Source organism: Triturus cristatus, chromosome 9 (assembly GCF_964204655.1).
Source record: "Triturus cristatus chromosome 9, aTriCri1.1, whole genome shotgun sequence".
NCBI lineage: Eukaryota > Metazoa > Chordata > Amphibia > Caudata > Salamandridae > Triturus > Triturus cristatus.
This window is the reverse complement of record NC_140592.1, coordinates 697,724,507-697,868,685: the sequence shown is the minus strand read 5'-3', so window position 1 is coordinate 697,868,685 and position 144,179 is coordinate 697,724,507. Positions and strand designations below refer to the sequence as shown.

Genomic DNA, 144,179 nt, shown 5'->3' with positions numbered 1-144,179 from the left:
TATGTAATCTAGCACAGTGAGCTATGAGCTTCAATCAAAGAGCTACATCCAAGCAGCATGGTACAGGTTACAAAGTTATGTTTTTCATTATCCTGATGTTGCTAAAAAAAGGTTTGTTTGGGTAGTAAAAAATTCTTATCATTAAAGTCAACTCTAACTACTGTGTTATGTTCTGAATCCTGTGGGCCGCATGAGTGGGTGCTGGTTTTGGGCCCCTGGGGGGCAGTTTTTGTTACAGGGCCGTTTTTGCAGCATAGCTGCAAAATCGTCCCCTGTAACAAAATCGGCTGAAACCGGCCCTGGCAAACAGCTCGGCTGCACCCCCGAACCCGCGGGGGGCCGGCCAAGCACTTTGCCAGGGCTCGATTTGGTTCCCAGTCCGGCCCTGCCAGTTGCTTTATGTAACATTTTCTCTACACTAATTTGCACACATATGATTAATCGTCTCTGTATGTGTGTGTGATATAAAGTGCTTTCACACCCTACACTGGTATGAGAGCTGCTATAAAAACAAATGAAATACATGTGACAGAGAGGCACTGTTGGCAATAGTGAAAGAATCATTGAAGAGCCTCATCAAAGATTGTTGTATTTTGGTGCACAGTAAAGTCATCATTTACTATGCTTTAGAATTTAATACAATTGATATATAATGACAAATGTGTTGTAGAATGCACCATGTGTGACAATTAGGGCAGTGTTACTAATAGACGTTAATAGGGAAGAGATATACTGTTTCTTAATAGTGTCTTTCCTTTTATTTCTTTTGTTGCTTCTTCACTTTACATCATATTTTCTCTTGTTTTACTGGGACATATTTGTCCCATTTATAAGAACTTTCTTCTCTCTTGTAGGATCTTCGCTCCCTTTCTGGAACATTCCGGTTCCCCTGCTGATGTGCGTCGGAAGAAAACAGGACTCAGGTAAGTCTTTTCTCTTTATTCTTTTTCTTTTGCTGTTTTTAATGCGTCTGTATTTTTCACTGAGGTAGGGGATGTGAGGAGTTAACTCGCTTTTTTTTCACCCGACCACCACCAGTGTATTCATACCCCTTGTTCTGCCGCAAGTTTCGGACTTTCCCCACCTGCCCTTCCACCCTTCTTCCCAGCTAATTCCCACTCTGGCTTGGCTCGCTTCCTCGAGCAGCTCTAAACCAATTATGGGCCCGGCCACGCACCTGAGATAGCCACGCTCCTCCGGGAACGTGGCGGGGCACCGGGTCTTCTTCCTTTCGGTTCTGGTGGTTCTCTCTCCTTGAATAGCGCGCCCCGCAGAGCAGCACCGCCCTGACTTCTCCTCTCTCTGCTCCCACTTCTTTGCAGTGTTGCCAGATTTTTAGACCCGTCCCAAGCCCAAAGCCGCTCAAATACAAGCCCAAAATAAGCCCAATCAGACCAGTTCCAGCCCAAAAACCAGCCCAAATTAGCAAGTCTCCAATTATGCACAAATTGTCATCAGAAACAATTTTAACGACAAATATACATTCTATTCAATATACAGATGGTGGGAGGGTGTTAACTGGGCACCTGCCTTAATGCTATTAATTTTTAAGACCAGTTCTCACTGCGACTTCTAAGAGCCCCTGCAGCTCCACTCTGCCTATTGCTTAAAGATTCAGCCCCCCCCCCCCCCCCCGAAATCAGCTCCAGTTCGAGCGGCAAACAGTGTGCGCCTTGGCATCAGCAACGTGGCAAAGCACGGAGTGTCAGATCCATGCCAGGACAGTGGTAAACAGACGCACGCTGTGCTGCCAGCAGGTGCGTGCAAGGTTGGGTGGCCCCTGCACCACCGTTTTAGAAGCTGGGCTGGCCTATGAACAACCGATGTGGTCAGTTTTGGTTTGGGTGTTAAAACACTCTCTTTACCTACGTCAACTTCCTGGCATCTATCAATATTCATCACTTCCTACAAATAGGGTGACCAACTGGCATGGGTGCAAATTCAGGACTGTGAGTCTAAAAATCCAAGACAAAGGGTCAAAATTCAGGACAAAAATTCAGGACGGGAGGTCAAAATTCAGGACAAAACTTCGGGACAAAAGGTACGTTTTACAGACACATCAAAGGTGGTCGCGTAATAGTGTATAAGTAATTCCATCTATATCCAAACATTCATCCACTTGAAAACGTACGTATCTTTCCATCCATCATTTCACTCATCCATCCCTCCATCCACACTTTGACTCATCCATCCTTTCACCCTATCCATCTGTACACTTATCCATCCACTCTTCCACCCAACCATCTACTCATCCATCCAGCCATTTATCCACTCACCCATCCAGCCATCCTTTCACTTACTCATCCATCCACCCAGTTACTCATCCTACCACCCAGTCCCCTTTTCAGTCATCCATTCATCCTCCCTTTCTCTCTTCTTTGACCCTTTCACTCATCCATCCATCCTTTCGCTCATTATTCATCTATTCACCCTTTCATTCATTCACCCTTTCACTAATCCATCCACCCATCCCTTCACTTACTCACTCGCCCACCTTTTCCTCTTAATTATGAGCTGAGCCTTTGTCTGCAGAGTTGCAGACAGAAGAGGCCCATCAAGAATTTCACCCTTGCTGTCTTCCTAAAGCAAGGGGTTGGGTGGGGAAGGGTTCACTATGCACCTGCACATAGGCAATCTGAAAAAGTGGAAGTCATGAGTAATGCTTGATGCACAGTGCCAGGCCATGAGGTGATTGTGACATGGTGTTTCCAGGGCTTTAAGAGGGATGAAAAAACTGGGGGTCTCTCCAAGGGGCACGTCTGATATAATTAATGGTGTTGCTTAAAACAACTAAGCTAAAAATCTGTGCTTAGCATTGTGTGTCACCGGACTGGTATTTTGCCTCTTCTGTCATTGCATCCAGATATATATCACAACAAGTAACGTTACACCTACAACAAGCCATAACCATTTGCTTTGTTAATGGTTGTTAGTTTCATAAAATAAAAATGCAGCAACCATGGCTTAATTGAATATAATATTGAAACTGCACTTTTCTAAAATGATGAGACGGAAAGAATTCCCTGCCCCAATCTCCACTCTGTCTATTGCTTAAAGACTCAGCACCCCCCCCCCCCAAAAACAATTCTTACGCCCCTCCCCCCCGCCCGAAATTTGGCTTTAGTTGCGCCTCTGACTCACTCACCTGAGGTCGGGGCGGGCGTCGAAGTCCGGACTCAGCAACTGGCCTGGGTGACCACCAGTGGACCACAGTGGGCGGCAGCAGCAGGGACACCACGTGCGTCCGACTCCAGTCCGACTCCTCATGTGATGACATTGATGATTGATGAGATGATGCGTCCTGGCGACTCTGCGGTGCTTTCGAGGCGCACTCCTACCACACGCCTCATCCCGTTTGGCTGGGCGGATTAGATTGTGTACATGATTCACCAGTGTCAGGATAATGCAGTTCCACCTGTTGGAAGCGGCGTTGGAGCCGGTCTCACTGCTGCTTCCGAGTAACGCGTTTGGCTGCCAAGGACACCGTGCTTGAGCACCGCGGGGTGCACAAGTATATGTCGACACCAGAGGCTCACTAGTCACTCCACCGTATGGTGAACGTACGATGTTAATGCTCACAACCCTGTCGTGACACCAGAGGGGGATTACTGTTCCCAAATACAATTGAGATTCGAGGTTCACAATTGTACAGTGACAGGACATGAGCAATAGTTTTACAGTTGTTGCGTTACAGCAAATAGGTGCGCAGATAACAGCACGGGGTTGGGCGGGTTCACGACTATATCGTGAACACCAGGTTAGTCACAGTCAACTATTGTGCAAAGTTTGTGCTCGATCTCCATATCGCATATTGAAGCTGCTGCCTCCAGGCGGGGAGCGCTCAGCCCCCAGCATTTAAAGAGACAGGGCCTCTAGATCAGCATCCACGCTCACTCCATGCGTGCCTGCTGCTGTGGGCTGGGACCGGTAACTTGATGGCGACGGCGTCCACCGTTGAGCCGAAAGTAAGAGCTCCCCTCCGTCAGGCTGAGGTCACGCACCGTGACGCACGCACGAAGGGGCTGGACAAAAAATGATTCCCAGGGCCGTCATTGGTAGCGTTTTCGCGCGCTACTGGATTGACGGCCCTGGGGAACCCCACATTGGCCCGCGCACTCACGCGACGGACTCCTCGTGGTCGGCGTCCGCCCAGACTCACAAAATTGCGCTCAACCATCCAAAAGTAGCCCAAAAAGTAGCCCCCCGCCAGGCATGGTTTTTTCCCGCACAACTGGGAAAAAAGTCGCCCAATTGTGCGGGAAATAGCCCAATCTGGCAAAATTGCTTCTTTGGCGTCTTCTTACTGACTCGTCGTTTGAAATCCGCCTCCTTCTGCTTCCGGGGATTGATTTAAAGGGGCAGTTTCATCCCGAACTTCCTCTTCCAGGGGGTAAGGTGTCAGTTTCCTCCTCTCCCTTCCTTATTATCGTGCTATGTGGGGGCGCTTCGTGACACCATGTTATTCCAAATTTTCATGGGGGTGGGAAAACAAAGGCTGTAAGCTGTGAGTTTGTTAGTAACACACAACTTTTAAATATCTGCAAATAAAATGTGCAAATGTTTCAAAACATATCAGCTGTTAGGAAACCACAAATGGACCGCTTGTTTGTATTTCAGAATGTGCTGGAAACAAAGTTGTAATAGGATCAAAACAATCAAGACACTTTACTTGCTGATGTTCAAATGATACATATTTGCCGAAACCACATTTCCACACATTAGTATTTGTGCGCTATATAGTTTTATCAGTAAAACTGCATGTTGGCAATTTGCTTCCATTCAATAGAAAATGTTCTGTATGTAAAAGACACTGCCTTCTTCTGCCCTACAATTATGCCTTAACAGTGTATACAGTTTCTACTCTGTAGCACAATTCTGTGCATCAATGATAATCTGCAGTTTACAGCTCACAGAAATGAAACAGTCCAAACACTATACTATTTCCAATATAAAGGTAAAATAAGGAGGGCTGGGATATGGCTAGCCACTAGCCAGGTAATTATATAGTAATGTCAACTCCTATCTAACCACTCTGACCCACAAAAATACCATAACGTTTAGCAGTGTGCAACCAATTATAGCTCATGCAGGTTGGTTAATACCTCCTTTTTCCTGCTTAATGCTCTTACCCTCACACAAGACCTGTCCGCTATGGGTCTTATCCATTACTCGTTACTGTACCAGTCCCTATGCAAGTCTTTACCAGCTGAACAGAAATGGAATGCTTGAAGCGATCTGACTTGGCCACTTGGAGGACTGCATTCTAGTCCAGCACTGCAGGTCCCAAGTAGCCACATCCTGTGCGTGCCGCTTTAAATTTCACAATGGCTCTGATGTGTCTGTAAAACTTACCTTTTGTCCCGAAGTTTTGTCCTGAATTTTGACCTTTCCTGAATTTTTGTCCTGAATTTTGACCTTTTATCCTGAATTTTTACACTTACATCCTGAATTTGCACCCCTGCCAGTTGGTCACCCTACATGCACGGCCTCTGCCCAAATCAAGCTCTCCGTAAATTCGGGGGTTGAACCCCACCAAAAATTGGTTGAACTTGAACCTGGTTCCCATGACGTGAGTTGTAGAGTTGGTTCCAAGTTTCATTGGTCGCTTGTGTCTCCCACAGTGCCAAAGCAAAAGTGCATTTACAGCTTATCCTCTACCCACTCATTTAAAATAGAGGGAAAGGTAATTTCCCTATGTTTTCACGTACACAAAGGGCCACAGCTCTTAAATATGCTAGGTGATAGAAGATTGCAACTGAAAAGACAACGTGTGAAATATTTTTCCTAAAGCACAATTGTCGTGTTTTTCTGTAAAGAAACAGTTTAGCCACAAGGTGGCGGTAATAGTCTATAAATAGGTTCTCTGTTTTAATATAAATTTTAGTGTGCTAGGGGTAAAACCATCACTTCTATTTAGATTCATGTATTTATTAATTGGTATAAACTGCTTAAAAGAGAAGAAATTACATCAAACAAGACAACCAGTTATTTTCCTTTGAAATATTGTTAAATACTTAAGTGTTAGAACCACAGCTTCTAAAATATTTTTATCAGTACTTTGATTAGATGTTGAGGTGGTATATTCAACCAGTATTTGCAAAGATTTTAGTTTGCATATCTTTTGATAAAGACCAAAAAACTTGGCACCCTTCTCCCAGCGTCGAAATCAGTAAGGCACAACAAGCATTGGCATAGCCAATAGGTCTCGCTTATGGGATCTTATAAGTGTTTAGCCATGCAACATATTATCCTGGGTGGTTTGCATTTTTGAAGAGCAATTTCAAAACCATCTAAATGGAGGCACTGGCGGTGATGAGGCAATGCTTGGGTTCACTGTTCCTAGGGAGCAAGAAAGACATAATAAAGCGCGTCAACTCCTTGTTGGGGTAGTAAGCGTACATAATTCCAATATAATACAGTTACCAACAAAAACACTGTGGACAGCTTTGTCTGTCATACAACTTTTCAGTTTTTGTTACAGAATTCAAAAACTTTGGAATGTGCACCCGTTAGCTTTGGAATTACATACTGATGTGTAGTGGTATTCTCTAGACATAGCTTTATTTTTCCAGCAGTCGTACAATGGCATGAAACCACCATTAGGGTGTTGTAGTCTCCCAACTAGAGACACCTGGTGATATTCTTCCCAAAATGTATGATGGCTAAACTGGGTTGCAACTTAGCCCAAGGTCACACATGGTCTCAGGGTGAGCGACTCAGTTCATAAACTTCTACAGCCTCAGGCACTACCCCGTCTCAAGGTGACTACAGGAAAACAAGCGAGGAAAAAAAACAATTCTTCATCTCGGCCACTACCAGACGAACACCCTGATACCTATGGCCAGCAATATTTGGAGAGAGGATGTGGCGTAACACCCTGAGCTGCTGACTTTGGAACTAGGGAACCGGGTTTGAGTCTTGGTGTCAGCCCTCCCCATGCCTACAAAACAAAAACAAGTTAAATTAGCTGTGTTGTCAGGAAGCTAGTAGACATCAAGTTAGCTTAAACTTAGAACCAAAAACCAGTTTTTTCCTGCACACCACGACTATCTGGCCCAAACGTTTACAAGCTTCCCTTTGCCTGCGTGAGTGGCACATACAGCAATGCTCTTCCTGTGCAATCTGGTACTTGTAGTCTCCTCCATTAATAATGGGAACGGTGATAAAACGTGTATCAGAACGCATCGAAAATGCTTGGGCGGATGAATTCCCTGAGAAGGACTAGGCCATTAGGCTCGGTATTCCTACAAAGTTTAGGTAAACAAGCATTACTCAGTCGGCCTGTGATACTCATTGTCAGCCTGAGCCATGGCTTCCCCTGGCAAAAAGCGGAACTGTGCCAGGGCTGGAGGAGTGCCAGCAGAGCGCTGCCACAAAGCAGACCTTGGGAGCAGAGAGGAAGTCTGCCAGGGAGACGCATAGATGACAGTATGGAGACAGAAAAGTGAGACAATGTGCAGTTAATGGGGTTGGGAACGTTACTAGAGGGGAAACAAGCACAAGCTTTAACAAAACATGCTATAAGTTAACACCAAGCGCTTTATAAAACTAATTAAATAAAATAACCCAGTACAATGCTGTATACTGCTTTGGGAAAAATGCATTTTCGAATATAATTAGAAATAATTCTAGAAGGGCTGGAGGTGGAACGATTACAGAACAATGGCAACACTGAAAATACCAATCCGGGACGGATGGGAAGTGGTGGTGGTGGTGGGGGGGACGGCACAGAGAGATTAATTGAACTGGGTGAAGCACTGTGCCCCGAAGCTGAACCAGGTGAACACTCAGCGAAGATACGAGCAGCTGGGAGCAGTAACAGATGCTGAACGAGTAGGAAACAATTAAAACAATGGTAATGCAAAACTAGCCCCAAGAGGCTAAACAAGCAGGAGGGGTTTGGTGCATGGAACAGGTGACCGCAAACAAAACATGTCTGACATCTGATCTCGTTCTTTAACTGCTCCGAAAATGTGTTGAAATAAGAGCACGAGATGATCAGGAAACAAAGAAATACTGTGTGTGTTTGTACACTTAAGCCATGAGCTGAGCGCAAACCCATGCCAACGAACAAAATAGTGCGCCAAAAATAAATGAAATGCCCAGAAGAATAATACAACATGTAATAGGACCAGTGGACAGAACAACAAATGGACAAATCACCACTTAAAAGCAAGGCTTTCAGAACTGATCACAAAAGAATGAATGAAAAATAGTGGGTGTGCTCGAAGCCCACAGAGTAGATGCAGCATGTCTCAAAGAGACCGGGCATGCACTGCCTATGCAAGACCTAACAAGCATTTGCAATGCAATAGGTCTCGCAATTACGAGAGTTTAAGCTATTGGTATTGTAAATAACAATTCCTTTTATTTATGTTTTTAAAAAGAAATCAAAAATAAAAGGCATTGTTATGTGCAATGCCAATAGCTCAAACTCGCGTCAATGCGAGACCTATTGCATTGCAGATGCTTGTTTTAGCTTGGGTGTTTTAAGCCACGTCCGTGACTGCATTGGTCACGCCACATTGAAATCCCACACCCCCCTGAAGTTTATGTCCCACATAAAGCCCGGTGAAGACTGATTTGCATATGGCTTGGTCCAAACCGGGGTGGCGTTCAGAGCAAAAAACGATGGATTGAACCCAGTTTTGTGACCCGGTGTGACTTTGCATTCTGTCCATCTGTGCTTCATAAATGAACAAGCTCAGCCACGCTTTTAAATTGAGCACGTTTTGTATACAAATTTCCGCTAGAGCCTTGATTGTGGTTGCAGCTTGTCACGGCTGTGGTTTGATTTCCGAATAAAGTTTTTGTCCCAAGAAGGCTAGCCTAATCCCAACACGAAGTTGTCCGACAAGGTGAGTGACGGCCCCGGATATGTTTATGGGGGGAAGGGGGTAAACTATGGTTACGGCACGGAGCAGGATATTTCGTGTGGCGCAGGGTAACGCATTTTGTTGATTTTGGAGTTTAGGAGAGTTTTATTACTTTATTTGGTTGGGCAGTGAGCTTGTGTTGGGAAGCCCTGCTGGCTCATTTGCCAGCACCTTAATACGGTTGCTTTGGGTGGTGGGTGTTGCCTGGTAGGAGTTTTGATGCATTGGTATGATTTCTAATAGCCACGACGTTTAATACGGAGGAACCCGTATTAGCCAGGAATGCTTGGCACATGGTTAATTTTGTGAAACAAGTTAATGGGATGTATCTTTGTAGCTGTTGGGAACGAAACCGTCTCGGGGCCAAGCTGGTTGACATGGCTCTGTTCGTGGGAGAGCCGGAGGTTACTTCCGTCCAGCACCGGATGCTGCTGTCACGTTTTGGCAGTTCTGTCCAAGAGAAAGGCGAATAACTGTGCTCATTTACCCGAGGTTGGAGCATTGAAGTGAGTCTCTCTCACTTACCACCATAGAGCCATAGCGATCTGTTGGATTTCAGTGGGTTTCTGATCGGCTTTAGTGCAAAGCAGTAAGTGCTTGACAGATGTCAAACAACGAAGCACCTTCACTAGAAAGAAAACCTGACAACTTTTTGTGACTACAAAGCTAGGCCAGTTCTTAAAATGGATGGTGAGCTTTGGAAGGTTAAACTAATGTGGAACAAGCGGCTGTGCGGCCGCGAAAGTGAAAGCAAATGGTGTGCAGGCTGCCAAATGGTGCGCGCGCCCGGTGCACATGCACTGTATTTGGAGGCCTGAAAGCACTCGTTTGCACTTCCAGATCCCCCATTAACAAAAGCTTTCCCGAGAGCAGCGCTAAAGCGCTGGCTCAGGCGAGACCTAAAAAGGGTCAACCTAAACAAGAGAGGTTCCACTAGTAAATAACCCTGACATATCAGTTTTTTCATGCATTCAGAGCCGGTGATTCTACGAGGGAGGCAAGGGTGAGGCTGGATCGCCATCTAGTGGTGGTGATTACTCACTACCTCAAAAACCTCCCTTTTTCCAGAACTAAAGCATGTTGGTTGAACCTGCATCCTGTACTTTTAGGGGTAAAACTTAATAGGCGTGTGTCACACTTCCTACTGACAAATGATGGTTTTTAAGCTTACCACATACCTAGTTTCAAAAGGCAGTCATTTTAGGGCATTGGGCAAAACTAGGACTGTTTTTCATAAAGAATGTCACATTTTTGTGAAAATAGCATGTAATTACCCAAAACGAACATAGCCGGTATCTTGCATGAACACTGAAAGCAATTGCATACTCACCATACAAAAGTCAGGAAAGATACTGTTCAAGCAGAAAATGTCTTGCCTCTGTGGATTAGTGCCCTGCAAAGTATCTTCTTCTGAAACATAGGCTCGCCAGTGCTTTAAATGGAAATATAGAAGTACTGGTGCGGATACTCTTCCTTTCAAAGTAAAGAAGTGCAGGTATTGAGTATAGGTTCATGGAGGATAAGAAAAGTGTCCCCTGCTTTGTAACAGTCTATTTACTAATCACAAGATATAGATTGAGACATTGTTCCAAGGTCCCGAAACCAGTTTAAGACCCATACTTCAGTTTGGAAAGAGCTCCATTATATTCAGGGTCTGTACCTGCCTATTTAAAGCAGTGAGTTTCATAGTTCCCACAAAGCATTTTCTGCTCGAACCAGTCTTCTGCTGCCTGAACTTGTGTGAAATAGATGAAATAGGTTAATGAAATGGAAACAAATCTCAAATATTTCAGGTTTTTAATCATGTATTTCAAGAATTTTGTATGGGCCTAGGCATCAATGTATGAAAGATCCTTCAGCAATGGTACAACCGAAGCTATGACCAGATCCTAATGATTCCAATTTCTGTATTTTGGAGTTATTTACAAAGAATGTGAACAAGTCTATACTTTACGTTCCTCGAGATCCCCCTTGTACGCTCATAACATCTTTGGTGGGCCTCCTTGGTCAGTCCCCTTCCAACCCTTTTTTAAAGAACTCTTTCTTTTACATTCCGGGGTACCTCCTTATGTATGTGGTAGGAGTTGAGTCTAACCAAAATGGTACAGGGTGAAAATCAAAGATGCACTCAAGTGTTTGTAGGGATGGCTGGGTTCTGGGGGGCATGTTTACAAAGAATTGACGGAGTGCGGCATTAGCCTTCTTGGCTTAACGTCGCGCGCCGTCACTTCTGAAACGCAGGGCTGCACCGTATTTGCAACAAAACAGCGCAGCCCTGCGTTTCCCCCTGCTCTGTCACTAATTTCAGCTGCCTAGCGCCAACACAGACACCCTTGCACCACAGTGCAAGGGTGCCTACGTTGGGGGGGAAATGATTGTTTATGTGCAGGAAGGTGTCCCTTTCTAGCACTTAAAAAATCTTAAATGGCGATTTGTAACTTGTATGTGTGCTTCTTTGTGCAGTACACATAAAAGTTGCAACTCGTCATTTTTTCAAATAATTGTGTATGTGCAGGAAGGGACATGAACAATCATGCATGGCGTTTTGCTGTTTCTACGTGTGCTGCACAATGCAGCACGCATAGAAACAGCAAAAACGAGGAGAAATAAAGTATTCCTCCTCATTTCACCATGTTTAGACCCTGCTTTTTTTGGTTTTAATTTTGGCACTGCCTCCTATTTATGCTACTCTTGTAAATAAGGGCAGCATCAAAATCAATGGGTATTGAAGCGGAACGCCCACCACAACACCCATTGCCCACCCCTTTCACGCTAAGTATAGCGAAAAAGGGGGCCTTATTTAAAAGACAGCGTTAAGCCACGTTAAGTGACTTAACACTGCCTTGTAAATAAGGCGAAGCCCGTATCGCCACAAGAACACTGTTTCATTAAAAGTGATGTTGCTGTCGAGGTAGGGGTTTGTAAATATGCCCCTTAGTGCTGTCTAATGAACATTTTTTTAGTCATCACATACAATATAAGAGTGTTCTGTAGTCTAACCCACCTCAAATACATTTTGACAAATGTATTGTTAAATGGCACATAACTACAGTTAAACTGGTCACGATTTGGTAAGGTATGAAGTCGCTTTAGAGGAGGGTTGATAGGTTCTTCCCTGCGGTGTGCATGTGTGATATTTTATGTACTTTGGGCAATAACAGTTGATCATGCGTCAGATGCCTGGGGGAGCCTGAGCTACGTCGCTGTAGATGTTTGCGCTGGGTATACAATTCTTTCTACATGCTGGAACTTCCGGTTACCCGTGTTTTGTGCCCCCAATAAATGATTATGCTTGCAGAATTTGTTGCTACAAAGTTCAACCCAGAATAAATACTTAGGAGCCAAGGGAATACCCACTGCTCTTAAATGCAGTTGGACCCTTCTCTATCTTATTTATCTATTTCCATTTGTAATGTGCACCATCACTCACATACTAGAGCCTCTAGGCGCAAAGTGGTTGATGCCGTACTCCCACCCTAATTTTACCAGCTCATGAGAAAACAGCCATGTTTTAAGTGCCTCCTGGACCTCTGGAGTTTTTATTGGGCTCTCAAGGAGCAGGAGATGTCATGCCAAAGTTGGGGGTCTAGAGGGGTAAACAGATGTTACTCGTACTAAGCACAACTACCTCATCCATTACGGCCCTCTCGTGTAATGAACTGATGACTGAATTAAGGTAATGGATGCACAGACAGGGCAATATTTTGGGAATAGAGAATATCATGCTGTTACTGGAGCATAGAGGAATGAATTTGTCAAGAAGCGGGCACCCTCTATAATTAACCTGTCCTCAGACGTTAGGGACCTTGCATGGTGGAGATACCTTAGGGTGCGCCATATACTTCCAGTCATTACTGATCACACCCTGAATCACATGTGACTCCAACATGAACGCACTTGGCCAGTTTGACCTGGTTTCCATGGGTGGTGGGTGAGAGATCGGGATAAATGTCCCTGAAACTAATGCATGTTGGTGTGGGGTTGGGGAGTTGTTGTGGTTGGTACCTCAATGGTTTATTAACATATGCTCACCTGCCACTGGTTGTAGGTTAGTGTATGTTGCATATTTAAACTCTAATAAAGAGATTTGATTCATAAATGCCAGTAGACGGTAGAAGATAAAAAAAACAGCATGTCTTGTGTATGGAACTCCACTGAGTTTCAATTTTTTTTCTTCGCCAATTTTTTTTTTGCAATGCTTGGTGGCAATTGAGATTCCTCCAAGGAGGGAAGAACATGGTGGTCAATTCCTTGTTCTGATCTGGAAGGGAGCTGAAATGCAGATGATAGTAGAGTCCTAACAGAAGGACACCTTGTGCCAGAAACCACACTTTAACATTCTGTTCCTTTTTCTTTGATTGACCAGAAGCCATCAATGGTATCCGAGAAGCATTTCGGACCCCTTGAGGGTGCAGATTGGGGGAGCGTGAGAGATAAAACCCCCATCAGGTCTACCTTTCCAATTAATCCTTTTCCTAAAGAATCATGCACTGGGACTCCAGAAGAAGAGCAACCCGTCATCTGGAATTTTTTCAGTAAGTCGCTCTTTGCCCCTTCTCAAAAAAAGTATGCTCACGGAATGCGGTCCTGTTGTAGTCTGGAACAGAAATTCGGGGAACGGTGCAGCTGAACAACAAGGGCTTCACCTGTCCGTTGGTAACCCCTCCATCTGCATCCTTGCCTACTATCCTGTAATCTTTGCCACTTTGTTTGGCGTAGACCTCAGGCATTAAATTGGCCTGTGTAAATCCCCTGGGTTTGGGAAACACTGGCTGCAGAGTCTAGGCCTGTGCTATCTGGAACAATCCTTTCATTAAAGTTCCCCAGTTCACGAAGAAACATGCTTATGGATTACATCAGGACTGCAAATCCCGAGCAGAAATCCTTCCTACTTGGCTCTAGAGACTTCCCAAATGGGGCCAGTGCCAACCAGCAGAGGCGTCTGCCCTACAGCCATAATCTTAGTGGTTGCCTTTCCACTCCATGCCACACCTTGCTACGTTAGCCTATAAGCCACAAACTACATGTCCACTCTAATTCTGTGTTTCCCTACTCCTGATGTCATGCTTTGTGGCAGTCTTGACATTTACTTCATTGGTAGATTTTTATCACAAGTCGACAGAAGGGTTTCCTGGTGATTTTTGTATTTAGCTCCCAAGCAGAGTGCTTGATTAGTTAAGAGTTGGTGCTTCACGCAAGGTAAATCTCCTTTTAACGTGGGCGATTATCGTCCCCATGTCCCAGTGATAACAGAACAGGTGGAAGTTGGAAGTCAATGCTAGTTATAGTGTTTGGGATTCTTCTGAAACCCATATTAAAAGTGTGTCTATTGGCCGTACCTGGTCAAATAATCCGTGCAGTCCTTACTAATTTGCCTGTAAGAGGTTTGCGTTGTCCGGGATTCTTGTAAGTGTGTTGCCCAAAGATGGGTTCACTTAAAAGATAGTTTTAACTCTCCTCTTTGCCCCTTGAATTTCCCTGTGCTTCTTCATCTCTTATATACTCCCTGCAAATGTGTCTAACAGTATGGCCATTTACTCTAACCAGTGACAAAAGGATGTGCTATTTTCCCATTCCTTCTAGGTGAGTAGAACCCCCAGGAACAGACTCTGTATAGTTGGGCCGCATCAGAAGTAAATATAAAGTCCTCACAGGTGTCCTAGGATACCTATCATTGCTGCAGATCCTAGGACATTACCCATATTACCAGATGCTTAGTTACTATGAGACTGAATTGTACAGTGAGGGATGCCCTCATATTATGATGGCTTCCTCCACATGTTTTAAATCCAGCCATGCCCTCTTCATCCGTCTGGCTTTTTAGCCTGGAATCAAAGGCCACTAACATTTAAATAACTTGGATTAGAATATCATTTCCCTTTTTCAATCAATCGATCAGGATTTGTATAGCGCGCTGCTTCACCCATTCACTGTGAAGCTGGGAACTTCTGGGAAGAGGAACAAACTGAACCAGAGACGTGCCTCCATGTTCTTGTCCTCCATTAGGAGTCAGCGAAAGCCTCTAGGCTGAGGAAAGAAGCCTGCTCTGGTTATGGCTTGAACAGGAGGCAGTAGACTACAGTGTGTGCTCTGAACCTGCCTCGGCTCATCCCGGGAACTGAAAAGGCCAAATTACCTCGATGCCTGCCATGAGAGCCATCTCTAGCTGCTGCCCAACAAACCCAGAAGCAATGCACCAAGATGGAGGCTACTCTCTAAATCTGTAGCACCATCTCTTCTGTGAGATAAAACTGCTCCATGATTGTGCTAGAATTGCAAGGAGCGAGGTAAACGTGCAAGATCCCCACGGGATGACCAGCCACGTTATAGTGGTGCTCTTCTTCCTCTCCTTCTGGCAGCCCTCCCCCTTGTTTCTACCCCTGTTGTTTTGCATGCCTTCCCTTGTTTTTCTGCAGCTTAACTATTGTATATTGTTTTCTGTGCTGACTCTGAATCTGATGGTCTTGACATAAATTACTCCTCAAGAGTAAGCCTTGGCTGTTCGACCACACTACCTCTTCAGAGCCGAAGCCCTAACAGGAGGAGGTTGGCACTTCAGTGAGCTGCACGTGGTTACAAAAGTGTTCTGTCTGTTTGACTTGTTTAGAATGCTGTAATGGAAGTTTGCTGGCTTGTGAGCAGAGCTGGCTGTGAGTCTCATGAGTCTGCAGACAGATGGCTGCAGTCGTGGTTGCTGCTGCGAAGCAGAAGTGGGGCGGGGAGGGTGGCAAGGAGGGTTAAATAAATAATTTTAAAAAACACTTACCTGCTGGCCGCCACATCTCTTCCGTGCTCTTTCTGGCTTCTATTCGAACAGGAAGCAGCAAGGCTCCCCTAAGCCAATCACAACACAGCATTGCAGCATTGTGATTGGTCGGCGCCCAGATGGGGAATGGGAGCCTGGGCATATTCTCCACCCAGGCTGCATTGCAACCTGGGTGGAGAACATGCAAAGTGCGCATGAATGTTTGTACGGCCCTATAGGGCCATACAAACATTCATGAACCTTGGGAGAGTGCCACCACTCCTCCCCATATGCTGCCCAACCCAGCCCTTCCCCACAAAACTGCCTCAGGACGGAAAAATAAAATGATAATAACATTGTGTTATTATGATTTTCTTTTTTCTTTTTTACCGTGCTGAAAGGCAGTGGGGCGACGCTCCTGTGCCTTAGTGGAGGAGCCGCCCCTGGATGGCAGGGTCCTGTGACTGGCACATCAGTTTTCGTTATTGTGGGCCTTCTGGCTACAATAAACCTTCACTTAAATCCTTTGATTAGTGTCCTGCGTGTATCATTAGATAATTAAAAAAGTGGCAGCTGGTTTCTGATCCTGTTGGGTTGGCTTGTGGAACCTAGTGATGATGCTCAGTTTGCGGATACAACCAAATGCCGCAGGTTTCCTGAAAGCCTCAATTACCCAAAGCTGCATTTGAGTATCTGATGAAGTGCGATCTGAAATGCTCTCGGATTTTAATTGATGTACATTTTTAATGTTATATGTGTTTGACATTTTACATTCTTTTTTAATATGCTCATTCTCACTATTAACCTTTTATGCCTATATTTATTGAATGTGAAATGTGCTTTTATGACTGTAACTATCATGGTCGAATAAAGTTAACATTGATTGATTGTTTGAGTAACTGGAGGTGTTGCGTAACGTTAGCATGGCTATGTTAGAACATCTCAAGTGAGGTGGTGCTAGGTGAGGGATTGTAGAGGCATACAGTGTACCCATCCCCTAAGTGTCGGGCAGTGACACGCATGTCACACTTGGCATCACTTTTGAGATGGAATAGGAAGCTCAGCACTAGGCATGGTGCGCAACGTTTGCCGTCAGTCAGGCATCCGACTTGAATATTGCAACAGAGGCACTGAGTACAAGTGCAGGGCTTGAGTCTGATCCCCGAGCAACCACATGTTTGAACAGGAATCGGAATTATGAGTTGTGTAATTATTATCACACCCTCGCAGTTTTCCCCTGAACAATTGGGGCAGGTCAAACCTGTTGCAATTTATCGGTAAATGCCAGTAAAAAATGCAAAATGTTCTTAATTCAGTGTGGTAAATTCCAATTCTCTGTGTTAGGCCAGGCCACATTATAAAGTTAAAGAGTCATAATAGGACATATTTACCACATGTGGTAAATACCTCACTCCGGAGTAATGATATTGACCACTTGGTAAATACCTCATCCATTCTGTCTAACTTAAAATGAGGGCTATAGAATTGTGTCACATTTGCCTGGGAAACATCGTTTACAACGCGGGGATTACATCGCGATGCCATTACATCGCGGTTTTTACAACGCAAGTCGTTACAACGACATGCGCTAGATGGCGCTCTAGGACAAGGAATAGTATAATTTAGTATCCAACACCTTCCCTACTGTACGTAGACTGGAGTTGGAATAGTAAATTATACTACTCCTAAGTCCAGCGCCCTCCAACGCAAGTCGTAACGACTTGCGTTGTCAAAACCGCGATGTAATGTACCGCGATGTAAATGTATGCGTTGTAACGTCATACATCCCATTTGCCTGCCTTCCCCTGTGATGTTTATTACACAGAGTGCACCGTTTTACGAAGTCGTGGAAAGTGTTTCAGGCCTTACGTGGTCCATTTTGGAGAACTGGAGGGTATGCAAAGTGATATAATATATTTCGCAAAACTCCCAAAAAGTTTTTTTACTAATGCACCAGCCAGAACTCAGGGCCTTATTTACAAGGCGTAACTCGTGGGGGTCACAGTTCCTCTGAGAGAGAAGTAGGTGGGAAGGTAAAGACATTCTCAAATTATAGTGCCTGGGGACAGTGTGTCCTTGTCTTGGTGCCCTCACACACCCCGAAGGATGTCATGCTTCATCATTGGACAATGCTCCTCGTCGGGCCGGCGCTGCAATACCCTACAGGTCCCCAAAAGGGTCACTTTATCGACAATCTTTTGAGTAATAAAGCCGTAAGGGTCCGTGTGGGTCTGAGTGGCAGTGGTGTCCTAGTGTGAAGTTAAAAAATGGCTGGAGGGGTGACTAGTAGTAGGGTAGGTTAACAGACCTGAAGATCCTACAAAACTATTTCGAGGATTTCCCTCAGCTGTACCTCACTGTACGAGATTTCATAAACCTAGGAATGCATCAAAAGCCTACGCCTCCCCAGGGGTGGTGTAGGGATGGCGCAACAAGGAGAAATCATAATATTTCTTCTTGTTTTTTCCCTTTTCTTCACAAAAACAATCACCCCTAAAATGTCAACACCCTTTTACCACGGCACAAGGGTGCCTGCGTTGCCGCATGGCAGCCATTTGAGCGCCAGCGCAGGGGGGAAGGACAGGAAGGCGCTATATCTGATAGATACAGCGCATTCCTGCCCTTTTTCTTTGACATAGGGCAGCGCAGCAGGAAGGCTTGCGGCGCTGCCCTATGTCAAAAGACTGTAAATGAGACCCTGAGTCTTTATTCAGTAAGGAAGAATTTACGGATTGCAAGGTAATAGTCCTAAGTTGATATGTTTTTGCAAACAATTTTCTATATTGTTGTATCGACAATAGCAGTATGCGGTGTCCCACCATGCCTGTAGTGTTGGGGTGAAGTTGAAATCACATGAGGCTAAGACTGGAAAGTAGAAAAAAGACCCTTTTATTAAACAAAGTCCAATAACAGTAACTTTATTAAACGGAGTCCAATAACAGGAACCCACGGCTACACAGCATACAGGCAGGACAGCAAAGCCTCAACTGACCCCTGCTAGGCAACTTAAGCACACCAGCTTCCAAAGATTCAGTATCCCATTGACAAGCCAGGGTTCTGATAAAAGTTAAAGGAGCAAAACACATACCCATATAATACATACCACAACATTCCCCTTCCTCCCACAAAAACAACAACAACAAAAAACAACAATTAGCTAAGAATATCATCATGCAATTTAGAAGGCAACTTAATGGTACGGTGGCTGCAAGAGAATAAACACTCTCCCGAAAACCTGGATTGCAACAATGAAGCATGGTTGCTATGTACATCATTGACAAGATTCCCACCAGCTACGTTAGATTTGGAATCTGATCCATCACTTCCATGTCCAGTAAGAGAAGAAACATTCAAACTTGCAACTTCAGAAGAACCATGCTCAATAACAGCAGGATCAAACGTGACACCAGCATGGACATCATAGATCAGATTTGAGTCATTCTCATCCTCTCTGTCAGCATATGTACGCCTGAAAATGTCAACGTGATCATTTCTGAGCTTCACCACACAATCTTTATTCCACCAACCTCTCCCTTCTAACAAAACAGAGGGTTTAATAACCCTTACCACTTGTACCAGAAGGGAAAAACAAGATTGCCCTTTAGAGACCCAAAAATGTTTATTAATGAGGACCCAATCGTTCACGGCTAAATGCTCAACTCTGCCTCCTGACTTGCTGTTGTATAGTTACTTTTGCAGAAGTTGTTTAGAAAGCACCCTATCTCTGACGAAAAATTGGTCTTCCCCCATATGTGTCTTACTGACTAAACCAGATCCTGCAGCTAAATTGGAAAACCACTCGGGAATAAGTATGGACCTTGCTTTTCTGCCCCTGAGTGATTTAAAAGGAGTGACTCCAATGGTAGAATGAGGCAATGTGAGATATGCCCAAACCTTTTCTTGCAAAAATCAGCAACATCAATGTTGGCTGCAACTGCAGTTTGAATGCCTTCCTTTAAGATACGATTCTCAAAAAGTCAATTAGAGGACGAACAGTATAACGTAACCTGATAACACTTGATTTCAAACGTTTCCCAAAAACTTGTAATTTGCTTACAGATAAAATATAGACCATTATCAGTAACTATTGAACAAGGAGCGCCTTCAATCTTGAAAATACTTTCAAGAAAAGAGATCACCATGGAGGAATTTGTGGCCTTTTACAAGGAGTTATATAGCCATTTAGAAACATAATAGCGACCAGATGAAATCTTTTGTCGGTCTGAAGAAGATTGAAGGGTCCAAAGAAATCTAAGGCAATCTTTCCCCAAGCCATTTCAGGAAAGGGAAGAGGAAACAAAGGTTTCCTGTTCAATTTCCAGTGTTTATCTGACACAACACATTGGGGACATTTTGCAACAAAACTGGCAACCTGTCCATCCAGACCTGTCCACCAGTAAGTTTGTTTGAGCATTTTACCTGTAGCTGAAATACCCATGTGCCCCTCATGAGCAATGGCAATAATCCTCTCCCTAAACTACAGAGGAGGCACAAACAACCCATTCCTTATGCAAACACCGTTTTCAAAAGACAGCTCATCACTGATTTGCGCAAAGCTCCTCAATTCCCCAGAGAGTGCTTTCCTAGTGTGCCACTTAGTTCTAAGGAAAATCTCCACCATCTTCTACACTTCATCCTTTCCCATAGCTGCCAGCCATTCGTCCTGAGTTATCCTTCCGTCACAGGCCGACACAGCATCGACCAGACCAACTACACAGTCATCGTCAAAGTCATCCACGATATCAGTATCACAGGGTTAGGGAAGACGAGATAAACAGTCTGCTCAGGTATTTCTTCCACCTTGAATGTACTTGACCACTAGATCATACTCCTGTAATTTGGATAGTAACCTTACCAAGCGTGCTGATGCCTTGCCCAAACCATTACCAGCCAACAGGAATATTAAAGGTTTGTGATCAGTAAATATTTCACACTTCATGTTCCAAATATATGTTTAAAATGTGTGCATCACCCAAACAATTCCTAACGCCTCCCTTTCAATGGTACTTTAATTACACTCAGCCCCAGACAGAGCTCTCGAAGCAAAAGCAATGGTGTTCTCTTCCCCTTCAACCCATTGTCCAAAAACAGCTCCAAGGCCTTTAAGACTAGCATCCACAGTTATGAAAGACTTACCACTAGGAACAAACGGGCACAAAGAGGGAGCATTGATTACTAGTAGTTTGACCTTCTCAAACACCTCATGAACTGAGTCACTCCAGTCAAATTTCACTCCTTTCTTGAGTAGACATCTCAAAGGTTGAACCATTAAGGCATAGCCTTGATTCACAAAGGCCAAGAAAAGAACGCAGCGTATCCTTGTCAGTGGGTGGTGGGGCATTTTTAATATCCTTCACATTGCAAAATTTGGGTTTGATCCCCCCCTCAGAGATGAGATGTCCCAAGTACTCAACCTCCTTTACCTAAAGTTTCAATTTATTAGGTTTCACTGTCATACCTCCTTGTTTTCAGTAAAAATCAGGATATCATCCTGAAATGCCAGCACATGGGGCAATCCATCCATAAGTTTTTGAAAAACACCCGCTACGGATGCAAGTCCAAACAGCAACCTCAAGTACTTGAAAGCACCGAATGGAGTCACAAACGCAGTACGAGATTGAGATTCCTCTGAAAGCTGGATTTGGTGATACGCCAAGTGCAAATAAATAGTAGAGAAGTACTTAGAGCTACCAATATTCGCTATCATCTCTTGAATATGCGGGAGAGGGTGACAATCAACAAGAATGTTAAGGTTGAGAGACCTCAAGTCCACGCACATTCTGAGATCCCCAGTCTTTCTTTTAGCCAAAACGACTAGAGAAATCCACTCCGAGACACCAATGGGTGAAATGATACCCTCAGATTTGAGTTTCTCCAACAAAAGTTTAAGATCCTCCCTGATGCTGAGAATAACAGACCTAACCGTGTACAGCATCATTCTTGAGCTTTATGCAATGATCAAACCCCTTCACAGTTCCAACAACATCCTTGAACACCCCAGGAAAAGACGTAATAATGCTAATCACTATGTTCTCCTCTATATCCAAAGATAAAAGGTCAGTGGTAGTTGGTCCTAAAACAATGGGAGGGTCTTGCCCCGTGCACAAAAGGATCCCCAACCATGCAAGATCTTTCCACCCACCAATATCTCTCCCATTTACTGCCACATTCACTTTAGTTTTAATTGATCTGCTCAGGCATTCAACAACACTCCAAAAGAAACCCAACAAGTTGATATCCTGTTCCTCAAAAACTTTGGGATTAATGTCAGCAGTCGAAAGACCACAAGGCCACAAATTATAAAAGGTACAATCTGCAAGGCTAGTAACAGGCGCACCCAAATTCGCCATGACAGAAATCGACCTTCCATCAAAAATCGCGTCAACAAGGGGCCCCTTAATTCTTTTCTCTGGAGTGACAGAACAATCCGGGGAATTGACTGTAAGTAACACGTTAGAAAATGTATTTCCACATTCTTGTACCTCACACTCGGAATCATCCATACGTACAGTAAAAATTCTGACCTTTCTCAGATTACTACCAGTGTTAGCCGCCCCTCTACATAGACCTTGAAAGTGGCCCATCTTGCTGCAGCAATTGCATTTCCTACCAATAGCAGGGCAATTTGGATTGTTACCAGTGTGATTCTTCGAACCAGAACGGAAACAAACCAACTGCCCTTGAGCAGGTTAGACCATCATTTGTTTGTTGTAACGCTTTTCGCCCTAAGTGGGATGGGTATGCCCAGACGTGGGTCCCGTGCTCACTACGCCACTGGAGTCAAACTATCCTGGCTGATGACGGCTGATAGCCAGAAACCGGTTTGATATTTTTTGTCATAAGAATGTTTGCTGCCAACTGCACAAACATCTTCATCTATTAACGCATTGAATGACAATTGGGAATGAGAAGCATGACTGCATAGAACCCTAGAGGTAACAATAGATCTCTCTATGCTTTTGGCAACATCTATAGCTTGAACTAGAGATGGATTGTGACATGTTAGCAAACGCTCTTGAATTGTTTTGTTTTTTTCAAACGGTGAAATACAAATTGATCCCAAATGTGTGTATCAACATTTGCACCAAATTCACACTTTTCTGCTAGCACCCTTAACGTAGCTACATAGCCTTCTACTGATTCATCATAGGATTGTTTGAACATAGCAAAATTAAATCTTTCTAACAAAATACTGGACGCATCTGAATACTGTTTCCTCATATGCTCCTTGCCTTCCATGTAAACATTCCAGAGAGTGTCCTCAGACGCCAGAGAGCGAGGCAGATTATCAAAAACTCTCTGACCTCCAACACCCAAATGATTGAATAACATAGCCATTTAACTTGAACGAGAATACCCCCCAGCATCAACTGCTGTCAAGTAGTTTTCAAAAATGCGAAGCCACTCCAACCACTTGATGTCGGGTTTACCAGCTTTCTGTAAAAAGGTGGGGGTTAGATGACTCCTTGACTGCTGGCCATACTTGACAATAAAAAAAATAACCACCACTGAGAATAATGTAACTTTGAATGGCAAGTACTGCAAAATAAATGCAAAATAAAAGAAGTGCCGTATAAAACACTAGTAAGGCACAAAACTGCTTGAATAGCATAAAATGTAAATTTGTGGGGTGCAGAGAAAATATATAACTGCCTGAAATGCAGCAAACGCAATACTGCGAAAGTGCAGAAATAGTCACTTGCCAAATGTAACAGTATCTGGAAAATTGAGCTGGTGTGCGAGTCACTGATCCCAGTGTTGCACAGCAGGTGTGCGAATCACCAATGAAGAAACCACACAAGTGTTGAACAGAGTGCCGCACAGCTGGTGTGCGAATCACTGATGAAGAAGAGCGCACTAGCCCCTCTTACGTATGCGAAGCAGGACACACGAAAAAACTTGTCGTCTTGATAATGAAGAAATCCTCATCAAAGGTGGCCGCTGTGCATTCTACGAAACCACACACTCCCAGAATCTTTTGCAGATGTTGGAGGCGTAATGCAAGATCGTGTCAAAAGCTCCAAACGCGAGCACCGGCAGAGCTGTCATCCACGAGCTCCCACAACTAGGAGAATGACGCAAAGCTGGAGGGGGGGGACAACAATGTAAGATGCCAGCGCGAGCCGCAACAATGGAAGCGGAGAACTGCGATGAGGTAGGTGAGAGGGACTAACAGCGCAAGGCGGCGGTTGCTAACGGCACCTCCAACGGTTAATCCAAAGGTCTTGAAAGAATAAAGGGGCATATTATCAAGAAACTGAGTTAAAATTATCGCCGCTTTAGCGGCAGAAAACTGCCACTAAAGCGGCGATAATGGGCCTGATAATATCCCCTTTCGTGAATTCCCATAGAAGCCCATGTTGTGGTGTGAACATGGGCTTCTATTGGAATTCTCCAGGGCATATTATCAAGCCCATTACCGCCGCTTTAGCGGCAGTTTTCTGCCGCTAAAGCAGCGATAATTTTAACTCCGTGCTTGATAATATGCCCCACCTGAGAAAGTTCTAGGAAATCCCTGCTCATATAAATCCAAAGAGGCAGAATTGCAAACGGCCGGTGGGTTCACTTTAACGGCAGAAGGCAGATGCAGGGCGGTCTCGGTCAAAACAGCGTACCCCACTCCTGGTACCAAAATGTAGTATCGGGGTGAAGCTGAAATGACATGAGGCTGAGACCGGAAAGTAGAAAAATTAGGGTTTTATTAAACGAAGTCCAATAACAGTAACCCATGGCTACACAGCATACAGGCAAGACAGCAAAGCCTCAGCTGACCCTCGTTAGGCAATCCAAGCCCGCCAGATTCCAAAGAATCAGAACCCCATTGACAAGCCAGGGTTCCGATAAAAGTTAAAGGAACAAAACACATACCCATATAATACATACTACAATGCCATTGCAGTTTCTACAAACACCTGGGGCACCACCTGTAAAGTGGAAGCAATGGTATAGGGGATTTGAAAAGTATTTTGTAGCAATTGATGGAGAATATTTGATGTGGAAAAAGAAGGTGCCAATCTGCATAATTATCTTTGGGTATAGACTTTTCTATTTGTTTCCTGCAGTTTATTAGCTAGCAACACAAATCTTGCCCCAATGGTTGCCCCATTCTCCTGGTCGCAGAAAGTAATCAGAGTGATTGTTATCAGCATCTGATTTCTGGAAAGGGTCAGCTTCTTTTTACGAGTGACCAGTGTGGAATGTGTGGCAGGCACTTCTTTAATCTTCCATCTTGTTATGCCTTTGTGCCCAGCCACCCACACCAAGAACCTCAGGATCATCAATAGAAAATTCAACATGGTCTCAGGATCGTCGATGGAAAATTCAACATGGCCTATCAAGTCAATGCTGTCACCGCCTCGTGCTTCCATTCCCTGAAGATGCAGAGGAAGATTTTCAAATGGCTGCAGTCAACACCTGGAAAACTGCCATGCATGCCCTGGTCATAAGCAAGCTGGATTACAGGAACATCCTCAATGCTGGGATCAACAGAAATTCCTCCAGAAGGCTGCAGACCAATTAGAACTCAAAAAACGTCACAATTTATTTTTTTAGTATTTCATCTGAATTTTAAATCATTCATCAACTCCTTTAGACATGTATAAAAAATGAAAAGGGCTGTATATACAATAATATTTACAAAACAACGACGCAGTGACAACGTGAATAAAGTGACTTTGTGTGATTGTGAGAAAGTGAATATGTACAGTATCAAATATAGTACAAAAAAATGTCAGATACTCTTTCTTATACTGAAGAATATATAGCGAAACTAATAGCTGAACAAGGAGTATCAAATTCTTTTGGAGTAGAGTTATCAGCCATCAATACTACACTAAATGATAAATTGACAAAATTAGAACGTCTTGAAAAGAAGCTGGTACGAACTAGACTACATGGACATTTTCTGACTAAATACTTACAGGCCAATATTATTCCTAAGGGTCTCCAAGTTCGAAACGAACCCGCGATTTTCATTGATATTCCCAAATTTCGAGAAGGTTTCAGTTTTATTTCGAATAACTGCTCAAGATACTGGATGGTACTTGGAGTTGAGACGGCTTTGGAATATTCGAAAAAACTTATCCAAGAAATCAATGATTTAAAAAGAGAAATAGTGGGGGATAGTACTTTGACAAACGCTAAAGAAGCATTGGAAAAGGCTGAGAAAACACTCGCCGAATTCCATACCTTCACATTACAAAGAAAGTCAGATAAATTACAGAAGGATATACAGAATTATGACAAAAAGATAACATATCCTTACATTTCAGACGATTACTACCAGCAGGACAATCAAGGCTTTTACACGAACCGCAGCAGACAGGGTCCACGAAGGTTCACCACCTTGTCAAATTCCTCCTTTGGGAGTAATTCCGAAGGTGAAAGTGAGCTAGCTTCGACAAGCACAGCATTAAGACCACAAGGCCCTCAACAACAGTCTTTTTTAGGGGACGCGCCATGGAGTTCCAACAGAGGGAGAGGGTTCCAGAGACAGAGAGGTTGGTATCGCGGCAGGGGCGGGAACCAACAGGCCCACACCCAAAGGGGAAATCAGAATCCCCCACCCCAACGAGGCAATCAACAAGTGAGATTCTACGACCAGGTGAACCATGGGGAAATCTCAACAAGACGCCAGACATACCGGTGGTAATATCAACATCCCCCGATACAATGTCTGACATTATAATTACGGAAAATTCAAGTATGACCTTACTACCGACAAATGTTTCTCTTAGAGAGGTTGACACTAGAGATGCCCTCATTTCCAATAACATCCAAATTGAATTGGCGGCTTTAAACGAGAGTAATCCCATCATTAATCTCTCCAACCATATTTTGTCACAAGAAGAGAATACTATTCTATCTAAAGGGCTATCTTTCGTGCCCACTCAGAGAACAGATCCTTTTATGGTAAAACTTGAATTGATGCAATTTTTCAGGAAGGTCAGACTAAAGTACTTCTATGCACATAGAGAACCTTTTATTCGGTCTATTGCAGCAACACCTTTCAAACCCAATTCTGTTTTTACACCGGGTATACAGACTATGAGCCAGAAAATTGTAGCTTTTGAACAAATTGTTACACATGAAGTTTTGTCCATTTTGGACAAACCTAGATTTGTCCCGTATAATATCTCTCTGGGAGAAAAACTGGCCCTACAATCCCTAAAGAACAACGACCAAATAATTATCAAAGCTGCTGATAAAGGAGGCTCAATCATAATACAAAATCGGAGTGATTATGTAGATGAAATTCAAAGACAACTCAATGACCGTGATAGTTACCAACCAATCACAAAGGATCCTACCCCCGAAATAAAAATTCTGATTGACTCCTTACTAACACAAGCACTTGATTCAGGTTTCCTTAGTATCCCAGAGTCCAAATTTCTCACCCAGACTAATCCCAGAATTCCAACAATTTATACTCTGCCGAAAGTCCATAAGAACCTTGACAAACCACCGGGACGTCCAATCGTATCGGGCTGTGGCTCCATACTGGAACCTCTGAATCAATATATTGATTACTTTCTTCAGCCATTTGTGATTGCCACTAAATCATATGTTCGGGATTCAACCCAAATGATCCAGTTCATAGAGGACCATCCATTTGATAAGGAGAAACAACTTTTAGTAACTTTGGACGTTTCTTCCTTATACACGAGCATACCACAAAAAGAGGCTCTGTCTGTAATACAAGAAGTACTCAATACAAGACCCGCCCCACATAGAATCCCTACAGATTTTTTAATAGCCATGTTGAACATCGCAATGACAAAAAACTACTTTGTGTTCCATAACCAATACTTTCTTCAATGCAAAGGCGTTGCCATGGGCGCAAGCTATGCGCCGTCCTTAGCAAACCTTTACATGAACCATTTTGAGTGGACCTTTCTTTATGGAGAAAATAATCCTTACAGAGATAGCATTAATATATGGAAAAGATATATTGATGATGTCTTTATGATTTGGACCGGTTCAATCACGACCCTCAAGTCGTTTTTTGACTGGCTAAATGGAAGATCCAACGACATTAAATTTACGATGAGTGAAAACAAAGAAACCATAAGCTTCTTAGACCTCGATGTGAAAACGGCAGACGGGGTACTCTACACTGGATTGTACAGAAAACCTATTGAGAGAAATGCTCTTCTTAGCTACAATTCGAACCATCCCCGCAGTCTTCGAGATAATCTGCCCTATGGGCAGTTTCTCAGACTGCGCCGCAATTGCACACTGAGAGCTGATTATTTTATGGAAGCAACTGTTCTCACAAAAAGGCTAAGAGATAGAGGTTACCCTAATGTCCTCCTGAAACGGGCAAAAAAGAGAGCCTGGTACTGCCCACGGGAATCACTACTGGAGCCTAAAAAAAGTGAGAAGACGAGTGATAGAATAGTCTGTGTCACCACCTTTAATCCAGATAGCCAATCCATTAAAAAAACTATTGCTAAATACTGGAATCTGGTAGCCACAGAAATTGGAACTACGGAATTACCACTATTTGCCTTCAAACGTGGCAAGAGTATAAAAGATACAGTAGTCAGTGCCTACCTTCATGGTCCCCCCAAACCAGACTTACGTTCCCAACTATCATTGCCACCCGTCTTGGGTCACAAAAAATGTGGCAACTGCAAGGCCTGTGACACATCGATAGAGGGTATGCTTTTTGTGTATGGCTCAAAGAACTTTACACGTCCTACATTTACTAATTGCAATAGTAATAACGTTATCTATGCAATTTATTGTCCATGCGATAAAGTTTATGTGGGGCAAACTACACAAAAAATCAAATGTAGAATTCTCCAACATATGAGCAGGGTCAAATGCAGAACGCAAGGTGCACCTCTAGTTGACCATTTCTTGTGCTTTAACCATCCACCAGACAGTATGAGATGGACAGTAATTGAAAGGGTACGACTGCACCCGAGAGGCGGCAATATTCATTCCTTGCTCAACTATAAGGAGTGCAGATGGATACACTCCCTAGATTCTGTGAAGACAGGGCTCAACGAAAATGAGGAGACTAACAAACAACTGGGAATGTTATGTTTCAGGTAATTTTACATTTCCACTTGATCTATCTGTGCTAAGCCTTGTGGAACTTTGATAACTATCCACAGGCTAAGTTCATATTCACTGTAAAGATTTGATCAACAATGGTTGAAATATACATGTTTGGACATCATTATGCACAATACGTCTATGCTGTATGAAACAAACTGTACACAATATGGTCCATGTCATTGTTACTGATACGCTTCTTTTGACAGCATTCCAAAGAAACATGCTACAACTAACGATTTTTGTCCCATCATCAAGGTGCGATGAAATGTCAAAAAAACGCATATACATTGACAGTCTTTCTATGTCACTTACATGTTATATGAAATGCAATGTCTGTAGGAGTAATTATATTGCCACCAAATGCCACCTAACATATATCTGGTTTGCTCTATTGGTCCAAAACTCGCTTAGGCTAAACTGTATCCATGACCTTACATGTCATATGAAATGCAATCTAGTTAAGAACAATTGTAATGCCACCAAATGCTATCATACACATTTTTGGTTTGCTTTAGAGGTCCAAATCGCTTCGGCAAAACTGTATTCATGACCTCTGACTTCTTTTGAAAAACCGCTCTTGGACACAGAAGATGGCAAAATCTAATGATATGGGTTATTTATTGTTCCCAAACATGCAAAACACGCTCTGTTTTTGTGGTTTTAAGCATTGTGAATTCACCTATATGGTATTCAAATGCCTATAGGTTAATTAATTTTTAATTAATTTTTGTTTAATCTTTGTTTAAATGTAACGCGCCAATGATTCTTTAGCACATTGGAACACTAGGCAGAACTAAGCGGTACGAGCGATCGGATTACCCGCCCTATTACCACCAACATCGCACGCAATTTAGCTAGTTCAGAATTTGATAATTGTGGTATCCACTTCATTTATCTATTTACCTTAATATTTAGAAAGTTAAAATGGTAAACAATTGGATACTTAACAAATTGTAACCTACATCGACGCCAGTCCTATTTCTATATCCACAGCAGCTACTATTTAGCTGCTGCACGCCCCTCACTCTGGCTGGTGGCGTGCATCAGACGTACTTCGCGAAACTAGGGGAATATAACTTATACATCAGGTAAGGGAATTCTCCGAAATGCTTCGCTTGACACTTACAAGTGCGTGAAGCAACGATTGCTAAATATAGTCGATCTGGTTCATTCGGATGACGTGGGGCGCGCCGCGGATTGCGCGCGTAGTAACGTTTGTACTACAAACAAGCAATTAGCATATTTAACCATTCGCTGACTCCTAATAATCCTTCTTCCGTTGAGTAACATGTCTAAGCCTCTGGGAGGGGAATCCTAACACTAGTTGGAACACGCATAGATCATAGTTGTTGCTATGAGCGTGTATTCTTGTTATATCGCCAATATGGGACTCTTGTTTAAATCGAATCTGAACACGCTGTGACTCAATAGTTTAGAAGGTTTTTAAAGGTTCACAATTCACATTTGTCAAATATTTAATGAATATACATAATGAGCGCGCATAGATCATAGTTGCTCTTATGAGTATATATTTTTTGATATATCGCCAGCAAGGGACTCCTGCTTAAATAGGGTTGCACTTTTTATGAATCGGAACATACTGTGAGTCAATATTTTAGAAGGTTTGAAAAACTTACGAATTACATCATTCAAATATTTAATGAGGGCTCATTTATGGTTTATTCTAGCTGAATTGATACCCTGATGACCTTGACCCCAGCAGCGCTAAATAAATTATCCTTAAATCAGGTGAGCTACTACATGGATCACTTAGCTCTAATGGCGTCTAATTTTACTCTACAATCATTATTCTGAATATCCTTATTTGCGTTCATATTTACAGTGATTCACAGCGGACACGCTAATCAGAATGATATACGAAGCTAACGAGTAGATTACTAGGCGAAGAAGAATATAGACTTCCTACGATACTGGTAAAAATCATTTTTACATGTCCCATATGGTTCTGAAATTAGACTGACGTTTTAAATTTTGAGTACTAATGGGCACATATGTCAATAGGTACTCTCCTCTGACTGGCACTGAGCAGTAATCACGCCATACAGTCGGACATTCGTCCTTTCGCCTTTAATTGGGTGAGTTTATGGGAAACTTATACCTTCCCCCCTTTTTATTTTTATTTGTAACACAGCAGAGATATTGATCTATATCTATTTTATGCAGGCTGTTATACATTCCCAATGTCCTGAAGAAGACCCGACATGACCGTATAGAACCACTGGTCGACACAGGGTCGAAACGTTGACGGTTTCATAGTCCTACACGAATTGGAATTCCTTGTACATACAGATTACAGGACTTGTGCCATACAAGGCCCATTACCTATCTATAATTTAGTCAAGGACTCTTCGTGTAAAAAACTTTTTTTGTACTATATTTGATACTGTACATATTCACTTTCTCACAATCACACAAAGTCACTTTATTCACGTTGTCACTGCGTCGTTGTTTTGTAAATATTATTGTATATACAGCCCTTTTCATTTTTTATACATGTCTAAAGGAGTTGATGAATGATTTAAAATTCAGATGAAATACTAAAAAAATAAATTGTGACGTTTTTTGAAATATTAATCATCCTTTAAGATTAATTGCTTTCTAGATCATCGATTGCTGTGTTTATGTTTAATTGATTTTTCTTTGTTGTAAATAATATCTTCCCTACGGAACCATTGTTCATATATATCTAAGAGGCCCAGGTTCCTCGGGTTATAGGGTTACCCCTGTATACTTAACTATTGTCCTGTGCAAGCGCTGGCTTGCGAGGGTTTTTTCTGCAAATTCATTTAGAAATAAACTATGTCAGATACTCTTTCTTATACTGAAGAATATATAGCGAAACTAATAGCTGAACAAGGAGTATCAAATTCTTTTGGAGTAGAGTTATCAGCCATCAATACTACACTAAATGATAAATTGACAAAATTAGAACGTCTTGAAAAGAAGCTGGTACGAACTAGACTACATGGACATTTTCTGACTAAATACTTACAGGCCAATATTATTCCTAAGGGTCTCCAAGTTCGAAACGAACCCGCGATTTTCATTGATATTCCCAAATTTCGAGAAGGTTTCAGTTTTATTTCGAATAACTGCTCAAGATACTGGATGGTACTTGGAGTTGAGACGGCTTTGGAATATTCGAAAAAACTTATCCAAGAAATCAATGATTTAAAAAGAGAAATAGTGGGGGATAGTACTTTGACAAACGCTAAAGAAGCATTGGAAAAGGCTGAGAAAACACTCGCCGAATTCCATACCTTCACATTACAAAGAAAGTCAGATAAATTACAGAAGGATATACAGAATTATGACAAAAAGATAACATATCCTTACATTTCAGACGATTACTACCAGCAGGACAATCAAGGCTTTTACACGAACCGCAGCAGACAGGGTCCACGAAGGTTCACCACCTTGTCAAATTCCTCCTTTGGGAGTAATTCCGAAGGTGAAAGTGAGCTAGCTTCGACAAGCACAGCATTAAGACCACAAGGCCCTCAACAACAGTCTTTTTTAGGGGACGCGCCATGGAGTTCCAACAGAGGGAGAGGGTTCCAGAGACAGAGAGGTTGGTATCGCGGCAGGGGCGGGAACCAACAGGCCCACACCCAAAGGGGAAATCAGAATCCCCCACCCCAACGAGGCAATCAACAAGTGAGATTCTACGACCAGGTGAACCATGGGGAAATCTCAACAAGACGCCAGACATACCGGTGGTAATATCAACATCCCCCGATACAATGTCTGACATTATAATTACGGAAAATTCAAGTATGACCTTACTACCGACAAATGTTTCTCTTAGAGAGGTTGACACTAGAGATGCCCTCATTTCCAATAACATCCAAATTGAATTGGCGGCTTTAAACGAGAGTAATCCCATCATTAATCTCTCCAACCATATTTTGTCACAAGAAGAGAATACTATTCTATCTAAAGGGCTATCTTTCGTGCCCACTCAGAGAACAGATCCTTTTATGGTAAAACTTGAATTGATGCAATTTTTCAGGAAGGTCAGACTAAAGTACTTCTATGCACATAGAGAACCTTTTATTCGGTCTATTGCAGCAACACCTTTCAAACCCAATTCTGTTTTTACACCGGGTATACAGACTATGAGCCAGAAAATTGTAGCTTTTGAACAAATTGTTACACATGAAGTTTTGTCCATTTTGGACAAACCTAGATTTGTCCCGTATAATATCTCTCTGGGAGAAAAACTGGCCCTACAATCCCTAAAGAACAACGACCAAATAATTATCAAAGCTGCTGATAAAGGAGGCTCAATCATAATACAAAATCGGAGTGATTATGTAGATGAAATTCAAAGACAACTCAATGACCGTGATAGTTACCAACCAATCACAAAGGATCCTACCCCCGAAATAAAAATTCTGATTGACTCCTTACTAACACAAGCACTTGATTCAGGTTTCCTTAGTATCCCAGAGTCCAAATTTCTCACCCAGACTAATCCCAGAATTCCAACAATTTATACTCTGCCGTAAGTCCATAAGAACCTTGACAAACCACCGGGACGTCCAATCGTATCGGGCTGTGGCTCCATACTGGAACCTCTGAATCAATATATTGATTACTTTCTTCAGCCATTTGTGATTGCCACTAAATCATATGTTCGGGATTCAACCCAAATGATCCAGTTCATAGAGGACCATCCATTTGATAAGGAGAAACAACTTTTAGTAACTTTGGACGTTTCTTCCTTATACACGAGCATACCACAAAAAGAGGCTCTGTCTGTAATACAAGAAGTACTCAATACAAGACCCGCCCCACATAGAATCCCTACAGATTTTTTAATAGCCATGTTGAACATCGCAATGACAAAAAACTACTTTGTGTTCCATAACCAATACTTTCTTCAATGCAAAGGCGTTGCCATGGGCGCAAGCTATGCGCCGTCCTTAGCAAACCTTTACATGAACCATTTTGAGTGGACCTTTCTTTATGGAGAAAATAATCCTTACAGAGATAGCATTAATATATGGAAAAGATATATTGATGATGTCTTTATGATTTGGACCGGTTCAATCACGACCCTCAAGTCGTTTTTTGACTGGCTAAATGGAAGATCCAACGACATTAAATTTACGATGAGTGAAAACAAAGAAACCATAAGCTTCTTAGACCTCGATGTGAAAACGGCAGACGGGGTACTCTACACTGGATTGTACAGAAAACCTATTGAGAGAAATGCTCTTCTTAGCTACAATTCGAACCATCCCCGCAGTCTTCGAGATAATCTGCCCTATGGGCAGTTTCTCAGACTGCGCCGCAATTGCACACTGAGAGCTGATTATTTTATGGAAGCAACTGTTCTCACAAAAAGGCTAAGAGATAGAGGTTACCCTAATGTCCTCCTGAAACGGGCAAAAAAGAGAGCCTGGTACTGCCCACGGGAATCACTACTGGAGCCTAAAAAAAGTGAGAAGACGAGTGATAGAATAGTCTGTGTCACCACCTTTAATCCAGATAGCCAATCCATTAAAAAAACTATTGCTAAATACTGGAATCTGGTAGCCACAGAAATTGGAACTACGGAATTACCACTATTTGCCTTCAAACGTGGCAAGAGTATAAAAGATACAGTAGTCAGTGCCTACCTTCATGGTCCCCCCAAACCAGACTTACGTTCCCAACTATCATTGCCACCCGTCTTGGGTCACAAAAAATGTGGCAACTGCAAGGCCTGTGACACATCGATAGAGGGTATGCTTTTTGTGTATGGCTCAAAGAACTTTACACGTCCTACATTTACTAATTGCAATAGTAATAACGTTATCTATGCAATTTATTGTCCATGCGATAAAGTTTATGTGGGGCAAACTACACAAAAAATCAAATGTAGAATTCTCCAACATATGAGCAGGGTCAAATGCAGAACGCAAGGTGCACCTCTAGTTGACCATTTCTTGTGCTTTAACCATCCACCAGACAGTATGAGATGGACAGTAATTGAAAGGGTACGACTGCACCCGAGAGGCGGCAATATTCATTCCTTGCTCAACTATAAGGAGTGCAGATGGATACACTCCCTAGATTCTGTGAAGACAGGGCTCAACGAAAATGAGGAGACTAACAAACAACTGGGAATGTTATGTTTCAGGTAATTTTACATTTCCACTTGATCTATCTGTGCTAAGCCTTGTGGAACTTTGATAACTATCCACAGGCTAAGTTCATATTCACTGTAAAGATTTGATCAACAATGGTTGAAATATACATGTTTGGACATCATTATGCACAATACGTCTATGCTGTATGAAACAAACTGTACACAATATGGTCCATGTCATTGTTACTGATACGCTTCTTTTGACAGCATTCCAAAGAAACATGCTACAACTAACGATTTTTGTCCCATCATCAAGGTGCGATGAAATGTCAAAAAAACGCATATACATTGACAGTCTTTCTATGTCACTTACATGTTATATGAAATGCAATGTCTGTAGGAGTAATTATATTGCCACCAAATGCCACCTAACATATATCTGGTTTGCTCTATTGGTCCAAAACTCGCTTAGGCTAAACTGTATCCATGACCTTACATGTCATATGAAATGCAATCTAGTTAAGAACAATTGTAATGCCACCAAATGCTATCATACACATTTTTGGTTTGCTTTAGAGGTCCAAATCGCTTCGGCAAAACTGTATTCATGACCTCTGACTTCTTTTGAAAAACCGCTCTTGGACACAGAAGATGGCAAAATCTAATGATATGGGTTATTTATTGTTCCCAAACATGCAAAACACGCTCTGTTTTTGTGGTTTTAAGCATTGTGAATTCACCTATATGGTATTCAAATGCCTATAGGTTAATTAATTTTGAATTAATTTTTGTTTAATCTTTGTTTAAATGTAACGCGCCAATGATTCTTTAGCACATTGGAACACTAGGCAGAACTAAGCGGTACGAGCGATCGGATTACCCGCCCTATTACCACCAACATCGCACGCAATTTAGCTAGTTCAGAATTTGATAATTGTGGTATCCACTTCATTTATCTATTTACCTTAATATTTAGAAAGTTAAAATGGTAAACAATTGGATACTTAACAAATTGTAACCTACATCGACGCCAGTCCTATTTCTATATCCACAGCAGCTACTATTTAGCTGCTGCACGCCCCTCACTCTGGCTGGTGGCGTGCATCAGACGGACTTCGCGAAACTAGGGGAATATAACTTATACATCAGGTAAGGGAATTCTCCGAAATGCTTCGCTTGACACTTACAAGTGCGTGAAGCAACGATTGCTAAATATAGTCGATCTGGTTCATTCGGATGACGTGGGGCGCGCCGCGGATTGCGCGCGTAGTAACGTTTGTACTACAAACAAGCAATTAGCATATTTAACCATTCGCTGACTCCTAATAATCCTTCTTCCGTTGAGTAACATGTCTAAGCCTCTGGGAGGGGAATCCTAACACTAGTTGGAACACGCATAGATCATAGTTGTTGCTATGAGCGTGTATTCTTGTTATATCGCCAATATGGGACTCTTGTTTAAATCGAATCTGAACACGCTGTGACTCAATAGTTTAGAAGGTTTTTAAAGGTTCACAATTCACATTTGTCAAATATTTAATGAATATACATAATGAGCGCGCATAGATCATAGTTGCTCTTATGAGTATATATTTTTTGATATATCGCCAGCAAGGGACTCCTGCTTAAATAGGGTTGCACTTTTTATGAATCGGAACATACTGTGAGTCAATATTTTAGAAGGTTTGAAAAACTTACGAATTACATCATTCAAATATTTAATGAGGGCTCATTTATGGTTTATTCTAGCTGAATTGATACCCTGATGACCTTGACCCCAGCAGCGCTAAATAAATTATCCTTAAATCAGGTGAGCTACTACATGGATCACTTAGCTCTAATGGCGTCTAATTTTACTCTACAATCATTATTCTGAATATCCTTATTTGCGTTCATATTTACAGTGATTCACAGCGGACACGCTAATCAGAATGATATACGAAGCTAACGAGTAGATTACTAGGCGAAGAAGAATATAGACTTCCTACGATACTGGTAAAAATCATTTTTACATGGGCATACCCATCCCACTTAGGGCGAAAAGCGTTACAACAAACAAATGATGGACGGAATGCTGACAATGCAGACATTCTCCCCCAGTCAGATCTCTTGACTGGGGGAGAATGTCTGCATTGTCAGCATTCCGCCCATCATTTGTTTGTTGTAACGCTTTTCGCCCTAAGTGGGATGGGTATTACCAGACGTGGGACCCGTGCTCACTACGCCACTGGAGTCAAGCTATCCCGGCTGATGACGGCTGATAGCCAGAAACCGGTCCTAGGATGCTTGATTCCGGTCCAGGAAAGACATGGCTTGGCAGTTCGGGCTGGACTGTTCCCATGAGGCACAGGGTCAAGACTGATTTGCATATGGCCATGTCTAAACTGGGGTGGCGTAGTGGGCAAAAGAACGATGGATTTAACTCAGATCTCTTGACTGGGGGAGAATGTCTGCATTGTCAGCATTCCGTCCATCATTTGTTTGTTGTAACGCTTTTCGCCCTAAGTGGGATGGGTATTCCCAGACGTGGGACCCGTGCTCACTACGCCACTGGAGTCAAGCTATCCTGGCTGATGACGGCTGATAGCCAGAAACCGGTCCTAGGATGCTTGATTCCGGTCCAGGAAAGACATGGCTTGGCAGTTCGGGCTGGACTGTTCCCATGAGGCACAGGGTCAAGACTGATTTGCATATGGCCATGTCTAAACTGGGGTGGCGTAGTGGGCAAAAGAACGATGGATTTAACTCAGATCTCTTGACTGGGGAAGAATGTCTGCATTGTCAGCATTCCGTCCATCATTTGTTTGTTGTAACGCTTTTCGCCCTAAGTGGGATGGGTATTCCCAGACGTGGGACCCGTGCTCACTACGCCACTGGAGTCAAGCTATCCTGGCTGATGATGGCTGATAGCCAGAAACCGGTCCTAGGATGCTTGATTCCGGTCCAGGAAAGACATGGCTTGGCAGTTCGGGCTGGACTGTTCCCATGAGGCACAGGGTCAAGACTGATTTGCATATGGCCATGTCTAAACTGGGGTGGCGTAGTGGGCAAAAGAACGATGGATTTAACTCAGATCTCTTGACTGGGGGAGAATGTCTGCATTGTCAGCATTCCGTCCATCATTTGTTTGTTGTAACGCTTTTCGCCCTAAGTGGGATGGGTATTCCCAGACGTGGGACCCGTGCTCACTACGCCACTGGAGTCAAGCTATCCTGGCTGATGACGGCTGATAGCCAGAAACCGGTCCTAGGATGCTTGATTCCGGTCCAGGAAAGACATGGCTTGGCAGTTCGGGCTGGACTGTTCCCATGAGGCACAGGGTCAAGACTGATTTGCATATGGCCATGTCTAAACTGGGGTGGCGTAGTGGGCAAAAGAACGATGGATTTAACTCAGATCTCTTGACTGGGGGAGAATGTCTGCATTGTCAGCATTCCGTCCATCATTTGTTTGTTGTAACGCTTTTCGCCCTAAGTGGGATGGGTATTCCCAGACGTGGGACCCGTGCTCACTACGCCACTGGAGTCAAGCTATCCTGGCTGATGACGGCTGATAGCCAGAAACCGGTCCTAGGATGCTTGATTCCGGTCCAGGAAAGACATGGCTTGGCAGTTCGGGCTGGACTGTTCCCATGAGGCACAGGGTCAAGACTGATTTGCATATGGCCATGTCTAAACTGGGGTGGCGTAGTGGGCAAAAGAACGATGGATTTAACTCAGATCTCTTGACTGGGGGAGAATGTCTGCATTGTCAGCATTCCGTCCATCATTTGTTTGTTGTAACGCTTTTCGCCCTAAGTGGGATGGGTATTCCCAGACGTGGGACCCGTGCTCACTACGCCACTGGAGTCAAGCTATCCTGGCTGATGACGGCTGATAGCCAGAAACCGGTCCTAGGATGCTTGATTCCGGTCCAGGAAAGACATGGCTTGGCAGTTTGGGCTGGACTGTTCCCATGAGGCACAGGGTCAAGACTGATTTGCATATGGCCATGTCTAAACTGGGGTGGCGTAGTGGGCAAAAGAACGATGGATTTAACTCAGATCTCTTGACTGGGGGAGAATGTCTGCATTGTCAGCATTCCGTCCATCATTTGTTTGTTGTAACGCTTTTCGCCCTAAGTGGGATGGGTATTCCCAGACGTGGGACCCGTGCTCACTACGCCACTGGAGTCAAGCTATCCTGGCTGATGACGGCTGATAGCCAGAAACCGGTTCTAGGATGCTTGATTCCGGTCCAGGAAAGACATGGCTTGGCAGTTCGGGCTGGACTGTTCCCATGAGGCACAGGGTCAAGACTGATTTGCATATGGCCATGTCTAAACTGGGGTGGCGTAGTGGGCAAAAGAACGATGGATTTAACTCAGATCTCTTGACTGGGGGAGAATGTCTGCATTGTCAGCATTCCGTCCATCATTTGTTTGTTGTAACGCTTTTCGCCCTAAGTGGGATGGGTATTCCCAGACGTGGGACCCGTGCTCACTACGCCACTGGAGTCAAGCTATCCTGGCTGATGACGGCTGATAGCCAGAAACCGGTCCTAGGATGCTTGATTCCGGTCCAGGAAAGACATGGCTTGGCAGTTCGGGCTGGACTGTTCCCATGAGGCACAGGGTCAAGACTGATTTGCATATGGCCATGTCTAAACTGGGGTGGCGTAGTGGGCAAAAGAACGATGGATTTAACTCAGATCTCTTGACTGGGGGAGAATGTCTGCATTGTCAGCATTCCGTCCATCATTTGTTTGTTGTAACGCTTTTCGCCCTAAGTGGGATGGGTATTCCCAGACGTGGGACCCGTGCTCACTACGCCACTGGAGTCAAGCTATCCTGGCTGATGACGGCTGATAGCCAGAAACCGGTCCTAGGATGCTTGATTCCGGTCCAGGAAAGACATGGCTTGGCAGTTCGGGCTGGACTGTTCCCATGAGGCACAGGGTCAAGACTGATTTGCATATGGCCATGTCTAAACTGGGGTGGCGTAGTGGCAAAAGAACGATGGATTTAACTCAGATCTCTTGACTGGGGGAGAATGTCTGCATTGTCAGCATTCCGTCCATCATTTGTTTGTTGTAACGCTTTTCGCCCTAAGTGGGATGGGTATTCCCAGACGTGGGACCCGTGCTCACTACGCCACTGGAGTCAAGCTATCCTGGCTGATGACGGCTGATAGCCAGAAACCGGTCCTAGGATGCTTGATTCCGGTCCAGGAAAGACATGGCTTGGCAGTTCGGGCTGGACTGTTCCCATGAGGCACAGGGTCAAGACTGATTTGCATATGGCCATGTCTAAACTGGGGTGGCGTAGTGGGCAAAAGAACGATGGATTTAACTCAGATCTCTTGACTGGGGGAGAATGTCTGCATTGTCAGCATTCCGTCCATCATTTGTTTGTTGTAACGCTTTTCGCCCTAAGTGGGATGGGTATTCCCAGACGTGGGACCCGTGCTCACTACGCCACTGGAGTCAAGCTATCCTGGCTGATGACGGCTGATAGCCAGAAACCGGTTCTAGGATGCTTGATTCCGGTCCAGGAAAGACATGGCTTGGCAGTTCGGGCTGGACTGTTCCCATGAGGCACAGGGTCAAGACTGATTTGCATATGGCCATGTCTAAACTGGGGTGGCGTAGTGGGCAAAAGAACGATGGATTTAACTCAGATCTCTTGACTGGGGGAGAATGTCTGCATTGTCAGCATTCCGTCCATCATTTGTTTGTTGTAACGCGTTATTTTTAGCATGGGCTGGGCTGGTGCTGCAGGCTGTGCAAGGATGTGCCTGGAGACAGGATCAACATGCCTTCTCTGCCATACATCAGGTCTTCAGTGCAATTTGGCTCTATTAGAGTCGAGCTTGAAGCTGGTTTTAGAGATGTTTTGGAGTAGATTTTGGTAGCTGATGGTGGGTATCTCAGCTCTGAGGATTGGGCTTTTGGATCTCTCGGTGCCGGGGCTGTGGTTTCGGCCTCAATAGTTTTCTTGCATCGAAAAGTCTTGCAAGCCGGACAGGTCGATTCATCCCGGGCCCTTGTTGAGTGGTTGCAAATTAGACAGTGGTCTGGCCACTGGAATTTACTGCTACAATTTAAACAAAATGTAAAAAGTGTGTTCTCCAAACCCTCCCTCTCATTATTTATTCTCCTACGAGCTTGCTTGAGGCTTTTTATTTGATTCAGCTCCGAAGTGGTCTGTGGTGATACCTGTTCTGCTGAAGGGATCAACTGCGTCACAAAGGTCTCACCTGTGAGGGTCGTCATTTGTCGATGTTGAATATCTTATGTGCTTCTCGTATATAGCACAACAGTCACAGAGCACTAAAGCATACGCCTGAAACCAGTCTAACATGGAGTCTACATCCTGGTGCCCTGTAGGTTTAGGAAGCAGGATCAAGAGTCACCTCAAAACCAAAACCTCTACTTCAAAGACAAACATTGGCAAAGCCAATAGGTTTCCTCTATGCAGGACCAATTGGCATCAATGTTCTTTAATGATGTTGCACAGCAGCATGGGTTTTAGTGCAACACTAGTGCAACACGGCTTAAAGTAAATCGAAACAAAGTACTATGGCGTGGCCATAGCGCTTTGTTTTTATTTTCTTTAAGCCATGATGCTCAGAAGCCCGTGATGCTGTGCAACATCTTTTAAAAAACATTGACACCACCACTAGATCTCACATAGGCGAAACCTGTTGACTTTGGCAAAGCTTTTTTGTTGTTGAGCTGCCTCCCGGTTTGGCAGATTATAAATGTCTCTTCGCTTGTGATTTGTTCAATTCGCAAAAATGTCGGAGCACCCTATCTAAACAAGCCAGGATGGCAATGAAGGCAGCGACCCAAGGGTGGATGGGCCTGCCTGCCTTTTTGCCAAGAAGCCTTCAAAAACACTCAAAGCCACGCATTGCGGTGCTCCTTCTGCCTCGGTCTCTATACTCCGTCAGCAAGCGAGGCGGGCTAGCTAAAGGTATGCACGCTGCGGCGTGAGGGGCTGTTAGTGTGGAAGGGTGAGTGTTAATGGATGGTGCTCATTAGCATAGATTGAGGGTGATTTCTAGTATAAGGGTTCACAGATAAAATGACCTACTTCATACCGTGTGTAACTGCCAGTGCGGATGTTCAGCATTTCACTGAGTGCATTCTGGGAGTTGTAGTTCCACTGCTATTATGCTTGTTAGGGAGTGATACTTCCCAACATGCAGTAGCTAAAGATGTACTCATGGAGTGGGGCCACTTGTAAACTATGTACTTCTGTGGCTGGATGGGGTCCCTCCATATTTTTTCAGTGATAAAGCGGGCCTCCTGGTGGGTGAAGATTTGGGAGAGGGGTTGGTAATATTCAGAGTGCTCAACAGTGATGGTGACTGTGGATCACTGTTGTGATAGAGAGTTTTGGCTGGTGGAATTGTTTAAGAGGAACTCACCTTTCAGTTAGAGTTGTATTTTTCTACTGCAGTTATATAGCTATTCATGCTCCATTGTGGGACGTCAAAACACATTTTTGGTTAAGTAACATGGTACATCTTTGGCACAGTTTTGCTTTATTTTTTTGTGCCCCTATACGGGAAGCCTTTGGTGTTGTGAGCGGCTGACCAGAGAGGTACTGTTATCTTGTGACGCAGCGCCTGGAGTTTTCCAGGTGTAACATTAAAGATGTTAACAGAGCACATGGGCGTTTGTCACTTGCACCACTGCATCCTCATTCTGTTTTATTGTATAATTTTTTGTAATTAATTAGCTATTGATTTTTATTTATGCTTATCGTTTCCTTAGGAACCAATGTGTTTATTTACTACTGCAGACTCGGGTCACAATTCTTGTTTCAGCATATGACCAAAATCTTGTGATTATAGGCCCACTGGTGTATGTCTTTGTGCCCAAACTTATAAATGTGTAATGTATCAATCATTCAGTCTGGATTTGTAGCGCGCAGCCTATCACCCATGAGAGTATCCATGTGCTATGATTCTCCTGCTAACAGTCGAAGAGCCAGGTCTTGAGTCCCTTTCTGAATTCCGTGAGAGAAGATGCCATTAAGGTAGTGAAGGCTGTTCTAGAACTTGGCTGCGAGGTAGGAGTAGTGTCCTCCGCTGTAGCTTCCGCTGATGCGGGGGGTGTGAGCTAGGGAGGCGGAGCACAGGTGTCTGGAGGGTTGGTGGTTGTTCAGGCAGTGGTTGATGTATGCTGATCCTTGGTCGTGGAGGGCCTAGTAGGCATGTATTAGTATTTTGAATTCACATCTTTTCTGGATGGGGAGTCAGTGGAGGTACCCGTGGAAGGGGGATGAGGTGGTTCCATTTGGGGAGGTTGAGGAGGAGTCCGGCAGCTGAGTTCTGAATCATCTGTATTCTCTTTAGTAGCTGGGTGGTGATTTCTGCTTAGAGTGTGTTGCCATAATCGAGCCAGCTGGTGACTATGGCTTGGGTGACGGTTTTCCTGGTGTCGACAGGGAGCCACCTGAAGATTTTTTGGCGCATGCAAAGGCTGTGGAAGCAGGCGGAGGAGACTGTGTTGATCTGACCTATCATGGTGAGCTTGCTGTCCAGGATGATACGAAGGTTGCGGGCGTGGTGTGTCGGTGTGGGTCTGAGTTTGGAAGGCCACCAAGTGTTTCACAGGGGAGTGATGTTTCCAAAGATCAGCACTTCAGTCTTGTCCGTGTTGGTCTTCAGGCAGTTGGTCTCGATCCAGTCGGTGACGCTTGTCATGCAAATGTGGAAGTTGGTCCTGGTGGTGGCTGGGTCTTTCGAGAGCAAGTAAAAATGAACTGTTATCGTGCTCTCTCAATCAATCAATCAATCAGGGGTTTATAGAGCGCGCTACTCACCCGTGAGGGTCTCAAGGCGCTTGGGGTGGGGGGGGGGGCAGCTCCGGATCAGTCCGGATTACTCTAGTATTGTCCCAATAACAAAATGGTATCCTACGTTCTAACTACATTGTTATTACTACCTGGTTTCAAAAGGATCCCCACGCTCTCAAACACAATACTTTCTGTGCACAGGATAGCTGGTTTGAGGTGATCCTGCCGACATACACTTGCTCTCTGTAAAGGAATCCGATGCTCATTGGAGCTAGCTAGGTTCATGCTAAATTAAATACCATTCAAAATAAAACATTACATCTCTCACACACGTGCAGTAAGTGCATTAACCTACTAAGCTGTCTTACTAGCACCAGCACATTAACACAGCAGTAAACATCCACATTACTGAGCTGCCACTTTGGTGTAGGAACCTGCAAGCTAGAGGTGGTATGAGGCGCATACAACGATCCGATTCCAGCCTCCCTAGCTCTCCCATTAGGGTCCTCACAGAGTCCACCCCAGAGGTGTATTAGTCCGGCCGAGAAGAGTGTGTCCGTATCTCACTATTTACAGACCTTCCAACTCACAGGACATTGGCTCCCTCCCTTCACACGATCACCCGGCGAGCAGCCGATGTCACACAGGGTGAACACAATCGACTGGGAAACTCCTGCAGAGAGCAGGCTTCCACCCAATTGTTCAGAGGCTGCGCGCAGCCCACGCCCAGTAACGGTTGTGAAACTTCCCTAGGACATCGGGGGCAGCCTCAGAGGTTGTGTTTCTGTAGGAGTTGGTGAGTTAAAGTGCCTCAGGCTGTGCTCTGTACAAAGCCCCGCCCTCTTAAAGGCCCCTCCCCAGACCCACTCATAGATTGTATCACCTTACCACTGGTGTTCATTTCTGGTCTCCTCCTCTCGTGCGTCAGTTGCATTGTTTTTTAACACACCTTCCTGTTTCACTCTCCATGGTGTAACCACCTTGATGACGGTAGCTTGCCCGCGTGCAGGAACATGTTCTGTAACCTAGACTGGTGGGATAAGACACATGATCCAGAGATGGAAACTGCACGTGGTAGGATCTAGTCCGTAAAAGTTAGCTCAGTGGATAAGTGTACTGCCTCAAAAAGCAGTGTGTAGGTTGCAGGCCACATCTGCCAATCCCAGTCAGATAGCTCATTTGTTAATGTGGAGATTTGAGATGTAAAATGAAAGGTCAAAGGTTTAAATCGCAACAGGTCAGCTCAGCGTTAAGTACATTCTTGAGTCTATTATTAGATTCTGAGGCTCCAGGTCAGGTGTGTGGCATGGTTTTAGTCGCCTCAGCCCTGAAATTCGCAAATTAGCAGACTGAGACACAAACAACTGGAGGTTTGCAATTGGGGTTCTTAGACAAAAAGTTAAAACTCTGTTTGCGATCTTGAGTGACGTGCTACACCCTTTTGGTGCTATGCCCTGCCTGCACATTTTTGGTACCTTCCGCCACTAACAGAGTTTGAGTTTCTTGGCTTGAGCTGTGCCTTCTTGGCAGCAAAGGGTTTTGATGACATAGGGAAGGCATGTTTACTATTCTAACTCCAGTCCTAGACTATGTAGGGAAAATGCAACTTACCACAAATTAGTGCAGTAAGCTTATTTACTACTGTAACACCAGTCCAGGATTATTTTGGTAATGTTAAATCTTCCTGGAGTTGCCGCTCAAAGCAAAAAAAATCCCTCAGAATAGTTTGTACAACCCTTGTTGTGTAACACGGAACAAGGCATTGAGTAGACACCTGCAGTTCACTTGTGCTCCAAACGTTACATGCGTACAGTGGTCCAGTTCACTTTTACCAATTCACACTCACATAGTATAAAATCATTATGTTTGTATGGTATGGTTATTTCTGCTACTATAGTCCCTCATGCCACTCACAGTTTAGGACCCGCAGTTACCTACATTCTATAGTTGCGGTTTTAGCAGGGCAGGTACTTGCAGGGGCAGCTGTTCTGAACTCACTCGCAACTCATGGGTGGGCAAGATAAAGACTGCGGGTTTAAAGGCGGCACTTGTCTTTAGCAGCAGTGGCCTTCCCAGGCTGGGTGCAGACGGCATGCTTGGATGACTGGTGTGCCTCCAGACCAGTTATCAGGTGGGTGCCTTCAGCAGTTGCGGCCTTCTGGGTTATCAGTTCTTTGCCTTGGCAGCAATGAGGAATCTTCTTAATGGACATTGGCAGCACCAGTCTCTTAGGCACATCACAATGATGCCAAAGACACCGTGCTTGGCAGTTTCAAGTTTTGACATAGTTCTTGGCAAGCACCACTCAGGGACTGTAGGCCACCGCCATATGTGGGTCCCTCCTGGCGTCACTCCCTTGTAGTCGCTTACATCCTCTTGTTCTTCACATCGAGAACATGCTCGGCTTCTCCTCCTGGACAGTCAGCCTGCAAGGTCAGGAACACTCCTTCCCTCTTTCAGCAGGCAAGCAGGTTACTAGGATCTCGTCAAACCCTCACCTTATCCAGCAGAAAGAGCAGACTTCAGGTGATGTCCCGTCAGCTTTGGAAGACAGTCACACAGGAGTCCTTGGAGTACTCGGCCGGGCAGTGCCTTTTTCGGTCATGAAGAACAAAATGATTACTTACCTTTACGAGTAGCTTTGCAGCTTTCAGAATTTTCTGGATTCACATCTATGCATTATTCCACCTTATAATGGTGGGATCTAGCATTTTCTCTTAATCTCTTCCCTTTTTTGTGAGCGCTGTTTAACCATTTTGTGTTGTGTCCCTCCTTGCATGACATCACACGAATGCTCCGCAAGAACCTCGGCGTGGTTGCCTTCATCAGCTTCTTTCTTCCCCTTGGATAACATCCTCGTATTTATGGCTTCCTTTTTACCTATACCTTTGAATTCTACCTCCCTCTTTTGCAAATGTACCTAATTCTGAGGTAGAGGGAGGATTGCATGTGAATCCTAAACATTCTTCAACCTACAAAACTATTCCTACAGGTAAGTAACCTTTACGTTTTGCGGCATGAATCTTTTCTGGATTCACATGCTTTGCGTTGAGTTTGTATTAGTGTCCTCTTCCCTTGGAAGTCAGTGTTGAGACGAGTGTAGATATGCAAACAGGCATTTTAGTACCCTTTCACCCACCTGTGCCTTTGTGTTAGCTTGAATGCCCATTCAGTAATGTTTTGTGAAGGTGTTCACAAAATACCTTGTGGCTGCCATGCAGATATCATTTATGGGCGCGTTCGCATCGAAAGTGAGTTTTACTCCCCTTTTTCTTGTAGAGCGAACCCTCGGTTTTTCTCCCATTGCTACTCCTAGTGTCATGAAGCATGTCTGGACTGTCCATCTAGCGATAATTCCGTTAGCGTGATATCACTGTTGTAGGCTTGTTCTCTTCACCACTCTGCCCTTTTGTATTTGCCGGTAAGGTTCCTATATTGTGGGTGCTAGCAGTTCACTAACTCGCAGTAGAGACGCAATGGCAATTAAGATGGCTGTTTTAAGAGCTAGGTTGTCAAGTCCTACGTTATGCAGAGGGTCACCAGGCGGTTTCATGAGGTGTGCAAGCATAGGATGAGGTTCCACGTGGGTTTGGAGCGGATCCCAGGGGTGCTATTCTCATTGCTCCTTCTAGGAATCGTTTGAGAACTGGTATGTTTATGAGATTTATAAAGCGCTCAAATACCCGTGGGTGTCTCGGCGCTAAGGACGGCAGCATAAAAACTTGCACCAGGAGACTTATTGTGCGAACAGCCACGTTTTCGTCATTCTTCTGAACGTTAGTAATGATTGAGATGTTCTGATCTGTAGTGGAGGCGAGTTCCAAAGTTTAGCAGCTGCGACAATAAAGTGTTTGTCGCCCCAGGTGCCCGTTTTGGTGCGAGGCACTATAAACAAAGATGCCGAAGGGCCCGAGAAGGGGTATAGGCTGCTAAGTCACTGATCAAAAATTGAGGTCCTATGTTGCGTGATGTTTTGTACGCAATGCATAAGGCCTTGAACATGATACGGTTCTTCACAGGGAGCCAGTGGTATTTTTGGATAACCTGAGATATTTGGCTTATATTTGGGAGTTCCTGAGAGCGTCCTGGCGGCTGCATTCTGGATGGTTTGCAACTTGCGAATAACCTTATTTTGGGCATTCAGAAGACGCCCATTGCAGTAATCAATTGTTGACATGATTAGGGTACTGACAAGAGTTTTTCCTGATGTCAAGGGGAGAAATGGAAGAATTTTCTTTATCATGCGCAGTTTGTAGAAGGCAGCTGAAACCACTGAGTTGGCACGAGGGAAGAAATATGACTCCTAAATTCCTAACCTTGGTAACTGGGGGGGGGGGGGGTGGGGAGGGGAGGGGGGGGGGGATGGAGAGCCCAAGGACAGCGGCCACCAGGTGGAGGACCAAGCTGGAGCTAGCTTGCCGAAGATCATTACTTCTGTTTTTTCAGAATTTAACTTGAGGCAATTACTGGTCATCCAGCCACTGATGGCCAGTAGGCCTCCTTGCAATTTTTCGGCTACTTCTTTTCCATCATTGTGTATAGTCAGCACCAGCTGAGTATCGTCAGCATACGAGGTGAGATCCAACCCATGTCTCCTAATGATTCTGGCCAGGTCCGTCACATAGATATTAAAAAGGGCAGGGCTTAGGGATGAGCCCTGTGGAACACCGCAAGGAAGACTCAATTGAGAAGACTGAAAAGGCTTTATCCCCTATGCCTAATTCAGCGACACGGTCGATTAGTTTGGCTTGATCGACCGTGTCAAAGGCTGCTGAGAGTTCTAGCAGCACAAGAACTGCTGTGCCTCCCTGGTCCAAAATAACTCTAATATCCTCAGTTGCCTTAATGAGTGCGGTCTCTGTTCCATGACCTTTGCGGAATCCAAACCGAGTGGCATCTAGGTATGTTTAAAAACACTTCTTCCTATTACTCCCAGTGTATATGCCACAAAGGCTAGCAGACGTACCTTAAGTTAGATGTAGAAGAGTCTCTCATAAAGTAGATATGGGATGTAGTGTCTAGTCTCCTGCTTTACTATGTCCTTTCCTGTTATAGCAATGTTTGAATCTGCTCCACTTTGCGGTCCAGCACTTCCGTCTGGCTTTTTTAAGTACCTCCCTGGCCCTTACGGATAGGCTTACGTGTCTGAAATCTATGCCATTAGGAGGCACGCTGCCAGGCTCAGGGTAGCGAGTGATGGATGGTTTGTCCGGCCTCTTTCGATTGTCAACAAGTTCTGATGAGCTGCAGCCTTTTAACCCTGTTCTGTGCCATCTCCGATCAGCGCAAAAACCATGTTGGCCTGTCCCATATGAGTGCTATCAAGATTAGAGTAATTTGTGCTTGCTTGCATTGATCCGTATCATAAGTGGTATCAACAGAATTGGGAGAAGGGTGCAGGAAAACGTCCTTGACTGTTCTCATAAATGGGCATTCCCTATTTACTAGGGGTGTGAATACCTGGATTGAAAGCTTTGCTATTTTGCTTTTACCCGAGTTGCGAATAGTTCTATGACTGGTGTGCCCCATTTCCAAAAGGGTTTTTCCACCGATTGTTGCTTTAGCTCCCACTCTTGTGAGGCATTTGCATGTCTGATTAACAAGTCCACTTCTCTGTACTTCTCCTCAGGTATGTTTAACGTCACTACCATTATATCTCTTGAAGATTTGTTTGTGGGGTGTCTTTTTCACTGTCTGTATATTATCCTGGCACTGTTAGAATGATTTCATCCTTACTTGGCAATCATAGGAGTATGAGTAAACATGCATTCCCTGTCTCCAGTAGTGTTCTTCTATAACAGCGAGGCATTTGAGGATAAATGCTACTCGGGGGTTTTCCCCCTAAGGGCAGAACCCTGAACTGGTAATGTACCTGGTCTACGTTGAACCATGGGAACTTCCTGTGTCTGCTGTTCATTGGTACATGCAGGTAGACATTCTTGAGGTCTGCAGTCACTACATATTCACCTCTTTTCAAGCAGTGTCATTTTGAATCTTTAGAAACCTGTCCAATGCCCTTAAGTCTAGTATGAGTCAGAGCGTTAAATATCCATCTAAGAGTTTACTTTCTCCACTCCTCAGTCAAACCTCCGATCCTGCCCCCCTACAGGTGCTTTGTGTAAGAGGGTTCCTGTTGGAAAGTCATTTGATGGATGGTTCAGGACTCTCTCAGTGTAGTTTTTCTTACTCGGTCTCCCCTGAAAGGTGTCTTGATGGGGAAGTATACTTTCACTGCAATGGTGCACCACTTGGCGGTGTGACCGACGGGTAAGATACGGAAGGGTGTGAAACACTCCTTGTGGGTGTTCTCTTCCTAGATGCAATTCACTCACTGAAAAGGACCTCTGAACTACAAAGTCCTGATTGCGGTGTTATCTTTTCTTCATGTGTTATAATACATCATCAACTGTTGGCGAAGAGACTCTCCCAATGAAAGACATTTATTATGTAGGCTTCCACCTTCTGCCTAAACCCTGACACTCTTTACCAGGAGCATTTTCTCAAGAGTGGTGCCTACACACAGCTACCTGCTGGCTGTGTCCACTGCTTCGAGTGAGGACTTTAGGCATGTGTTTGGCAATGTTTTTGTCTTCCTGAATGATAGTTTACACTCTCTTCCTAGATTCTTCAGGAATATGTTGTATGAGGTCCTCAATTTTGTCCCATTGTTGGTGGGACTACCTATTTATCAGAGCGTTAGAGTCAGCAGTGTGCTACTGTACCACCGCTGATATTTCTATCTTGCGGTCCACCATGTCCACAGGCTTGCTCTTCTTATGAAGATGGGGTCTGCTGCAGTGGTTGCATGGGGTTGGTGCATTGGTTCTTTTCAGTGCAATCATGACTATGAAGGAGCCTGCAACCAAAGTGCCCTTTATTTAAAGTTGGTGTCAGCTAGAGTGCTGGTACTTCTTTTCAACCCTTGGTGTCACCACCTTCCAGCTGGCTCACTGAAGGTCTCCCATCCTTGGTCTAGGACGCTGGATAGCTTGAGTAGATATTGATTTTTTTTCTGTGGAGGAAAAAGCATTTCCAGAAGGAAACATGATTCAGTCCGTTTCTCCTCCAGTTGCACCCCGTAAGTGTCTACTGCCTTCTTTATTAAGACATTATATAGTGCACAGCCATCTGGTGATGAATGCTTGGATGGATAAGAATCAACCCGTTCATCAGGAGAATAAATGTATAAATCTTAACATTTCTCCACAGCCTCTACTCCCTAGAAGGCTTCCTGCTCAAATTGTCCCTCCTCGGAGTCCTCTTCCTACACAAATATTCTTCCTGTGGTTGTTGGATGCTCCAGCTCAGAGGCATCTGGTTCACTGACATTTTCCCTTGATGTCATGAGAGAGAATCATAAGGTTTTCATGGAATTGTCAAACTACTTCCTCCTCAGCAGAGCATCCATTTCAGCTTCAAGGTGCCATTTTTAGGTCTCGACTAGCAGCGCGCATGCGCTGCTCTGCGAGACTTATTATAAGGGGGCTTCAAAAATCTCACCAAGCGCTTGTGCGTGTGGTTTGTTTTTGGTCAGAGGCTATTGGCCTTTGCGTGCATCTTTCTAAGAAAGACAGCGCATGCGCTGCGAGACTTATTATAAGGGGGCTTCAAAAATCTCACCAAGCGCTTGTGCGTGTGGTTTGTTTTTGGTCAGAGGCTATTGGCCTTTGCGTGCGTCTTTCTAAGAAAGACAGCACACAATTGGGCAAAGGTGGGTGCATGTCCTGTCTTTGCTCCGCCCACGGCCTATTGTTTGCAGTTACCCGCACAGGCACCATCGGTTTTGAATTATCGTGCCAGACGCGTGTGTGATCATTCAATGCAGATGTCTCGCTGTGGCACGCGCACCACTCACGTGCTTGTTAGAGACTTGTCATAGCAGGGGCACTGGTTAACACTTTGAACGTGTGTGTATAATACGGTGCCGTGAAACACAAGGGCACCTCTGTGCTCTCGCGCTCCGTTAGATGCTGAGCAGAACTTGAGGCTTGCAATAATTCCCTGCTTGTGGAAGATCAGGATTTTCGCTCGGATGCACAGGGTGCGTGGTCCCGGAATTATTCTGCATGTCCCCTCACAGTCCAAAGGAGAGGCGCAGACATGAGGAGTGAGCGGCCAATGACGGGCTCGGACCTTCGCACAGCAGGCGCACGGTGCGCTCCTCGGCGGGCCGGGCTCAGCAGCAGAATGTGGAGCCAGGTGACTTGTGTATTATAGCGCCCCACGCAGCACTAGGCGGTCCAAAGAATGCACGCAGGTGCCACACTACTCCCCCTCCCACAGGCTCGGCATGATACAGGGGCAGACACTGCAGTCCTCGCACAGGGATGCCTGGGATCTGTTGGTGTCCACCGGCTGCTGCAGCCAGCTCCCCCAGGCAGGGCACACCGGAGGGAGCTCTCGCATGCTCCTGCCGCATCCGCCCGAGCGGTACCAGGGGCACCGCTGAGCCAGGGCCGCCGCCACCAGGGATGATCGCCGTCTCCTTCAAGTGCCGTTGCCAGATCCTGTGGAAGCTCACCAAAGGTACTGTGCCTTCGTCCCCACCTTAAAACGGCGATCTCACAGTGTGGGCTGGCGCATGATATAATGTCGCCAACACTGTAGCGCTGTTTTAAGCGCTGTCTTTTCGATATAATGCCTGTGCGATGTGATGTCACCGACACTGTCGTGATGAGGATTGTGCAGAATTTCGTTAATGTTGCCTATGGTTGCAAGGTGGTATGTGTACGATTTAATGTCGCCAACATACTTGCAGTAAGTGCTGCGATATAGCGCCTTCTGTGAATTGTCGCAGTACAGTGGCAATCGGTCTGTCTGATCCGAGCTGCTTTGACATTTCAAAACCCAGGACTTCATTAGCGAATTATTTAGAGTGGTGTGCTCACGCTAGCAGAATAGATGCACGTCCAATGTGGGCTGGCAAGGGTTGAGATCAGCGCTATACAAAACTGGGGTGAATTAACCCCCAAAATACAAGCGAGATGTGTAGATGAGGGAAATGTAGTGAAAGGTTAACTGCAAAAAGCAATGCATTTTAGCAAGCCGTCACCTGCCATTTTCTTCTGTGAAAGGATGAAACATGTAAACTTTAGCATTAAACACATTGCATTGGCTCGGCTACGCTTACACAATCAACTAAAGGTGTGTTTCGTGTTCTGAAAGTAAAGATTGCGTATGCATCTGGTAAATGTTTTTTCAATACGTCACTTTTACCATTTAGCAGTGCCCGCCGCATGTTATTCTGTGTACAAATGTTGGGTAAACCGCAGTTTTTGTTTTAATGAGGTGATCAGTAGGTCGTTAAATACATTACTGAAGTGCTGCCACCTAAGGAGCCATGGGCGCAAGGAGAGGAATGGTTTGCCCAAGATCGCCCAATGAGAGGAAGCTAAGATCGGAACCCTAGCCGGATTCCAGATTCCACCTTTTCAATGCTAGACCAAGTTCCCGGTGTACTGTTTTGCAGCCTCTGATTGTCACTGCTTTGGCTGCGCTTATACTGTGGAAGTGAGTTGTGCAGGGTGGTTGCAGTTATGGAGGTGTGTGTACTAGATTCAAAGATTTTTACCATCTCTTTCTCGGTTTGTGGTTCGTCAGCAGCTATTCATTTCATTTCATACAGGCTCGCAGCAGTGCTCTTATCGACCCGTTAATATAGTTCCTGACAATCGCTGCTTGTAAAGGGATTCACTACTTGTGCTCGTGACGAGGCAGTCTTGTGTGTGAGCGTCTATGTATATTCCAATTTTTTTAAATATAAAGCGCAGTGTTGTGTTGAGCCCGCTTCTAAGCACATCCAGTTAATTTGGAGAAGATTAGGGAACTGGAGAGGTGGGAGATAATGGGTTGTCCAAGTTCACACAAGGTTGGGATTCAGGGTTACAACTGAAACCGGCCCCCATCCACAGTTGTGAGATCAGTGGCACACTTTGCACCTGTTGCTGATATAGTGCAGTGGGTTAACGCGCTTGCTGCTGGAGTTATCTAGAATGTGTGCGCTGTATGTGTAACACGTTTGCCTCACAGCAGAGCCTTTGAGCCATCCGATGTCGATACATTTTCTTCAACGCCAGGCCCATCCACCAGTCCATCAACCTGTCCAACACTGACCCACACCCATCCACCTACCCTTCAACCCGTCCAACATTGCCTTGCTGTCTTCCATGTCTGCTATGCACCCACCACATCTCTGTTGTTAATGCTCTTGCTTAATCCTTCTCACAGGACGTGTAGGGTGGAATTATTCTGGTCCTGCCCCTGATGCATGGGATGTAACTGTCTGCTGAACGTACTTTATGATGTTTGTAATCTTGCTGCTTGTGTGTTGCATGGCTAAACACTTTAAAAAATCCCAGAGGTGAGATCTATTGGCTATGCCAATGCTTGTTAGGTCTTGCCTAGGCAGTGCTTGCGCTGTCTTAGAGACATGCTGTATTCCGGATATGGGCCTAAAGCTCCACCCACTTTCCACCCATCTTTTTAATTGGCTCCTGTTCTTTGTAAATGGTGGCTTTTCATTGGTCACTAGGCTTAGTACTTCCTGGTCTCTTCTTGTAACCTCCCGTGAGGACACCCTCTGTTACATGTGTTGTTACTCCCTAGGTTTTACTTACAGCCTCAAGGCACTATTTTCTTAAAAGGCTTCAGACAGGACACACACTTGGTCCTGAGCAAGGCTGGCAGCGGTTACTTCGCTCACTAGAACATCTCACATTTATATAAGACAGTCTATAAATTTCCCTTCTTCCGCTCGACACAACCTAATTCGAAATTAATGTTATCATTATTTTGTCACATTTCAAAGCTACTAATTGTATATATGGGCATAGCTATAGGAGTGAACTCGTAGTACTGTCTTGCATGCAATGCATTATGGGTAGGGTGAATTTATCATATCTTCTGCAGGGTGCAGTACCATATGTAACCAAAAGAGGTACAATTTTGGCCACATATGGTACTGCTCCCTTTAAAATGGCTAGGTAAAAAACATTGGCATTTATAATACCAATAACTCCAACTTTGTAGACATGCAGTGATGGTGCCTTACTCACTAGGGACCTCTAGGAGCAGCTTGCAGTGCTGCACCTATACATGCAGTACTGGTGCCTACTCACTAGGGACCTCTAGGGGCAGTTTGCGGTACTGCACCTAGACATGCAGTGCTATTGCCTTGCTCACTAAGGACCTCAAGGAGCAGCTTGCGGTACTGCACCAAGGCATGCAGTGCTGGTGACTTGCTCACTGGGGACCACTAGGAGCAGCTTGCGTTACTGCACCTGGGCATGCAGTGCTGGTGCCTTGCTCACCAGAGCCCTCTAGGAGCAGCTTGTGGCACTGCACTGAGACATACAATGCTGGTTCCTGGCTCACTACGCAAGCATTTGCAATGCACTAGGTCTTGCATTACTGAATGTATGAGCTATTAGCGTTGCATTATTATTTGCGACGACAATACCTCAAACCTTCAGTAATGTGAGACCTATTGCATTGCAAATGCTGGTTTTCTTTATGACATGAAGGAACTTTTGTTTAACAAGAAAGACAGCGAAGGTCAACTTTGGTGTCAAAACCTCCTTATCTCTGGGGTCTGCCCCCTCCCACACTCATGAGAACTTTTGGAGTCTAGGCCCTTTCTCAGGATTTGCCTCTTACTGTGTCTTTTGGTCTTGTCATGTAGGGCTCTTTTGTCTTCCCTTTGATTGCGGACACTTTCTGTTTTGAGGCTGCAGTCACACGCTTAGAGTCCGAAGACTTAAGCACAGCGGTGGTGTGCCCTTGGAATATTACCTGCATTTCTCAGTGTCGGCCTGCTTTGCTGTCTTCAGTGTTTTCTCTTGCTCAATGATTTCTTCAGCAACCGAGCCTTCGCTTTTAGCCAGTTCAGTTTCTTTGGGATTTCCCTTCTTTCTTGCCAAGCCCAGAACTTTGAGCTACTCACGTTTGTGCAGAGATTGCACCATAGCGTAGTGTGCCCATCCCCCACCTAGCCCTTGCCTTCAGGGTCTTTGGCTGGAACTCTGTAATCACAGCGCACCCTTCAGACTTATGATACTTTGAAAGAAAGGTTGTAGACTTCATGGCCGTCCTTCTATGCAAACTTGTGGTGTCAGTTAGGGCAACATCTAAATTGGGTGTGCTCCACCCCCTTGCTCAATCTCAGGCCCACATGATTGATTCTACCTTATCATACGTTAAAGATTTTCGTTTTTCTTTAGTGTCTTCGTGATCGTCCTCGAAAGTCAGTCGGCAATTTGTTTGAAAATCCTATAAAGTTCGGCGATTCCTTGGCTGTTTAAGCAAAATATTTTCTTTCCCTTTTTCGGGCTGGAGCTCTCAGCTGTGATTCCAGACCTAATGCCAGAAAAAAGAACCTGGACATGCGAACCACACTGGAGGAGCTTCGGGGCATATGTCTGACGTCCTGCAAGGAGTGACATAACATCAAATTGTTGCTGATGCCCACAAAAAATACAATATAAAAAAATTAGAGGGAGAGAAGGGACTAAAAGATACATTTCTGGACCCAACCAAGATGTCGGAATCCTGCATAGCATGTGAATCCAGAAAATATTCATGCTGCAAAACATGGAACTGTAACAATGTGTGTTGGGTTGAATCCTCCTTTTACACACATTACCCAGACAAGGCATATCAATCTGCTATCATTCCATTTTTATACACATTTACCAGACAGGAAATGGCAATCTGCTTACCAAGGCTTCAGGAACAGTTTGGGTTGGTTCTCTTTCAAAATAATTTTTTGGGCAGTTCCTCAAACATAGCCGTTGTGGGAAGTGATGACTTGCAGCAGGTAGCAACCTTGCTGGAGCCCAGCAAGGGTATCCAGAACGGGCATAATGAAGTTTGAGCTCTCTACATATGGCTGTCATCATACCTCCTAAAGCAGTAGTCAGGAACAGAAATGAGGCAGGCCTGGCCTAGAAAGTTCCTTAACTAGAACAACTGAAAATGCCTCTCATCCTTCAACCCTACCACCATATGAGAGTGCTATGGAACAACCAATCAGCAGTCCTTTGCTAACTCCCCATTTAATTTCCTCCTTCTCTTCAGTGTTTAGATCGCCACGCTCCAACATTAGGAATGTGGTCAGCATATTTCCACTGTCTGGGGGAGCTGTCTCCAACCTCAGTCTTGTGCCATGCTAATCCAAGGGTCCCAGTACTGAGACTCATCACACAGGGTCATACAAACGTACATATGCCACAAAGTCACTGCATACACACAGTCATTGTAAGGATCTAGGATTGACGGAACAGCTGAAATTTACACGAGTAGTCAGTAGGCTGCACTGTACTCTCCCTTAAACAAAGAAAAAGATCTGGTCACAATCATAATCCAGAAAAACGTGGTATGCTGCCACTAAAGCTTTGTGTGACTTAGCAGGCCATGGACGGTAGTCATAAGCCTGCTATAAAGGGACCCTTCATGCACCGCGGCAGGTCACACAACAAGTTCTGGAACTTGCTTTACCAGCAACAGGCCTAGGCATCTGCGCACACACTAGATTATAGTGACGCTAGGCCCAACAAAATGGTAAGGATATCACTTTCATGTACATTTGGGCACTCAGTGCAGGTGTACATGCCAGTTTACCATTAAGTGGGCATTCCTGTCCCAAAACTCCTGCTGACAAACATTTTCTTGGTCTAGTGCTCAGCTGGTTTTTGAAGTCCGGTTCACACTATATCAAAATCCCTAACAAAACTAAAAGTAAAGTAAGAAAAACTTTGTTAATCACAAAAACGCATGCACTTTTTACCTATGGTCTTTGCTCTCTCGTTGTACTGCAGGTGCATTAGCCCATTTCAGTAATTTAATGCAACTATGACCTTATGGCTACTCAGATGATTGCAACAAACTCAAAATCGTAAGCTATTGGGGCATGGCCAAAATGGTGACCGAGCGGTAGCACTCTGCGATCCGCCATCCGCTATACACCTTGCAGCAACACCAGTGTTCCTCGAGCCCCAAATGCTTGCTAGGTAGGCACCCAGAACCGTGGGGACTGCCTGAGCTGAGTGACATTGCTGAATGCTCATCACGGGCAATGAAGAAGCGGTGGTGGCCTGGTGTAACCTCCGATGGTGCAAGATGGAGTAGGGGTAGCACAGACCCAGAGGACCGGCTGGGGTCAGTAGTTGAAGGGCCTGGGTCCTGATAGGGATGAGGAAAGGTGAGAGCGGAACACCCCAGGGGTAGAGGGTGTAGGGCTATTACCCCCCTCACCACTTTGGGAGCCAACCCGATGCATCTGCCTCAGAAGCCAGGTGAGAGATGCCGACGGAGTGACGCGGGCCTGCCTGGAAAAATAATAAAAATAAAAAAAAACACGAGGACATTTCTCCCGTGCACTTGTTGTGACGGACAGCAGCCAGGCAAGAGTGCTACGAATACAGAGAGGGAGCGCGGGGCCTGCCTGAGGTAAGCTAGGGCACAGGGCGTTGAGCTGGGCGACTCGGGAGAGTAATTCTATTTACCGTCAGCAGCGAGCAATGCAGCCAGGAGGAGGCCGGACAGGTCTATGCATGCACGTATCCCCCACAGACTGCGCCACCACACAGGAGCCTACACTTGAGGAACCGGAGACTGGGGAGAGTCGGTACCAGAGCTGGAATTCTCTGATCCCCAAGTCCTGTAGCCTGGCGATTGACAGCCCCACAGGGAACTGGAACTTGAGTGGAGGATCGGCCCCTTCCCTGAGGGACCCAAAGCAGAGAGGGGTGTCAGCATTTATATTACCTACAGGCTCAGGCTATGCGGCACATGTAATGGATAGACACTGAGGGACTGCCAAATTAGAGGAGCCCCATGTCAGCTGTGTACCGGGAGGATCCATCAGCCTGGGTGACAATTGGCAACACAAATTTTGATAATGGCTACCCCTTGGACCACTAAAAAAGATGGATCCATAAAAGACCTACTTGCTCAACACTTTTGTCAGGAAAAAGTCGCCTAGCGAAATGATGCTTTCGCCCACCGAAGCTGTAGTAGTAGATTAAGAGGGGGAGGAAGCACCAGTCACCAGGTCATTCCTGAAGGCCCTCTTCGACATGTAGAGGAAGGCCTTTGCAACCCACAAACAGGATATAGCTGCCAAGGTTAAGGTTCTCAAGAGAGAAATGTGTGAGCTGGAACAGGGTTGACACTCTAGAACATACAAGCGACACCCGGGATGAGGAACTAGACACCCACTGTGAGAACTCCTAGACCTCTGGGACAAGAATGCTGAATTCTAGTACCAAGTGGAGGACCTCGAAAATAGGTCTAGGAGGGCCAACATACGCATTGGGGGGGGGGGGTCCCCCTGCAGACTGCCGCAAATATCCCTAAGGACTACGTCTAAAGAATCTCATCTTGTAGTGCCTGACCTTGCAATACAGGATATAATACTGGATCGCAAGCACAGGTCAGGTCGACCTGCGAGCTCTCCGGGTATGCCTCACGATATCCTTACAAGCCTCCATTATTACACGCAGAAAGAAACTATCATGAAGGCAGTACGAAACCGAAACGCTACAGAGTTTGAAGGCACTAAGATATAGCTTTACCAGGACCAGTCTCCCATTACATTGCAAAGACGCCGAAAATTGAAACCGCTCACAGAACTCCTGCAAAAGAGGGGAATCTGCTAAAGCTGGGGGCCATCTTTCGCCTAACCTCTGTGTGGGACGAGACCCGGTCCGTCCGCACTATGGAGGACGCTAAGGACGACCCCTCCTACAAAGTAGTCACGACAATTTCTGAGGTTGAAAAGGAAGAAAACGACCAAGCTGAATGATACCGAAAGTCTTTAAGAGAGAGAGAGAGAAGCCCTACTGCGACAACTCCAGGAGCAGGAGACGTCTGGAGAGGCAATCAGTGACCAAAGAATGCCCTGCTGAGCCCGAAACACTAGCGGGGGACAAACACCTGCCGGCATTTTTTTAACCATTCGCATTAGGTTGAGGACCCTTCACGATGGGCTCAGAACGTGTTTGCAGGACAGTGGGGCTTGCGACCCCGGTGAACAGATAGATCTCTAATCTCGGCACTGGTACAATGGACCCCTATTTTCTGTATTCTAGACGAACCAGAGAGGGGATTGTCAAAGTGTTTCAGTTTGGTACTAGAAGTCTCTTCCTTTGTGTTTCTTTTCTCACTATACTAGCTCTGTTGTCCCTAGATTTATACAACTCCCATGTACAGTTCCCCCATGGTGATAGGAATATTGGCCACAGGCTCCCCACTCTATACTACCCCCCTCAGCCGACTACTGGTTAAGATACTTCGCTATAATGTGAGGAGCCTCAACATGCCAGCGAAATGAGTGGCTCTCCTATCCATGTTACACAAGTCTAAATTTGATATAGGTCTGCTACAGGAAACTCACCTGCTTAAGACAGACTGGTGACGAACGAGATTGTGCTGGTTTGATCGTCAGTATTTTTCCACTGGCGTAGCAGTCCTTATAGCCACTCACTTTGTGGGTAAAGTGCTCGACACAGGCTGAAATCCGGGAGCGCCTTCTATCCCTCTGTATAGTCATTGGGTCATACACATTCACCCTCGCCACCATTTACACCCCCATGACCATCAAGAACCCTTCAACTTGGAGGCCCTAGTGTGATAAGTTGGCCTGGCATATGCTGGTATGCTGGTCACTAGTTATAGTGGCCACCTTGCACCAGTCCAATTCGACTCTTGTGGTAGATAGGTTTAAGACAACCTTTAAAGAAAGCTATCCTAGTGGTAGCTGTGGAGAGCAGCCTTCAGGGTAAGTCTCTGAGGAATGTAAAGCAGCTTGTTTTACCTTATAATCTCTTGAATTACCAAATGAAGACACCACACAGGTATATATCAAAATATATATGTATTTATTTCTAAATATACTCTACTAATCTCTTTATGAGATTAGAGCCAGGTAAACATTCAAAAGATCAACAGCTCTCAATAAATTAAGCACAAATATGGCTGTAGCCCTAGGGGCGTACCAGACCATATACTAAAAAAATGGGTTAACAAACTTGACTTGCAAAATGAAAAGGCCTAGGGCCTTGGGAATCGCTGGGGCTTTACTTCTGCAGTGTTAGCAGGTAAGTAATCAGCCCACGGGAGATGCGTGAAGTCTAAACACAGCCGAGGGTTTCCTATACGTTTCAATGACACAAGTTGCGGTTTGTAATTTAAAGTTTTATGGCAGTTCGGAAAAGTCAACAAGCAAGCCACTTACAGGGTAAGTATTTCGAGGGCTAACACACACTTGGGCACCAGAGTGCACGAGTTACCTCACCCAGGGGAGCCGGGTGCATAGGTGTCCTTTGGTGTCGGGTCACGATGCCGTTTTCAATGGAGATCACTGAAGACTTGCTGCTTGTGACGACTGGAGAGGTGTCCGCTGGAATCCGAAGATGGATTGGAGTTGCAGAGGACCTGAAAATTGAGGGGACAGAGTTCAAAGTCACTTGCCAGTGACCGGTGGCCAACAAGATGGATGACCACAGCTGTCGCGTCAGGTCGTCGATGGTGTTTTGTCTCTTTGCTCACGAGGTCCAGGAGGGATCAACGATGACCAGCTGCTGGATTCTGAGGGTCCCACGACGTCTGCAGCTGATGACGGTGTCAGCGACCGGATTGGAGCCAACAAGCCTTGGCAACTGCAAGTCTCGTGTGGAATGAAGATTGACGATGCTGCAGACCAGCAAGGTCTGATAGACTTACCCAGCAAGGGTAAGTGAGGGCAGGCCCGGAGCAACCAGGAGAGCCCTGGAAGTTGATGAGAAAGTCTTCGGGTGGGTCACTATCCAATGGGCAAGCAACCGCGAAGACGCCTTTGCAGGAAAAGTTCCACAGGAGCCCACGGTCACTCGGGACGGGGTAGGCCGCTGATTTTCGGTACTAGACCTGCTAGGGACTTGGACTACAGATGGTCCAAAGCACAAGTTCGTTGAACGTTGTTTAGGGCTTGCACTCGAAATCAGTGCACGGTTCCCTGGTATTGCCGTTCGTCACTCGTGGGGTCCAGATGCCACAGCTTCGCTGGGGACTCAAAATGGCCATCGAGAGGTCAGGAAATCCGCTTCAGGGGACGCAGGGACTTCGGACTCCGGCGGGAGCGGTGAAGTTTGCAACTGTTGTTGAAGAGTTGGTGCCTGCCAAGCAGGGGAGTCACTCCTTGACTCCAAGGGAGATTCTTCAGTCTTCCAGAGATAGTGGAACGTCGAAGGGCCAGGATTCTTCTTTGTAGAGAGTCGTCCAGGGTAATCTGGATTGCATTGGCAATGCTTGGTATCTTATAGTGAAGATAGGGGAGGGACTAGCTCTATGACCACTCCTCTAGGAGGGTCAATGTAGTGGGTGGTTACACCCACTTCCCTTTGTCCAGTTTCGCGCCAAAGCAGGGGCAGGTAGCCCCTGAACCGGTTTGAGCTGGCATATGCACAGAGGAGCCTACTGCTCCCCCAGTGCAGGACTTCAAAGCACTCTAAGAGTGCACCCACCCAGCTCCAATACACTAAATCCTGTCTGGGAGGTGGGGACACCTCCCTGTGACAGGAAACCTTTTGTTGGGCTTCCTTCACTGCGAGTTTTGGTCAGCAGCAGGAGGGCAGCGCAGTGTCTGTGCTGGTGGCATCCATTTTGTGATGCCAGGGCTCTGAAAGATTTCTACCGTTTAGTACAGTGGGTACATGTCATCCCCTCTAGAAGGGTGGGATCATACTCCCACACCAGTTACTGGTGTGGGGGTATGATTCCAAGATGTTTGACACCAAATACGACATGTTTTGATGCAGTCATTCCAAAGTTAGCATTTACCGCAGGGTTATAATGCACTTAAGAGTATATGGTTTAACCGCATCCACAAACAGCAGCAGAGAATAGACTCTGCCAGCTGCAGAGGGGTCCTGCTCAGGCAGAAGCACCCCCTCACATAGTAAACCAAGCACCCTGCCCTTAGGATTGATAGGGCCTACCATAGGGGTGACTGATAGGTGTATATGTGTGTGTATGGTGAGATATAGGAACCTATAACTCAGTGAGGAGTGCTAACACTACCTCACACAGGCTGCAGTAGCAGGCCTGTGGTGTCAGATTGTGAATGCTTCCCAGGGGTGGCATAATACATGCTGCAGCCCCTGGTAGGCCTGTGAAGAACTAATGCCCTAGGTACCTGAGGTACCATATACTAGGGGCTCATAAGGTACCAGTTTTCAATCACTAGTGCATCTAATATGCACATCAAGTTGTTTAGAGGGATCAGTTAGGCTGGGGCCCTGATTAGCAGGGACCCAGCCAGACTATAGCCAGAAACCAGTGTATACATCAGAAAAAAAGCGGGGGCAACATAAGTGCAGATCCTACTCTCCTACACCTAGGTTGAGTGATGAGTCCACAGACCCGATGTCCTATATGGGGGTGGGGGGGGGGGGGGGAAGAAATTTTAATTTGGTGATGTATGCCACGCTAGATCGATCTATACAGAGGGTGGGTCACACTGGCACATTGTCACCCCAGGGCCATTGTCCGCTTGCTGAACACTCTCGCTGACGTTTGGTGCAAGAACCACCCGACAGAAAAGTCCTGTTCCTGTTTTTTCGGCAGCTCATCAAACATAAGCACATAAAACCTTTTCCTAGCTACACAGCGATTGGGAACCTCGGTCCAGGACACAGACATTGGGGAAACCAACCTATCTGACCACTCACCTATACACATTTAGTTTGCGTACCCAACCTTCCCCACCAGAGCCACATGCGGCGACTGAATCTTAAACTCCTTAAGGAACAAAGCAGTAGTCACGGGGATCCCAGAGGCGACTGGGCCTTTCTGGAAACAAATGACAAACCAGATAAACCAGTGTTGCTTTTGTGGGACACTTTAAAGGCACTATTACGAGGCCACTTCATCGCCATTGCTACTAGTTTCAAGCATGAGAAACAGGAGAAAAAGGACGGTCTTAGAGGGAAGAGTTAAGGAGCTAGAGGGGCTGCCCAAACAGACGGGTCCCCTTTAAACGCGCCGCCAACTTAACATAGCGAGTAAAGAGCTTAGAGCACTGGATATGGATAGGGCAGAGTATACCCTCTTGTGGACCAAACAGAAATATTATGCAGGAGGGAATAAGGTATGGTGTTTATTGGCTCACAGACTCCGAGCACGGGTGAACAGTCAGAGGGTGGCAGAAATCGAGGTGCCACAGTGTGATAAATTGCACAAGCCTTCCAACGATCTGTACTTGGCTGAGGACCTACCAGAGGGAGATATCAATGCATATATAGAACAAGCCCCGATAAGAGTGCTTAGATGGACATCATGCCCTTAGCTTGGAGACAGATTACCACACAAACAAAGTAGTGGCAGCTTGCAATCAGTGAAGGCCCTGGGACAGGATGGCTATCCACCGGATTTTTATAACCTTTTCGCTCCCACCCTGGCCCTACTCTCACACGACTAGAATTCATTTAGTGACACAGGTTTATTAACGGACTCAATGAGGCTAGCCACCATCATAGCCATACACAAACCAGGTAAAGATCCCACCAAAAGCTCCGCCTAGAAGCCCATATCACTACTAAATGTAGACACTGAGTTCTTCACCACCATTCTAGCCTCACGCTTGGCCCCCATGATGCAAGGCCTTATAGATCCCGATCAGGCGAGCTTCGTCTTGGAGCACGACTGTAGTGATAACACAAATGTTTGTGCTACATTGTGGATACGGTCCAGCGCTCTAGAATACCAGCACTTCTGTCCTCAATTGACGCAAAAAAAGCGTTCGACCGGGTTCTCTGGCTTGATCGCCATGCTATTCTCTGGACTGTATGATTGGGGCAACGCTTCAGACAATGGATATGGTGTCGCTACGCAAGACCCCAGACAGCTGTTCAAATTAATAACCTGGCAGGGTACCCTCTGTCACAACTTCTATTAGCATTATAGATGGAGCCGTTTGCAGGACAAGTGAGGGGGAAACCCTAAATAACCAGCATTATGATTGGTGGCAGGGAACACAAATTGGCATTATATGCTGACGATGTCATGGTGCCACTATCGGACCGCTACCACTCCCTGCCAGCGCTCTTGCAGGAACAAGAGGCCTTTGGTATGGTATCCGGGTTCAAGATTAACTCCCAAAAGTCACAACTCTTTAACCTTACTGTCCCACAAGTAGAACGCGACGCTATGGTTCGACTGATTTTCCTTCCCCTGAGCCACACAGGGGTGGGTTTAGTTAGGCCTCCATATTTACTGCACGATAAGTTTTCTACTGGCAAACACCCGCGCAGAACTACAGAAATGGAAAGACAATAAGTTGGCTTGGCTAGGGAGATTAGAGGCAGGCAAGAGGACTCTCCTCCCCAAGATATTATACGTTATGCAAACCCTACCCCTGATACCACTTCCCTCACGCTCTCAAACTGCAACACTAAATCGAACATTACATATGGGCAGGTAAAAGAACTCATTCCTAAGCACCTGACATACTTGTCCCCTGGTGATGGCAGCCAGGGGCTTTCCTATCATAAGCACTACTATCAGGTGGCGCAGCTTCGTTACCTTGTACAGTGGCTAGACTAGTCACCGAAAAGCATTGGTACTTTATCAACCAGGCCATCTCTGGTATCCACATATGGAAAAACGCTCGACTCCCCAAACCCCACCGCCCCCCAGGGGGTGTACATTTCCCCATTGCTTCAGGCTACGATGGGCACTTGGGATAAAGTGCAACTTTCAGAGAAATTATCTACCTGGATTTCCCCACCAACTCCAATATTGGGAAACCTAGATTTCCCACCAGCATCCTGGGGCACAGCCTACATAGTGTGGCAACATGTAAATCGTAAGATGCTATGCGATTTTTTTGATCATAATAAAATAATGGACTTCCATCAAAATCAGGAAGGCTTTGGCTTACCTCCTTCGGCATTCTGGCATTACATGACAATTAGGCACTGGGTTATGCAACCGTCACTATGCCCACATGCATGTAGACCTCTATTCCCATTCGTAAATGGATCACCACCAGACACTCAGATAAAAGACTTATATTGGATATATTCACCTTTTTAAATGCACCACAGACTCCTACAAAATCATCTTCTCAACTAAGAATGAGAGAGGCAAATCACGCCAAAGAATGGTCAGACATCCAGAAGCGAGCTAACACTACGGCGCACAGTGCCGCAGGGCAAGGGGACAGTGATTCAACTAGTACATTACTGCTAGTACACTCCTGAACGCAATGCACACTGGAAGCGAGGGGTGGGGGGTGGCAACATGTTGGAGAGGATGTGGGTACATAGGTACCTTGATGCATCTCTTATGGCAATGCCCTCGGATACAATCTCAATGGCAAGGCATATTAGTTGCTATGGATGACATTTATAGCACCACACTCCCTAGGTTCCAGAGTTATGTGATTTTGAGCCTCCAACACCTTGGCTTACCCTCTGGGGTCCGCGAGAGGGCGGGTGAGAACACTGGCCTTATGTGCAGCCAAGCAAACTCTTCACCAGATGGGGTACTGCTAAGGTACCACACCATAGAGACTAGCTCCACAGGCTCTGGGACTTAATAGGCATGGAAAAACTCACAGCTGCCTCGGAGAATCAGCTACCACAGTTTGACAAAACATGGGGTCCCTGCATCAGATACTTGGGGAAAGAATTCAGGGAACTAACGTGCCCCGCCTACACGCGTGTACCACGCCTCTTGCCAGTAGATCCACCTCCTGCCTCGTAAGCCCCCCCTCACACTTGACACCACTCCTGTACAACCATATGTCACTATATGTAAGATGGAGCGCTGTGACCCTTGTGTGTCAACAGCCTAACCCAGCCATCCTCACATACCCTGTCTCCCTTGTTTTTTTCCAGTTTTCCTATCTCACCATCTTCAACTCTTATTTTTGTCTCTTTCTCAGCTTCAACAAACAGTACGAAATCCAAGGGTCTAAAATGAAAACTGGGAAAATATGTGCCGAATAAGCTACAAACAGATGAATTTTATCTATTCAGATAGTCACTAGATGCGCACCTAGAAGCGCCACAGGGCATTTCCCTTATTAGGACCAAATCCCTCACTCACCACGAGGGTGACATGCTTCATCATGGGGATTCTCCTCTCCAAGGAAAACCTAGTTCCTTGGAGGGCTACAACCCTCTCAGAGAGAGGAGCACAGGGAGGTTTTGAATATCTAATAGGATATCCTAAATCCTCATGTGAAAAACAAAGGTGTGAGTGAAGGTGCAGCGCAAATGATATGTAAGTGCAACAGTGTTGATTAAAACTGAATAAGGGTTGTACAATCAAGCATATATTCGTATACACCCTTTGCCATGATTAAAAACAGAGCACCAGCGGTATGGATTTAAAACCGCTCTGGTGACAGTGAAAAGAAGAATGGTCGACATGTTTCAGCCATAATGCCCAAAACTTAGGTCAGGCTTTCATCAGGACCTCAACCGGGTGCTACTGTGAACAAAGTGAGAACCAGTGCAACAAAAAGGATACCGAATATAACTTAATCTATGTATCCAATCACTCTTCAGTCTTTCATTTGGATGGAAGAGGAATATACCTATAATACAGAAACAACTCATTAGTAAGGAGAAATATTCATCAATCGTAAGGTGTGTCATGTGACTTACTGAATAGAAAATAATTAAAATTTCTTACCCGCGTATGCTGGGTATTCAGTCCCACCTCTGCCTGGCAGCCGCTCAGGAAGGGGGCACCGCTCTACAAAAGAACGGTGTAAATTGTGATTCACACAAACCTGTCCTTCACCTGTCTATGGGTGAAAACTAGCTCCTATAGAAATATGTGAAGGCAAGAATATATCTGACTACAGACTAGGAATGCGACAGGGAACTTCGCAGTGAAAACAATCTAAGCGGAAAACAATAATATAATCAAACATAATCAATTGTGATTACACAAAAGGCCAAGGAGAAAGAAGGGCCGTCATCATGACACAAAATGGAAACCAAATATGTTTAGGGCAGACCTCTTGTCTCACCAGACATAAGATGCGGCGGAATTTGATACAACATTGGCACCAAACCCTAATTTGAAACCCCAGGGAAAAATAGCCAAGGAACGCCGAAACATTAGGCGATCCAATCAGCAGCCTTTAACCCTTACTGTTTTTCAATGTTAATGACTGGGGGAAGAAACGTGCAAAAATGCCCCTAGGATTATACTCAGTCCAAGATAACAACGTTGTTGAAGTCATCCAAGACTGGAGTCAAAATCCCAAAATAACGCATGGACAGAGGCCAGAATGATAAAATAACGCGCCCCATCCCCTCTCACCGGTCCGTCGGTACTCCGTGTTGTGTAGAGCCGGCGGCCGGAGGTAGAGTGGAGCCGAGCTCGTGTCACTTAAATACTACACAGCCAGCCCCAAATCTGTCTCAGCTGTGAGCTTTAAGAAACCTATGGCCAAAAATTCACTTCTATTGTATGACAGTTTCCATCCCCAGGCTTTGCGGGATAATTTACCATTTGGCCAATTCTTACACATTAAAAGAAATTGCTCCTCTGTTAGTAAATATCAGGAGCATGCTAGTAATTTGGCAGTTCAGCTACAAATATCCTAAAACACTTGTGAAAAGGTCACTGAAAAGAGCTGCTAATAACAATCGGGCGGCTCTCTTGAAACCAGGTGTTCCTAAAGCCTCTCAGGACAGACTGACATGTGTGCATACTTTTTGCAGCTTTTCAAACCAAATTAAAAAGAGTATCCTGGCGAATTGGAAGATTCTGAATATTGGTGGGGTAGCACTACCGCGTCCATGGTTTGCCTTCAAACGGAGTAGCAATATAAAAGATAGATTGGTGCATACACGTCCTCGCATCTCTAATACAAATCAACAGAACACTCTTTGGGGTTTATCCCCAGTTCAGGGTCATTTCACCTGCGGGGCTTGCGCAGCTTGTTCGCACACGATCCACACGACTGAGATTGACATTGGCTCACCAAGACCGTGGCTTTTAAAAAGTCACACTAACTGCAATAGAAACAATTTGATATACTTTATCACCTGTCCCTGTCCTTTCCGCTATGTAGGCATGACAACGCGGAAAGTTAAAACAAGAATACTGGAACATAAGAGCACCATTAGGTGCAGGAAATCTTCTACCAAATTGACCACACATTTTCTGACTGCTGCACATAACCCAGGAGATCTTAAATGGACAGTATTAGAGAAACCGTTCATTCCAACACATATCACAGATGTGACATTTCTATTTAGACGCGAACAATGGTGGGTTCACAAGTTGAGCAGTGATAGTGGAGGGTTAAATGACGAGATCCCTTGGGCTTCACTTTGAGTACTGTGATTTTCATACTTTGGTTGATGAAACCCCCTGTCAGCAATTGTGTGAACTATCCAGGGGACATATTTGGTTGCTGGTTTGAGGCCACCTAAGCGCTGGATCTGTTTTCAAAGATCGCAGGTCCAGCCTTTTTGGCATTTTTGTATGGAACCCCCTGTGCGTAATTTTGGGTTTATGGGCTATCTTTGGTCAGTTGCACAGTCTGTCTGGTGCTTCTTGGCATGAGCTTCTCTTGAATGGCCTTGCACATAGGGTTGTGTTTTACCGTAAATTTGATGACATACCGCGGATAAGAGAACGGCATTTGTTCTGTTCATTGCGCCTGCATGTGTGATAAAGAGTTAGCACTCAGGGACCAGATTGTATTACATACTCAAACATTGGAGGGGTGGCCAATAGGTTTTCCTGAACCCAAAAATAACCCCATATATTCACTTATGTGTTTATCTGCCAGCTGTGTAGATTTTTATGAGCCATCTGGTCTTGGTTAGGCTTGAATATCCCTGCTTGTTGGGCTAATATCGTATGATTTATCGCATTGTACGTGAGCGGTATTTGTCTGTTTCACAGCGCATGCACGTGTCTAAGATTAGCGCAGTGTCCTCTTTCTACTTTGCCGGGAGCGTAAGGGTCTCTGGATGTGTATCACAGTCAGCAGTTGGGTAATGAGAGTTCATTTGACAATTCACGAAATTGTAAAATTCCTCATGCGAAGGTATTTTTAGCTATTTGCGCATGTGTAGGGAAGCAGTTGACTATGCTTCACGTCTGCGCAGTCGTGTGCTCCACACTTGAAGAATAGTTTTTATCCCACGTGACGATCACAGCGGAGACAGATTTGGGGCTGGTTGTGTAGTATTTAAGTGACACGAGCTCGGCTCCACTCTACCTCCGGCCGCCGGCCATACACAACATGGAGTACCGACGGACAGGTGAGAGGGGATGGGGCGCGTTATTTCATCATTCTGGCCTCTGTCCATGCGTTATTTTGAGATTTTGACTCAAGTCTTGGATGACTTCAACAACGTTGTTATCTTGGACTGAGTTTAATCCTAGGGGCATTTTTGCACGTTTCTTCCCCCAGTCATTAACATTGAAAAACAGTAAGGGTTAAAGGCTGCTGATTAGATCGCCTAATGTTTTTCGGCGTTCCTCGGCTATTTTTCCCTGGGGTTTCAAATTATGGTTTTGGTGCCAATGTTATATCAAATTCCTCTGCATCTTATGTCTGGTGAGACAAGAGGTCTGCCCTAAACATATTTGGTTTCCATTTTGTGTCATGACGACGGCCCTTCTTTCTCCTTGGCCTTTTGTGTAATCACAATTGATTATATTATTGTTTTCCGCTTATATTGTCTTCACTGCGAAGTTCCCTGTCGCATTCCTAGTATGTAGTCGGATATATTCTTGCCTTCACATATTTCTATAGGAGCTAGTTTTCACCCATAGACAGGTGAAGGACAGGTTTGTGTGAATCACAATTTACACCGTTCTTTTGTAGAGCGGTGCCCCCTTCCTGAGCGGCTGCCAGGCAGAGGTGGGACTGAATACCCAGCATACGCGGGTAAGAAATTTAAATTATTTTCTATTCAGTAAGTCACATGACACACCTTACGATTGATGAATATTTCTCCTTACTAATGAGTTGTTTATGTATTATAGGTATATTCCTCTTCCATCCAAATGAAAGACTGAAGAGTGATTGGATACATAGAATAAGTTATATTCGGTATCCTTTTTGTTGCACTGGTTCTCACTTTGTTCACAGTAGCACCCGGTTGAGGTCCTGATGAAAGCCTGACCTAAGTTTTGGGCATTATGGCTGAAACATGTCGACCATTCTTCTTTTCACTGTCACCAGAGCAGTTTTTAATCCATACCGCTGGTGCTCTGTTTTTAATCCTGGCAAAGGGTGTATACGAATATATGCTTGATTGTACAACCCTTATTCAGTTTTAATCAACACTGTTGCACTTACATATCATTTGCGCTGCGCCTTCACTCACACCTTTGTTTTTCACATGAGGATTTAGGATATCCTATTAGATATTCAAAACATCCCTGTGCTCCTCTCTCTAACTGAGAGGGTTGTAGCCCTCCAAGGAACTAGGTTTTCCTTGGAGAGGAGAATCCCCATGATGAAGCATGTCACCCTCGTGGTGAGTGAGGGATTTGGTCCTAATAAGGGAAATGCCCTGTGGCGCTTCTAGGTGCGCATCTAGTGACTATCTGAATAGATAAAATTCATCTGTTTGTAGCTTTTTCAGCACATATTTTCCCAGTTTTCGTTTTAGACCCTTGGAATTCATACTGTTTGTTTTAGCAATGATTGGGGAATAAATCCAGTGTGGTCTTTAAATTTCCCTAAGACCCCCCTGTTTAATCTGTTTTGGTAATCTTTCTCAGCTTCTCCTGCCCTCATCGGCCGGTGGATGTAGGCCAGGTGATCTGTATTGTTCATCATTTTCACGTATTCAAAATCAATAAAACATGCTTTACACCTAAAATGGTAAGCCATCTCCATGGGACTGAAGTCTATAACCTACAGGCATCTGTTTCAACTACATGCGCTGAACTCATTAATCTACTTATTACCAACATTTTTTAACCACTTTTACACAACCCACTGATACCCTAATGCGCAGCTGGGTTGTGAGGTTTAAAAATGTTTATTTTTCGGAATATTGCCGTCCCCCACACAGGCACACATAACAGCCCCGAAATATCGCAGTACTCCTCTTCAACGCCATCCACTTGTGTGTGCCTCAAACATCTTTTTGGTTGGGTACACTGCTGTGATTGCTGGGAAATCTCAGCCAGACACACTTAGTTTCATTATGAGAGACCCCTAGGTACACAGAAACAGCACAGTGACTAGCCATGCTGAGCATGACTTCCCATGAATATCCTATAGGTGCTACTGATGCACTTCATACCAGGTGTTATAGCGCCATATGCCATGCTCTGAAATGCCATTAGCAGTCCTGATCTATATGCAAGACTAACTCCTTTGGGTCAGTAGTACAGTCGCTGTTACGTTACCCGCCACTAAGGGTTATTGTTGCACACCAAATATTGGTTGGCCCCTTAGCGCCATGGGGGATCGTATACACCTGCATCTATCTAGCACTCACCCCAAGTGGCTCATCGCTTCTGTGCGGATCCGATCATTCCTCTAAACTTCCCCTCGGATGGCGATGGGGCTTACTTACTCAACGGAGAGGTAAAAGGTCAATGTGGTCCATTGGACCACCAAGATCATCCTGCCCAACCCCAAAAGATTCTTTATTTCTGCGAGCTTTAGTACACACTAAATGCATCCATGAACCATAGCCAGCAGCACCTCTAAAAAATGTTTTATTTCACAATTCAATCCATAGAATAAAAATAAAACGCACCCTTAACTTAGCTTAAAAAGTTCCTAAAAAACACCCCATAAAATAAAAAAAACAACATGGAGCGAAACCCTGGTTAAAAAAAACGAGGTCTAGGGGTTTCCAGACCCCCCACCTCCAGACAGGATGCCAGGCCTTCATCAAAACACTAACCCGGATGGGGATCAGTCCAATTGTCTCTTTGATTTTGGCAGGCTTTGTGAAGGAGCTGCACGCTGCTGCCCCACCACCACACAAGGTGGATCCACTGAAATGAGCACCTTCGCAGACATTATGTAGGGCGAGAGATCTTTTCCATCACGGCTGCAATCCACCCCAGGCGTGTCAGTCTTGCCCTGGTTGATCGGTCACTTCTTTTGTGGCGTGCTGAGCTTCTGCATGCCCCTGATCTTGTCCAGCAGATCTTTCACGAAGGTCTGAAACGAGAAGATAGATTTAAACCTGGAAGGGACATCTCCGAGATAAGTCCACCCCAAATCATTATTAATGTGTACATAACTAAGACTTGTTGGGGGGTGCACCCTAACCAGGTAGGAGTATCTGGACTCGCATTCAAACATTTTTGTGTGAAGGTTCGTCATTCCATCTCTCCTGAACCACACCTTCAACTAAAATGACCAGGGATGTCACAGTCCAGTATGTCATATGTAACCAATACCTTTGCTAAACATATCACACGCCTGCACCCTTCTTTATTTTGATAAGCTAAAATTACTGGTGCACTGCCATTCTATTTGTTTATCAAATGGTTTGCATTCAATGTTGCATTTTATCCACCATCCTGAATGTATTTAAATAAAGGGAAGTGAGTGTTGCTTTACTACGATTTGTCTCGGATGACATAAGGTGCTTTCAGAGTGGTATGGCTGTCCGATTTAGAGATGCAGCTTTGCTCCGACGGAGGGCAACAGAGCGGGGCTTCAACTAGCCCTACTTTAAGGGATTCCACAAACATGGGAAAATAGCAGGGCTTGGACCTAAAGCATAGCTGAGACTTTTGGGCTAGACAGTCTATTACTTTTAAAGACTTTTATTCTATGTTTTTATACTCTTAACTCTAAAGTTCCTCTTTTTATCACATTGTGATTACCTTACTGTATGGTTTGAATTAATTTTACAATGAACTGATTGTAGTGGCTTAACAAAAGTCGCCGCCCGCGTGGTGTGGGGGGGGTGGGGGTGGGAGGGTGTCGGGGGTCTGAGCTCTGGGGGGGGGGGGGGGGGGGGGACGGCCTCCGGCACCGACAGGCCCCTGTCCTGAGGGCTTCGGACTAGGTCTGGAGCAACAGGAGGGGGGGGGGGCTGAGCTCTTGGGGGGGGGGGGGGGGGGGCCTGCGGCACTGGCAGGCCTCTGGCCTGGGAGCTTCGGACTGGGTCCAGAGCGACGGGGGCAGGGCCTGCAAATACTTTGCAGGGAAGTTTTGTTAAGTCACTGACTAATTGATCCTTATGTTTCGTCTCAAACCTTAGTCTAACCACTCCAATAGCGTGAAAGGTCTATGTACTGTTTGCCAATAAAAGCTCAGTGTGTCCATTGCACATTAGGGGTCCTATTACAGAGAGTGCCCTGGGGGTGCAACGGGCATTTGCGCCTGCTTCGTGCACCCCCGGGGCACTTTGGTATTACAGAAGGGTCCGCAAAGCGGCCCCTTCTGTAATACCAATAGTACTGTCGCACAAAGAGCACCAGCGCTATCTGGAGGGGGAGCTCTGTTATTTGTCTGGGGGCATGCCACATGCAAATGAGGAAATCCCTTTGCCAATGCACCCGTGCCCTATTACAGACACAGGCGCAGAGGCATAGAAGCTGTCAGGAGGAGCGCTGACGGTGCCTAAGAGGTGGCACACTGTCAGTGCGCTGCCTGAGAGCAGCCCTCTGCAAGCGGTCCTAAGGATCCCCCCAGACATCCCCTTGCGTGTGGGTGCAGTCACTGACTGCACCCACCTGCAAGGGGTTCTCTATTCCCCTTTCAAAGTAAAGGCGGGTGCCGCCTGCACTGTGAAAACACGGGGCGGCTCCAAAGCAGCCGGTCCGTTTTTCACTTAAATGCGCTGCCCTGGGGGCAGCGCGAGTTCGCAGCTGCCCTGGGGGCAGCGCATTCACCATAAGGGGTTTATTTTCCTGGATTGCACTGGGCGCATCTTTAGAAAGTTGCGCCCAGCGCAAACCAGGAAAATGCGCCCACTTGTAATATGGCCCCTGATGTATCCTTTAAGATTAAACACTGACATAAAACAGGGAAATTCAATATAATCCAAAACTGCATTAATGGCAGGACTAAATGTTGACATCAGTGGCGCTGGAAATAGGGGTGCAGGGGATGCTACAGCACCCCTTAAAACGTTAAAGAGTTTAGCTACGAAAGGCACAACTAAGGGATTTTGCAAAGGTTTCTCATCGGGCTCTATTTTTGTGTTTCTACCAAATATTACCTCTGGTTTTCTTGAGGAGACATCTGCCGCGCGTCACTCTAAAAATCGTCCCAGCATCACGGGTAGAAACACTGGCCAAGTTTAGTAAGAGATGCTACAGAGATTTACAACACGTGAAACTCGTGCCTGGACTACAAGATTAGATTACCGCACACACCACGATTAACAACACAAATTAAAAAGACATTTTGCTGCCCGCGTTTTGTGCGTCCTGCGCACCACGTGGAACTACCCACCATCTGTACAAGTGTAAGAGAGTGGCTGCAGTGTCCAGGCGTCCCGGATGTGCCGGGACAGTAGCGGGTTTTCGCCAGCTGTCCCAGCAGATTTAAGGAAGTTCAGTTCATGTCCCGGTGTTTGTAAAGAGGGTCGAGTGAAAACGGTGGGAGGCATCTTTTAATATTTGCAAAGCAGGGATGGTAGGCAGCTGTTACAAGAAAGCCATTTAATTAACAGGCATGCTACTTAGGGTGACCAACTAGACTGGGTGCAAATTCAGGACGGTAAGTTTAAAAATTCAGGAGAAGGTCAAAATTCAGGACAAAACTTAGTGAAAAAAGATACGTTTTACAGGCACATCGGAGGAAGTTGCGCGATAGTATAAAAGTAAGTAGACAACCACTAGAGTACAAGTCAAAATAAGTTTATATTAGGTTGGGACAATCGTGCACTTCACGTTTATTTGGTGTGCGTGCAGCTCTTTTTTGGTATTTCATTTGATAATTTACATTCTGTCAACCAGTAATTCTTTCATGCATCATTCAGTCTTTCGCCATTCATTGTCCTTCCAGCTGTGTGTCCATCCATATCTAAACCTTTTCAATCATTTGCAAACCTATCCATCATCCATCCATCCATCCATCATTTCACTCATCCATCCCTTCATCCACACTTTCACTCATCCATCCTCCCAATCCATCCTCTCACTCATCCATTCAACCATTCAACCATTTACCCTTTCACCCAAGCCATCCTTTCACTCACCCATCTACTCTTCCACCCATCCATCCATCCACGCATCCATCCAACCATTTCACCAATCTAGTCATCCTTTCACTCATCCATCTTTACATTCTTTTCACTCATCCATGCACCCATTCGCCCATCCATTCTGTCAATCATCCATCCATGCTTTCACTTATCCATCCTCCCTTTCTCTCTCCATTCCCCTTTCACTTAGCCACATATATGTCTATGACTCATTACATCGCATATTAATACAACGCGTACCATTACAACGCGGGTATTACTACGCAATATCAATGACAACGACATACCATTACATCGCAAACTTTTACCATGACTATACCTTTACCACGCATGCCATTCCAACACAAAGGCATGCGTGGTAAAGGTATACTCATGGTAAAAGTTTCAAAGGTAAGTGACTCTAACCTACCCTACCCCAAACCCTAATTTAGTACCCCTGCACGACCCTCCCCCGACCCCCTCCTCTCCCTACAATAACACTACACTACCCTGCACGACCCCCCCGACACTACCCTAAACCACTACCCTACACAAACACCACAACACTACCCCCTGCACAACCCTCCGCCTACCCCCAGTCCGGTCCCTACACTCAAACACTACCCTGCACGACCCCCGACACTACCCTAAACCCTAAAACACTACCCTACACTACACAAACACCACAACACTACCCTAAACCGCTACCCCCTGCATGACCCTACCCTACCCCCAGTCCGGTCAATACACTCAAACACTACCCTGCACAACCCCCCCCCCCGACACTAAACCCTAAGACACTAACCTACACTACACAAACACCACAACACTACCCTAAACCCCTACCCCCAGCACAACCCTCCCTCTACCCCCAGACCGATCCCTACAATTAAAGACTACCCTGCATGACCCCCGACACTACCCTAAACCCTAAAACACTACCCACACTACACAAACACCACACTACCCTAAACCACTACCCTCAGCACGACACTCCCCCGCCCCCAGTCCGCTCCCTACACTGAAACACTACACCCAGCACGACCCTCCCCCTACCTACACTACACAAACACCACAACACTATCCTAAACCCTAAAACACACCCAGCACAACCCTCCCCCCGTCCCCAGTCCGCTCCCTACACGGAAACACCACACCCAGCACGACCCTCCCCATACCCCCAATCCCCCTTACCTCTCTCTCCTCCTGGTTCCGCTCTCCTGGTTCCAGCGTTGTCTGAGGGGCAGTGCACGTCACAACATCGTTGTGAGGAAACGGAAGATCCTCTTAACGATGTTGATAGCCATTTCATCGCATGCGTTGTAAAAGCGCATGTGATGTAATGGTATGCGTAGTAATGGTACGTGTTGTTACATCTCATGCATTTTAACGCATGCGATGTAATGACGTGGTGAAACAGCAGTGTTATAATGGCTGTTCACCCTTAGCCACCCATCTTTCCAGTCACACTTTACCCATTCACCCACCCACACACCCATCCAGTTGCAGACAGAAGAGGCCCATCAAGAACTTCACACTCGCTGTAGTTTCTAAAGCGTGGGGTGGGGGAGGGTTCACTATGCACCTGCACGTAGGCAATCTGAAAACTTGGAAGTCATGAGTCATGCATGATGCACAGTGCCAGGGTGAGGTGACTGCGGTGTTGTTTCCAGGGCTTTACGTGGGATGAAAAATCTAGGGGTCTCTCCAAGGGGTGTGTCTGATGTAATTAAGGGCTTGGCTTTAAAACACCCAAGCTAAAATTATGAGCTGAGCATGGTGTGTCGCCCGACTGGTATTTTGCTGTTTCTATCATTGCGTCCAGTATCATTAGTCCTACAACAAGCCATGACTATTGGCTTCGTCAATGGATGTTAGTTGCATAAAATAAATAAAAAAAAGCAGCAACTATGGCTTGGCTGTATATAATATTAACAATGATTCAGCTCTGAAATGATGAGACTGTGAAAGAACTAGAAGATCTTTAACTTTTTTACTTTGTACACTGTAATCGTGGTATTTCTCTTCTACATATGATTTTTGTTTGCCTTTTTGGTGTTTCTTTTCCTTCTGTTGCAATAGTGTTTTGGAAGAATGCCTGGTAAAGAAAATGGTCTCGGTCAGGGTAAATAATGAGAATCCTACAGTTGGTGTGCTGTGGTCCTCTTAAGTGCACCAGGGACCCATTTGAAACAAGAGCTAATCCCAATTCGTCCGCCAACTCCCACCTGCAGCAGATTGGGGAATTTGAGTAAGGCATGGATTGTGCACCCCACTGGTATTTATTTGCCTGCCTTATTTTTGCCAGGCAAATCCTGGCTCAAATCAGAGGGAAATGTGCGAAATCTGAGTTTCTGCACCTTGGAATCAGAAAAAACATGCACAGGTAAACAGTTATTCCTCATTCTGGGGATCAAAACGTCAACACTGAATAGAAGTGCAACATGTCACCCGACAAATGCTGTACCCCATGTCACTGGTGTTTACTAAATGCTCAGCTCACAACACCTAGATTTGTGTGAGAATCAAAATGGGGTTCCAAGTTGTGAAATTTCAAGTCAGCCTTGTACTGCTGTAGGCTATCTAGACTAGTGTTCAGTGTCACACTCCATACCACCGCCTAAGAGGAGTCTTAAGTTCAAATGTCATCCATCTAACCCTAAGAGAATGCCCTGCCCTTAACCGAGACTGGAGGAGGCCCACCGCATGCTTTTACAGCCCAGACTGGCCCATTGTCGTTCTGTATGTGGCAATCAGCCGGCATACAGAATGACAATGGGCGGCTGGGGCTGCTCTTGTGCTTCGCAAATAAATGCAAGATGGCCCTATCAGGGAGCCGAGGCCTCTCGTAGGGGAACAGCTCTGTTCCCTGCAAGGCCCAAAATTGCAGACAAAAGGCATCTGTAAAAGGGATCCTCATGGACAACCGACGTGAGGTACAATTTACGGACGGTCCATGAAATTTACGGACAGTTGGTCACCCTAATGCTACTGGCTTTAAAAATGACATTTTATTTATGTTCCTAGTGTCTCTTCTGTAATTCCCTGCTAAGAAGAACTGTCATTCTGTGCGCTCGGTTGAAGTAAAATTGTAGTCCTATTTTTGGGAGAGATCACGTTTTTTGGCTTTAAAATTCTGGCCACCCTATCACTGCCACAGATAATGGTGAGACTCGCACAGCTTGAATGTAATTGATGTAGATCAGAAAGTTTATGGGCTGTCGCGTGCTACTAAGGTGGCGCCGTCTGTTCCTTACAGCGCTGAGTACTGCAACGACTATTACAATGCGTCCCCAACTTGGGGGCGGACTCCTTGGTGCACAGCGTAAATGAGACCCTATCACTGCGGCATATGCAAGGGCCTGCAGAGCCCAGGGAGAGCCAGGAGTCCAGAGGCCCTGGAGGAAGACCAACATGGTCTCTCTATCAGAGAGGAAGGATGAGGTAAGGCTTGTGCTCGAGGGTGATTGACAGGCACTGCTGCTTCTGGATGGTGGCGTTTGCAGGAGCTTGAGTGAATGTGGAGAATGGAATTTTCCAGAGTGAGCTGTTCTCCAGCTAGAGAGCAGGTGCTGGAGGGTACTGCCCACTGGGAAGCCCTCACTCCGCCAAGCCTGTAATGGGCAATGGACAGTCCTCCTGCCTTCCAGAGAGATTAAGATGGAGTCTGGCCCGTTTCTAGAGAAAGGACACGAAGAGCGAACCAAGGGCTGGAAGGGCTTGGAAGAAGGCTTTTTGCGAATCAACAGCTGCAAGGCCTCTTGTTACCAGGGCTCAAGTCGGGGTAACACGCGGGTGGACGGCATCCCCCCCCCACTTATTTTTCCAGTGAGCCCGATAACTGGAGCAAATGGAGCCACACATTCACTCTTTGGCCTCTCTGGGGCGAGATTGGAGCTCATTCAGAACGCTGCTCACGCGCTGGTTTCTCTGATGCAATCGCATCTAAGCGGTGAGCGAGGGGAGGCAATGAGTCTGATGGTGCAAGCCACCTTTCGTGACGTCACTTCCTGTTGTGACGTCAGCGTCCCCCCCACTTCTTTTTTTAGGACTTGTGTCCTGCTTGTTGCGAACTCTTTTAATTATGCAACCACTCCATATATGTGTTGGACCCTTCTGGGATACACAATCAGATGGAGGAAATGGCCCTGCCCGAGGTGAGACTCGGGATGTTACATCATTAGTGTGTGCTCCACCATGAAGAGGCTGGAGGCCCTGGAACTCGTAATATGCTTAGCGGGACTTCACCAGTCCCTGCTCAGCATATTGCGTTGTGGCGCAGAAGCGCCACGCCAAGGAACAACTGTCCTCTGGCGCAGCCGATGGTCCACCGCCTCAACGACTGTAGGAGTCATAATACAGTGGACAGTGGACCACCACTGTTGGGCCACCACGAGTCTGGCGGATGGAAGACCGCCAGCCTCGAAATCAGGCCCTTAGTGTTTTATGAATAAATAACCTGGCTCTACGCAGGGCTCTAATTTTTTACCCTACGGTGATAAAGACTGTTAAACTCCATCTAACCTTTTTGCACATGCGTAATCCTTTCATGTGAGTGTGACTTACAAGGAGAGTTTCCTGAAGTTTTGGACAGATGAAGGAGCAAAGATTGATCCTGCAAGATGAATGCTCTTGAATCACACAGTATTTGCACAGATTGGTCATGGATACGAGCCCGTTCCTGTTCAGAAACTAGATTTCCAAAGGGTAAGTCATTAAGTAAAGAAAGTGGTAAGTGTGTAATAACTTAGTTGATTTCCCAAGTCCTTCTTTTGCTCCACTGCGGGGTATCACAGGTTGAGAGCTTCAAGAAAAGTAAACTGGATGACGGGCCATCATTCTGCCGATCGCACAATTCCACATTATGCCCTAAGTCTAAGCCACAAAATTCAGATAAACGGGGGGTTCTTTAGTGCTATTCGTTTTCAGGAACAAGCTCTTGTGTTACAGCTCTACGTTCAAAAGCGTAATCCAAGATCACAGGCTACAGACCTATCTGTACTCTGAAACCTGTTGTCACCCCGCAGCAAAATGATACATCACAAGTCAACACAGAGTGAACTTAAGCCAATATAGTGCAACCAAAGCGTAAGCCGCTGGATAAGGTAATCTGTGGTGCCAAAGTCCTATAGGTCATCTCAAACCGGCTGATTCCACCACAGTTAATGTCAGCAAGCAAAGCAGGCTGTTCTGCTGCAGCCCGGAGGCTGAAATCTGGAACAGCTATCCTGCAGAACCTATTTCCCATTTAAAACAAGCTCTAACACCACTGCCGCATATCTAACATGTCAATCATCAAGTGACTTGAACTGAGGAGTTGACATTCGGTTAGGCATATGCCCTCTGCTCTTGCAGCATCACAACACAGTCAAAGTAAAATTGGTTAAGTAAAGTGGGATGCCTGAAACGTGCTCTCACAGCACTAAAATGTGCAAGCGTACATTCCATCAGATGGTTTAGGAAGGTGCACCATAACACTGAGTGAGAGAAAGAGGGAGAGAGAATATGTAAGGAATATGCTACTTACCAGTATGCATCTGTTCTTGGCATGTAGAGCTGCAGATCTATACACTGTGCATAGATCGCCATCTGGTGTTGGGCCCGGATGTTTGCAGTTTGTTTTTCTTCTTGGACAGTCTTTGGAAGTCACGAGTTTGGTGACTCCTCCTTCGGTCCGTACTGCGCATGGGCTTCGGCTCCATCCTCAGATTTCACCAGCAGGGAAAAGATGGAGCGTAGTGATAATAGTAAAGAAACCCATGTGTGTTGTATCTAAATAAGATAGACTGGAACGGATACAGGTAGCCGGGGAGGCGGGTGGCCGTGTATAGATCTGCAGCTCTACATGCCAAGAACAGATGCATACTGGTAAGTAGCATATTCCGTTCGAGGCATATGAGCTGCAGATTATACACTGTGCATAGACTATATAGCAGTACCCAACCATAGCGGCGACCACCGGTATCCGTTGCAGTGGTTTGAAAGTGTCTTTAGTACAGCCTGGCCCACACTAGCTTGTTGCTTGGAATGCACGTCTACACAGTAATGTTTTGTGAAGGTGTGCGGTGTTGACCATGTGGCTGCTTTGCAGATGTCATCTAAGGGTATGTTCCCTAGAAAAGCCATAGAAGCCCCTATCTTTCTTGTAGAGTGGGCTTTAAGTGGAACAGATAATGTTCTTTTTGCTTTGTGATAGCAAATTTGTATGCATTTCACAATCCACCTAGCTATCCCTGATTTTGAGATGGGGTTGCCTTTATGTGGTGGAGAGAACGAGACAAACAACTGTTTAGTCTTTCTGAAGGGTTGCGTTCTTTGTATGTAGTACAGTAAAGCCCTTTTAACATCAAGTGTATGTAGAGCCCTTTCTGCAACAGATTGAGGTTGCGAGAAAAAAAACGGTAATTCCACTGATTGAGATGGAAGGGGGAAATGACCTTGGGCAGAAATTTTGGATTTGTGTGAAGTATCACCTTGCTGTGGTGTATCTGTAGAAAAGGTTCTTGTATTGTGAACGCTTGTATTTCACTAACCCTTCTAAGGGAAATGATATCTACGAGAAAAGCTGTTTTCCAAGTAAGGAACTGCAGCTCACATTTATGCATTGGTTCGAAAGGCGGCCCCATGAGCCTTGTAAGAACTACATTTAGATTCCACACAGGTGATGGTGGTGCCCTGGGCGGAATTACTCTTTTAAGGCCTTCCATGAAAGCTTTAATAGCAGGCACTCTGAAAAGCGATAAATGCTGTCTGTTTTGCAGGTAAGCAGCAATTGCTGCTAGGTGTAAACGGATGGATGAATATGCCAGGTTACACCTGTGTAGATGGAGCAGGTAGCATATGATGTGCTGTATGGATACATCCAAAGGGTTGATTGTGTTGTTACGGCAGTAAACAACAAATCTCTTCCACTTAGCGGCATAGCATGCTCGAGTGGTAGGGCGTCTGGCTTCCCTGATAATGTTTATGCAATCAGGGGGAAGGTTAAGGTATCCAAATTCTAAGATTTCAGGAGCCAGATCACAAGGTTGAGCTGAGCTGGGTCCGGGTGCCTGATTTCTCTATGGTTCTGGGTTAGGAGGCATGGGGACAGGTGCAGTTTTTGATGTGGTTCCATTGAGAGCTGTAGTAGTGTGGTGTACCACGGCTGCCTGGCCCATGTTGGAGCTACCAGAATGAGTGTGAGGGAGTGCTGTTGTAGCTTCCTTACCACTAATGGAATTAGTGGGAGAGGTGGAAAGGCGTATGCAAATTTGCCTGACCAGTTCATCCATATCGCATTGCCTTTGGACAATGGGTGTGGGTATCTGGCGGCGAAGCTTGGGCATTTTTTGTTTTCGTGGGTGGCGAAGAGGTCTATCTGAGGAAGCCCCCACTTGTGAAAGAATGGGTGAAGAACTTGTGGATGCAGTTCCCATTCGTGCATTTGCTGTGTTTGTCTGCTGAGCAGATCTGCCATGGTGTTTTGTATCCCTGGGACATGTTGTGCCAGGAGAAAGATGTTTTGTGGAATTGCCCATCTCCATATGTTCTGTGCTAACCGAGAGAGCTTGGGAGAGTGTGTCCCCCCCTGTTTTTGAATGTAGTACATTGCAGTCATATTGTCTGTGCGAATGAGGACTGCTTTGGCTGAGATTTGTTTCTGAAAGGATTTCAGGGCTAGAAAGATCGCCAATAACTCCAGATGGTTGATGTGGAGTAACTTTTGTTGTGGCGTCCATACACCTTGCACTGTGAGGTGTAAGAGGTGCGCTCCCCAGCCGGAGAGAGATGCGTCCATTGTTAGAATCACCTGAGGAACCGGGTCCAGGAACGGTCGCCCTTTGGAAAGGTTTGTGGTGTTCCACCACTGCAGAGAGCGATGGGTGCGACCGTCCACCAACACCAGATCCGTCAGCTGCCCCTGGGCATGGTTCCACTGGCGTGCTAGGCACTCTTGGAGTGGACGCATGTGGAGTCTTGCATGAGGCACTATAAAGATGCAAGATGCCATCATCCCTATTAGCTTCATAAACACTCTTGCTGGGAGAGAGTGCTGAAGAATGAATCTTTGGCGCAAGGCTTGTAGGCTTGCAATTCTGGCTGAATTGGGATAGGCTATAGCTTTGGAGGTGTCTATAGTGGCACCGAGATATTGCTTTGTGTGAGACGGTATGAGCTGGGACTTTTGGTGGTTCACCGTGAAACCTAGCTGGTGGAGTAGTTGTATGGTACTGTTTGTATGTTGCACACACTGGTTGTAGGACGCGGCTTTTATTAGCCAGTCGTCCAAGTAAGGGAAGACGTGAATGTGTTCTCTTCTGAGGTGTGCTGCTACTACTGCTAGGCATTTGGTAAACACCCGTGGTGCGGTTGTGACCCCGAAGGGGAGAACCTTGAACTGATAATGTTGACCGTCCACCACAAATCTGAGGTACTTTCTGTGAGAAGGGTGTATTGGAATATGAAAGTATGCATCTTTCAAGTCCAGTGTAGTGAGAAAGTTTCCCTGGCAGAGGAGTGGGAGAACTTGTTGGAGAGTTACCATGTGAAAATGGTCTGAATGGATGTATGCATTTAGAGGCCGGAGGTCTAGAATGGGCCGTAGGGTCTCGTCTCTCTTTGGTATCAGAAAGTACAGAGAGTATACCCCTTAATTTTGCTAATTGACGGGGACCTGCTCTATAGCTTGTTTTTGCAGGAGGGAGATTACCTCTTGTTTCAGCAGTGTGGTATGTTCTTGGGACATTGTACGGTGCCTGGGTGGAATATTTGGGGGGGTAGATGTTAGCTCGAGACAGTACCCTGACCGAATAATTTGGGTCACCCATTTGTCTGATGTTATGGTTTCCCAGGTTTGAAAAAAGTGTTGTAGTCTGACCCCGACTGGAGTGGAATGGTCTGGGGGGGGGGGGGGATGGGGAACGGTGGAAAGTCATTGTGTGGGCGGTGTGGCAGAACGGGCGGTGTTGGTTTTGCCCCTGCCTTTATTATTGTTCCCTCTATATCCGACGTCTTTGATATCCCTTTGTGAAGGTAGTCTGAGGAGGGGGACTTGTAGGACGTAGAGGCGAAATCGGCAGAGTAACCCCTGCCAGTGCCTCGAAAGGAGGAACGGCGAAAGGAGCGTCTAGGCTTGTGGGATTGTAATGCCCCCATAGACTTTGCCGTATCTGTATCCTTTTTCTTTTTCTCCAGTGCTTCGTCTACTTTTGGGCCAAAAAGGTGTGGTTGGTTAAAAGGGTGGTTCAATATAGATGCCTGGACCTCCGGCTTAAAGCCTGAGATTCTGAGCCAGGCGTGGCGGCGAAGCAGAACACTGGTATTTATAGCCCTGGAAGCTGTGTCTGCTGCGTCAAGGGCACATTTAATAGAGGTGTTGGTGATTATCTTTCCCCCTTGTATGAGTTCATGAGCCTTATTTTTATATTTGTCTGGGAGATGTTGTATGATAGTCTCCAGCTCATCATAGTGCGCTCTGTCGTAGCGTGCCAGCAGCGCTTGCGTGTTGGCGATGCGCCATATTGGCAGCTTGCGAGGCAGTGCGTTTGCCTGATGCATCTAAGAGCTTGGATTCCTTATTGGGTGGTGGAGCCTCACCCGATGAATGAGAATTGGCTCGCTTCCTAGCTGTGGATACCACTAATGAGTCTAAGGGAGCAGGTCCTTTAATATAGGCAGGATCTGTGGGGGCTGCTTTATATTTCTTCTCTATTCTAGGGTTTAAGACCCTAGCCCTGACTGGGTCTTTCAAAACCTCTGCCGCATGTTTGGTTACCCCTTTAAGCATGGGTAATATGGCAGTAGATTTATCTGCTATGTCAAAAGTGTCAAGTAGGAAGTCTTCCTCAACTGGATCACTGTGTAACTCCACCCCATGATAATGTGCCGCCCGTTGTAACAAATGGTGGAACCCTAGAGAGTCCTCCGGTGGAGATGGCCTGAATGGATAAAGATCATCCTGAGGCACATCTAGACCATCTGGATTGTGAAAATCCTCCCATGGGTCTGGTGTTCCCGGAGGAGTGGGGTCCTGTGGGGCAGCTGTTGGATCATAATATGGATCCCCTTGGTCATCAGGGTCTGGAGACGGGGTTGGAGAGCGATGAGGCAAGGGTGGAGAAGGTGGAGGTGGAGGTGGAGGAGGTGGAGATGGTGGAGGTGGTGGGGAGGGTACTCTGAAGGGGGATGTGGCAGAGTCCTTCCGTTTAGGTGGTGGAGGAGGAGCTGGCTTGTCTAAAAGTCTTTTCTTGGAAGACAAAGTCAAGTGTCCAGTCTTTGGATCCTTTGTTAAAGTCTTTGACGAGGATCTGGCATGAAAAGCTCCTCCGGCACCGATTCCTCTGTCGGTGCCGATGTTTTCGGCACAGACGGCTTCGTTGGTTTAGCTGTGCCATGCTTTTTCGGGGCCTCCGATTTTTTCGGTGCCGAGGCAGGCTTCGGCCCGGGAGCGTCGGTGCCGAGGGATTTATGTTTGGTCGGCACGGAGAGGCCAGGTTTCGACACCAATGGCTTCGGAACGGAGCTTGGTGTGGTTTTCTTCGGTGCCGAAGGGTGTTTTTCGGCGCCGCTAGTAGGCTGGCCCGAGCCCGAGCAGCCTGGAGACTTATGATGCCTCTTCACCGGGCCCGAAGGTGGGGTGATGGAAGCGGTATGCTTGGTTTTCCCTAGGCCCAGAGGCGAAGGTGTAACCGGAGTCTCTTTTGGTATGGGCGCGGGAGTGGGAGGGGGTAGAGTACTCACGACCCTCTGCGCCAGTGTAATCTCCTCCACGTCGGAGTCGTCGGCCTCGGAAGCGCTGACGATATCGTCCTCCTGTTTGGTGTGCTGCTGTCCCGAAGCTCCGGTGTCTTCTCTGAAGATGTCAGGTGGAGCCGAGGTCGATGAATGCGCCATGGTGCGTCGAGCTCGTCGATCCCGAATGGTCTTTTTCGATCGAAAAGACTTGCAGGCGGGGCAGTCTCGGGCCTCGTGTTCGGGAGAGAGGCAGAGGTTGCACACCTGATGTAAATCGGTGTGGGGAAATTTAGACCCACATTTTGGGCACTTCTGGAAGGGAGTCGAGATAGGCCCGAAGGCCGCTGCCGATGCCTGGAATCGAGGAAATGCCTAAAAGAGAGATGAAGAAGATGGTTTCGTCTGAAGAATCTCGATGGACGAGGATTTTTCGTCGAAGGTCGAACTGGGAAGTTCGAAGCACGAAGTATTACATCCGAGCCCGATGGCGGAAAAAAACAGAGGATGGAGCCGAAGCCCATGCGCAGTACGGACCGAAGGAGGAGTCACCAAACTCGTGACTTCCAAAGACTGTCCAAGAAGAAAAACAAACTGCAAACATCCGGGCCCAACACCAGATGGCGATCTATGCACAGTGTATAATCTGCAGCTCATATGCCTCGAACAATATATTCCTATATGTACTTTCAGACTGCTCTCTTCATCCATTGCTCAATCACATTTTAGTCCTGCCCACTACAGCACAGGGTACGGGTTGTCACCTTCAGCCACTGGCTTACCTCGTTGCGAGTGACGGCAGTCTGTTCCTGCACAATATGCATTTACGGACACAAAAAAAAAAAAAAAAAAAAAGTCCCTTTGTATAGTTTTAAAAAAAACATTCACAAACAATGGCAAAGGCAAAAGTTGACAGGAAATGCAAGACCTATTGGCTTTCACAGTGCACGTTTGATGTGGCACCGGTTGCCACAAGGTGCAAAAGGTCCAGCAAATCAGTTACCATTTGAAGGAAGACCCCTGAATTTACTATTTGGACCTAAAGTATGAACCACACTTTTAGGCTAAAGTCCTCTGAGGTACTACAATCTCCTTCTCTGCTCTCGCTTCACCGGCAAAACACAACTAGAGATTGTGCCGCTAAGTTAGTTAACAGAAGTGCTGCAGTCCTATTTGCCATTTGAAAATTGCTCTCACTACAGTAGCACATCCATAGTGTAAACCAAATAGTGAACATTATTCATATCCATGCCCATTTCAATCTACCCTACTAAAAAAGATGCAGTGCATATCACAATAGTTACTACAGTGCTGGTGAAATTATGGTAACACCACCCGCGAACACCCTCCCCCCATCCAAAATGTTTATTTGGCTCCATAATCTTCACTGCAGTTTCTGAAATCAAAATGACCCCACATGAGCTTTTGCGAAGATACAAAACTTTCTTGATATCCAAAAAATTACATGCAGAGTTTTTCAAATATCAAAATACATTTCAATTTGAAACAACTGTATATATGTTTTTGGGATGTCAAAATACAGTTTGATTTTAAATGAACTTTTGGGTTGGCTACCAGGAGTAATTTTGATTTCAGAAAATTATGGAGCTAAATGCAAATTTGGTATCAGAAAGATGGTAAGTGAACAAGTGGGCGGTCATGGTATTGGTCACCTGAAACCTGGTCTCACACGACTGCACTTTCTACTTTAAGCCATTTTATCTTGTATATGAAACCAGTCCTTGAAACTTCCTTTACATTCATTGCATAAGGCATCAAATAAAGTAAACTGTGGTACTAAAGTCCTGTTTGTCATCTGAACACTGCTCGCACTGCAAAATACATCCAACATGTGCCCAAAGTAAAAAGAAGTATCACAGATCTATTTTTCTTTTGAAGCCTGCTGCAGCCCCACTGCTATGCAAGCCATCAACCAGAGTAAACTACGTATTCTTTCAAAATAAATAAAGTCAGTAAACGTTTTATCCTTTTAAGAGCTTTCCAATGAAACAAGAGTTAGACGGCACGAGTAGTGATCGCCAACCGAGGCATTACCAATTGTTAAGCCTCTCTAGGTTTAATGCATCATTTACTACTGGATATATTGTGTGTAGTGCCGGGCTAAGATGCTGTTCTTTAGCAGGAAAATAAAAAATAAACAATAATAATTATATAAATATATATATAGTTTGACTTGCTAGCAATGTTTGGGTGCTTTAAAAATAAGCATTGGCAACGCCAGCAGGTCTGCATCCTTTTGGCTTTGCAGTTATTTTTTTTGCAACATTTTAGTTTTCGGGAAGCTCAAGGGCCCTGGTCATCTATAATAAATGTAAAAAGGAAGATTAAAAAAAAAAACTGTAGCTAAAGGAATTTTATTTGTATCTCAAAACAACAAATTGCCAAAATAGTTCCCAGCGCTGAAAAGAACTAAATTGTGTGGGTGTGCTTCTTGTGAAAGAGTGGAATACCAACACTCACAGGGAAGTTAGCCAAAGGCTGAAGTGGGTTGATCCACTGCCCCAGGCTGTGCGCTGTTGTAGCCAGAAGAAAACTGAACGATACAATGGATGAAAATTGCTGGCGGAAAGTATATTCTACATGGAACTTTAGGGAAATAAAAAGGTCCTGGCATAGTTGCCTACTGCACGAGCCTACACTACAGGATGTAAAAGCTGGGCAGCACGGTTTGCTAAATAATGGAGGGTTGGGCGAGTTGACTTAGGATTGTGGCGAAGGAACGGACCCTATTTTAACAGATCGGATTCCCTGTGCTTCCCCATAACCCTTCTTAACAGTGTATGTCAAGCCTACACCTAATTATTAGAGATGCCATAATAACCCAGTTGTGAGGAGGGAGGTGGTGAATAAAGGTGGGGGCGTGGAGAGGACTGCCTGGTGCCAGCAGGAGCCGAGGGAGCCATGGCAACCGTTGCCCTGCCACACCCGCCCCCTGAGACTGCTCCACCACAAGGGGGCGGGAAGAGCTGGAGGCAGCTGCCATGACAGGCCACACAGGCCCGTGTGAGGTAGGCTGCAAATAGACGCTGATATTAAATCATCACACAGGTCTGCGAATGCCCTTCAACCCCCGTCACGAGCCTTCTACTATTCTGTGGCTTGGCTCTCACACACAAGTCTGACAAAACACCTTGATCCTGCCTCCACTGCACCGTATTATACTCTCGGTCAGAGGCCTGTGTAGTTATGCAAGGGTACGTCAATCCTTCCCTGAGGCACCCACACTAAACGAGGACCCACAAAGAGCTCTGCTAGAGCACCTCAATCATTAGTGTATGCTCCTTACTAAATCAGCCCAGGGGCACCCACACTTCTTTAATTTTGTATAGGGTTCTGCTGATGCACCTCTGCCCTGGTGTCGTCCCTGAATTGTCACAGCTCTGGCTTCTCCCCCTAAAACCCAAAGGAGCAGATGCACTTACCTCAGTGGGTTTAAAGCACTCCACCAATAGCTCCTGCAAATAAAAAAAATAAAATTACTACAAATATTTGCCCACTTTTAATCTTGGAAACTGATCAAATCTGCAAGTTCTAGGGTCACCGTTGGCTTCACTCAACTCTGATTGCAGCCTCCACAAACTGATCCTCGCAGCCGCAACTCACCCTTTCATGAACTCCATATGAACCACGTCCTTGTGATCTGTACTCGCGCACCTTGGCTCAAAGTCTTATCCGCTTACCTCGTGACTACCACTCCCAAAGTCTCCCAACTCATCAGATCTCCACCCATAGGCTTCACCCACCTCCATTGACCTTCATGTGCCATGAATGTATCGCCACTCACTGCTCATAGCCGTCACTCAAACCTCTTGCAGCGCCACTCAATACCAGTCACACGCTCTACTCACTTTGACTCGGGAGCTCCTGTCTTCATCGTGCTCCATATCCAAGAGCTCGTCCACGTCAATTTCCAGCTCCGGAATCTCTTCCTCCTGAGAGTAAAAAAAGAAACCGTTAATGGCTAGCAAAGTCCACATGAGTGTGTAATTAATTATTCTCTGTTCCAGCCGGTTTGCTTGGACCACTTCTACCCATTCACCCATGTCATTAGCTCTACTGGGCCAAAGACCTGCCCAGAGATCGGTTTACTATCGGTTCTGTTGTGTATGGATTGGGTCCATCCTGAGACCTCCAGAAGTGAACGCTCCAGGGGTTGTGTCTATTTACTTGCATTTGCCTCGTCTCTACCAGCTGTGTAAGGAGCTCTGCTGTGTCCAAACATTGTTTTAGGGAGTGGCTTCCTTAACTAAAATGATGCTTATTGGTTATTTACTTGTAAAGTAGATATGTTAAGCATGTGCAATAAGGTACCATCTCAGTGCATTGATGTGCTACTAGGCATGATAAAAGTTCTGTATGAGACACACGGTTGTTGCAGTTTCTTCTAATGGGTCTTAAGGTTTGTCAGTCAGTCATCTGAACCTCAAACGTGGGCAGACCTCTGCGTTACATAGTCTGTTTGCAAAAGCTGCAGTTTTTTCCGCAAGATATCACTAAGAACTTCACAAGGACTGTGCTGATTTCAGGTTTTTTTATTGGTCTTTGTAGCTTGGATTACTATTGGTGGGCTTAGCTTGTGAACTATCTATGCATCCGTGAAATAGTCCATGCCCATTTCAGTAGCCATATTTTAAGAAAGGCAAGCGGACCAACAGCAATGTGGCAGCCATTTTAAATGCATTCATCCACCTTCCTCCAAAATGGTTGCTGCACTGTTCAGGGATTTATTCAGGAAATTAAAAAAATAATAGTAAGTAAACAGACCTCAAGAGCGTTGATACATTATTTTATAAAGGCCTGTTGAGGGAAACTGATACGTAAACCAGTTCTGCATTTAAAAACCCACTCATTTTTATTTCTTTTAGTGCTTTAGACTTTTAGCGTATGTTATTGATAATGTTTTTCATTAATTATAGTCCATGTGATAAAAAGAAAAACTAGGTTTATGGCACAAGCAGAAAGAGTTCAGGCGTGGGCCTGCGCTCTTACATGCGCTACAAACATACCAGAAAAACTAAACTCATAGTACAGGAAGTAGGCTTGTCTTACACTATAAACATGGTGTTTCTTCTGTTTAGAGTGTGACTGCGCAATTAAACACAAATGCCTTATCTTCCACCCAGGGTTAGCCACTTTCCACAAGGTTTGGAAAAACACATCAATGCAGGAATGCCCGATAGTGTTTACCCTCCACCAAGAACATGAAAACGCACTCACTGTATTGAACTGCAATACCATTTATACAACTTCATACCCTCGACGAGGCGTCGACGTTTATTTGCGAGCAAATCGCACGCAACTCCTTGGGAGTGAGATGGGTGGAAATGTGGCCCATTTATGTAGTGCAGGGTTCTCAAATATCAGGCCTGGAGGGCCAGATGTACGCCAGATTTTTAGCATATTCACATTTAGATAACTACATTTATCTTAACCCCTTCAGTGCCCCGCCCTTTCCCCCTCCTGTGCCGGGCCTTTCATTAGTGGGCGGGGTCCATGACGAGATAGTCTCGTCATGGGCACAGCGCAACCGTGCTCCATGACGAGACTATCTCGTCATGGGCATAGAAGAGGTTAAAAATCTGGCATGGATCCGGACATCCAGGACCGACACTGGAGAGCCCTGATGTAGTGCTTAAATGTCGTTTGTGATAACCAAGTAGAACTATTATTGTGTTCTCTGCTGCCCTCTCGGCATGAAGCTGAAGTGAAAGGGTGGGGAGTGATAGGGCGCTTAACCATTAGAGGTGTTGTGTGGATGGACTGGGAGGGTGTGAATACAGAATGGACTCTTTGGGAAGGGTTTGTGTGAAATGAGTAGGTGACAGAAGGTTCAAACTTTCACTGCACAGGCAGCACAGTATATATAACTCAGGGCACAAATCGGGGGTACACGTCGGTGGACGGCGTCCACCCACTATTTTCATAGGGCGGACGCCGTCCACCCTGTCAAGAAGTTGGATAACACTGAATAATGTGCTGAACTCGTCCCGGTGTAATTTTCAAACACCAGGACACATCCAGCAGTGCCTGCACGGTGTCTGTTTCCATCTGCAACAAGCAACAACGTGCAGGCTGGGACGGGGCTGGGCCCATAACAAAGGCCAAATTTGACGGGTCATCAGGCCTCTTTTTGTTCGAGTCTCCTGGCTGGGAGCAGTCTGGAGGCTCACACCTTAATGCAAATGCAGCAGAGGGGAAACAAAGGCTAACACCTTGTTAGCACTTCACATACTAAAGAGAGACAGCTTTTCACTTTGTTCAGTCCCTTTTTAGGTCTTGCCTGGCGTTAGCAGCGCGCATGCTCTGCCCTTGCCATGCAAGAGCTTCTTGGAATCAATAAGATTTCAACAGCTCGCTTTCTGCTTTGCCCGCATTTTCCATTGGTGCGCGTCTTATTGCGTCACCAATTATGCAAAACCGGGTGTTCTGATTGTCCAGGAGGCTTTTAGTCCCTCCTGGTTACCACCCTGTCCACTTTTGGCCCCACCCACCAGGATTGGATCTTTTACTTGCGGCGGGAGACAGTGTCTGAATTAGCCGCTAAGCACTTTTTTCTTGTATTACTGAGCTACTCTCACTGCAGGCACGACGTGCTTTTTTACGAAGCATTGCACTTCAAATTTCAATCTCGGCACACGCTTCATTTCAGCGCTGCACCCGCTTCCAAGGTGGGAAAACATGCTCTATTTAAAACATCACGGAGCATGGGCTCGCGGCGGGCGCCGCGCTTTGTATCAGCGGGAAAACATGTACTATTTACAAACAGCAAGGAGTGGGGGCTCCCAGCCACGGAACTCATATAGAGTGAATACTTTAGCCAAACTGTTTTTTGTACTTTCTTTTGATCCGGATGCGCAGCTCCACATATTTTTCTCATAACATTAAACTTTAGGAGGGCGTGGCCGGGAGTGTCAAGATGGCGGTCGCACTTTAGGAGTGCTCTGGACCCCTCCGTCATCCGCTCCTAATCCACGCCATCAGGATATCCCTTAACCCCAGACCTGCTTACCTGACTGCCTAGGGCTCTGGAACCCTTTTTGGGAGCGACATTGGTAACTTCTGAGCATCACAATCTGCTGCTGTACCAGGAGCCGGCCTTGAAGCGCACACAAGATGGTGGCGAGCTCCTGATCTGCCCTGGGCCTCGGACCGGCCTTGAGTCCCGGAGCTGCCGCTGTGAGGTGAGAGCGGGCTTTGGACAACCTTGAGGACCGCAGAAATCTTGGGGCTGCCCGACGTCGACTGCTGCGTGGTGTGGGCGAGCACTGGAGGCCTTGGGCGCTGCGACCTGCTGTGCACAGAGGGCCGGCCTAGCGGCTGATAGGAGGGGGCAGCCTGCGGCAGTGAGCCCCCACTCCGCCTCGAATCCCGGAGTTGCCCTCGACACCGGAACTACCTGCTGTGGGGTGCAGGCGGCGGGTCTCCGGGGGCTGCCCGCGCCTTCCCACTCGGCCCTGCGGTGCCGGACGCTCCATGCTCTTCCAGCGCCGGTGAGTGCCTGACTGTTTAGAGGGCTGGGGGCGGCCTGACGGGACCTGGGCGCCGCAGTCTACCGATACACCAGGGACCAGCCTCGCAGTGACCCTGAGATGGTGGCCCTGCGGTGGTGAACACCGGTGCACTACTGCTTTGCCCCGAGCCTGCACCTGCCTTGCTCCCCGGAGTTGCCTGCTGTGTCGTACTGCGAGTGGGCTCTGTGGGCCATGAGCGCCGCGAGGCACAGAGTGAGGGGCTGTGACCAGACATCCCCTGTGGCGCTCCTGGACGCCCCCTTGCCTCAACTTTGGGATCGGACTGTGGCCTCTCGGAGGGGTACTGCCAACGAAGAGAGGACCTCGGAACGGCAGCTACCAAGTCAGGTAGCGGTGCACGGGACTGGCCCTCGACCCTCCCGGGCCCCCTCCCCTCCATCCTCCGGGCCCCGCTCGGTGTAGGGGTGCTCTCTGTGCATCCTGGTAGGAGGCCCTTCGGCTGCAGGAGTCGGGCAGCGGGCACCTCTTCCCTCACCTTTCCTCCCTGGGAGTTGCCCGCCAGCATCTGCCCCGGTCCGGGTGTATACCGCTTCCCCGGCTCGGCAAACCCCCGCGGCCTAGTGGCCCGTGAAATCCTCAGAGTCCGACCACTTGACTTCACTGGTGAGCGGGGTGTGGGCCCAGGGGATTCGGCTCCACTATCGAGCAGCGGGCTGGGGGGGTTGGTGCCGGCACCCCCTCCTCTGGCCCTCCGGGGCGACCCGGTGTCCTGCGGGTCTTCTGCTGAACTCCCCGGTGAGACCTTGGGGTGTTTTGTTGGCGCTGTGTCCTGGATAAGAGGGCCCCCTAATCCTTAGGGATCTGACCCCGTAACGCCGTTAGAGACAATTGGGCGCAGCATCTGGCGGGTGCATGCTCTGGAGCTCCCAACCTGCCCGCTGGTGGTGTCTCCCGCTGGCTACGACCTTCTCCACTGCCGTGGCAATATACAGGAGGTACAGGGACGCCATACTCCACGACTAATTGCCTGGCGGTCCACGGCCTTGGGGTCGGGCTCTCCCGCACACGGGGCCCCCACCCTGGGTTGCTGATCTGTTGGTGCCCCATCTTCTCCATTGGGAGGCTTCGCCATGCACCTACCGACGCCCCTGCCACCATCTCTGGCCTTGCAGACTGTGCCGTGGGACGCTTAGCTCGGCCACTGGACCTGGCCCCCCCCCTGCTGTACGCCTTTTCACGCGACCACCATAGTTCCACCTGATTGCCTTTCGGGCTGGTGATGGTTCCTAGCCCTCGTGTGGGGTATCCATGGTCCCGGGTCCCCCCTGCCTGGTCCCTGAACTCTCGGCAGAGGTAGGATTAAGTCATCCATGGGGAGGGACAAGGGCCCCAAGCCCACACTTGCGCCCCCACACAGACTAGGATGGACCAGTTCACCACCTCTGACCAGGACCAGACCCCCCTGGGAAGGCGGCAGGGGGGGGGGGCCTCAACCCCAGGACAGGGATCTGAACACCATTCTACAGGCAATTAGTGCCTCACAGGAGTCCATCAAGGGGAAGATCGGGGAAATCAAGGTAGACGTATCCCTCATCCGGCAGGATCTCTGCAACACCACTGGGCGACTCACAGAGTCCGAATCCTGTATATCCACAGCGGAGGACGACATCTCACAATTGAAGGAGCAGGTAGCTCACCTCCGCACCAAGGAACTCCACCGGCGCGCCGAAGATGCTGAAAATCGCGCACGTCAAAACAATCTCCGCATGGTGGGGTTTCCCGAAGGGGTGGAGTCGAATCAGGTGACCACCTTCGCCGAGGCCTGGTTTACATCGTGGATGCCCAAGGATGCTCTCTCGACTTGGTTCGTGGTTGAGAGAGCTCAACGTTCCCTCACACCTAAGCCGCCCCCTGGAGCTCCACCTCGCCCCATCATATTGAAAGTCCTCAACTTTTAAGACCCGGACGCCATTCTGCGGGCGGCTCAGGCCAATGGTCCCCTCAAGTTACAAAATCACACTGTTATGGTATTCCCGGACTACACCCGGGCGGTGCAAGAACTCGTCGTTCTTATACGGACGTTAAAAAGAAACTGTATGCCCTGGGGCTACAGTACCAACTTCAATTCCCTGCACGCCTCCGAGTCATCTTTCAAAGCAAAGCTCAATTTTTCGATATGCCCTAGGCGGCATGGACACGGCTGACGGAAGAGCGTCCCTTCCGCCAGAGGCATGACCTGTCTCCGGGCCCTGCAGGCTCCCAACCCATGGGGCCGCAGTCGCCAGGGCGTGAGCGGCACACACTCCTGTAGCGGGCGCCGGACTCAGGCAGCGGCCTCCAGGTCCTCGAGCATGACAGCCCATGGACTCCGAGACTCTTCCAGCCTATCGGGCTCTGCACCCCGCACCAATCTGTTGATAAGCTACCTGGAACATCCTCATCACTGGCCTGGGAGGGTTCCCCCAAGATAGACTCAGACCTTTCCCGTACTCCTACCCTCTGAGGGTCTGCTGAGCTAGGTTTGTTGCCATCCAGTCACTAGGTGAGATTCTCTCCTGGTGGGGATCTTGAACATCGGTAGACTTTCACGCTCGCCTACCTGGTTCTACTGGCCGAACCACTGTATATCCGTCCATATGGAGGGATCCTCCACGCAACCAACCCGAGCGTTCTAGTTTGGTTACTGTTAAAATTTGGGGGGGGGGGGGGGGGGGGTCGACAGATGCTTCTGTTTTTGAAGTGTGGGGGGGCGGGGGGGGGGGGGGGGGGAGGTTTGATACCGGTTTTTCCCTATGTAGTTGTTGTTTTTATTGTTTTGTTACCTCAGCTACCACGGATCAACTTGCGCTGACCCACCAGGGGCCAGATACTACCTCATTGCACGTGCCCACCCGTACAAAGGCAGGCTCCCACGTCCCCTGTAGGGTTGCACGACCTAGACCTACGTACCACCCACCATGATCGACACAACTGTTCCTAGGGCTTCCCATCACGTTTTATCGTGGAATGTCAATGGTCTCTTTGACCGGCTTAAACGTCTGGCAGACCTGCGCAACGCCTTAGCGTAGACGTCATCTTACTTCAAGTAAAGTACCGATGGGTAATTGTTGCTCCTTCCTGGCATGCTACGGGTATGATAGAGTGTAGCACTCTGGCTTCTCTAGGGGTTCCCGCGGGGTGGCTATCTTCCTGAAGCGCACCTTGCCATTTGTACTTAGACAGGTCTTTCACGACCCTCAGGGCTCATCGGTGACCCTTTGCGGCTCGCTGGCCGGTTCCCCCCTCAACCTTATGTCCATCTACTCCCCCCCCCCCCCCCCTCGATTGCTTGCATCCACCCTTAAACACACTGCGGCCCTCCTGAATGCTTTGCCTCTGGGCCCTACTGTTATTGGGGGCGACTTTAATGCGGTCTCCTCCCTGGCCATCAACACGACGGGCTCTCCCTCTACCACTAGACTGGTGCAGGCGAAACAGCTACAGTGCTGGTCCGAGTCTCTGGGCCTCTGATGCTTGGCGCACCTGGCACCCCCGCACCACCCAATTCACCCACCCTTCCGCAGCACACCGTACGCAGGCACGCATAGATGCGATTTTTCTCTCCTCAATTGATGGTTCTGAGATTTCTGACCACTTCCCAGGGCTTCTTAGTACAGCCCCCGCCCCCCCCCAGCCCACCAAACATGGAGAAAGAATGCATTGTGCCTCCAAGATAGAGAATTCAAAAAGGTGGTGGGGACGGATCTCAAGCAATACTTTCTCGCCAATGAAGGTTCGGTGGCTTCTCCGGGTACCTTATGGGAGGCAGGGAAGGCTACCATTCGGGGTGTTGCAAAGGGTCAGATTAAGAGCCAGAGACAGGCGCAGCAGCAGCAAATTACCTCACGGGAGGCGCAGGCGCTCCGCCTTCAGCAGTCCCTTTCCCTGTCCGACGACGCGATCCAAGTCAGACAACTCACTGACCTTCGGGCCCAGATCAAACAGCTGTCCCTAGATGCTGCTAAGCTCCTCTGGAGATCATCAGTGGCAAGAGTATATGGCTGGGGAGACAAAAACGGTACGATCCTGCATAGACAGGCCACATATTTCAGGACCAACCGCATCATCCCGGAGGTGGTGGACGAGGAGGGAGCGGTGCACAGCACTACACTGGCGATGGCCTGCGTCTTCGCCCACTACTGCCATTGACTCTACGCAGCGCGGACCCCTGACAGATCGCTCTCTGCCTTCCTCGAGCAAGGAAACATGCGTCTCCCTCGGCTGGGTCCAGTGGCTCAGAAGGATCTAGACCACCCCATTTCTCAGGAGGAAATCGATGAAGCAATCTCCCTTACCTCGTCGGGCAAAACCCCGGGCCCAGGTGGCCTTCCTCAAGAATACTATGCGCTGTACCGCGAGACTCTTGTACCCCGCCTGGCCGATCTATTTGAGGAAGCACTGGAGAAAGGTTCCTTCCCACCCGAGACGGACATCGCCACCATTGTGGTCCTACCGAAATCCCAGCCACTCTCCCCTCACTGCGCGGACTATTGTCCCATCTCCCTTCTCAACACGGAAATCAAGTTGTATGCCGCCATACTAGCTCAACGACTGAAGCCATATCTGTCTCTGCTGGTTCATCCAGATCAATGTGGCTTAAAGCCCATGCGTGGGACCCAACACTATCTTCGGAGGCTACAGCTGGCCCTAGCCCATTTGCACCTCTTCACGCCATACCTAGCACTCCTTCTTATAGATTTTGAAAAAGCCTTTGACTCAGTGGACTGGGCATACCTAATGGACGTGTTGGCCGAGATGGGGTTTAGACCCCACTTTAGGGCTCTGGTCCATGTACTTTACGCCCAACCGCAAGCGCGCGTGTTGGTCAATGGTGTGTTATCGGAGGCCTTCCCCATTACCAGGGGAACATGGCAGGACTGCCCTCTTTCACCCATACTCTTCGCCCTGGCGATGGAGCCTCTGGCCTCTCTGGTGCGGGCAGAGGATCGCATCCACGGCTGGGAATGGCCTAATACAGAAGCGGACAAGATTGCCCTATACGCAGACTATGTCCTGGTCTTTCTGGCCGAACCCGCTGTATCGGGGCCACGGTGTCTTCAGAACTTGCAGTCCTTTGGGCAAGCATCCGGTCTCCGGCTGAACCCGGGGAAGTCGGCACTGGTCCCACTACACCTATCCAGGGACTGCTACGATTGGCAATCCACCATACCACTTCGGCTTCAATCATTAAAATACTAGGGGATTTGGGTCACCCTTCTTCCCGAACTGGGTTGGTCTCTCAATGTCGCCCCACTGGTAAAGAAGGTTAACGAGGACCTTCAAAAATGGAAGACGCTGCCTCTGAATCCCCTGGAGAGGGTCGCCCTGTTCAAAATGATGATCCTCCCCAGATTTCCTTACGTCCTTCAGAATGCCCCCTTCTGCTTCCCCACAACCTGGTTCAGGGAACTGGACAGTCTCGCCACTAAATTTCTTTGGAGTGGGGGGGAAGAGTGCGCTTGGCCTTGACCACCTGACAGATCCCCTCCTTTGATGGGGTATGGGGATGACATCTCTATCTTTACTTTTTGGCTGCGCGTCTCCTAGTAATCCATGATTGGTTCAATGGGGGCTGGTCTGACCCGGCCTATCGGCTCGAGCTGAGTGAATTAGGTCTACCCAAAATCCAATCAATGATGTACGGAGGGGTCCATTCCACCTCAGTTGCCCGATGCGACACGTTCCGTGCTGTTAGCCTGGCGGGCCTCTCTACGCCACACTCGCTGGATGCGTAAGCTGACCCAATGCACACCCCTCTGGCAGGGAACTTGGCTCCACGAGGTTAGTGGGCTGCAGGGGTTTAAATCGTGGGACCTTATTGGAATCTCACAACTTGGGGATGTCCGGGCTAACGGCCACATGCATTCATTTCAGGAACTCCAGGTCCGCCCTTCACCCGTCCCAATTCTATAATTACCTGCAGCTGCAGCACGCCCTCCATACACATCACAGAGGAGACTAGACTCCCGAAGTACAGCCCTCCCGAGGTGCAGACTATGTTGGGTGACCTGGGCAAAGGGGATATCTCCCGCATTTACCGCACTCTAGTCAATAACACTCCCACTTCGCTGGACAAGTTACAGGACCAATGGGTGGGCCCTCTTGACAAGGTAGATTGGCGTGACGCCCTTATGGCGCCTAAGACAATAGCCGCGTCTGCCAAGCTTAGGCTGAGCCAGCTATACTACCTGCACGCGGCCTACCTCACTCCCTTGCGCTGCCACCAAGCGGGCCTGTGCCCGGATGCGTCCTGTGCAAGGTGAGGCCACGCCCCAGCTGACTTTTTGCACGTGGTCTGGTCATGCCCCTAACTGGCGAGATTCTGGGAAAGTATTGAGGAAGAGCTTACGGAGGTCCTGGGATGGGTGTTTCCCCATTACCCACGTCACTCTCTATTGGGGGATCACAGTAGGGCTGGATGGGTCCAGAAACTAAAAGTTATTCTTCAACACAGCCATGATTGTAGCTAAACGCGATATAGCGGCGGCATGGAAATGTCCTGACCCACCCGACCCTGGGAAGTGGCGAAGGGCGGGGTGGTCTGGTGCGCGACCCAGGAAAAAACCCTATATGCGGCAAGAGGATGTCCCAAAAAGTACCGTAGGGTGTGGGGGAAATGGTTGGGTACTGTGGAAGGACCTATATACTTTGCTTAACTCCTGCGCTTGTGTACACCTTATGGGGCTGGGAATCGTGGGATGTCATGCTCCTGTAAATGTCTATGATTCACTGTGTTCCGTGCTTTTGCTGATCTTCCTTTTTTGTAATTTCTCTCAAAACAATAAAATTGATTACCAAAAAAAAAAAATTTAATTTTTTTTTTTTTACTTTAACATTTCTCCCCGTTTGGTGCCCTCCCTCTCAACACTAAAATCTACACTCCTCCCAACCCCGCTTCCAGGTTAAGGAGACTGCCTTTCGTTATGGGCCGCCCGAGCTCAGCCTCTCCCAGATCACCTCTATAGCCGCAGGGGCCACGGTGATCAGCCACTGAGCTGGCCTCAGACCTGCATACCTCTCCTCTTCCTCTTGGAATAATCTTTTTTCTTTATCTGTCCTCGCAGTTAGACATTGTCCCGAGCCTTATTCATTTATGAAGGCTGAAGGTTAGTTCTACCTGATGGGTCTAATTAGCATTTCTCTTTGTGTTCCTCTCAATCTGGTCTGATTAAATGTGCACATTTGTTTTACCTCCTTTCATGCCATCCCCGCTTCATATTAAAGTTGTAAATTGCCTTTTCAGTGATTTTTTTCTCTTTTTCAGCCTGTGTTTGACGCCCTCTCGAACCCCCTCAGCTTTGCAAATTGCAGTGTAAACTTTCCAATCACAGTCGGAAGGGCTGTCATTCTAGGGCCCATGTCCGCTTATGGGGGAATGACAGCTACAAAGGACTGGTATAGCACTTACTGTGCACACTACTGACACGATACCGGAAGCTATGTCGTGGGCCAGTCATCCCTTGTGGGGGAGGGGAGAAGGGAAACACGCAACATTCCATAAACAGGTTAACAGGAGGCCCTATGCATTCCTTAGCTAATGCGGGATTCGCTTACACGTAGAGATACATAGTAGGCACATTACCCACCGAGTTGTCTCGCCACCTAATGATGTAAAATGAAGGAGTGAATTATATTACAAAAGGGGCGGGGCTGAAGCAATTCACGTCATGAAAACCTTTTGTCTTGCTCACTAGACTTGTGCAGTAGGAACTTCAGAACTATGAGCTACCTCGCCCCCCCAAGGTCTTCTTGAGACCCTGGAGTGGACTACTCACTTTCCTCCCCCAAGGAACCCCCAACTGCCTGACACCGGGTCATTCACATGGCTGGTGGACATGCCAGCGCCTTGAGCGGAGCAGTTCAGTCAGTGCTACATGCCGCGTCTGTTATTTCCCAGGGCTTCGTGCTTTCTTAAATTGGTCTGATACCAACACACACCAGCTCGTATGCATGGACAGACCCACACAACATTATCCATAACAACTAAGCGTCCCCACACGCAGTTATCAAAGAGCAACGCGTTCGGGAAAAGTTGAGACGATTTCCATGGTATAGGACCCTCACCACAGCGGAGGGCAATAGTGCTACACACAAACTCGCTCCCAGTCACAATAGGTTTTTGTTACAGGGGATGCAACATTTACATACGTTAACGTACAGAACCGCCATGTGCAGTAGTTTACAAAAGTGTCTCGACTGTTGGAATACAGAATCTCACAATGGCATTGAAGTTCTCTCGCCCTCACTCGCTTATCCTCGTGTATCGGTGTTTTTTGTTTCATGCGGTTCTGCACAAACCTTTAACTTCACCTGTCCCGACTTCTGCTTTGCTCAGTGGCCCCCGTCTGAGTGTGGTGGGGTTTACAAAACACACACTTAGTAAAGGATACATTTCTTAGAGATTCCACAACCTCCTGCAGTCTTTTGACGTGGCGCAGGGGGCGTCACATGAGAGCGGGCAGTGGCAGCGTACGAAACCACTGGGAAACGCCCACCCTGGTGACTCCCAGGGTCCTACGTAAAAGAGCTGAGTAACTTTCGCATGCAACTTCGCGGTGGGTGTATTTTGATTAGGCCTGGGCTAAAATTCCGTTCCGCTCGCGGAAACTGATAGTTTCACATTTTCGCGTTCCGCGCGAAAATGTCAATTTCTGCAATCCGCATTTTACCAGAACATTTTTGCTTGCTCGCGCTGTAAAATAATACATTCGTGTGCGCGCGATCGCCTTACCTGAATCCCCGCGTTCGCCGACAAGTTTTCCCGATCCGGTCGCGTTCTCCACGAGATGTTGGATTGTTTGTAGCCATTTGCGCTGTCTCGCGACAGTTCGCGCCCGAGTAACGTCATTCGTCGCACGATCACGTCTTTCTTCTCGCGATCATGCACCGCGAAACAAGATGGCCGCGCCCACGTGCAACCGCATGGGTAAGTTGGCGAGCCGCGACCACGCAGAAAATACCGCTAACGGGCGGGAAAAAACTTCTGCATCTTCGCGATATTTCCGCGTGTTTGCGGAGATTTTTAACATTTTCGCGATTATTTGCGAAAGTGAATTACGCAAATTCTGCCCACCCCTAATTTTGATACAGGCTGCACTGCCGTGGGTAGCCGCCCTCCCTCCCCCGTACCACTGATGGGGCAGTATAGCAGTAGAAACTAAACTGGATTAAAGTTTGCCACAGACCAAAAAGTCATAGGGACAGCACCAGTGGCGTCTCTAATGGGATGCGGACCGCACCGGGTGACACCATGAGTTACCGCACTGGGTGGCACCAACCCTAGTGACGCCGCTGGACAGCGCTGCTCTATTGTTGGCATTGCGTGACAGTGGCGCACTGCCTTTAGGTTGAGCCTCTGAATTTATAGTAATCTAAATTGTAGTGACTCCAGCGCCAAGTGTAGGTTGCAACAAGCAGCGCTCTCGATTGTACCTCTATGATGCATGCCTGTATGCAACTGTTCAACTTTTAAAGTTTGGATGTTTTTGTATCCCGTGTTTAGGTAAACTTTATATGGCTAAAAGGGCAGTTAAATAAAAACACCTGTGGCTGCAATCTATGGTCAAAGGCTCTTAATTCCCTTTTAAAGCAGAGCACTCATTTACCAAAAAAATGTCCCCCCCCCCCCCGACCCCCTCCTTCTAACATAAGCTGCTAAAATGCTTTCAATTATTTTCAGTGTGTGATAGGAAGGGGGGACTAGGAGTAGTGGGGCTTTATGCTAAGCTGCCCTTTGGATGTGTTCCCCTGTTGCAGCATCCTTTTGCCAGGTTTCTTATTTATGCAGTGTCCTCAACAGCAGATGTGGCTAAACGCATTGGAGTGTTTTGCACAAGCACCTATTACATTACACAAGGTCAGATCCTGCATATCCTTTGTATGCATGCATTTATTTACTTATGCTGGAAAGTGCATTGCTAAACACTTAGAAAGGTCCCAAAGGCCACTGCAAATCAAAACACATAGGTAACTAAAATTCTAACAACATAAAATCACTACATATCACATACACTCAATACATAGCTTTAATACAATACCAGTAGCAAAGCAAATAGCTTTAACTTAAACAAAGGCGAGACCTATTGCATTTCCAATGCTTGTTACTAGATATGCATGCACTGCAAGAATGCCAGATGTGTTGGTTTTTCCCAGTATTTACACAAAATAGACTTTATATAGCGCCTACTACCCCTGAACAAGCATTGAAATAATTCAAGTACTACTATTTTTTTTTGTGTAGTGCAACTTCTCCCAATGCAGAGTGTCCGAGTGCTTTAAATCACACGTATATATACACAATAAATCAAATAAGAGTGTAAAATCACACGTATATATACACAATAAATCAAATAAGAGTGTAAAGCAATGTATAGGATGGGTGCATAAAACAGTGAAGATTGAATGGTGTAGAAGTCACATATCTTCTAGAACTCACTGTGTGATATTAGGATTACAACGCAACTGCAGGTAACAATGATCTGCGTTCGAAGAAGTAACCCACTTACCTATCTACAAAAAATAAAATCTATCATTTGCATATGACATGATGTGCTTTACAGGAGACGCATATGCTACTTTGAGTCAAAACTGAGGCTAGACAAAACTCAGATCTTTCCAGCAAGTGCATTAACCTCCAGAGTTCTTACAATTATTGATCACTCAGATTTACTGGGAACACACGGATCTCTGCAGCAGGTCCATTAACTCATAAGATATTTTAAAATACAATCTTTACAACCAATTAAGCAGAACAGATTTACTGTCAGTTTTCTTCTTGCTGCCACTTTGTTTTTGGCAGAGTTAAAAAAAAAATAACTGTAAAAGTCGAGGCCCAGATTTTGCGTAAGGGTCAAGTCAATTTTCTGGTACAACCCCGACGCAAAATCTATTTTGGGATTGACAGTACCACACAGATTCCGTTTGATTGGGTTTGCAGAATATTGCCTGGCCTTACCTTACGTCAGATAGGCATTACATGGGTAGTGCTAGGGCATTCCTGTGCATCCATCGATGTATTTTAACGCAAACTCATATTTACAAAGACTTGGAAATATAGGTTTGCGCCAAACTCGCGAGTCTACCTGTGTTGGCATAACAAGGAGAAAAATATCAATATCTCCTCGTTATTTTCGCTTTACATCTATGCTACATTCTAAAGCACACATACAAAGAGGAAATAGCCGCATAGGATAGTTCTTGCGTGGCATTGGGAAAACAAAATACACAAGGCAGCCCACTGTGCTGCCTTACTTTACTGTTACGGTTTTACATGGGAGGTACATTGGTGTTCCCTTAAATCCACCCTTGTATTTTGTGTGTGTAAAGTATATAAGCAGTCTTCTAAAGGCAGGCACACTAGCTTTCCATGGATCAGCTCTCGTTTTCCACTTCCCTGTAAAAGAATCAAGGTTATTCCCCATTTATGCGAGGCAGCATTTCAGCAAGGCCCCGCTAGTGAGTTTCAGCTTTAGAAGTTCCATGATGGCTTTGAGAAAGTCAAAGTGCATCCGCTCTGTAGCGTCAGTCAGAGCAAGCCCAGTATAGGCGGTACAGTATTCAGTCTGACGTGCTTTCGCTGGAGTGGAGGGTCGGAGTGCCCTGTCTTGCGTCTGCAGCCCAGTGGTAAGCAGAAGATGGATGCTACGGTAGAGGCGGCAGGTGTCAACAAGCTCTTCCGCCTATGTAGTAAGCCTCCCTGAATCTGGCGACAGATCTTGGGTCCTCATGGATTGTTGGGTAGTTGAATCATTGCTCTTCCTCTAAGAGCAATGGCTTGCTTCTCCTTCAAAGCTGCACGCTGCTCCAGGGCAACAGCCCTCTCACTGTCACCACGGCCCCCCTCCTGGCATAAGGGGTTTGTGACAGCGCACAAAGGGAAAACGCCCCTTCAGGTTACAGTAGTGCACAGTGCAACGTTTCTCTTCGGAATAGAGCACTGAACCAGGACGAGATCCCTCAATCGTCACCGCAGCCCCCACCGGCCATACAGAGGTCATGGACAGCACACAGGTTTTCTGCATTCACTTTGTGCAATTCAGCCACTAAATGGATATCCTTTATTTCTCCTAATTCACATCAAAGGTCAATGTTTTGTCTTTAATTCTTGGTGCATGAGGTTAGAGTGTGGCTGTCAGACAGAAACCACATGAAAGCAAAGTGTCAAATGCGTTATATATGTGGCTTAGATTCTTATTGCTGTATTCTACTCGGGAATGACTGAAAAGTGATACAGGATTTTCACACCTTCACAAACACCTTATAGAAAAACAGGAATGAACCTATTCTGTGCTTAGCCCATCTCTCGATACCATCCTAAGAGGGTCACCCTGTGGTATTAAAAAGGCGCTCACCCACTGAAATTACAAGTGGCATGCTTCATCATAGAGTCCTCATCTAGATAGCTAATGTATCTGGGAACATTGAGGCCAAGGAAGCTCTTCGGTTATTGGGTGTCCTGAGGGTTCATTTTATTTTCAAAGGGCACCCTGACAGAGTTAAAAATAGGTATGGATGAACTATGGGAATTAGTATGCTCTGTAACCTTGGGTCAACATGTTTCAGCCATCATACCAATGCCTTACCGGCCAAGTTGGCTTTCATCAGGACCTCACAAGGATCCCATTAACATCCAATTTGTTTGCATTCAATTGCAAATCTTCCATTTAACATATACATGCCATACAAACTGACCCATTTGGTGTCTATGTTCGCATTTCTTTAGTAGAATCCTATTTAGAGCTCCATGGAGGTAAGGAAGCCGGGGGACCTTGTAGTCAAACTTTCATCATAGGTCTCTTCCCAGCTGTGAACCTATTTGGTTCCTCCTTTCCCTGCATCCTAGTTTCTTATTATATATGGTGCAACATTACAGACTATTAAATCAAACATAAGAAAGATGTCCTCAGATCACAGAATTTTGTCAAGCAGGGAAGCCGGGATTGAACCCAGGTTTTCTGCTTTCACATTGTTCATTTCAGCCATTAGATAGACATATCTTTATTTCTCCTGTTTTACATCCAAGTTTAATGCTTTGTCTTTAATTCTTGGCGAATTAGGTTGAAACGGGGGTGGTGGGCAGATGCAGTAACTGTGCACTTTTCACTTCAAATAAGGACTGCCTTGTATAATCCTGCTTGATCCTCCATGACCCAGATATTTCAGTGCTGTGCAGAAGTATCTAAACCCATCACACTTCAACAAAAATGATTTCCAAAAAATTGAAATTGTGAGCCGTTTTCCTTGAAAGGAGGAAAAGTTGCATTTTTGTAACTCTAGAAATTCGATAGCACTGGATATGGCTGTGTTAAATTTTGGCAAGTTGTTACCCTGCTGCGGTATGGGTGGTTTCATTTTTTGCCCTTCTTACATTTACCTACTGCAGTAATGTTGCAATGCACTGTATTAAAACACACTAACTCAGGTTAGCTTTGTTATTATTCTCTTAGGTTTGGGAGACTGATGTAATTCAGAGTTATGCTATCTATGAAATTAAAGATCATGTGTGCGTATCTAGGACTGGCTCCTTCAGGATGAGGTTACAGTGAATAGGTGAGCGCACGGTCAGTGTTCCTGTAAGCAAGTAGGCCATCTATGGGGCACCATGTTGGCAGTGTAACATGTCTAGAAAATGCAGAGGTCTTATTTGCGACCATAGTGTAGATTCTGATTACTGGCAATAGTTTGTGGTGTGTCTGGCGGTTTGTACATTTCCCCATTTGGGTAGTTTTTCTATGCAAACTAGTCATATTTCCTTCGAAGGCCAATATTTTCTTGAAGGTGCTAATTGGGACTGGAATTGCATGTGCCTTTTTCTTGTGAGTTACCTTTATCACCATTTCCTTTTCATCCTGGGATACTGTGCAGCTTACACTTACTTTGATATGGAGCGGATATCTCTTAATTTGAAATTTATGGTCCATTCTTTGTGTGGGCATTCTGGTGGTACTGAATCCAGGGTGAGCTATCAGGTTGCCAGGAGGTTTAGATATAGTTATGCCAACAAGAAGAACATGAGAGATGTCTGCTGTTAAATATGGAGGTGACCTTCTGGGGTTCAGTGTCTAATTTGTAAAAACAAATGCAGATCCCCAAACGTTTTAGGGTCCTATTGCTAAATGCCAAGGTTGGCATCATTGCTTATTCTTGCAGGTTCTTTTTTCATCCCTTTTCTGCAATAATCATTGTTTTCTTATCTCTCTCCTTTCTTCACCTTTCTGTCTAACTCATGTTTTGGGTCATGGTCTGTTTGCGAAAAATGAGCCCCAATCTCCTAAAACGAGTGCAGGTGGGTAAGGCGGAGTAAGAATACTGCTCATAGGAGAGTGGTCTCACTTTTGGAGAGCGCAGGCAGCTAAAGCAATCGCACCTACATGGGAATGTGCTGCATATGGATTATGATGCCTGGTTGAGTAGGCTGGTGGTAGGGATAGTTTGTTCAATTCTTGGGTAAAGGAAGCTTTATGCTAACAAAAGGCAACATTGTTTCATATGTAGCTTACAAAAGTGTGAATCTTCTGCCTAAATCAGGAGGGTTTGCATGTATACTTGAAACATGTTCAAATGTACTAATGAGACCTGCTAAACATATGTGAGGGCTCAAGATCTGATGTCACTTCTTATGAGGCTACTTCCTGTAAAGTTGTGTCTTTTGATGCCACTTGCTGTGATTTCAGTTCCTGTGCTGCCACGTTTGATGTCATGCGCTGTGATGTCACTTGCATACTGCCCAACTAAGTTAGTCCCCCCCCCCCACTTCTTTTTTTAGGACTTGTGATCTGGCATAACTGCTAAAACAGGGCTCCGTCAGAGTGTACGGGGTGAAGGCCCACATCCGCAGGTCATAGACTGGCTGGTGCAGAAACGCAGCCAAGGCCCGAACAAAGGATCGCCCCTCTATAAGGGCAGGAAGAAGGCATGATTATGGAACCCCCCTACCACCCTGGTGAGGGCAAGAGGGGTGGGGGGGGTACAAAGGGCACCAAAAGTAAGAAAAAAGGCATGAACCCCCAAATTAAAAAAAAAAAAAAAAAAAAAAAAAAATAGTCCCTGAGGGAGTTTTGAGGACTTAAATGAAGCTCCAACATCCCTGGGGCCAATGAGGATCCACACAACAGCAGGGGCAAGATCCCTAGACCTGTTCCGGCTTCTGATAGGGCTGTGCTTCCAGTCCCATTAAGAAGCTGGGAGAGGGGTTGAAGTAGATTTCCCCCCCCCCCCCCCCCCCCCCCCGAGCCTGGCCCTGCTGCTTCTCCTAGGGAATCGTTGTATTATAATTGCATTTATATAGCGGTGTCAAAGCGCCATCATGGCTTGCTGGTTCTCATGTTCAGTGCTAGATTCCTGTCCTGCTGCTGCCATGGAACTTCTGAGTTTCCAGCAAAGAATGAAAGGTAAATAAAAAAAAAAAAAAGTGTTTCTCAGTGTATGTATTGTAATTGCATTTATATAGCGCTTACTAGCTCTGACAAAGCGTCAAAGCGCTTTTTCGGCGAGTAGCACGCTACTCCGGGACTCATACTGGATTAGTGTTGAATTAGTATCGTGAAATAAGAAAGTAATTTCAAGTGGTGGATAGGTTAGTCAGTTATTTGGATTCAGAAGGATAGAAGAGGAAAAAAGGTTTGTATTTATATAGTGCTTGTTGCCCCTAATGGGTGTTGAAGCACTTTTTTTTGGCAAGTATCACACTACTCCGGAAACCCATAAAGGATTAGTGGTGAATTAGTATGGTGAAATATGAAAGTAATTTGAGTGACGGATATTAGTCAGTTATTTGGGGTGAGGATAGCGGAGGAATAGAAGGGGAAGAAAGGTTTGCATTCATATAGCACCTGTTACCCCTGATGGGTGTTGAAGCGCTTTTCTTTGGCAAGTAGCACGCTACTCCAGAATCCATAAAGGAGTAGTGTTGAAAATTAGAATAGTGAAATATGAAGTAATTTGAGTGGTGGCTATGTTATTCAGTTATTTGGATAGAGAAGGGTAGGCGGCGGGATAGAAGCGGGAAAGAGGTTTGTATTTATATAGCGGTTGCTACCCCTGATGGGGTTTTGATGCGCTTTTTTGACGAGTAGCATGCTAATCTGGAACCCATAAGGACTAGTGTTGAATTAGTATAGTGAGATATGAAAGTCATTTGAGTGGTGGATATGTTAGTCAGTTATTTAGTCAGTTATTTGGATTGAGAAGGGTTGGGGCGGGGTAGAAAAAAGGGAAAAAGGTTTGCATTTATATAGCGCTTGTAACCCTGATGGGGTGTTGAAACGCTTTATTGGCGAGTAGCACGCTTCTCTGGAACCCATAAAGGATTAGTGGTGAATTAGTATAGTGGAATATGGAATTTGAGAAGTTAACATGTTAGTCTGGTATTTTGATTGAAAAGGAAAGTGGAGGGATAGACGAAACAAGGATTTGGATATTTTGGAGGTCATAGCAGTAGGAGGAGGCTTTTGGAGGGGCAGAGTCAGAGGGAAGTGAGTTTAGAAAGGTTTGCTTTGTGGATCGGTAAAGTAAAAGAGGTGTCAGATGATGCAAGGAGGGGTAGAGTAAGGGAGAGTCTAGAAAGGGTTATTTTGGGGATTATAGTAGTGGTATGGGGTTTGGGATAAATGAGAGAGTGGAAGTAGAGGATATATTGATAGATGTATAGGGTGAGAAATAGGGTAGAGCATTGGAAAGAGTAGTAGAAAGAAGTTTCGGATGAGTTAGAAAGTTGGGCTAGAAGATATATTGAGAGAACTATAGGCTGAGAAATAGGGTAGTACATTTGAAATGCTAAATTAGAAGAAAGTGTTAAATATATAGATCCATAAGTACATTGAAAGTATATAGATGCATAAAGGAGGTAAGTATATGTAGATTAAAGATATTGATAGAGGTACAGGATGATAAATAGGGTAGTGCATTGGATATGCTTTTTCAGGAGAAAAGTAACAACACTCAGATCCAAGTACATGGAAGGTACATAGATGCACAAAGGAAGCAAGTACATTTAGACCAAAGATGCACCAGATAAACTCCGGTTTTCAAGTGTTATTGTACTTTATTTTTATTAACATCATAATTATTCTACATGTTTATACAAAGCAATACACAAGTGAAAATAAATGCTTATGTACAGAGGGATATGCTGTAAATTTCTGTTTGCGTATGGCGATTAGGTGGGGAAGAGCCAATTCGTGAATAGTTTTCTGAAGATAAGGTGGCTGACGGTGGAGTTTGTTGTTTGTGTAAGTGAAAGTGTGTTTGCAAGTGATGAAGAGAAAATGAGATTGAGTGGTAGTGTGTATTAGTTTAATGTGTTTAAGTGTCAAAGAGAGTGAAAGCTTGAATACCAATAAGTAGCAAGAGTAGAGTCGAGTATGAATAAGAGAAAGCTAGGAAAGTGAGTAAAGCAGTGTGAGAGAGTTAGAATGAGTGAGAGACATGGGTACCTATCAATGGTGCAAAATGTGATTGAGGACCTGGTGCAACTGCACCTTCTGCATTATTAAAGCATAATTGCCTGTACCCCAGGAGGTCAAATCGAGTCCCTGTACACCAGTAGATGTGAATGAGGGTCAGTGATTGTGTGAGTGTGTGCTAATGTGTTTATGAGGGAGAAACAGTGAGTTTGAGTGTATGGGTGCTTTTGAGCGCGAGGGCACCCAAGGCAAATTTTGAATAACTATTAGGGAGGTGGCAAGCATTCATCCCTCACCTTGTGCATGGAAATACTAAGGAGAAAAGTAGATAATTCTCCCCCCCCCTCCCCGGATTATCGAATTGCAGAGAAACCAAATGCTGGTAGGCTTGCTGTGTGTAGGGACCCTTAACCGAGGAGCCTCTGGTGTGCAACAGTATGCTGGGGTATTACAAGACTCTCCAACAAACAGCATAATACTAAGATGCCTTATGGGAAATAGGGAGTCTTAGACTAACTGGGTCGGTGTGTGTGAGGAACAGTGTTCTGGGTTTATATCCTAAATAGTATTCATTACTGCCGAGGGCTCCGTTTTTATGCTTACCAGCCCTTTTCACAAGATCTATACGAGATTAGCAGTTCAGAAATAGTAATGAGCTTAATATACCACGTCAAGAAGTACAACTCGGCGTGCGGGATAGGACAAAAAAGGTTTCCATTCATGTTCCATTTTCTTAAGTGGTAGAAGTTGCCTCTGGGGCCTAAGAAGTCTATGGGGTCCCCTGAAAAAGGACGGGATCCACAACAGAACGGTGGAACGGGGTATCCTGTCCTTACAGTCCTGGGCACATTGCCATTTAAATTTGCGATTGGCTCCTTCTACCCCAAACATCAGTTACCTGCACCAACTTACGCAACCGTGGAGACCGCTAGGCCTGCGAGTGCTGCCAGGGACCAGAAATGTTGGCCGTGCCTGCCCATGAAGTTGGGTACTCTAAGTCACCGTTGTGCTGAACCCATCCCAGCACGTTCGCTTAGATATGGGACTGTGGTATCAATTTGTGATGCACAACCTGTTCCTTCTATAAACCATGTCCCATTGGACATCGACTAGTGTACCAATGGTGGTCACGAGATTTGGCATCGGTCCCCTAATATTTCACCATTCGAACCGGAGGTATGACCCATGTGCCTGTGTGGGTGGTGGGTTTTGGACGTTTTAATTAAAAACTCAGCAGGTGGGTCTGAAACCCACTATCTTGTGCAATCAAAAATCCAGCATCACACAAACTTGGGGTGACAGCCGACATATGTGTAAACTGGGTAAGATGTCAGCTACCTCTGCACACAGACATGCTCATGCACACAAACTAACACAGTGAGGTTTACACACCCAGACTCTGTCCACACAACTAACTGCAGTCAGGCTGCATGAAAGAAGGCTACCAACGAGGCTAACACTAAAATAGACAACTCTTATTAAATCCTAAAATCTGCCTTCCCGGCCTAAATCCCAGACCCAAACATGCCACAATGATTTGCATTTTTTTTATTAACATTGGTCATGGCTAAGTGAGCAACAGCCGTAAACTGGAAGCCCCCACATGCACCTGAAATGTATACGTGGAAATTGGAACTGCATACATTGGCGCCGGCTGAAGGGCCCTCAATATGGCTCCAAAAACTCCTCTGGAACTGACAGAATGAGACACTGTCCTACTCCAGATAAACCCCAAAACTGACGACAGACTGCCCTGGACCGACAGTCGATTATGGACCTTGAATATATGTGTGCAACTATATAAAGCACGCAAGTTCTTTATGGTGCATCCACTGTTGTTTTGGTATAGCTCTCCCACATTCATGGCTCATGTAGGTGGTTGGTCTCAGTTGTTGGATCACGCAGTACTATGTGGGGACACCATAGGTTATGATATATAATGTTTATTGCTCACTTGTGATACTGATACGAATATTAACGCACTGCATGCATTGTATGCAACATGCTTTTTTGTTCACTCTGAAACTCAATAAAAATAAATTTAAATACTCCAATTTTTGAGAATCGTGAACCTATCCTGATATATAACTGGTGCATGGCTCATTGACCGTCCGCACATTTGCTTACACCCACAAAAAAAATAAAAAGCACTGGACGAAACAAGTTATTTTAGAAAGTCACGTTTTTGTGCCCCTCATACATTTTGATCGGTGTTAGCAATCTGAACCAAATTGGACTACTTTAATGATGGTGGAACGCATGACGTTTGACAGGTTTTGTGTATGTTGTTGTAGAGTGGCAAAATTCTATGGATCCAAAAACGAGAATCCTATTAAGTAAGATGTAACATTACCCACATAAGTGCAACGGCGCCTCTAATTTAGCTCTTATGGAATTTACGTAGCATTCAGGTGGAGTAAAGAGTACAGAACTCGTGCCAATTTGATACTTGACCTCTCAGTGAATGATGAAATACTCCATTCTCCATGCCCTTCCAAAGACGGAGTGTAAAACAAAACAAGCATTGGCATAGCCAATAGGTCTCACCTTTGGGACCTTATAAGTGTTTAGCCATGCAACAGTTGCATAACTAAATACTTATAAGGTCCCAAAAGCGAGACCTATTGGCTATGCAAAGCGGCCACGAAAGTGAAAGTGATCACGATCAAACATCAAAGCGGCCGCGAAACCGAAAGTAATGGCGGTAAAGCGCGGCGCGCGCGCCCGCGCACATGCACTGTGGCTCTAGGCTGGCCTGGTAGCACTTTTTGGAGCCCTCTCAATAAGTCGCGCCAGACCAGCGCATGCGCTGGGTCAGGCGAGACCTAAAAAACGTAAAGTCACGAGGAACATGGCGCGTGGGTGGATGCTTTGCAGCTACTGTGCCTGTGATTGGTCTGTAATCATCCGTTCTTAATTGCACAAGAGTCTCACGCCCTGGTAGATTGCGGAGCGATGGGGCAAATCTGAGCACGCCTTTCAGATTGCTGAGTCATGAGTGGCAGATCTGAGCAGTCACTGAGAATTAGTGGGGATGAGCACACATCTGGGCATGCGCGGAAGACTAGCGCAGAGTGACTACTACAGTATGGGAAGTGGCATGTTTGCAATAGTGTACATCTAGTACCCAACAGCACAATATGGTTAAACGTATAGTCACTGAGAAGTTAATGCCCAGTTGTGCAGTCCCTCGGCAGTGCTGTATTGTACTCTTGAAAAAAAATACATATACGCCAAAAAATTGATACCTGGCCAGCTAGACAGATCTTCAACCGGTTCTGGGGACATTTAGGCTTTCTGCCGTTTTGAATGTCCCACGGAAACCCCATTTAAACAAAAGCAGCCGAACTCCTAAGGAAAACATGCATGGAATGTTGCAAATACAGCAACTTCTGCATATTTTGCCCCGAAGGGCGTCTTTCTGTTCCCAGGGTTACCAATGCTTACAGAACTGGAAACACATGGGAAAGTGAGTGAAACAGGCCGAAATCCACCATGGTCTCACACTTGGGAGCAGGAAGCAGTGGCATGTCGATGCCCATTCAACCCTTGGCCGCTCCATGGAAAGAAACGCCGCTTCCTCTGGGAGATGGGAGTCTTTAATTACCTTGCTCGTTAAGTCCTTACCTTCTCTGGAATGGCCCCTTTAAAATTCAATTCGGTCAAACTAAGCAAGCAAAGATAACTGACACAACATGGTGTTTCAATGATGTAGGCAAGATCTGGCAAGCCTACAACAATCTGCAGTTTACATGTCTTATCTAAGCAAAGTTTTATTTTCGATAGATTTTTTTTATTTACTATGTTGCAAGTGTTACTTCATTTGACTTGTATTGCTACTTTGAAAAAAATAAATGTATTTGGGCAATTTGCAACACATGAAATTAACATTTTAACCATTTCGCCGAACCATGAAACATTTTCAACGCTTTGCGTTTGTTTACATACAGCAGGGATCTGCTGAATGCAAGGGATCTTTGGAGTGGCTACTAGTGCGAGAGGAGCGCTTTAAAATACATGGCTGGTTACATTGGTCAGACGAGAGCACAGATGAAACAAGACAGAACTTGATTTCTACAAGTCCCTAGCATTAAAAAGCCAGCAGATGTCATCTAAAGAACACAGTGTAGCAGTTAAACAGTTCCAGAAACATGTTGCTAGCAAACCTCTTTCAATCATCCAGTCGCAAAACTGGCAATTCCAGGTACTGCACATGGGACCAGATGGACGGTGACCCAATTTTGCAGCTGCAAACGGGAGATCCTCCCGTTTGCGACTGCAAAAAAGGGTAATGGAATGTACAAATGCTATTTTGCGTGCCACTGACTCACAAAAAAGCATTTGCGACTCTCGCCATTAGGAAGGGGGTCCCTTCCTAATAGCCAGTCACCATGGTGGTAAACCACTCGCAAATGGGAAGGGGCCCTTCCCCTTTGTGCAGAACAATGTCATACATTCACCCCAGTACAGAGATCTGGGCCTAAATCCATCGGTTTTTTGCTCACCATGCCATTCCAGTTTGAACCCAGCCATATGAAAATCAGTCTCGACTCTGTGCCTCATGGGAACAGTCCAGCCCGAACTGCCAAGCCAGGTCCTCCCTGGACTGGAACCAAGCATCCTAGGACCGGGTTCGGGGTTTCACCCCTCTTCAGCCAGGATAGCTTGATTCCAGTGGCATGGAGAGCACGGGACTCACGTCTGAGCATACCTGGCGCACTTAGGACGAGGAAGCAAAAAAAGACACACAATTGATGGACGGAAAGTGTTGAAATAAAAAGAAAAAAGTAGTTCCCTGTAAGTAAGCAGTGGAAGGATGCAAGTATCCAATCCAAAGAATGGTAAAGAAGCTATGAAATTAAGCCATTTTGCACCGCATGGACTAAGAAGCAAGCAAACAAGATGGACAAGAAAGACAATCCTGGAGAAATAAATTTACCCAAAGCCCACTTGAAGTATTGGTATTGTGAACGACCGGTCTTTCGACAATAGACAGCTGAAGCCCCTCGTAGGCGAGACGTAAAAAGAGTGCTTGTACTGCACTTTTTGACTTGTGCGAACGCTTACGCTCTATACTGCAAGTCCGACTTGGTTATGGTGACAGGCCAGCGAGAAGACTGATTTGCTATTATGAAATGTTACAAAGCAGTAGACTGACATTCACAGTAGTAACCATATACTAAAAGCAATAAGGCTTTAAGGCTAGATTGTTATTGCACCGAGCCTGTAGAATGGTATTCCATTACATGCAATCTCACATAATACAATATTAAGCAAGGGGTTTGATGAGGACTTCCCCCTCTGATAAACCCTGGGAGTAGAGAATTTGCAGTGGGATATGGTTAGCTTCTTCAAGTGGTTCATTGGCAACCACCAGCACAAGTCAGCCATGGGAACAAGCAGTGGGGTTGCTATACCTTCGGCCACCCGTGGCGGCCCCTGCGTTTGCCGCCCGCAACGGCGTGATGAAATAGTGGAGGGTCAGGAAGCCCGCCGCCGCCCCCAAACTCCTCCCCGCCCGGGGAGGTCCACCCCCCTTCCCTTGCTATGCCACTGGAAACAAGATCTCTTGCTGCATCACAGTAATAAGTGTACCACTAGATTGTATGGTTTGTCATTACTAAGTGTGACATCATCAAGTCACAGTCTGTGTGACATGGCACTTCACTATTGTCCCAAGAAAATATATATTCATGTTTTCATTGAACAATAGTGAAATACAATGGAACAGTGACTGGATGACATGTTCAATACATTATAGTTACTTTTAGAGGCCTTCAGTCAGCTCCTTTCATTCTTTTATCGGTTATATAATTCACATACATGTATCACCCTCTACAGAATACAGCAAGGACAATGGATCAGCCCACTTCATACATTGGCTAATTTCACTGGCAGTGACTGCATTCTGCTGTTTCACATGAAGCACATTCGTACAAAAAGTAGTCCTTTTCAAGCCAGGCACTACTATGGCAATGTGTGCATTGTGAAACCAAGAAAATACTTTGCCAAGCTACCTCAACAATAGAGATTTACAAAAAAACATTTTTAAAAACCTGTTGCAGGGATTCTGCTGAGTTACAGAACTAAGCTTGAAGATAACGCTCCCGACCCCCTCAGGAATCGCGGTTGCGGGACACACCCTTTCGCCCTCGCACTAGTCCACTATAAGATCTGACAGACGAGAAAAGTTGTAAATGTTTATTTCAACTATCGTGCTCTAGTATGCAGTATACGTTCCACAAGGAGTAAGAAAATGCCTAACACAAATATGGTCAGCATAGTATCAGGGTGGCTTAACTCCCCCCACCCTCAACAGAAGCAAAGTGATTAGATCAGAAGATCTCTTGGTGTTTGCTGCAGACCCTGTACCTTAGCATGCACAGATGAAAGTTCTACATATCAGGTGCTGTTACAATCCCTTCCCTGGAAAGATCCCTCTCCAAGTGTGTTACCCATTCTTTACATAGCTATATGACAAAGAACGTGTTCTCAACAAAAGCTGCATTTGTATGTTTTGTCTAGGTGCTGAGGCCTGACCAGAACAAAACAAGGGGTTCTGTTTGACCTGGTCTACGGTGTGCAGACTAAATCCCAGGAAAGAACAGAACGCAAAAACATCAGCAGGTTCTGTGTGAAAGTACAGTGTGGCACAAAGCAAAATACATTTCTATAGCAGTGTGCGCAAAGAAGAGGGCAGTCTGCAACATGCTCATATTAAGATAGGGAAAACGACAATGGGCCTGCCCGGGACATACCACAAGCCCAAACAAGAATTGACAGCCAAAAGGCTAGCAGCCAAAGCCAGTCTGAAGGGCTCTGCCAATGCTTGTTGTAATAGAGTGAAGTGACTGGATGCATACAACCTTCTGTAATAGGGCGAAGCCGAACGAGAAAACAACCGGCAGGTCATCCAAGGTGATCGACACGCTGTCCCCTCTTTTTTCCCCCCATCAGCAGACTGAGTGGATCCCCTCGGGAGCGCAGTCCCCCTTCATGCAGGAAGAAACTGGACACCGTTCCTTTAACTGGAAAGGGTTCGCGTACAGCCCCGCCCACAGCAGTGACGAAGAAGAAGGCGGGGTTGATATACCAGGAAGTGCGCTACCTCCGGTGTGCGTGGACACCAGGGAAGGAGAGGAGGACGACGGAACGAAGAGTGAGAGAGATTCTGGACAGAGGAGCAGAGAAAGAGGAGGTTGCCTCGGACAGCAGAGCGGAGAGCGAGGACGCGGTGCTGGACGCCGGACGGAGGAGAGAAGGTCGGAGGACGAGACCACGAGAGGAAGCAGTCTACAAGTTACGAGCGCCAGGAGGCCAACGACACCGTGAGCCGCCCAGCCACGTTCCCAGATGAGCGTGGCTCTCGCAGGTACGCTAGCGCTTCACGGGCTGGGTGTGGAGAAAGTGTGGACGTCCATAAAAGGGGGGGGATAAGGGGACGTCTGGGCACTTACAGTTGCTGTGCTGGTGAAAATCCCGATCACAACCCTCCCTGAGCAGCCAGTCACACGCTTCTTGACCCCTTGTGCACAGAGTGTTCCCTCACCCCCTTCCCTATCACTATCAAGGAAAGACAGAGTACTCACCTCTGGTTCTTTTTGTGTTTTTCGAGATCCTGGGCGATAAGCTACCCTCAGACGACCAAGCCGGCCTGTATTGGACCAGGACCCGGGAGAGGAAGGATCACGGCGGGAAGGAAGGAACCCCGAGAACGGGCCACAGAGACTCCCCTACCTTATTACCGACCCACCCCCATAAGAAAACATGTGCATAAAGCAATAAAGACTCTAAAACCTCCAATACGCTCTCCAATGTTATCTTCCCCTTCACACCCTACTCATGGGATTGTCGCTCCTGACATACCTATCACCTGACATCATTGCACTCTTAGAGGAACAAACCTTAGCTCCTGTCTACTTGGATCAGGGAACTACCCTCTACAGCACCATCTTCAATAAAAGGCATGTTAACAGGACTACTTCACATTGTGCTGGGGACAGATTTTGTTCTTCGAGGCCCTGATCAAGCAGCCCAAACAAGAGTTCCTCAGTCTCTCTCCTCAGCACAAGCAACTGGTTGGTGAAACAAGGCCATCCGCTCTACGCGGCTGTCAGTTTCATAGTTCTCCCAGTAGGAGCTGTGCCGCGCCCTACAAGCAGTAGCCAGTCTACTCTCAAGAGTGCATGCTTTTCTCTCTGCTCTTGTATTTGTGGATGGCTCAGCGAGCTGCATAGGCACATTTCAACATATGCAGGCAGGAGGTGCAAACATAACAATGCGCCGGCTCCAGTAGAAAAACAAGATAATATATGGGATAAAGTACCACCACCATACATTATATGGATACTGCAACTCAGTAAGGAGTTCCATGGCCATATAGATGAACAAGGCTGAAGGGAGAGTTCCTTTTGGAGATCATAGAACTCTCAGCAGACTTGCAATACCCCTTTACTGTACAGTAGAGGGTATTTTATTCCTTATAATACATTGTCACCATCACCTTTCACATAAAACTAATAAAAGTAGGATTTGTACAGCAACGGTAATACACTAGAAAAATCAGTAAGTAATATTAGCAAAGGGACATCAGAATCAGTGTACCGTAAATCAGATTGGAGAAAAAATAAACTTATCACAATTGAGCCACTATGGCTTTCCTTTATTGCAGGTGACTAAATGTATCAGACATAACTTGTAATAAGGAAATTAGAGACTGGCGCGTTGCACAGATTGCATGCTCCCATGCAATAATCAATGTAGAATAATTGTAATTCAGTGCAAACATGTACTGCGACCCCTTTCTTCCCCCCACACTTTAAAAAAAGCTGAGGTGGGTGCTGGGGAATGGACAGGTTAGCATCAGGTACTTGAGCTGTTTAGCAGCGTTGTGTCCTGCGTGTGCGGGTGTCTGGAGACCAGCACCTGAAGGCATCCAGTAAGAGATCAACTTGATTTTAGGCTAAATTCTGATATGTTTATCTGTGGAAATCATCTGGTCCCATGTTCAAATTTTAGTAGGGCCAACCACTAAGGACGCCCTGTCAGGGGTAGTACGTGCTATATAAATGCAACTGCAATACAGCCCCAATAATTACAATACTGTGCCGCCTTCTCATGCCTAAAAAGTGGGGAGGTGGTGGAATGGTAAGGACAACAGTAGGCAATCCTAGCCCACTCACTCCGAGATACCACCCGGAGCAGAATCACAGTATACCACAGTAACCAGTACGGTGGTTCTTTAATTCGCTGCATCAATTAAATACTCAAATATTTAGCGTAACAGCTGCCTGCATTCGTAAATGTTTTTTTTTTTTTTTAACATGTGTTTTTGTCACAATAATATTAAATTGAAGACTTTTCAAAGGACATCTTTGTAGCTTATATAGTTTACAGCAGACTCACGGCTCATGACAGGCATCGGAGTCCAAGGAGGCCTTCCCAACCGCATCAGAATCAGGCCCTATGTGTAGGACATGTGAGTGCCAAGACCAGATACAGAGATGATCCACTTGGAGCCCGATTGAGAGATATTCGTTATATTCCGACCCATGCGTAAACCCTTCTTTATATTTCAAAAGGTGCACACCTTCTTTACACATGGGTCAGAATTACGAGTTTGAAGAGGAAACAGCGCTTACAACTTTTATTTACCGCAAAAAAAAACATTTTTGTAAGAATAGTACTGTGCGTGTGGGTTAGTGCCTCAGTCAGCACATGTGGAAATTGTGGTGTTTCCGTGGTGCAGCTGCAGGCACTCCCGCCGTTGGACGCCGTGGCGTATGTGGGCCACACAGTAAATGAGACGCGGAGCCAAATATGGTGTTCTGCTAGCTCCTGCGTTCGAGCGCCTAACGCGTCACGTCCGCGGAAGCCTCTTTATTGGCTCTGGGTCCTGTGACTAGGACCAAACTAATGTGCTACACAAACATGGGGGTAACGCACCAACACCCCTATGCAAACTGTCCACTTTGCTGTTCCCTCAAGTCGCACCCATTACCTCATGGATGCGACATTACAGAAACCTCTGGGAAATGTGAGGCAGCAGTGATATGGGGGTGGTGTGGCCTACAGGCAGCTGAACAATGTTTACAGCCAAGGAGACAGGGCACTTTGATAGACCTTTTAAGCAACAGCACTTTGCATTCTGGATCTTGTGTTTTTTTTTGTCTTTGTTTAATATACACTATAGGCCTTCAAGTCTGGACAAGCAAAGTGGCTCTGCTTGGTGGCTTAAACACCAATGATGACTAAGGTTTGCACCCCATGTCCTCTTCTGTGCCTAAAATCCTCCCATTTGAGAGGTCAATGGGTTTCTTCCCCTTGCGCTTACCCAGCAGGGTCATGATTCACCCAAGGCTGTCAGCAGCCTGAGCATGGAAGATGGGTGTCACCTGCCTACTCTTTGATCCAGTCATCTTTACGGAACCGGATAGAAGCAGTGCAGCAGGATTGGTCCGGGGCTGCTGTTTACAGCAACTGAGATCTGTAGAACACTTGATTTCTCCACCCTGCCCTTCAGGGCCAGACTGGCCATAGCAGGCACCAGGCGTTTCCCCAGTAGGCTGCTAGGGTGGGGGCCAGTTTTGCCCCCCCGGGGGCCGTTGTTGTCACCGGGGGTCAGCAATATCTGTGCCCTGTAACAAAATCGGCGGAAACCAGCCCTCGCAAACTGCTCGGCTGCACTCCCCCTCACCCCAGGAGGGTGGGGTCAGCTTAGCAGTTTGCCAGGGCCGGTTTTTGTTCCCAGTCCGGCCCTGATGCTCTTCTAAGTAGATTCCCAGGAATTAAGTGAAAAAGTTAGATGTAGGGTGGCCAGATTTTCAGATGGAAAAACCGGGATGGGCACGGACATAGAAGTAGGACTAATTGTCCTATTATGTCTCACGGCATCATATATAGATTTTTTTTTTTTCACATTTCCCTCCCCTGCCTGTGGGGAGCTCCAGGGTCCGTCCTGGCTCTGCAGCCCTGATTCACACCTCATCAACTCCTGCTGTGCAGATTGAATAATGCGAGGCAGCACAGCAAGCGTCTAAACAAATGAACTTCTGCCCCTGGTTTCTAAGAGGGCTGTTGAAATGTAAACTTGCACAACACTGATTAATGTGCAGGTTCACCCCACCCTCCCTTAAAAACCGGGACATTTTTAGGTTTATCCTGCACAACGCTTCTGCTGTGCTAGAGAAATCTATTGTTTTTAATATAACTTTAAAAAAGAACTTGCATCTTGCCTCTTCTCTTTCCTGGCTTCTCATTGGTTCCTGTGCGTGCCCCACTTACCTTTCCTTTTTTTTTATTGGCTGTAGCATTTTTTCGCTGCATTTACCAATGCTTGTTCCTCATCTGTTTCTCTTACCGTTTCCCGCCGCCGAAATACTGTTAACATCCACTTCCTAGCAGTAGAGAAAGATAAGATGCTAACCATGGCTACCTTACAAACAAACCTTTGCTAATGCCCAAGATTATCCACACTCCACAGCTTCCTGAGAAAGGAGCAGGTTTAAGTAAAACATTTAGTTTAACCTTCTCTTTCATCATCTTCTCCTTCAGCGAGTGTGGGATTATGAAGCGTTTTGCATACCAGGTTATTCTAAAGCCCTAGTCACACGACAGGTAGTCTTTAATTGAGATTCTTTCATTGAGATTGGTTCAGGCTAGTTCCAGGTTAAGCCAAAAAATGAGAGCCACAAGGCAATTGGGTCCCATGTTATATGATCTTCAATGTAGTGGAGCCCTAGTTCTTCGTGACATATATAGGGAGATGACGGAGGGGGTACAGAAAGAAGCCACCTGCAAAAGGGATTCTGCTCGTCCTGAACAGATGAGCAGTTGGGAAAACCCCAGACCCCTGCCCTATATGTAGCAGTGGAAATGCACTTTGCCTTATAAATCTCAAGAAAGGGTGTGATTGAGTTGCCATGGAGGTGGGGGGGCCTTAGTATGTTGAATAGGGCCCCCACCGATTAAGGAAGCTTCATGGTAGAATTTAGGATATTAGGCGGCCACGCCCCCAAGCAATCAAACATTATCCCTAATAAGACAACCTAATGGTCCTTTCAAACAGAATATTATCAACATAAATCACGTCATGTTACAGGATTTAAAGTAGTTGATAACCAGGTCTAGATAAGCTATAAACTTTGAAATAGTAGGAACAAGAAGACAAAGCCATCAACACGTCGAACATCAAAACTGCTTCATCTGCATATAACCAGGCAGGCAATGGGCACCCTCTATCTTTGGAATGTTTGGGCTTACCCTGCCAAGGGTGGGGTTTAATTGATATATTAAATATAAACAAAGGTGGGGCGAGAACACACTCCTGCCAAACACACCCTGTAAGATGGAAACATTACTGCAAGATCCCCACAGGTGACATCTTATGGAGGGTGTATAGAAAACTAACTAGTGTCTCATCTAACCCCTGCACGAGTAGGAACCTCCATAACTTGGACCGATTAACACTGTTGATATGTCAATAAATGCCTGGTGCAGTGGGCAGGGCTTGGCAATGGTGCATTTGCCTGCGGCCAGATTGAGGTTAAGAGACTGCTCCACAGTAGCCAGCCGCTCCCGAAATCTGTATCGGCAGGCATCAGGAAAGCTGTTTTCATGGGCCCAATCACACATTCTGTGATATATGACTGCCAATAACTTTAACAGAGGTATCAATAAGGGAGATGGGCCGATAACATCTGGGATGAGAGCGACTGCCCTTTACAAACACGGGAACAATAGCCGAAGCGGACCAGGATCCCGGCAGTGGTTTATGATCTGGGTTGCTAAAGACATTTGTCAGAGGAGCTCATAGATCTAGGTTACATTTTAGGAGGTCCACGGGCACCCCTTTGGGACAGGGAGGTTTGACTGCTGGGTTCTTCTGTATTGCTGGAGTTCCTTTGAGGACAAAAACTATAGTTTCCCATTCTTTTATGGCGGTAGTTAAGGGCTTCATGGGCACTTCATCTTCCGAGTCGTGGGGGGGACAAGAGAAGCAAGAGCATGAAGAGTCAAACCAACAAGCAGCATCCATGGGAGTCTTAATAGGTTAATAGGTTTTAGTAGGGCAGCTTTAATATGACCACATAAGCCCTCAAATGATTCTATTATATATTCACTCTTTCCCTCGCAAGAAAGAAAACCTGAGAGAGAGCCAAGACATTTTCCAAGTTAAAAAGAAAAAAAAAAAAAAAGGCAAACTGGGAAGGATTCCAAAGGCTCCATGAAGGCCTAAGCCCCTTGGGTGAGAATGGAGAGGGGTGGGGGCTTCTGTGGGAAGGTGACCTTTGATGGAGGAAGGATAAAAGATTCTACAAGGGGGTTGTGATCTCCAAATGACTGTGTACTAAATACGTATTCAGTTCTGTAGAAATATATTGTGTTACCAGAAGTGTTACAGGGCAGCTATCTATGGTAGGCAAGTTTTGATGTTGGTTACCCCCCTCTGACAAATCCTGTGGATAGATGGTTTGTACTGAGGATCCCTGTAAGACACTTTTAGGATAGGTTGCATATTTTTCCATATGTAATCTGTATACATTAACTGATTGCCCCCTAAGCGACAGACTATGTCCTATTAACCACCAGTTCTCGTTTATCCCACATAATTCGTTTGGTCTAATCGAATCTCATTCTAGATAAGTCCTGTTGAAAACACGAAATTCATTTTATCTAGATAAAAAAAACAAAAAACAATGAAACCCTACGAAAACGAAAGTGCAGTAGTATCTACCCTTTTCAATGTCCTATGATATGTACGGTTTCCAACGTACTGACGTTCCCTGCTGTAGGCCAAGTGGACTCTCCCAGACGGTTGCATCAACCGTGTCTGAAGAGCCCAAAAACAACTGGGAGGGGAGGCTGCTTCTGAAACAGTGGGGCTAGCTTTCACAACTGCAAGGAGTCGTCGCCGCTCACCCTTCCAACTAACAGTAAGAGGGGGCGGAAGGGCGATGGGGATGTGAGCAGGAGACCCCCATGCGGAAGAAAGTCTCCGACATGTGACTGAATGGGTAGCGGGAGAGGCACGTGCTCAAGCTCACGAGCTAAACAGGTGGTCTTGGGGGGGGGGGGGGGGGGGGGGGGGTTTACTAAAAGAACTGTGGGACGGTGTGGAGAGATGAAACAGGGTTGGAATGAGAAGGGAAAGGCAAGGCAGAGGTTCTTACGGTTTTCCTGTAAATTGATATTCTATTTTTTTTACAATACTTATAAAATAAAAAGTCCCTTGAATGCAAAAGAAAAACAGAAAATGCAATGGTAACCCAACACCCACCCCTATCTTTTGTCTCGTTGTCTCGCTCACCCACTACCCTCACTGCTGCCACAGAGCGTGTTGGCTGGCACAGGAGGCCGCAGCTGCCGGCCTGCTCGTAAAGCACAGGAGACAACTGGATGGCGCCCACCGCCGACTCTTGGCCCATAAACATATGTATAACACCTCAAAGAACAGCTGTGACCGGGACGCACTTATCGGAAATGAGTATTGAAACACTTTAACGACACAGTGCTTGCATGGAGGTCGTTTATAAAACACTTTACAGTCAACGTGTTTGTAATGTAAACCGTCGCCGTCTTCAACTGATGCTTTCGACGCAGTGTCTTTATTTCAGCCAAAGTGTGAATAAAGCACTTGAGACAGAACATAGTTCACAGAAAAACTGACTTCTGCAGACACGCCTAACATGAAACCGAATAAAGAAAGCACTTTTAACACGGCTATTTTCACTTGGATCGAGTTTAGAGACGCATGGACTCAAACTGTCAGCAGAGTACTTTAGAGTTACACACAAATGTTTCCAAAGGTACAACGCCTTCTATGCAAACTATTTAAAGCACTTTAAGATTCAATTCGCCCATGTGCCGTTTCTGTAAGCATTTTAGACTTCTAATGGACGTCTTAATAAAAAGAAACTGCGACGCAATTCCGAAACATTGTGCTTTTCACGCGTTCTCATAAGCAAATTGCAGAATAGTTTCCTTTTAGAGAAACTCATCCCAAAAAAACAACAAACAAAAAAAAAAAAAAAAAAACACGGACGCAGCGTTTTTATGCAAACTGTGGAAAGCACTTTAAAAACAAAGTGTCTGCCATGCAAAGTGTACATAAAGCACTTTACAGGCAGAGGAAGTACTTAATGAAACTGTTTCTAAAGCTCTTTCAGGACTCGACGCCTTTCAAGCACACTTTCTCCGAGTCTTTTGGAGACAGCACCTTCCATACATCTAGTATAGTAAGCAGCACTTCAAAGGCTCAGCGCCTCACATATAGGTAGGCTCTCTCTAAAGTACTTTGAAAACATAGCGCCTTTTTACACAAACTGTCCTCCAACCACTACCAACGCACTGAATAACACAAACTGCACAATACACTTTATGGGGCCGTCTTTCTAACACAATCTTGATATAAAACACACACACCGAACGGTTTTAATAAAATGGTTTCTAAAGCGAATTTAAGACACTGCGCCGTAAGTGCAAACTGGCCGCAGAGCCTTTCACAGACACTACATAGTGTCTCCAAAGCACTGTCAACCAGGCGCCTTTATATAGACAAGCTGTCACCAAGGCACTAAACAGACTCCATGCGTTTCACACCAACTGTTCCGTGCACTTTAATAAAGCACTATACACACTGAAATCAGTTAATAAACCGTTATCCATGGTACTTTAAAGACACCTTGCATTTCATTTGTGCTGTCACAAGTCGTGGATACACTGACGATGGCACAAGCGTTCACCACAGCACTTTTAGAACGGCGGGCCGGCATCGGCCACGCCAAAGGTATGGCGGTCGAGCCAGCCCCCTCCAGAACAGGAGGCGGGCCTGTCGAGCACATTAGTGACGCGACAGGCGCGCCTCCTCCCGACAGGGCGTGGCCTGGAAGCGATTAGAATCACTTCCAGGTCGCGCGAAAGGGCTACGTCCGGCCAGTAGCCCTGGCTGGGCCACCAAGGGGTATAAAGGGCTGGGGAGCACAGGAGTCGGTCTCTTCGCTCTGTGCTCCCCAGCTTGCCCCCAAGCCTCGCTAGGAGGCTTTAACTTTTTGTTTTCCCTCCCACCCACCGTCCCCTAAAAGCAAGTAGGTTGTTTTGAATATCAATAGGGAATATTGGAACATTAGTAGCATTTGCATGATGGGATATTTTCAAGGTTATGTAGAAATACCAATTTGTTCATCCACAGGTCTTCAATCGTCGTATTTATGATTAATCTTGGTTAGGCGGTAAGGTCATGATTGGTGAGCAGTAAATTTAAGGTCCTTAGAGGGGGGCACCATTCTTGAATGGGGTCGCCCAAGTGGGAGGGACAAGTGGTCTCTCCTAGAACTCCAGGGGCAGTTGGGTGCAGGGGAGGAGGAAGTCACGCTTTCTCTAGGCTGGTTCGCCATCCCGCACGTGCACAACGGCGCCAGTAAATGGCACACAGCTGCAAGGGCCCCTTTATGGAGATCAGGTACAGAGCGTACGGGAGTAACTGGGGGGGGGGGGGTACCCTCACGGTAAACGGGCCCTCTGCGCATGCGCACTCTGGCTGGAGGGCGTGGTTAACAATTGATAAGGATCTGACACCAGTTAGTGACCTTGCTGTAGGCTCTATTAAAGTACGCAGAAAATAGATAATGTATTGATTATTAAAGATATGTTAGATATGGATAGGAAACCTTTGTATTAGAGTTATGTTAAGATTAGCCATCTGACATCTGTACTTATCAATTGTAATCGATGTAAAGTATATTTTCTGCTGCATTATGTAAATATTGTAATTATGATAAATGTTTAATAATCTTTGTTTAATAAATACGTCCGGGGGTGTTACACCCCCCGCATCCAAAACTTCTCTCCTGTCCCTTGCTGGGTCTTGAAGTGGGGAGGAGGCGGTGTAGGTAGTACCTGGCCACCACAGCACTTTGCAGTCACGCTGCTTCAATGAGCAGGCACGGCACCATTAACATGGCATTTACACAGCACTTTACTGAGGGAATCTTTAAATCCTGTATAAAGCACCTAACTATGTCTTTCAATCATAAGTTATAAGACGCTTTAAAGAAATAGCATCTTTCAAATTACCCTTGTCAACACTTCGTTGGAATACATTTTTCACACACACACTGAATCGAAAGCACACTTATAAAATGTGTGAAGCACTTTACAAGCAAAACCTTTCAAACACAACGTTTTAAAATACTAAAACAGCACCCTTTATTTTTTAAAGCAGTTTATTTAATCGCCTGACAAAAATCGCGCTTTTCATTCAAACTGTCTGCAATGTATATTACATGAAGTGTGCCTTGCCACCAAGCAGTCAACGTTTTTCAACGCACAGTCTGAAGCTTCTGTACAATTTGACAACAGAGACCCCTTGCCAAGGTCTCATCTCAAACAGAACAGGCCCCCCAGGTTTTGTCTGGCTCATATCGTGCATAAAAGGAAAGCCGCAGAGCTAAAAGTGTCAGTGTAAACTAATTAGTTTCATGTCACCACGGGACCGGAAGCTGTATATTTAACAGAAGGCCTCCATTGTCAAAGGGCCTGTGGCCGACAAGTTTCGGTCTCTGTAAACCACATGATGCTGCTGCAGGAGATATATGTTCTAAGGAGATGTGACTTGACTGCACAGCGGGTGGACTTATCAAGAAGGTAGGGGCTGAGTTATTGGGGGGGGGGGGGGGGGGGAGGGAGTGTGACTAAATAAGAAAACACGATCTACACAGATAAAAAAAAAAAAAAAAAAAAAAAAGGAGTGAACCCCACTTTTCCGCATACCCAAGTCTCGCAAGGATTGTGCCTGAAACCCTCAACCACTATTTATAACCAGTGATGAATATATACACACTCCACTGGAGCGATATCATGGGGAGCGTCATCGAATCTCCTGGGTACTGAATTCTCTAGGTTAGTAATGCCTCCACTAGGAGGGAGATTGTCTGGATGAAGATAATGGTGGAATCTGTGTAAAAGGTTAAAATTACCTGCTTTATCTGTGTAATCGATGCTAATGAGAACGGCAGGATGGGGTAAGATTAAAAACAAAGATGTTCTTCGGACGCATTACCAATCTTAGCATTTAGAAGTCTGGTCTACATGTTTCGTACATAGGAACCTCTGTAGGTCAGTTAGCCTTCATGAGGACCTTGTGAATCAGATTGCTGTATTTGTTGATCCCGATGGAATGCTCAGGTAAGTATGTTAACTTACGGGCCTTTGTTACAAGCGCACTTGTTGCCTATAACCTCAGAGCATGTTCAGAACTACCCCACAAGGTGCGGGTAGAGGAGTCTGGTCTCGTCTTAACCTATTTGTTTTATGAGACTGTCCGGAGCGTACATCTTCAGCCTTCTCCCCATCCTGAATCAAGACGGGGAGGACACTGAAGGTGTACGCATCTGACAACATGCTCGGAGGTTATAGGCAACAAATAGGCTTGCAACAAAGACCTGCAAGTCCATATACTTACCAGAGTGCCCCATCAGTATCAACAAATACAGGGATCTGATTCAGAAGGTCCTAATTAAGGTCAACTGACCCACAGAGGCTCCTATGGCCAAAACATGTAGATCAGATTTCTAGATGCAAAGAAATGGTAATAAGTCTGAACAACATTTCTTTGCTTCTAATCTTACCCCTATCCCGTCTTTCATATTAAAAATCACTTGCACAGGTATAGGAGGTAATTTTATCCTTCTGCACAGATCCCACCATTATCTTCATCCAAACAATCTCCCTCCTTGTAGAGGCGTTACTCACCAGGAGAATTCAGTAGCCAGGTGGGAGACCCGATGAGGATGCTATCCCACTATATCACTCCAGTGGTGATTATATCCACCGCTGGTTGGAAATAGTAGTTGAGGGTTTCCCCAGACAATCCTTGCGAGACCCCAGTATCAAGACCATTGTGGTTCACTCTTTTTTGATTGGCGTAGTATTATATTTGGAAACAGAGTGAACCATTCTTCGCTTTGTTCGCCATAAGTTGGCAGGGTATGCTCAGACGTGAGTCCCTTGCTCATTTTGCCACTGGATTCAAGCAAGCCTGGCTGAAGACGGCTGAAATGCCAGAAACCGGTCCCAGGAAGCTTGTTTCCGGTCCAGGGAAGGCATGGCTTGGCAGTTCGGGCTGGACTGTTCCCATGAGGCACAGGGTCAGACTGATTTGCATATGGCCATGTCTGAACTGGGGTGGCAGAGTGGGCTAAAGAACGGTGATGGATCAAACCCAGATCTGTTGACTGGGTGTGAGTGTTTGATTGGTTCTGATGCTCCGTCCATCACCACCCCCTTTTGTACCGCCATTCTTCGCTTCCGTCTCCCCCTATTAATTTACAGGAAAACATTAATTGAGGTTTCAGATGAGATCAATTTCAATGCATAGATAATGCAATCTTTAGAGTTACAGTCCTGGCTTATTTCAGCTGCAGCAACTTGGAATGGTGGACCAGATTAGTCTATTGTAAAAAGACAAGTGCAGCTGGAAACATGTTGTCGTAGAGACACACCAACCTTTTGCGATTTGTGGCTGAAGGCTATTTGCAAGGGTGGCTAGCAGCAGGAAAGGGGTGTTTACAGGAAGGTTTGTGAAGGCCACGTCTGCAGATAGCCAGAGAATAGGTTTACACCAGTGGTGGAACGAGAGCTTGGACTACAGAGACTGTTGGGAATCCAGTCCTCAAGAAGGACACAGAGTACAGATTCAGAAACTCTAGGCTCCAGACCAAGTGTGTTGTGCATCAAAATGAACAGCCAGGGTGCCCAATGGAATTGTTCTCAGACTGGGAAGTAGTACTTTCCATTCTTAAACTTGCAGTTTTACGTTACAAGCAGAAAAGTATATGTCCCTGCACGCAAAACCATGAGAGGGAGTAACATTACCAGCAGGCACTTAGCAGATAGACCATAGAGCTATTTGAGAAGCTCAAACACAAATTCTGCCAGCAGTAGGGGAGCAGCTGCGTACACTGACCCAGTCTCCTAAGAAAAAAGAAAATTGGCAAAGCCAATAGGTCTGGGGCATTTGTCGTCAGCCTTTTACCAATGCTTGTTTTGTCATGATGTTTGTAAGATATTCTTGCGCGAGATGCAGGGCCATGGATAATATCAAAAGCAAAAATATCAAAATCAAAAATATTTCACGTCTCAAAAAGCACACATTGCTGTAGTAGTCCCTGGCACTGTGCCTGTGTGGTTTTTGTGAGAGAGCAGAATGCCGTCACTCAATGTGAGGTTTGCCAAAGACTGAAGTGGGTTGAACCACGGCGCCATGCTACACGATGTAATGGGAGGAAGATAAAGGTGAATGCCAATAACAGGCCAATGGATGAAGAGGGGTGGCAGACTGCTTCTGCTAGTAAGTATATTACATATATTGTTTCAGTAAAAATCAAAAAGACTTGGCTAATGGCAGACGTTACAAACACATCTTGTGGGAGCTTCTCTTCAGTCCTCGAGCTCATATCCAAGAACTCAGATTCCAACCCACCAGCCACCTTTGATCTGCATCCCAGTCAAGAGCACACCTCCCTCCCATCTGTAGGACCAGAAGCGGAGGACGCTCCATCTCATACCTCGCAGCCAAGACCTGGAACGACCTCCCAGAACATTTCAGAACCTCCCCCTCCCTCATGGACCTCTGAAGGATCCTCAAGACATGGCTATCAAAACAGACAATCTCCTCGTCCCCTCTCAGGCCTTCCCTGCTCAGAGCCTGGATACCCTCACGGGTGATTAGCCACACTCTACAATTTCACATAACAGAGATGATCACCGCACTAGTAAAGGGTCTCTAAGGCAGACCTCTACCTGCGGCTCCTCGAGGCTCTGCAAGTCCCACAACTCTAGCTCAGGCAGAGCAACAGCTCCTCACCAACTTCCAAATTTCTCACATAGGATGAAAATAGCCAGGGCTTTAAGTGGGCCGGGTCCAGTGGTGGGAGTGTTGATTTAAATGAATAATGAAAATAAAATATATATATATATATATATATATATATATATATATATATATATATATATATTCACTTAAAAAAACCATAGGTTTCACACATGTTCTAGTTAACTGGATATTTCACTCGTAAAAAAACAATGAAATTCCCCCGTTATAGTTAGTTCAGACAACTATAACTCGCGCGCCCGCAATCCACTGCTCATGACGTCACATATTACATCACTGATGACATCACTGATGACATCACTGATGACATCACTGATGAGATCCTCCTTGCGATAGAGTGGCGGTTGCGCGAGTTATAGTTATCTGAACTAACTATAACGGGGGAATTTCATTGGTTTTTTACGAGTGAAATATCCACCTAACTATAACATGTGTGAAACCTATGGTTTTTTTAAGTGAATTTGCAAGGTTTTTTAAATGCTAATTCCTAACTATAACGTGTGTGAAACCTATGGTTTTTTCAGTGAATTTGTACGGTTTTTTAAATGCTAATTTATTTATGTATTATTTTTTTTTATATATATATATATATATATATTTATTTTACAATAAACTACGTATTAAATTCTTTTTTTTTTTCACCGTGCGCGCACCCCCGCGATTTAAAAAAAAAAAAAAATTCTGCATTCCGGGTCCTTCAGGGACCCCCTGACAAAGGCTAGGGGGTCAGGAACTCTCTACCCTGCCCCCTTTTCACGTTTGTCACCTTCCTTTTTCACTCTCGCACTGAAAACAAACAAAACGGCGGCCGACACTTCCTGATTTCGACCAATCGAACGTTGACTAACATGTAACCACCAATCAGAATTACGCTCGCGCACGTTAGGGTGCTCGCACGGTGTGCGCACGCTGCGCGCGTATAGATATTGATATGCTTTTAAATGCTATTTTCTCAACAAATACTGAACAGATTTACACCAGACCTGCAAAAGGCACTTCCTTGACCTTATGGCTACCTCTCTGCCAAATTTCAAGTAATTCCGTTCAGCCGTTCGGGCTGTAGCGGTGTCTAAAGGTCCTATGGAAAAATGCATGGGGAAAACGCGTTTTGGGACCCCCCTTTTTTCTCAGCCCCCGCTTGACGAATCACCCCGAGACTTCAGGGTAGGAGCTGAACGGAGCGCCCCATTAGTTTTGAAAATTTCGCGAGGATTCGTCAACCGGCGCCAAAGTTATTCAAAATAGAATTTTCAGATTTCCTATGGAAACACGATCCTAACTAGAACTATCTACTGGCGACCGCCAGTAGATATTATATTCACTGAAAAAACCATAGGTTTCACACATGTTATAGTTAGCTGGACATTTCACTCGTAAAAAACCAATGAAATTCCCCTGTTATAGTTAGTGCAGGCAACTATAACTCACGCGACCGCAATCCTCTGCTGATGATGTCAAATATTACATCACTGATGACATATGTGTCTTTATGAAAAATAAATATTTGTAATATATGTATAGCTAAAGATACAGTATTAGCATCAACAGAGGATTGCGGTCGCGTGAGTTATAGTTGCCTGCACTAACTATAACGGGGGAATTTCATTGGTTTTTTTACGAGTGAAATGTCCAGCTAACTAGGACATGTGTGAAACCTATGGTTTTTTCAGTGAATTTGCAAGGTTTTTTAAATGCTAATTCCTAACTATAACGTGTGTGAAACCTATGGTTTTTTCAGTGAATTTGTACGGTTTTTTAAATGCAAATTTTTTTTGAGATTTTTGGTAAACCTATGTATAAAATAATATATGTACTATATCCTGCATTATGGAATGGGTAATTTGTTTTTTTTTTTATATATTTTTTTCTGTGCGCGTACAGTAAGCTGACGCTACGCGCTCCGTACGTCATAAGTACGGTGCGCTTACGTGATACGATGCACGTACGGTAAGCTGACGCTAAGTACAGTGCGCTTACGTGATACGTACGTGACGTATGCGCGTCGCGCGGAAGCAACGTCGCGGTTACGCAGGGGCATGTAATGCGCATGCACGAGTGTGTCTTAGGTACGCGCTCCGTAAGTGCTCCATAAGCGTCACGTTTGCGCATGCGTACTTGTTTACGAGCGCGTACCGTAAGCTTACGGAGCGCGCACGGTAGGTCATGTGATCCACAAAGAACACTTTTCATTGGTTGAAACTACTTTCAGTTCCAGAAACTTCCCACACCACACCCATTCCCCTCATTACTGCTTGAGATCCCCTAGGAGAAGGAGCTGAATTGACATTGAGATACAATGGCAGAGCAGCAGACCTCTTCTGAGAGTGAGCCTAGCAGCACCATCATCAGACAGAGAAGGAGGAAACAAAAGGATTCTTTTGTGTGGGAGTATTTTACTTTTCCAGAGGGGCAGAAAAAGGTCAATGCTCCATTGGTCACTTGCACACTTTGTGACCGTGTTTTATCTAGAGGAGATCCAAGGAAGAAGTATTCCTTTGGAAATCACTCTATGATGAGACACATTAGGGATAAACATCCCAGGATCTTTGCTCAACATACTGAAGAACACTCTTCAGTAAGTCACCGGAGCCCAACCTCAGAAGGTCAGCCGAGTACATCATCGGCAGCTGAGCCCTTCCTCTGAGGTGGGAGCATCACCTTCTTCTGCTCCTCTGGACATTAACCCTCGATTTCGGAGGGTTTCAATGAGGTGTACAACGTGTTGTGGTCTTATTGTTTTTGGGGAGACCAGTGTTTCCCTTATTAACAATAAGATAGACCAGCATGTTTGTAGACGCTCATAATATTCCCATTCTTTCTTTCCTCCATCCCTGTATTAACCCAACGGCTCTTTTAAGAGCCAACCTTACCTCACAATTTTTTTTTATTTTTTTTTAGCTTTCCTTTTTGAAAATTTTTTTTTGCCGTGCGTGCACGGTACGCGTAATTACGCGAAGTTCGCAGAATTTTTCCTCGCGGAATTTCTCCGTTTACGCCGTGCGCATTCGGCGATTTTTCGAAAAAAAATTTAAATTAATTTTTGCCCTTGGGGGTCCTTCTGGGACCCCCTGACAAAGGCTAGGGGGTCAGGAACTGTCCACCCTGCCCCCTTTTCACGTTCTCCACCTTTGTTTTTCACCCCCTCAGACTGCGAGAGACAAAATGGCGGCCGACACTTCCTGGTTTCGACCGATTCAAATGTTTACTGAGATCTAACAACCAATCCGAATCGCGCTCACGCACGGCGGCGTGCGCGTACGGTAAGCTTACGGTACGCGCTCGGAGCGCGCCTATAGATATATATATTGATTTAAATGCTATTTTCTCAGGAAATACTGAACAGATTTACACGAGACCTTTATAAGGCACATCCCTGACCTGACGGCTACCTCTCTGCCAAATTTCAAGTAATTCTGTTCAGCCGTTCGGGCTGTAGCTCGGACTAAAGGTCCTATGGAAAAATGCATGGGGAAAACGCGTTTTGGGACCCCCCCTTTTTCTCAGCCCCCGCTTGACGAATCCCCCCCGAGACTTTCAGGGTCGCAGCGGAGTGCCCCACCTATTTTGAGAATTTCGCGAGGATTCGTCAATCGTCGCCAAAGTTATTCCAAATAGAATGTTGCGGATTTCCTATGGAAACACGGTCCTAACTATAACTACCTACTGGCGACTGCCAGTAGGTAAATATATATATATATAAATAAATAAATAAATAAATAAATAAATAAATAAATAAATAAATACGTACCTCATCGGGTTCCGCGCCGCCTACGCTCCTGGCCGGGTCCCGCGTTTTCCTGCTGCTTCAGGAGAACATAAAGCAGGCACCTTCCCTCCCCTAAGCCAATCACAACGCTGCAAGGGCAGCGTTGTGATTGGTGCGGACGGTGCCCAGCCGGTCGCCTGTAGGGAGGCCATTTTCTCTATGTAGGCTGCATGCAGCCTACATAGAGAAAATGCAGAGTGTGGATGACTGGTTTGGTCGGCTCCAGAGGGCCGACCAAACATTCAGGGCCAACAACAGTGGGCAAGTCACTCCTCCTTGACCCGCCCCCAACCAGGCATATCGTTCTACTTTCTCACGCTAGGATAAAGCAGTGGGGCGACGCTCTTCTGCCCTAATGGCGGAGCCACCCCTGGCCGGGTCCTGCTGGTCCTCAGCACCCGCAGTTCTAAATAGCAGGTGTGAGACTGGTCCCTATTGGGCTCTCCATTTTTGCCCTCACTATCAGGGTGGGAAAAAAAATCTTAACTCCAGCGGTGGCTCCTAAGCTAAGGCGGAGGAGCGTTGCCCCACTGCTTTAAAAGCAGTGCAGAGGAAAAGTAAAATGATAACAGAAAGTTATCATCATTTTATTTTTCGGTTCCTGCTTGGGGCTGGGCTGGCCAGGCCAGAGCAGGGGCCAAGGGTGAGAAATGGTGAGCACACGAATTGCACATGATTGTTTGACCTGCTGTCTTGGGCCAGCCAAACAGTCATGCCCACTTTGCATATTCTCCACTGGCTGTATTGCACAGCCTGCGTGGAGAACATGCCCAGCCTCCCAGTCACCCTCTGAGCCCCGAACCACGTCGCTCAGACCAATTGCAGCGCTTCTGTAAGGCAGCATCGTGATTGGCTAGGGGAGTCTGGGAGCTTCCTGCGTCAGAGGAGACGCAGTGGCTGGCAACCGGTAACCAGCATGCAAGTTTTATTTTTTTTCTTCTAACCCCGCCACCGTTCTCTATCACCCGCCACTGCTCAACTCTGTAGCAGTTCACCCTTCACTGCCTGTGATGTAACGTCAAAGAGACTCGTTCTAGTTCTTTCACAGTCTCATATCAGAACTGAAGCATTTTCAAGGTTATATACAACAAAGTCATAGTTGTTGCTCGTTTGTCTTGTGCAACAAACAAAAACCTATTGTCAAAGCCACTATTCTTGACTTGTTGTAGGTGTAGTGCTACTTGTTTTACATACCTGGATGCAATGACAGAAGCAGCAAAATACCAGCCAGGCGGCACACTATGCTAAGCACAGATTTTCAGTTTACCTGTTTTTAAGTCTCTCCCTTAATTAATTAGCCACGCCCCTTTGACAGACCCCCTCCTTGGTTTTTTTCACCCCACGAAAAGCCCTGAAAATAGCGCTGTGCCACAGGTTCGACAGTAAATATAGATCCGCAGATGAGGTGCAGAGGACAACACCCTTAACCCCCCCCCCCCCCACCGGTGCCAATGCACACACTGCACAACTGATAGCTACTGAAACCAGGCGCGCAACACCCATTGGACTTAAAGGGCTTCAGCCCCCCCCCCGTCGTGTGTGGCAGCCCGGGATGAGACACCTTCCCGGGCAAAAAAGCAGCCGCACCCGAGCACTTCACAGGTCTTTAAAAGACCATTTGCATGTTAATGAGGCCTCGCTGTTGTTTCACCCCTTCTAAGAGCCCCTGGAGCTCCACTCTGCCTATTGCTTAAAGTTCAGCCCCCCCCGAAATTTTTGCTCAGCCCCCCCCCGAAATTTGGCTCTGGTTGCGCCTCTGACTGAAACTAACGTAAGTGAGCTCGGTTCTTCCCTCACAAACTATCCTAGGCTAGCAGCTCGACACTTACACAGACTTCTCACCTTTATTCGTGAGTTGATGGACAGCTCTTCCCGTCCACTCGCAGGCTGTGCTCACGTGGAGGTCACGGAAAGTATCCTCGCTACTCGTCTTCCCAGTGACCGCTACACTGCACACCCTCAAGGAGATCTTTGTCACGGCTACCGTGACGGGCGGCTCATCTGCAGACACCCAGTGTGACCGTTTCAAGAAATACTAACGGCTTGCCTGCAGACACCCTGTGTGATCTGCGTCAGGGTGACCGTTTTAAGAGACACCGTGTGCGATCTGCGTCAGGGTGACCGTTTTAAGAGACACCGTGTGCGATCTGCGTCAGGGTGACCGTTTTAAGAAATACTAACGGCTTGCCTGCAGACACCCTGTGTGATCTGCGTCAGGGCGACCGTTTTAAGAAATACTAACGGCTTGCCTGCAGACCCCCTGTGTGATCTGCGTCAGGGTGACCGTTTTAAGAAATACTAACGGCTTGCCTGCAGACACCCTGTGCGATCTGCGTCAGGGTGACGACTGCAGCCATCGCTGTTCAGGATATGAGGCCTGCGCTGGAGTTCTCCTGTCAGACTCAGTAGCGTACTGTCTGCAAGATGATACAATTTTGTGGTGAGAAATCAAAATTTAGTCTGATAACTTCAAGGACATATAAAAGGGATAAGGCACGTGATCCTAGTAAAAAAGCGCACTCTGTATTCCTTTGTACTGGGACAGAGGAAATGGCTTTCACCAAGTGGTAAGTAAACATGCTTTTCGAGTGTATGTACGTTATTAGATTGTATTTACTGCTATTTAAAAAGAGTGATTCCCAATGAAGGTATAATTTGGGGGTAGGCATGGGCCACCCTCCGAATGTCTCCGGCTTTTCCCATATCTGCAAATTGTAAAGTACGTCCTCGCCTTTTAGAACCAACTGGTCTCCAACGCATCAACCCCGGACCCACAAATACAAGTATTGTCTCCAGAGTTGTTACATGGCTCACTCGTCCGCCCCCTAAATCCACCGTTGCGGCGTGGTCGCCAGCTTGAATCTTGCATCGTTGGCACTGGCTCCCATGTCCCTGTGGTTTTAGGGATGGTTTCTGCCTGGGAGTGTGTGACTGGCAAGCACACGAGGGCGTGGTTGCCACGACTCCCTAAACACGGTGACACAGTCTTAGTGAGGGAAGGGTTTCCTCGGGCCCTCATTGGCAGGAAGGGGAGCTCCCATCCCCGAGGGCTTCTTACCCCATTTCTGGGCATCACGCCGGGAGAGCGCGCGGACCGAGGCCTGGGAAAGTGATGGCGACACGAGTGCGCATGCCCGGGCAGGCTGAGAGAAGGGCAGCACGTGGGAGCAGCGGCTGAAAAACTTCAACAGCAGGATGTGATCTCAACAGAGACGGGATGAAGTCACTTCCAGGACCCCTTTCCTTTTGGAAATCCCAACTCGTTATCTTGCACTCTCTCTCGCCACCACCTTTAGGCCTCCGCCGTCGTATCGATCGCCCTGCTGCTCACATCCTCCTCTCTCGGTACCCCCCTCCATTGTCAATGCACTTTTACTTTATTTTCTGTATGTCGAAGAAATTAGTTTGACATCTCCTGAAAAGAAAACAGATGGTAGCTTGTCCCACGTGACAAATGTAGAGGCGAGAACCACCTAATTCACAATGGGGCTGACGTAAGAGTAAGAAAAATGCTTAGTTTATTAAATATTTCCAGAGAGGCAAACGTGTGTGTTGTTGGTGGGGGAGGGGGGGGGGGCGCGCGGGGCATCAGTTACCATGTTATATGTGATTACAACTCCCCCCCCCCCCCCCAGCTGCAATTGCCAAAACGCCAGACAGAGATCCGCGCAGGAAACCCCAAGTGCCTCGTGTTTGCTAACTGCACTGTGCGAAATGTCCAGGACAGCTGCTGGACAGGCCGCATCCTGTCTTCAGCCCCCAACTCATTTCCGGTCCCCGCTGGCCTTCCGGCTCTGGCGTGTGTGTTGTAGAGTCACCCTCACAGGCATGTGCCTGCCCCCTGGCCTGCAGACCTCCAGAAAAGGACACACAGCCCTTTCTTCAAACAATGCATCGAAAAACTGCTCGTGGTGTAACCGTGTGATTCCCAGAAGGGGTCATATACACTGCAGACCAGAGGCATGAGTGTGAGACACAGCACACGAGTAACTGGGCACGTAGTGTAGTCTAGGACACATGGCCCTGAGAAGGCACCCACACCACACACCCGTGAGCCAGGCAGGGCTGCATGACCCGATGTGCCCCACGCTTCCTCTCGTGCCAGGCAGTGCCCGCTGCCAGCCAGGCAAGGCCCATCATTGAACGCTTCGCTAAGTCCCAGAGGAAGAGGAGGGCGGGTGCATAGTCACTGGGACAGTGTTTAGCTACTGTGTGCCTACTTGCGTGCTACCTAGTTGAGGGCCGAGTAGCAAATAAATGATGAATTATATACCTGGATAGCAGTTGTTACCGAGGAAGGCACGTGAACAGAGCTGGAGAACCCGTGCTTCTGTGTGCCCGTGTCGAGTGATGAACGGCTGGGTACCGGCCACCAGCTATGCCCTAAGTGCTGCCCTGCAGGTGGGAGGTTCAACCTACCTGAGCGGCAGTGGTAGCTCGTGACCTGTTTTGGTCGGGTGATAATTTGCTTTATATCTGATTAGTCGTACACTATCTCAGGGGCTCGGTTGCTGAATTAGGTTTCACCGGTTGTTTTTATTGCTGTTGATCAGAGTTTGGGGTTGCGCCTACTGACATGCTAGTTCATGATGACATAACTGGTCTAGGTTAAAGGGGGTTGCCTCCACCTGTCCGGTTGCTGGGATTTTAAGAGGTGGTTCATGATTTACTGTTGGGAAAGGGCGGGGTAGGTGTCCGTGGGGGTGATTCTCACGCCTGTCCTTGCCTGGTTGCTTGGACTCCACATAGGTGCTGTTGGCTGTCAGTGGTCCAATGGCAGGGGGCTCCCTGGTGCACTTTGGTTCTCTCATTATTGCCTAGTTGCTGAAATATATCGGTGGTGGTTGGATTGCTGCGGAAGTGTGGGTGCCTATTTGTCGGGGTGCGTTCTCTCACCTTGTCTAAAGGGGGCGCAGGGGTTACTTCCGAGCGGGGGGCGCCCTCTTACCTCACAGTCGTACAGCTGGACAAGTTGCTCGAGGATCCACTCTTCCAGGTTGAGTCGCTTGCGCAGCTCCTTCCGGTCGTACTTAACGGTCACCTTCCCCTGCCGCCGGACCGGGATCTCCTCGGGGTCTTCCCCGGCCGCCCGGGGCCCCGAGGGGCTCTGGAAGTACACGCGGGGCGAGTGGGGCCCGCTCTCGGGGCTGCTGACAGTCGCCATGGACGGGGAGCTCCGGAGAGACGGTCACTGTCAGAGGTCTGGGCTTCAAAACAGAGAGCGACAGCGCTGTAAAGAGGACTGTCAACAGTCGAGGCACTTGAGTGCTACGGAGCTGTCACTCTCGGAGAAAATAGTCCTGTAAAGATTGTCACCTCTGGGGGAACCACACAACGAGGACACACGTGGCGTCTCGAGGAGGGAGCAGCCTTATGTCCAGTCTCACCTCTGTCTTTCTGTTTTCTCGCGCCAGGTTATTTACAAAATAATTATGAATTATTTATGAACACGAGGATTTCCTCGCCTCCCGCAGAACAAGATCCTTACGGTGTCAAAGTTCAACTCGCTGCTGTCTCTCACCACGGGCTCCTCAGGTGACTGCCTGTTTCTGTCTATAACCCCTCTTACTGCCAGCGGTTCTCTGGCGGCGCCGTCTCTCTTTGTGTCTCTCTCTTGTTCACCCAGGATGCCCCAGTCATTAGACCTCGTGTGCTCTCGTCGACTGTGGTTTTTTCTCCCTGCTGGTTAGATCTTTCTGTGGCAGTGTGCCCTGGTGAGTTCTGCTGCTCCCTCTGTGTTCCTTGGTCCAGTCTCTTGTCGTTTCGGAGTATTTTTTTTTGGCTGTCTATTGTAGTGTCTGGGGATTTCCTGCAGACAGTATAGCACTCTTGAATTTTTGCACGGGTTATCTTTTGCCGTCCCTCCTGCTCAGCCTTTGTACCTGCTAGCTCTCCGTGCTTCACCCCTGTATGTCTCTCCGCCTCGTGTGCACCCGGCGGCGGCTGTCTCTCCCTCTCCTCTTTGTCCCTGAGCCAGTCTCTCAGACCCACCCTCTCTCCACCCATTCATGACAGTCTCCCACAGCCCGCCCCCTCCTTGACTCCTCCCCCACACTCTCTCCTCCCTCACATGGCTTCCTGTCTCGTGCCGTTCCTCCCCTCCCCTCCCACGGTAGAACACTGAAGGTGTCTGTCTGACACCCCCGAGCCGGTTCTCCACATCCCTAGCTAGCGTTGTGACTGGTTTCATACAATTCAGGGAAAGCCCCCACCGCCCCACAAAGTTGCCACTGATACATCTACTGAATTAATTATTCGTTGGGTGCGCCCTGAAAGCAAGCTCAGACGTTACCAATTTCCACGTGTAAATATGTCACCCCAGGATCTTGGTTTACCTTGGGTACATGTAGATCTGTTTAATCCCAATTGAAAATCAGGACTACAGGTCCCAGAATGCAAAGTACAATCCCCGGACTGGATGAATTACGCATTGTTATGGGAAACTCTAGAGCCCTGCTTGGAATGTGAGTATGAAAACCACTCCAGCCACAGGAGATTCCCACTTCCCATTCAGCTGTGGTGCATAGTTCCCCATTTCTTATTCGCTCCCTTATATAATTCTTGCGTGGCTCCTACTTATTTGATGTTCACGATTTACACATGCCTATCATTTGGTGTTTTATGTTTCTCTATTCTCGTTGAAGTTTCCAGTTTCTCTTCCTGCTTTATGGTCCAGGATTTAGAATGCTGGTTCCCCGTCCACTGCCCAGTTTCCCAGCCTGTTGGGGTGTGTAAGTCTCCCTCTCATATCCTAGTTTGCTGCCTACCCCTTCCTCGTTTCCAACCATGTTGATGATTCCTGTTTTGTACAATGTTAGTGGTTCCTAGTTTCAAACTCAGATTCGTTCCTAGTTTCCCACCCCGCTGAAGCTTCCTATTTTCCCACCATGTTTGTGTTTCCTAGTTTTACATAGAGTTCCTAATTTCACACCCTCTTGATAGTCTCAGTTTCCCCCCAGTCATATTCTGGCTGCTTTCAGCGCCATAACGGATTTGACAGCCTTTAAGAAACATCTTAAAACCTAGTTTTTCCAGGGCTAGACGTGCCTACGGGTCCTGTATGCGTGAACCAACCAGAGCTGGGACACTCTTATTGCGTAGCTGTGCGTCCTACAAATGCGTTCATTCATTCACTCATTTCATTCATTCACTGCTGGGGGTTCCTAGTTTCCCACCCTGCCGAAGCTTCCTAGTTTCCCTGCCAGTGGTTCTTAGTTTCCCACACTGCCAGTGGTTCCTAGTTTCCCACACTGCCAGTGGTTCTCCGTTTCCCACACTACCAGAGGTTCCTAGTTTCCCACACTGCCAGTGGTTCCTAGTTTCCCACACTGCCAGTGGTTCTCCGTTTCCCACACTACCAGAGGTTCCTAGTTTCTCACACTGCCAGTGGTTCCTAGTTTCCCACACTGCCAGTGGTTCTCCGTTTCCCACACTACCAGAGGTTCCTAGTTTCCCACACTGCCAGTGGTTCCTAGTTTCCCACACTGCCAGTGGTTCTCCGTTTCCCACACTACCAGAGGTTCCTAGTTTCCCACACTGCCAGTAGTTCCTAGTTTCCCACAGTGTTGGGAATCCTAGTCTCCCACACTTCCAGAGGTTCCTAGTTTCCCACACTGACAGTTTTTTTAGTTTCCTACACTGCCAGTGGTTCCTAGTTTCCCACAGTGTGGGGAATCCTTGTCTCCCACACTGCCAGTGGTTCTTCGTTTCCCACACTACCAGAGGTTCCTGGTTTCCCACACTGCCAGTAGTTCCTAGTTTCCCACAGTGTTGGGAATCCTAGTCTCCTACACTGCCAGAGGTTCCTAGTTTCCCAAACTGCCAGTTTTTTTAGTTTCCTACACTGCCAGTGGTTTCTAGTTTCCCACAGTGTTGGGAATCCTAGTCTCCGACACTGCCAGCGGTTTCTAGTTTCCCACAGTGTTGGGAATCCTAGTCTCCCACACTCCCAGTGGTTCCTAGTTTCTCACAGTGTTGTGAGTCCTAGTCTCCCACACTGCCAGTGTTTCCTGGTTACCCACATTGCTAGTGGTTCATAGTTTTCCATGGTGTTGGGAATTATAGTCTCCCACACTGCCAGTGGTTCCTAGTTTCCCACACTGCCAGTGGTTCCTAGTTTCCCACACTGCCACTGGTTCCTAGTTTCCCACACTGCC

The 144,179-nt window shown here is 46.3% G+C and overlaps 1 protein-coding gene across 1 annotated transcript; it reads right to left on the bottom strand.

The window, feature by feature from the left end:
- Positions 1-72,263: 72,263 nt before the first annotated feature.
- On the bottom strand, positions 72,264-142,013 carry PPP1R14B (protein phosphatase 1 regulatory inhibitor subunit 14B). Its single transcript, XM_085625817.1, has 4 exons — positions 140,972-142,013; positions 90,303-90,386; positions 89,877-89,909; positions 72,264-72,734 (listed from the first exon to the last, which is right to left on the bottom strand). Exons 1-4 carry the CDS (start codon positions 141,185-141,187, stop codon positions 72,666-72,668), a joined length of 402 nt encoding a protein of 133 aa, XP_085481943.1. The 5' UTR covers positions 141,188-142,013; the 3' UTR covers positions 72,264-72,665.
- Positions 142,014-144,179: the final 2,166 nt, after the last annotated feature.

Bases quoted from the DNA above. Each gene is read 5' to 3' on its own strand.
- PPP1R14B (XM_085625817.1), bottom strand. From the start codon at position 141,187: ATGGCGACTGTCAGCAGCCCCGAGAGCGGGCCCCACTCGCCCCGCGTG. The intron at 90,387-140,971 runs GTAAGAGGGCGC...TTTTACTCTCAG, and splicing joins TCCAGCTGTACGACTGTGAG to GAGGAAGAGATTCCGGAGCT. The intron at 89,910-90,302 runs GTGAGTAGAGCG...TTTTATTTGCAG, and splicing joins ACAGGAGCTCCCGAGTCAAA to GAGCTATTGGTGGAGTGCTT.